The 131,244-nt window shown below is 52.1% G+C and overlaps 2 protein-coding genes across 2 annotated transcripts; one reads left to right on the top strand and one right to left on the bottom strand.

Moving 5' to 3' along the window:
• Positions 1-29,354: 29,354 nt before the first annotated feature.
• On the top strand, positions 29,355-30,530 carry TPBGL (trophoblast glycoprotein like; the record flags this gene model as incomplete). The annotated part of the gene is made up of 1 exon (XM_082659558.1): positions 29,355-30,530. The coding sequence occupies exon 1, from the start codon at positions 29,358-29,360 to the stop codon at positions 30,528-30,530; it is 1,173 nt and encodes a 390-aa protein (XP_082515684.1). The 5' UTR covers positions 29,355-29,357.
• Positions 30,531-46,018: 15,488 nt separating this feature from the next.
• Positions 46,019-118,096, bottom strand: ARRB1 (arrestin beta 1). The gene is made up of 15 exons (XM_082660570.1): positions 117,991-118,096; positions 68,820-68,850; positions 66,979-67,039; positions 63,950-63,994; positions 62,998-63,194; positions 61,577-61,636; positions 60,715-60,782; positions 58,405-58,540; positions 57,453-57,537; positions 56,952-57,024; positions 55,820-55,957; positions 54,558-54,641; positions 50,333-50,403; positions 49,503-49,554; positions 46,019-48,158 (listed from the first exon to the last, which is right to left on the bottom strand). The coding sequence occupies exons 1-15, from the start codon at positions 118,008-118,010 to the stop codon at positions 48,047-48,049; spliced, it is 1,233 nt and encodes a 410-aa protein (XP_082516696.1). The 5' UTR covers positions 118,011-118,096; the 3' UTR covers positions 46,019-48,046.
• Positions 118,097-131,244: the final 13,148 nt, after the last annotated feature.

The raw sequence follows: 131,244 nt of genomic DNA, 5'->3' as shown, positions 1-131,244 counted from the left end.
TACCTAATGATCAATATTTGTAAGTTTCCTTCCCCTTCCCTTGTTCCTGAAAGGAGAACATGGGGGTGGAGGTGGGAGTGGGCAGTAAGGACAGGGAGAGGCACCACTGAGGGGAGGCACCACCCTCGCTCTGCCCTGCCCTGGCTGCAGCTCTGCTTGTCCCCTAATCTTTCTTCCACTGTCAGCCAGGGCTCAGCCTGCCCAGTCTTATCTCTCCCCACAGCCAGCCTGGGACAGCTTTTCTCAGCCAGATTTACATTTTTATTGATTTTCTTTCTCCCTTCCAGAGCAGTCCCTTCCTTCTGTTTCCCCTTTTGCTATAAAATGGGCTAACCCTGGAAGCAGCAGTTCTGGTGCTGGCCAAGAAGTGATGGTTCAAGGATAGATTCATTCACCATACATTCATTTATTTATTCAAACACCCAATCAACCAACAAACCACATGGCTGCTCTATGCCCCTGTGCTGGCACTGCTGGGGGGACACAGCCATGGGTCCAGTACAGGAAACTCCCGGTATAAGCAGACAAGCTGACACATAGTAATAAAAGCATGATTAGTCATATAGGAGGGGGAAGAAGAGGAAGCCACGTATTCTTCCTGGGGTCACCATGGAAGGCTCTCCAGAAAAGGTTAAATCAGAGCTGGCCTTAGAGATTAGGCAGGAAATTCCCAGGTAGAAAAGATGCAAATAGACATGAGAAACAATGGTATGAGCAAAGATAGGAAGGCACAAGAGGGCAGAGTGTGTCTGAGATGTGGTACAAGAGCGATGTGGTTGGGATGTACTGCACGTGCAAGGCCATCAGGAGAGAGAGGAGAGCTGAGGCTGGATGTACCAGTGAGGACCAAGCCTTGAGTTCCAGCTGAAGGCTTTGGATGTCTTCCTGAGGACAGAGAGGCGCCCTTGAAGCACTGACTGATGGATTATTCAATTGACTGGTTATTTTAAGCAGGGAGTGACATGACAAGATTTGTGTTTTAGAAAGGCTGCAGGCCGCACCCTGGGGGCTTTGAATGGAAAAGGGAAGCTGGAGGCCAAGAGCTCAGGCTGGACACTGGTGCTTAATCAAGAGAAGAAGTAGGAGGCCTTGAACCAGGTCATCCTTGAAGTGGGGACATCTAAGATGAGTCTTGAAAGATGAGTAGGACCATACCAGGTGGAGAAGTTGGGAACAGCGTCCAGGGAGAAGAAACTACACAGATAAAAACTCAGCATACAGAGAGCTCCTGGCAAGCTTGGGGAATTTTCCACTAGTTCGGCAGGGCTACAGTGTGGTCTAAGAGAAAGGTCATGGTGAGGGATGTAGCTGAAGAAATGGGTCAGGGCCCTCAGTTTCTCTCAGTATTCTCTGTCTCCTGAACCTAGACTCAGGTGGGAGAGGAGAGGGAACACTGGCCACTTGTGCAGAGGTGACAGTGTGGAGCTGCCTCCCCTGAAGACTGCGAGAGGCTTTCCATGGTCACAGCACTACATTTTACAAAGTCCCTTCACACTTGATCCTCATGGCTTCCTGACGAGGAATGTAGAACAAGGACTATTGGCCCCGTATAGTGGATAAATTATCTGAAGCCTAGAAAACTACAGGAACTTGTCCAACGTTGCTCAAGAGCTCAGGTATCCCCCTTTTAAAGTCCAATGTTTTTTCTAATAAACTTACTTGTCCCTGAATCACATACACACAATAGATGTCGTAGCTACTAACTAATGTGATTGGAATGGGGAAAAGCATAAAAAAAACACATCAGAGTAAGAGATCTCCTCCTGTCCTCAATTCCTCAACCTTCACCCTGGAGCTGGAGACATTCCAGCCGAGAAAACCAGGTTCCCTCTGCTTTGGAATCCAATAGACATGAGGACAAATCGCAGCTGTGTCACTTTCCACCTGTGAGAAGTCAACTGCATTCATCTCAGCCTTAATTTTCTCATCTGAAAAACGGGAGAAACAAACCCTATCTTTCATAGAGTTGTCATGAGGACTTAATGTGATAATGTAAGACTATAGTAGTTAACTATTGCTGAGTAACAAATTACCCCAAAACTTAGCAGCTTAAAACAACAAATATTTATGATCTCGCACAATTTCTGAGGATCAAGAACCCAGAATCGGGCTAACTGAGAGATTGTGGCTCAGGATGTCTCATGAGGTTGCAGTCAAGTCTCAGCCAGGGCTGCAGTCATCAGAACGTTCAATGGGGCTGGAGGATCCACTTCCAAGCTCCCTCTGTGGTTGCTGTCAGGCTTCCATTCTTTGGGGGCAGTTGGTCAAAAGTTTCAGTTCCTTTTTACACAAACTTCTCCACAAGACTGCTCATGACATGGTGGCTAACTTTCCCTAAATGAATGATCCAAGAAAGAGAATCTACCAAGATGGAAGCCACAGTATCTTTTATAACCTAACCTTGGAAGTGACAAACCTTTATTTTTACCATATTCTTTTGGTCACACAGACTAACCTTGGTACAGTGTGGGGCAGGAACATAAAAGGGTGTGGATACCAGGAGGTGTGGCTCTTTGGGAACCATCTGGAAGCAGGCTACCACAAGTGTCCAGAACAATGCCTGGCACCCAATAGGTACTTATTCATTTGCAGCTGCCATTATTCTCCCTGTGCTCACAGACTAGCTGGGAAGACAAGATTTGGACATGAAAAGAGAGAGCTTGGCAAAGTAGACTGCAACTTGAATTGGGCAATGCTCAGTCGCCTGATGGAAGAGGGTCTGCAGGACCAAGGGGTGGAAATAAGGGAAGGCCGCCTGGCAGAGGTGGAGCTGAGAGGCCAATTCAGCGAGGAGACAGAGGGTGAGTGTGGCACACACTATCTGTTGCCTTCCCGCAGCCAATCTCCTTTTCCTCTTTCCAGTAGCAAGGTGCCCAGCCACAAGGACGATCCAAGCCCTTCATGGAAAAGCCTTCCTCTTTGCCAGTGAATAGTCTAAGAGTAGACATGTGACTTTATTTTGGTCAGTGAGATATAAGGGAATGGTCTTCTTGGAAAGCTCCCCTCTTGGATAAGAGAGGCATGAGAGAAGATCCTTTGTCTCCCGTGCCCTTTCTTCCTGCTTGGGAGGACATGGTACTTGGTGTCACATCAGCCATTTTGTGATCACAAGGGGAGTCTCTCTCAGGGCTTAGAATGGGAAAAACCTGGGTCGTCAGAGACATAACCAGACATATTCTGGTTGAATAACCAGACCAACCCTGGCTCCACCTTCCTCTGGCTTCCTCGTTAAGGAAATAAAAGGTTTAAGCCATCAGGTGTTTTCTTACTTGCATTCTAACTGATTCAGTGAGCAAAGCATTCCAGTTCCCTCTGGGGTTTTTTCCTTTTCCGCAGGAAGGTAGAGTGAAACTGTGGAACAGGAAAGGGCCCTTGGCTGGGAGGCAGGAGTCCTTGGTCTAACCCCAGCTCTGCCTCTGAGTTGCTCTGTGATCTTGAGCAACTCCCTGCCCCTCTGGGCCTCCAATAATCACAGGTAATATTTATTGACTGCTTGCTGTGTGCCAAGCACTCTGCTAAGGGCTTCCCTTGCATTATCTTATTCAATCCTCACATCAACTCTGCTATGTCAATATTATTATTCTCTTTATTTTATAGATAAGGAGACTGAGGCCCAGAGATATGAGGGAATTTGCCCAAGCTTACATAGCAAGTTAGTGCTGGATCTCTGGACTCTGAATTCATGCTCATCTTTCTCTAAAGCCAGGGTCCTGACCATAATGCTATACTGCTTGGTGGTAAAAGGATGTCTCTGGACAAAATGACCTCTAAGGGCCTTTCCAGCTCAAATATTCTTTGACTTGCTGCCCCATTTCTAGCTACATGATGAACAAAACAGCTTATCCTAGAGAAGAAAGAAATAAGGACTGTCTTTAGCCATCTGAAAAGCTGTCATATGAGTGGGAGATTAGACATACTCAGTGTAGCTCAGAGGACATGAACTGGACAAGTGCGGGGACACTACCGGGAGAGAGAATGCAGCTTATATAAGGGAGAGCTTTCTAGCTTCCATTCAGCAGGGGTAGGGGTATGCACAAAGGCAATGGCTCTCCTCTCATGACATTTACACAAGCCTGTGTTAGATAAACATTTGTCAGAAGTACTGCATTAAGTAGGAACAGGATTGAACAGCTTAAAACTTGTGGTAGGAATTAAAGAGGATAATGTACTCTAGTACATTCTAATACTCCTAGCACCATAACTGATACAAATAGAGGGAGTCAATAAATTGCTGTTTCTTTTCTTTTTTGACGCTGAGATTCTTGGATTTTAAGATTCTCTAATATGGATTTTTGGCCCTTTGGCTCTAATATGCCACAGTTCTATAATTTCAACACATTGTGATTCTGCCCTGCTAAGATGCTATGATTTTAATACTCTAACTTTCCGTGATTGTGTGGCTCTGGAAGCTGAGCAGTCTATGATTTTGTAATTTAATAGGCTCTAGCTTTAACAATCCAAGATTCAATAAAGTGTCTCTCACCAGCTCTAGAAATATGAGGGAGTGGCTCTATGCTGTGCTTCACTGGCCTGGACACACATTGGACTACTACCTCTGCTCATGTTATCATTCCACTGCCTTCCCCCACCCCAGCCTCAGGCTCTCCATACCAAAAAACCCTCCTCCCTGATTCCTACCCCTTCTTCACTCCACACCTACAACGTAGGTATATTCACTCTCTATCTGCTGGTGACTTTTCATTAACTAAGAACCTTCTCTGTGTCCAGGCTTGTGCTTATTCCAAAAGGGATATAAGAGAATGAGAAGGTATGGTTGTAATTCTCAGGGGGCCTAGGATCTAAGGACTCAAATCCCTTGCTTTTGTTTAAGTTCAACTCAAACTTACCTCTACCAGGAAACCTTCCTTGACTGACACTAAATATCTAGCACCAGTAACCTTAATCACAAACGTGAAGATCTGACTTCTTTGGTTGATTATAGTGCACATTTTAATTTATCTGTTTATCATGTTTTCCAGATTATAACTGAGATTCCCCCATAGATTAAGAGCATGTCTCTTCAACCAAACTGAGAGTTTTGTAGAGGAAGACCATGTCTTCCCCATCAGACTGGAAGCTCCATGGAGACATGGTCCATGCCTCCCTTATATCATACTTGAGCTAGAGTTAAAAGCAGAGTGATGTTTCTCCACCAGATTAATAAATACCCAACGGTAAGTTCATTTTTCTGCCAATGGACTGAGCATTTTATAGAAGCAGAGGCTACATCTCCCCTTAATATGGGGAATCTCCAAAGACCAAGGGCTGATCTTCCACTCATGCTGGGGGCATCTCCCTGAGATCAAAGGGTCTAGGGTTCTCTCTTCTCTTTCTATTTCTTTAATCCTAGCTCAGGATTCTAGCCTGAAGAAGAGATATTTTCTCTAAATCAGATAGACAAATGAAAAAGAGGAGATTAAGGACTCAAGCCTCTCCCCCAACAAGTCCAGGGCCTTTCTTGCTCTATCCTGGGCCATCTCCTAACAGCTGCCATCCCTCTGCCCAAACTGGGCCCTTCCCAGCCACTCGAGCAGCAAGTGAAGATGTCAGCACCTCGGACAGCACCCAACCCATTACAGGACTTGGAGCCAGCTGAAGCCAAGCTCTCCAACTCCCTTAGCCTCTGGGTGATGAATTTCCTTGTTTCTCAATTTGATTAAAGCCCAGTAGATAACCAGAGTCCCTTGTTTCTTTCTCTTTTCTCTTCCGGATGAACATAATCAACTCCATCAGGCTTGGAATACTTGCTCTTAAATACTACCTACCCAGCCCCGGCCTAGGCATGAATCAGGGACACACTGCTAAAACACTTGGAAGACTCACACGTTTATTCCTGGAGAATGGAGGTGGGAGAGGAAGCGCTCCCTGAGATGTATAGGGGCTGTGAATGGACGTGAAATGTGTTTGGGTAAAGAAAATCCTGAACTGAAACTCAGGAAATTTGAAGCTTAGTTCTGGATAAGCTTTGCCACTAATCTAGATATGATCTAGAGCAAGTGGCACACCCTTTATGAGCCTGTTTTTCCATTTGTAAGATGAGGATGTCGGATTAGACAATCTCAAATGTTGTGTTCAGTGCTAACATTCTATAGGAACATTTCAAACAGATAAGGAAAGAGGTTTGCCCAAGGTCATATGGCAAGCTCATGGCAAATGTGTGTCTGAATTCATGGCTCCTGGTTTCTACTTCAGTGTTATTTCACTTGCACAGTACTTCCCCCTTAGTTCACGTCGCAGACTTTTTGCCTGGGGACAGAGCTGAAGAAGTTGAAGACAGGTGGGATAGAGTTCATTGGTGCCAACAAAAGAAAATAAAATTTTAAGATATGTGGAAATGCTGATCTCTATGCAGAGAGCATAGTAGAAATAACTAAGATTAGGGGGAAAGGACCACCTCATAGAGACAGAAATTCAACCCTAAACTCAGAGAAACCCCAGAAAGGTTTTGTGACTTGCCCAAGGCCATCCAGCAAGGCAACTGTAGAATCCTCTTAAAGAAAAAGAGTGAACTCTTATCCTGATCAAGTGTTGGGAGGTGCCCATGTCAGAGAAGAGAAGAAAAAATATAAATCAGGAAGTATGTATTAGGTACCAAAGTGTGCCCAGATCTGCACTAAACACCTTGGCAGGAACATACAGAATAAGACATGAATTCTGCTTTCTCCATCTTTGATGTGCTGCTTCTTCTGCTTGGAATTACTTCCAATGCATCTATGTATGTCCAAGTACTGCTGTTCCATCAAGGCTCAAACCAAAAGTCTCCCCTGGTGGGAAAGCATCCATAACCTTATCCAGACGCCACTTCTCTCTCCTCTGAATCCCCAAAGCATTTTCTTTTTTCCTGTTTTATAGTACTCAGCATCGTCTGCCTTATCTGCTCCCATCCTCTCCCATAATGAGTGAAGAGAGAGAGCGAGCCTGCATTTTATTCAGCTTTGAATCACTCAGAATACTCAACACAAGATTTGAAATATAATAGAATCTCAGAAAGTATTGGACGGCTGAATAGATAGATGGATGGATGATGAATATAGATGTATGGGTGACTCAGAGAGAGAGAAGATGAAGGGATGGGTGTGTGGATGGGTGAGTGGGTACACAGGTGGATGGTGGGTGAATGTATGGATGGACAGATAAGTATATGACCATACAGGTGGGAGGAAAATGGATAAATGGGCACCTGGGTTGGTAGGTAGGTGGGAAGACGGAAAGGTGAATGAGTACAAGAATGATTCTATGGACGGCTGAATGCAAATGTATGTAGGTGGATAATGTGGTTGGTGAATGGATGGATTAATATATAGTTAGATAGTTGTGTGGGTGAATGAGTGGATGTATAATTACATGATTATATGGAAAGATAAATGTCAGGATATGTAGAAAGAAGAATTAGTGGAAACATGGAGGCATTCCTAATATCACAAAGGCCATTTTCATGGAGACTTTCCATTGCTAATGTCAGAAAAATGACTATGGGGGTGAGCTGACTCTGTGCTTAAGCTGAGTCAAAAGTGTGCTAAGGTTGCAAAAGATCTCAGCCTGGTATCAATGAAAGTGTAATATCATGATCAAAAAAGGTGGTGGTCCTGCCTTGGCCTGAGCTGTTCACACTGCCCTGGAGCCTGTGTTCTGCTCTGTGCATCTGGAGGGATGATGACAGCCATGGCTTGTCCACATAGGCGATACAGCAAGGAGTAATCTGTAAAGCCTACCAAATGAGGAAATGGTGAAAGAACCAGGAGTGTTCAGCTTGGAGAAGAGAAAAGTCAGGGGTGATAATCATCATGGCTCAGGATCTTGCTGGCTATCCTGGGGCATGCCCTGTGGCCCCAGAAGCAAATCTAGCTCCCAGAGGAAGTCACAAGGCTGAGGTCTCAGCCTCACGTGAGAAAGGCCATCATACAAGAGAAGGACTTTCTTCGGGGAGTGAGCTTCCCATCTCTGGGGCTGCACAAGTAAGATCTGGACATCTTCTATGAGAGAAGCTACAAAGTGGAGACTTGCTTGATGTGGAAAGTAAATAAGGGCAACTCTGAAATCTCTTCCCACCCCCAAATTAAAACATCTGTTCAGGGCTTCCCTGGCGGCGCAGTGGTTGAGAGTCCGCCTGCCGATGCAGGGGACACGGGTTCGTGCCCCGGTCCAGGAAGATCCCACATGCTGCGGAGCAGCTGGGCCCGTGAGCCATGGCCGCTGAGCCTGCGCGTCCGGAGCCTGTGCTCCGCAACGGGAGAGGCCACAACAGTGAGAGGCCCGCATACCGCAAAAAAAAAAAAAAAAAAAAACCAAAAAAACCATCTGTTCATCTCTTCAATCCTCAACAATTAGGTTCAGCTGTGCCCTGAGTTCATCTTGAAATGTAGGGAATTTCCATCCAGAGCTGAGGGTTTGGAGAGATTTGGGAGACAGAAATGGGGTCTAATGGGACCCTCAACTTTCTGTGGAGGTCTGGGGTTGAGTAATCAAGAGAAACTGAAAATGTCCTTTCAGGGGCCCAAATGACAGAGGAGGGAGAGAGTCAGAGCCACCCAGAGCCAATCCGTGACCTAGATTCTCTGTAATTAACAAGCCTACGTCACTGACTTAGGCTTCTGTTGGCTTCTGATCAACACTGTCTCCCCAACCCCGCCCAGCTCTCTGGTATGAGAAGATTAAATCAATTAGGAGGAGGAGGAGATCTGGCTGGCTCTGGTTGGGAACAGCGGATAATTCACTTACATAACAGAGTACTGAGGTTTGGACTTGGCCTTTGAGTAGTGGCAGTGGATCCCAGATCCCAGCTTTTGGGAAGAGACTTCAGGAGTCGGGAGTAAAGGCAGAGGGAAATAAAGGGGGTCCAGGGGGAGGGGCAGCCATGACCCCAGGCGGAGGCCCATATTCCATCTTCTTGCTGAGAACAAATACCCTGTTCTCTGGGCTGAGAGAGGGACAAATTGAAAAATCACTCTTCCTTCCCCCAAGTGAGGGGGTCCCAGCCACCAAGATTATTCATAAATGAAAATCTGACAAAGCCTCTCTCCTTAGCCTGGCATTTAAGGCCCTGCAAACTTTCCTGGGGCATCTCCTGCCTCCAAGGGGTGCAGGTGGGTAGAGAGGCAACAAACACCTCCTGGTTTTCCCTCTGTGCCAGGTCCTAGCTAGGCACTGGAAGTACAGAGAGAAACAGATGTAGTTCCCTCAGAAGTATGGCCTAGTGGGGGGACACATACCCACAATGCTGTGTGCCAAGTGGTAAATCAGAGGCCTGCATGGGCAGGACCCAGAGGGGTCACAAATAAGGGAGGCCTCCTGGAGCCAGTTCCAGAAGGCTCCCCAGGGAAGGCAGTCTCACTGAGCCTTAAAGGAAGGATGGATTAGTGGGAGTTCATTGGGCTGACCTGGTTGAGGGAGGGCCTTGGGTGGAGGGAACAGCATGTTCAAAGGCATGGCAGTAAAACAGCTTGGCACACATTCAGGGAACTAGTTGATGTGGCTGGAGCTTAGAGCATGAGTTAGGAACGGGGGAAAGGAGCAGGAGAGGTAGCCAGACCAGGTCTCGCTTCTGATGGCGTGCCGAGAAGGCACTGAGGCAATGACCCCAGAGTCTCTGATCAACCTATGCTTCCTGAGCACTGACAATATGCCAGGTCCTGTGCTGGGACTGGGGGCGGATGGAAGTGGGGAATAAAGAGATGAATGAGACTCAGGCCCCGTCCTCCAGGAGTTCTAGAAGGGCACACAAATATCTTCCGTTACCAAGCTGATAGTCCCAGCTTGGCTCTGGGTGGGATTCAGGCCTGGCTGGTGTCTCTGGAGCTCTGCTATTGGCTGGGTCTACCCGCAGCCCCTTGCCTAAGGACTGAGATGCCCAGGCAAGCAGTCTTGTTGGTCAAACGTGACCTGGCCTTGGGACTTCCCTGGTGGTCCAGAGGTTAAGACTCCGTGCTCCCAATGCAGGGTCCCCAGGTTCGATCCCTGATCAGGAACGAAGATCCCACATATGGCAACTAGAGAGCCCGTGTGCCACAACAAAGACCCAGTGCAGCCTAAATAAATAAATAAAAATTAAAAAAAAAAAAAGTGACCTGGCCTCTGGGGGCCTGCTCCTGCCACCTAACTCCTGAAGACCAGTCCTGTGGCAAAGAAGGTCCCCATGAGCAAATCCAGATAGATGGAAGAAAGTGACGCCCTGAGCTGGTATGCTAGCGAGGGAGGCAAGGTATGGGTCGAGAAATGCTTAGGAGTTATACTGGAAGGGTCTTGGGAGACACTCAGGGTTGTTATCTCGGGTCATGCCATCCTATGGGAAACAGGAGGATGTAAGGTCAGGAGGAGAACAAGAGGAGTTGCAATGGTTTCAGGCTCCTCGAGTTATAGGATTCGTCAGGCGGAGGCCCATGGAAGCGTAGGAGTTCAAGTGGACCACACACAAGCTCCCTGTAGGAAGCAGGCATGTGGAAATCCCCCCCTCACCTGTTCTCTCCCTTACTTCATACTTTCCTTCGGCGGCTCTCAGTACCTCTTCTATCCAAGCGGTCTCTGGGCTGAGCAACGAGGCACAGATCTAGGGTCACCCTGTTCTTTGTCCAAAGGACCAGGATTAAGCACAACATTCTAGCATATCCTGGACTTGCCTGCATTAAAATGTTGGCTGGGAATTGAAGCTAGGGCCTGAAATGTATTCTACTGTTGGAAAGATTTAGGAAGTAACCTTTGTGACTGCAAGCAACAGAAACTGACACAGACTAAGCAAAACGGAAAAAAAAAAATTATTAGTAGTTCCACTGGGCAGCTCGGAATGGATGGGAAAACTGGAGAACCAACTGAGTGGGCAGCTGGATTCACAGCCAAGGTCATACCACAGGAATAGCTGGCCCCAATGCCTCCACTAGCGCGAACTTTGAACATCTCCACCATACTGCCCACCCAGACGTGGCACTGCTACATGATGTAAACACAAATGAATGCTAACGAATCTTCTTCCCAGCCTCCTCACTAATTGTCACATCAAGGTCCTGAGCCAGGTACAACTGGCCAAATTGGCAGGGGGTGGTGGTGGTAGAGTATCTGGCCCCTTTTGGCTTTGAAATGGAAGATTGGGTCCTCGTTTCCATAAGGACTCCCATAGTGGGGGATTTACTCAAAATACAAAGCAACGGACTGGTTTTAGGCAGCAAAAACTGTGACAAATGTCCACTACACTTTTACTGAGGAGTCACTAAATGCTGGGTGCATTCCAGGAGTTTTATATAAACAAACCAGCAAAGCAGGCTCTCTTTTATAACTGGATAATGGTTGATCCCATTTTATAGCTGAGGAAATTGAGATTCCAGAGGTGAAGTAATTTTCCCAGAGTCACTCAGCTGGTAAGTGATGGAGCCAGGATTCCAATACAGGTGGGTGGTTTTGTTGTTACAAATACATTATGCTGTCTCCCAAATTGTAAACACAGAGAATTTGTACTTACCATTGCTAACATTTTATGTAAAGTGTGGGGCACAGAAAAATGGCTCGAAGTAAATGTTCCAATATCTTCGCACTATGATTGATGGGATAATAGGATTATGAGTAAATTTTTCCTGCTTTTTTATGTTCTTCTGTACTTCCTTTAAAAAGAAAAAAAGAGTATGCTTTACCTTAATAATTATAAGAAAAAATGAAATAAAAAAACAGTTTTAAAGATTATGACAGTGTTAACACAATCATGGAGAAAATATGCATAGAAAAAAGACTGGAAGGAAATTTGTCCAAAAAGTCTCTGGCTAGTGGAATTATGGGTCTGCTTATTTTTCTTTCAACTTCTACTTTCCAAATTTTCTATAGTGAGCACTCTGAAACAAATGTAAAATAAGTTTTATTTTTAAAACCAAGCATAAAAATGATATTAACAAAGAGACACATGTCTTAGTCCTTTTAAGTTCCCATAGTCACGTCCTATAGTGGTTTGGAAACCAAGGTGGTTCTGGGTTTTCTGGGGCAGCCTGGCGGTCCCTTGCAGTGTTTGCTACCAGAGCTGGCATAGCTGGTGTGCATCACAGTCACCAGTTATCTCAGGCTGAACACGCTGAGCCAGGGTGGGAATAACCCAGCATTCCCACCTCTTGTAACAATGTACATGTTATCAGGCTCTGCTAAACTGTGAGGATTCAGCTCCGGGGGCTGGAATCTTCCTCTCTGCTGGTTTTATCTCTCATTTCCCAGGCTTCAAGTTTCGCCTTCCCTCCTACAAATGGGGCGGGGCTGCTCAGTCCTGTGAAGTTTAGGCCCCTCTGAGGTGCCTTCTGTGTCTTCTTGTCCAAGCTGCAGGTCCCCCATCACCTCTCCTCCCTGCCCTGCCCAATGCCAAGTGCTGTGGATGGACAGAGGCTGGAGGTTTGGTCCTGTCTGGTGGAGGAGTCAGTCTTCCAATCTCAGGGAGACTCTAGATTATTCACTGCCTTAGGAATGTCCCAATCAGATGGAAGATGCAGTTCCTATTTTCCAGGAGTTCCCAGTGTAACGCAGCGACAAGACAGGAGAGAGCAGGGGTTGATTCATATGGGAAGACATCCGTCTCAGCCAACCCTGACTCCTAAAGCTTCTGCCCTAGGACACCGCTACCTCCCTACCCCCTCCTCCAGGTGGGACAGTCACGGTCATAGCCTCCTGGGCCCTCTGGTCCCTCCCCTCCTCCACCTCCCCAAGCACAGGGAGGTTTCTTGTGCCCAGTGCATCCTCTGGCATCCTCCACCCCCCACCGCTCCCCTCCACTCCCACTTTTCCCTTCCTGCTCCTCAGTTTCTCCCCAGGCAAAGCAAGGGAGCTAGATAACCTTACAGGCCCTTCATCTCAGTGGAGACATTCTGTACCTCACTGCCCCTTCCAAGACCCCTCCCATTCCTTCCTCCTTCTCAGCTTCTTCACCAGTCTGCTCCCTCTCCTCCTCCGTTCATGTACACCCCCTTCCTGCCAAGCCCCCAGAATCTCCAGGTGGAGGCCCACTTTGGCTGCTGCAGTAAGGGATGCAGTGGGGTAGAGTGGAGGTGGCCGGGAGAGAGAAGGGCCCAGGCCAAGGCTGAGGTCAAAGAGGATGGGCAGGGCAGGCAGCCAGCCCTAGCAGCCCAGGCCAAAGCTAGCTCAGCAGCTTCAGCTAAACTCTAGCAAGGCATCTACGCTTGGGTGGCAGCCCCAGAGCTGAGAGGCTCGTGGGGGAGGAGAGCATCTGCTGAGGTCGGCACAGCCTCCGGAAACCTCTCCAGAGGATGACTGAGGCCACAGAGAGTCCCAGCCCAAACTCTGGACTCAGCGATGAGAGGAAATGACACTTCCTCCTCCCTAGGGAATGTGACTTAGGTCCTGGAAATCTAGAATCCAGGGCTGAGAGGGTCCCCAGAGGACACCTGCTGGGTATAGGCATCTCCTCTACTCCCTGATGGGCTGTAGAGCCCTACCAACGAGCCTTCTGGGGCGGGAAGCTCATTCCCTTCTATGGCAGCCCATTCCACTGAGAGCTGGTTCACGCTCAGTTATCAAACTGCCACCAGTGACTCCTCTGTGCCAGGACCTGGGCTGGACCGTGAGGATGCAGAGATGAATGTGGTCCCTGCCTTCAAGGAGCTCTCCATATGAGAAGGGAGACAGACACTGACCACACACAGTGATGGGGGAGTTGAGGGAGCCCAGAGGCAGCCCAGAGCCAGCGTCAGGGCAGGGTGGGGGTCAGGAACTGCTTCCCAGGGCAGGCAACGGATCCCAGGGGCCCTTGAATAAGCAGCTTCAATTACCACCTAAATGCCAACAAGTCGCAGCTCTGCAGCTCCAGCCTTGACATGGCTCCTGAATTCCAGACTTAAATATCCAACTGCCCATTCAGCCTCTCCACTTGGATGTCTTGGCATCTCAAACTCACTGGGATCGAGGCAGAGTTCACCCTCTCTGCCCACCCCGGACCCGGTCTTCCCTCTCTCAATGAATGATCCCATCATTCACAAGCCAGACACCCCAGAGCCATCCCTCCCCCTCACCCCATATCCAGTCTGTCACCAGGCCCCGAGTGACAAACCCACCACTTTTCCCCACCTCCACGCCACCACCCAGCCCAAGCGCTGGCCTCTTCTATCTGTACTCCTCCTTCCAGCATCTCCTCAGTTGTCTTCTTGCACTCAGCCCCCTTCAATCCTGCAGTGACAGCGATCTTTCCAAACAGCACATAAAATTGTCACCTCTCTGCTTAAAAGCCTTCAGTGGCTTCTCCTTGCCTTTGGCATAAAGTTTAAGACCTTGAACAAGGCCCGCAAGGCCCACCTGGCCTGGCCTTTGCAGACCTCACCAATTGTGTCTCAGCAACGCCCTCCTCCGTCTCTTGACCTCTTGTCTCTGGCCCACCTAGCTTATCCCTGCACCACAGAGACCTCTGTACATGTTATTCACATTGTCTCCCCCCTGAGCACAAAGACGTGGTCTGCCCTCCTTTCCTCTTCCAAATTGACTCCCAGGATGTCTGTTCTTTGCATGTTCACTGCCCCTGAACACCAGTCTCTGGAATCTTCTCACTTGAAAGAACAGCTTCAGGACACAGCCGATGGTTACAAAGTAACCGGCAGACTTGGAGCCCAAGGTCTCAGAACCTCACAGCATTCCCAGAAGCGCAGCCCTGACTCTGGCTCCCAGATGCCTTCCAGAACCCCTACTCTGCCCCTGCTCTCTTCTTTCATTTCTGGGCTGGGGGCTGGGAGTGGAAGGTTGGCAAACCTCCCCATCCCCTCAGCCCTGACACTTCCTGGGCCTTATAGTGAGCCCAGAGGGGCAGAAATGAAGTGCCTGGCCTGGCGCCCTCTGCCTGGACCTGCACCCCGTGTGCTCCCTGGGCTCCCAGATCAGGCAGCCGTACTCAGGCCTCAGGCCATGTACTGCCTCCTGTGCAGTTGGCCAGGACTTCCCAAGGCAGGGGGCCTGTCTTCACTGGGCTTCCGCAGCACGCAGTATGCCCAGGACTGTCAATTCGCCTGTGGTTGTGTTGGTTTCTCTGCCCAGACCAGGTGCTCAGCTTGCTCAGGGGCTGGGTGTTTTCATCTCTGCACCCTGAGCCTAACTCCAGGGTGGTCTCAAAAGAGAAGCTCAGAAAAGCCTCAGCATTAGAATTTGGGACTAACACCACATAAATGTGTGTTTTTGTCTTCTTCTCACGTAAACTGCTGTTAAGCAGTCCTTCATCCTAAACACTTTGTGAGAAGGTGGACCTAGGCGTCTGACCAGCCTTGGTTTTGATGCCAGCTCCATCTGTTTCTAGCCGTGACCTAGAGCAAGTGCTTAGCTTCTCAGGGCCTCAGTTCCTCCTCCTATAAAATGAGAGCGGGGCTTCCCTGGTGGCGCAGTGGTTGAGAGTCCGCCTGCCGATGCAGGGGACGCGGGTTCGTGCCCCGGTCTTGGAAGATCCCACATGCCGCGGAGCGGCTGGGCCCGTGAGCCACGGCCACTGAGCCTGCGCGTCCGGAGCCTGTGCTCCACAGCGGGAGAAGCCACAACAGTGAGAGGCCCGCATACCGCAAAAAAAAAAAAAAAAAAAAAAAAATGAGAGCAACATCCCCCTCTTAGGGGTTCATAATTAAGTGAGTGAGCTTATGCAGAGGGTATGGCAGATAACGTGTGCTCAATAATTCCTTCCCCTCTCCCTCACCCAAACTTTTCCCCGATAGGGACCTGGCATTTACCTGGATGAACTTGAACCTATGGTTGTCACCTATAGGTCAAGTCAATTCAGATCATTTTGAAACCCAGTCTGGCCATATGACACAGTCACTGTCCCGCCCCAGATTAGATACACATTTTATTTGGCCTCGTCCAAGTCCTTCCAAAAATATATCAGACCCACAAGTCAGCATGGAGGACAGAGCCTGAGCAGGGCTCTAGTCTGCCCTGCAGGCTGCCATTGATCCACTAATCCACTCTCCTCCATCAGCTAGCCAGGCAGCTAGGCATTCCCCTAGAGCATCACTATTTGATCCTGCCCCTCATCTTGCCATAAAAATACCTTGGGGTGTGTGGTGGGTAGGGCTTCCCTGGTGGCGCAGTGGTTGAGGGTCCACCTGCCGATGCAGGGGACACGGGTTCGTGCCCCGGTCCGGGAAGATCCCACATGTCGCGGAGCGGCTGGGCCCGTGAGCCATGGCCGCTGAGCCTGTGCATCCGGAGCCTGTGCTCTGCAACGGGAGAGGCCACAACAGTGAGAGGCCTGCGTACTGCAAAAAAAAAAAAAAAAAAAAAAACCTTGGGAGATGTTCCAAATGCCTTTTGGGGTTTTTTTGCTTTGTTTTGTTTTTTCAATTTTAATATTTTTTTATTGAAGTCTAGCTGATTTACAAAGTTGTGTCAATTTCTGCTGTACAGCAAAGTAATTCAGTTATGCATATATATACATGCTTTTTTATATACTCTTTTCTATATGTTTTATCATAGGGTATTGAATCTAGTTCTCTGTGCTATACAGTAGGACCTTGCTGTTTATCCACTCTCTGTATAAAAGCTCACATCTGCTGACCCCAACCTCCCACTCCATCCCTCCCCCAAACCCCTCCCCTTTGGCAACCACCAGTCTGCTCTCTATGTCCATGATTCTCTTTCTGTTTCATAGGTAGGTTCATTTGTGTCATATTTTAGACTCCACATATAAGTGACATCATATAGTCAAATGCCTTTTTGAAATCAAGATTTTCAAGACTCTGACCGACCCCTGATCTCAGGTTCTCCCAAAGGAGGAGATAGGAGATTAGCCTGACTTGCTTTAAGTAAAACCTGTGCTGGGTCCTGATGACCACTGCATTTTCTTCTTCATTTTTTAATGACATAAAGCATTCTTTTTCTGCTGTCTCTGTTAGTGTTGTTAAATCTGAAGAATTTTCAGTCCTCAGTGAAAAGTCTCCCTTAGAAATGATCAAATTAACCCAGGCTACTTGCCTACAACGGTTGACTGTTGGCTGAAAACAGCTCAACACACTTAAATGAGAACTTCCCTCTGCCACGAGAAATTTGCTTTCTGAATGAATGAAGGTTTTCTACAGGAAGGTAAATTTCCGTCCTGCTCTTCTGACTCATTATAAATGTGGAATGGTAAAATTCAAATAATCACCGTCTTCTTGTAATATTGAGTCAAACATTCACTTGTTAAAACTGTAACAGCATTGTGCCTTAATAAAAGCTTAGCTGTATAGTTTAAGTCCTAGAAAAAAAAGCTGGGCTGACTATGGTTTTCAAAGTTTTGTAAGATTATTGAGAACACAAAAAGCCAGTACAAGAGGGAGCGTAATGAAATCCAGCAGGAATAATTTGTAATTAGAAAACCCCACGCAATTCTTCAGCCAAGGATAATGGCGAGCCATCTAGAAAACACATGTGTCCCATGCTGGGCACTGAGGAGGCTAATCAGACACACTCCACTGACACTTTTCACAATACTGAGGGGCCCCTAATTGCTGGTGGGTGCAGACAACCTTCTTGCTGCTCCTCTCAGGAGATCATGACGATTAAGAGCAGGCCTGGAGCCAAAGAGCTTGGGGTGGAATCCCAGCCCTTCGCCTACTCACTCTGTGACCTTAGGCAAGTTACTTGCCCTCTCTGTGCCTCAACTCCTCATCTTTAAAATCAGGATTGAGAATCACTACCTTTCAGGGTGGTGGTTGTGAAGACTGAACCAGCTGCTATGTGAAGTCAGCCTGACCTAAAATATATCTCTCCTATTCCTCAGTTGCTACTGGGGTGCTCAGAGGCAGTGCCAAAGGAGGATCCCCATCCCCTTCCCCATCCTGCCGCCTCTCTCGGCCCCTGCCAGAAGATGCAGGCTGCACGGACGGGCGCCATGCCCACAGCGAGCCTGCCCCGAGGCCCAATGTTCCCCCTACCCCCCACTCTGGACCACGGCCTGGCCCTGGCCCAGCTGGCCTGCTGGTGATCTGCCCTGGCTAAGCAGGGGTGGCTTGGCTCCAACAAGGGCTGAAGGTTCCTCATTTTGTCTCCTGCTTCAGCTTAACCATCTGGGGTGGGCTGCGGGGTAGGAGGAGTGGCGAAGTGGGGAGAAGAAATGCACTTCTTCCTCCCCGTCTCCCCCTTGGCAGGGTACAAGCTGTGCTCAGTCCAGCACTGTCCTCAGCCCCAGGAAAGCCCCCACCCCGAGGGTCCCCTGCATGGTATCCCAGGGCACGGAAGCCATCTGCCTCTCTATCTCTGCAGCGCCTCCGCCATCCCTCCATCTGTCCCTCCCTTTTTATGTCCTTCCCTGGTTCAGCCTGTCCTGCCTGTTGAGTTCAACCGCTCTTCTCAGCACTTGCCACTTGCCTGCCCCTCCCCAGGCTGGGCGCTGGGGGCACAGAGATGACGCAGACCAGGGCTCTGCCCTCTGAGTGCTCATTTTATAGCACCCAGAGCACAGGCTGCACAGCCCACAGCCTGAGCTGGACTCTCCACTCGGCCCCTTTTAAGTTGTGTGATCTTGGGTCAACTACTTAACCTGAGTGTCCACTTCTTTATTTAACAATTGGGGCCAAAGTACCTTCACTTCAGGGCCACTGTGAGAATTAAATACAACCAAGTATGTAAAGCTCTCAACTTAGTGCACTGGGTACAGCGGGCCCTCAATCAAGTTAGCCTGCCTTCCCTCCCTCCCTCAACCCAGCTGCCTCTTCCAGAGGAGAGGGCCACGATGGAGCCTGTGCGCAGATGTGGAGCCCTTCCCCAGCTGGGGAGCCGAAGACTCCAGGGTCAGATGGGCCCCTGCATGCAGGGCCCAGCCCTGTGCCGGGTGGTGTGGAGCACAGACCAGCCAGAGCTCTGCCTGCCAGGTGCTTTCTTTCAGAAGTAGACTCAGTCCTCTGACCTCTTTTTCTCTCTCCCAGTGGCTAATTAGGGCCGATTGTGGGCTCCTTTTTAGCCTTTCTTTTTCTGAACTTCCAACTGGCTTCTTTTTTCCTTCCCCAGGGCAGGGCTGGAGACACACTGGCAGGGCCAAGCTGCATCCCCGCCACAGCCGGGCCCTGTGCTAAGGAGGGGGGAGAGATGTCTACCGTGGGTGTGCCACGGGGGCTGCCGAGGTACAGAGTGCCGGGTTGCCTCAACAGGGAACAGCTTCTTGACTGCTCGGGCTGCTGTCCATTGTCCCGAGGTTCCTGACCTAAGTCCAGGTACATGTGGGGCAGCCAGTTATCAATGTTCTGGCCAGCCTTCAAGGTCTTCCTGCCCACCTGCAGCCTTCCATAAAGTGATGAGCTCATAGAGATCCCCAGGGAAATCAGGCCTTTATTAGGGTTGGGGAAAACGACCGCAACCACACCTGAGGCTGAATGCTTTCTCTACCATTTTGGGATACAGTTGGGGAAGTCTAAGGACATTGAATGTGACCCACTGGGGGAAACTAGCACTAAGTCATCCTGGTAAATGGCCAACATGAAGCTGGAAAGGTAGCAGAGGCCCTGGGGCAGCAGGAAACAACCAGGCCTAGGCTGGTGTGGCAACTGATGATCTGTCTGCAAACAGCGGCGCTCTCTGGGGGCTCCTTCAGGAGCTGGGAGCTCCAGCACTCCAGTGGTGAGAAATGAGTCAGCCATGAGTCCCAGGGCCAAGGATCGGCAGCAAAGGGGGCTGAGAGCCAAGGTGGGACCCAAACATCTTCAGTCACTAAGAAAGAACTGAAACTGCAGTGAAATAAACCTGCTCCAGCTGGTTAGAGAGGAGGAGGGAGGCAGGGGCTGGAGCCAGGAAGGGCTGTCACTTACCAAGAAGCACAGATCAATGGAAAGGGTAGGCAGGTCAGGACAATGTCATATAGGAGCTCTGAGCAGAAGCAGAGAAAGAGACAGGGGTGGGTTGATGGGTAAGGGGGGCAGTGGAGTCATCAGGAAGGTTACCTAGAAGAAGAATGTCACTATGAAGGTCAGGAAATCTGATGTCAGAAAAGTTTGAGAGGGGCTTCCCTGGTGGCGCAGTGGTTGAGAGTCTGCCTGCTGATGCAGGGGACACGCGTTCATGCCCCAGTCCGGGAGGATCCAACATGCCGCGGAGTGGCTGGGCCCGTGAGCCATGGCCGCTGAGCCTGCGCGTCCGGAGCCTGTGCTCCGCAACGGGAGAGGCCACAGCAGTGAGAGGCCCACGTACCGCAAAAAAAAAAAAAAAAAAAAAAAAAAGTTTGGGAGGTAAACTGGAGGTGGGCTCACCAACAATCTTGAGTGTCAGAGCCTGTGCTGTGGTTACCTCTGCATTCCAGGTGGGTGCTGGGGGAGTGATGCTGGAGCCGCTCAGACCAAGGTGTCCTCCATGCTCCAGCTCCAGCTGGTGGAGGCTGCCACACGTTCTCATCACTCCTTCTCACCTGGAGCCGGAGCCTGCTGCCTGACGGATCCTCTGCTAATGGCCTCCAGGTGTGTCCTTGGGCCCCTGGGGGGAGACATCATGGAGGACACAACCCCTCCTACCCAGTTCCCACTCCTCTGGTCACCTTCAGCCACAGAACCTGGGCTGGCCTGGGGCAGGCCATGGTGCACTGGTGCACTCTCACCCCAGGTGGGAGGGGTATCAAAGGTCAGACTGCCTCCTTCTCTGATTGGCTACTGATTTCTGAGCCCCCCTCTTCATTGTCACTTCTGGCTCCTTGGTGCCTTCAGTGCACGGGACCCAGGGGTAACGTGAAAGTGGTCCTATGGAATAAGATGGCTGCATGGGCTGCATCTCTCTGGGGAAAGGGGTTGGCCTGGTGCCTCCTTGTGAGACTAAGTGTGTCTGTGCCTATGGGTCTCCATGACTATGGGCCTGTTTCTGCACATCTGTAACTCTCTTTGCATGTCTGTCTTTGTAACCATTTGTCTCTATGTCTGAGGCTGTGTCTGTGTGTTTCTCTGTGTATTTCACAGCAAAGATTTCCTTGAGTGAAATGAATTCATCAACGTTTATTGTCTAATAAATGGAAGTCCAATATCGTCCTTCCTGCTTCACCTCCCTAAGGCCTTACATTTTCATTCCAGAGTTATTTCCAGCCTAAATGGGGTGTGGGGGAAAACCTGATCCATGCTCTTCTGGGGGTTATTTGGACTCAGGAAGGTAAGAGGCTCATGACTGATGAACTGCAAAGCAGCAAGGGTGCCATAAATCACTCCCCTGTGGCTTGGAGCAGACCCCAAGCTCCAGACACCTTGTAGTCACTGGGTCTATCTTCTGGTATTCTGCTGGTCCAGGCTGATGCTTGAGCGAGTCTGTGCTCCTGGACCAGAGCTGATATTGACCACCAGCTTTATCATCACCCTCCTCACCATTACCTCCTTCTTCATCACCACCACTACTATCAACACCACCATTACCACTATCACCCCCTCTGCCATCATCACCACCATTACCATTGCTGTCATCATCCACACAAGTAGTATACCACAGTCACTGTCACCATCAACAACACTGTTCCATTACTAATGTCAGAGGTTTCTAGTTACATTTCAATAACTATTTCTCCTTCTTCCTCAGCAGTAAGGACCACAACTTTTTGTTGGAAAAATTGTCCCCCAGTTAAAAGACTATAGTTCCCAGGCACCTTGAAGCTAGTTAGATGTGACCATGCAAGTGAACATGTTGGATGAAATTACGGGAAGTGCCCATAAAGGGAAGGGGCACCCTTATTTATCTTTTGCCTCCATCTGCTACCTGATGTGATGGCTGGTACCCTAGCAGCTATTTTGTACCACAAGAATGAGGACTACACCCTGGGGAAGGCAATGTGGGAGGCTGGAAGGAGTGTTGGTTTTCTATAACTGTGGAGAAACCATTCAGACTCTGGACTGCTATGTCTGGACTTTCTTTTATGAAAGAAAAGAAAATGAACTTCTACTTCTGTATCATTTAAGAGATTATTGTTTTGGGCATTCTGATACATACAGCTAAACCTAATCCTAATTAGTACACATCACCTCATATCAGTTTGCATTAAATAGTTCAGGCCAATGATCTGTATATGGAGGATGGGGTCGGGGGTGAGGGAGCTAGGCCATGAGGGGTGGGGCAAAGAGAGAGAAGGAGAAAGGAAGAAAGAGGGAGAGAGGAGGAAGAGAGGGAAGGAGGGAGGGAGGGAGGGAGACTGAGTGAATTCCCGGACACGGAACTGATTCCTACCCTTGGGAAGTAGCCATTCTAAGGCAGACAGTAGCAAGGATAGGCATTCAGCACCATGGACAGATCACGGAACTCAGTGAGGAGGGGACAGAGCAGGAAAAGATGAGAAGAATTTTGTGGTGGTGGTAATGGTTGTTTTCCCTCAAGGTATGTTCATTAACACCCACTCTGCACCAGGCACTGTGCCACGAACGGTTCCAGGACAAATTTCCACCAAGGCCACATTTAGCTCCCCAGACCAGAGCAAGTATATCAACACGGGGGGGCTTGCTAAAGAAGGAAGAACTGAGAAACCAGTTGAGGGGTGGAACAAGAAGACTGCATGACAGGATGGACAGATACTGAAGGATCGGGGACCCTCGAGCAGGGGGTTCCAGGTTGGAAAAGAGTGAGTAGGTCAATTGTTCTGTGAATTAAAGGAGAATTCAGCATTGGGTTAGAGTTAAATAAGTGAGTTCTCAGGACCCTTCGATTCCTCGGGTACTGCATCAAAGATTCCAGTTTCTGGTCTGAGAAATCTATGATACTGTGATTGAGGGGTATGTGGAATCTATGATCAAGATGCTACAATTCTAATTCTAAGGCTCTGAGTCAGTTATCTACTGCTGTGTAACAAACCACCCCCCAAAACTTAATGGCTTAAAACAGCAACCACTTTATCTGTTCACAATTCTGTGAGTCAGCAATTTGGGCTCGGGCCAGCTAGTTCTCTTGGTCTTATCTAGGGTCACTCAGGCAGCTGGAATCAGCTGGAAGATCATCTGGGAGCTGGTTGGTCTAGAGGGCTTCAGGAGGATGGCTCATTGCTGGTCTCTTCCTCTAAGAGGCTTACTTTGGTTTCTATACATGGACATCTCAGGGGAGCAGGAAGAGGGGAGCCCCCAGGCACAATCCCTTTTTAACCCTCTGCTTGCATTACATTTGCTGATGTCTCTATAGCCAAAGGAATTCACATGGCCAAACCAAAGTCAGTGTGGGAAGGGACAGCATAAAAGTGTGGATACAGATAGGCAGGTTTCATTGGGGAACATTAATATAACAACCTACCGCAGGCTCTAACTGCTTCACCACCATTCATATTACCAACACCATGTCTTATGTTCTGATTCAAACAGACCATGGCTCTATGGCTCTCGGAGTCTGTGGTTCTTAGAATTCAACGTTTTGATTCTAAGATTCTGCAATTTTAGAAGTAGAAGGCTTGGTACAGCTCAAGAGGCTCATGAGGACCCAAGAGGATGCTAGGGAAGTCGAGCAAAGTAAGACTAAGCAGGAACCCACATGCCTCTTCCATTCCCGTCCCTCAGCCCCCAATTTCCTGCTAGAGCAGGCAGTGGGATGAAATGGGAATCAGAAATCCTAGATTATAGACCTTGTTCCATCATTAGTCTGAGGTGACCCCAAGCACAGCTCTTAACCTCCCAGTGTTCTCATATAACCAATGGAGATATCAATCCCTGTCTTCCAAATGACACAGAACAGTGGTGAAGCCAGGAGAACTGGGCCCACTAACTTCCATTATCAGGAGCCTGACCCTGACACAGCTTAGGAAGAGGGTTTTGCTCCCAACTTCTCAAATTATATCTGCAGCTGCTGAGACCCTGAGTTTTAAGGAAGCCAAGCTTTAAATATGTTATTGCCCTTTGTCTGTCCTAACCTCTACCTGCAAAAGAAAGGAAGGGGGTTGGGGAGGAGGGGAAAAAAGAATCCAGCTCTGCTCCTTTCCCTTTCCCCCACCCACTCCTGTCCCTGACTTACACTGGAATCCTGGGGCCAGACCCTGCCCGGCCTTGAGCCTCAGTCTGCTCTGCCCGTTAGCTTCCCCAAGAGGCTGGAGGCAAAAAGTAGCTCCATGAGAGGAGACCTAGACCTAGACCAGGGCAGCAGCTCATGAAATGTAACAGCTAGAGGGACTAGCGGCAACCCAGAGGCTGAACCACCTTGTAGCACAGGTGAGGAAATAGAAGCCCAGAGAGGGATAGGGACCTGATCAAAGTCCCACAGCCAGCCAGCAGCAGATGAAGGCCAGAAGCCAGATGGGGTCGTCCTCTTTTCTAAACTTCAGTTTCCAATTCTAAACTGGGGATAACAAACCCAGCCTGGGGCACCACTTAGAAACTGTAAAGCACAGTGCAAAGGTAGTAAGAAATCGGTATTTTTCCCCATGGCCTGGAAGTCTGGGTGGAGGAGGGTGGGTTGAGGCGCAGGCAGGAGCACTTATGACTTTCAGAGGATTCATCCAACCCATTTATTCTAGCCTTTCCCCAGAGGCCCAGGCCACAGAGTGGAGGAGGAGGGTATTAAATATCGGAGAGTTATTTAAAAGCTGGTTGCCCGCCCCTCAGAAGCAGAGTGTGGCCTCTGCTGACTCAATGGAGAAAATGAATCTTGGGTCTATGGATTTTCCTGTGTCTCATGGCAGTGGGGGGAGGGAGGAATGAGAAACGGGAACAGCAAAGCCTGCAGTGGAGTTTTCCCCTCCCCACCAGCGCAGATGCTACGCAAGAGAACCTGGGGCCTCCCCCGCTACCTAATGACTGAGCTTCATCATGTCAGGCCTGCCGGGCTGCTCCTCCACTTGTCTCAGAGAAAGGGGGGGGCAGAGGGAAAGGGAGGCCAGCGTGAGGGCCGCCAGGATAAAGGGAGCCTGGATTGCAGGCTGCTACAGCATCAGACTTAGGAGGACCCCCAGACTATCCTACCACTGCTCTATAATTGGGGGGGGGCAAGTTCAAGGTCACATGTTAAAAAGGTGGGGGCACCAACTTGGGCAAGTCACAGCATTACCTTCCCCTCCATGACCCTCATCCCTAAAAGGCCAAGGGGCACAGGATTCAAAAGCCCTCCGAGATCAGCCCGTGCACACACACCTTTGAAGAGAGGGAAACAGAGCTGGAAAGGCAGACTTGTCTACAGGCTCCAGTAACATTGAGTTGCCCCTAATGGACAGAATGGAGCTGGAGGCAGATGGGGAAGGGCTACCTGCTGGGTGACCTCAGGGAAGTTGAAAACCTCTCCAGGCTCCCTACCAAGGCTTCGTGGAGCTTATAAAGGGTAAGGCCTTTTCAGGGAGAAAAGGGTATAGGAGGTTTAGGGGAAGGAACAGCTCCTTGAAAGGCTGAGAGGGGCTCTGGGACCTAGTGGGGTAATAAACTCAAGAACTGGGGTCCAGCGTGGCTGACACGGGGGATTCTCAACCTGGCACAGGGCAGACAGGATCATTCTGCCTGGGTGGGGCTGGGTGATTCATTTGCTGAGTCCTAAGGAAATCCTGAGTGCCTGTGCTCTTTGCCCACAGGCTCCCCTGGGATCCGACCCAGTCACACTCCCTAGAGAGATAACCTAGGATGGGGAGGGCTGCGGCAAAGGAGATGAGCAGGAAACCTGAGCTCCTGTCAGGCGGGTCCCAGTTAGCTGTGCAACCTTGAGGAAAGCACTTGACCTTTCTGGGAGGCCGTCTCCTGGTGTAAAATGTAGATGGAGGATCTTCACCTAGCTTGCTTCACAAGGGTGGATCGAGCCAGAGATTTTTAAATCATTATTTCATTTTGTAAATGTTCCCTGGTGCCTTCTCCATGGTGAAACTCTGAGCTGTGGGCTGACAACACAAGAAATCAGACAGTTCTGAGCCCCAATTGCTGACAGTCAGGGGGCTCAGGAGAGCTCTAGCCCTCTGATCACTCAGTGAAGTTCAAAGGAGAGAGAAGGAAGCCATGAAGGCTTCCTGGAGGGGACAGAACTCAAGCTGAGCCCTGAGGGACAGTAGGCTGGACTGGAGAAATAGAATCAAGGGGAGAGAGCACCTCAGGTGGGGCAAACAGCGAGCAATCCACTCGATGCATCAGAGAATAAACACACAGCCTCAGACACAACTGGACATACATTTATTGAACACCTACTGCATACTGAACACTGACAACCCCAAGACGGAGAGGGCTATTCCTCCAGAGAACAGAGAGCCCCAAATGGCTCACAGACTTGGTTCTGGGGGAACCTGGACAGAGAAAAGGAACACCTGCACAAAGAGGAGGGTGGGGAGAAGGCAGGGTAGAGGCATATACGGAGACAGCAAGTGGAGACTCACTCCTTTTACTATCTACCAAGAATTTGAGGTATTGGGAGATGAAGGAACATGGAACAGAGCAAAACGACATGGGAACTAATTAGTCCCAGAAAAGGGCAATGCCTCATCTAGAGTCACAAGGATGCTAGGTGGCCAGACCCTAACGATATGGCTTTTCTTGTTTCAAAAGCTTTTCCCTTCACGTTATCACAATAGCTCTGAAAGGACCAGGAATGACAGGAATTCAAAAGCCCACCTACTTTGCAGAAGTAGAAGCTGACAGCCCAGAGGTGGAGAGAGGTCCAAGGTGACCCCAGACCCACCCTGGCATCTGTTCTTGGCCTCAGGTTCCTGGGGTCAGGATGAAATTTCCCTGTGGTGCTGGCCCCTCTCAGTTGCAACTACTACCTTCGACAAAGCCCTGGGCAAGGACCCTGGGGCCAGGTTTCTAGGCAAAGCCCTGAGGACCACAGGCTTTGTGGCAAGTCCCTGGCCCTCTGGCCTCACCTCCCCATTTATAAAACACAGTCATTGCCTTGTTCTCTGCCACCTGATGGTCCTAGGTTCCCTCTGGTCCTCCTTTCCCCAACTGAGGTGTCTAGCACCTGCACACACACCCCAACCACCTACCACCAAAGCTGCCTGCTACTCAGCAGGCATCAGCCCATCAGAAACCAGCCGCCATGGGACCTGGGGAGGGAGATCTGGCCTTGGCAGTTGGTCTGTGATTTCTTAGTGGCTGGAGGCAGAAGGGGCTCTATGCAGCAGGACAGAAAAGCAAAGACCTTTTCATTCATTCATTCATTTACGAACATTTACTGCACAGTCTCCTGTGCTAGTCCCTGTACCGGAAACACAATAGTGAAGAAGAGCCAGTGTCTCCCACTGGGGGAGATGTCATGGCTGGGGCTTGGAGCTGACGTGGACCTGGACTGGGGCGAGTGCAAGAGCTGAGGGCTCAGCCTCAGTGGCATCTGTTTGAGCTCTTGTGCCCATATGAGAAGAGACACCACACCCTGTTAATTCCACAGACCGAGGGCAGGCGTGGGCTCGGGGTGTGTTGGCCGACCTCTGGGTACATGTGCTTGCACGCATGAGTCTGTAAGCTTGCCCCTCTGAGAACACACCCAGGCACTTGCATGGCCCCAGAGGTAGGAAGGTTCAAATATGTGTGTGCTTATGAATCTACGGACACATGCCAGGGTGCGCTCAAATCTATGTTTCTACGTGCACGCGTACGAATGGGCCTGCGTGTACTTGCAAGAGGCACATCTGAGGCTGCCTGGAACTGTGCACAAGCTTATGCAAGCCTTCCTATGCATGTGTATGCACACCCAAGTGAGCATGAGTGTGTGTGTGTGCTTACGCGTGAACACACCTAGGTCTGTTTATGTGCTAAGCTTGCTTCTATGTGTACACGTGCATGTACAATTGCACACGTACATCTGTACAGACATGGCCAACATGCCTGTGCAAGTTACTATTCTCATCTGCCAATACTTGGGAGTGACAATGGGGACAGGGGAGAGAAAGGGGAAGGGGAAGGGGAAGGGGAAGGGGAAGGGGAGGCCACCCCCCCACCCCCAGCATCCACAGCCCTGGGCCTTAACAATGGCCCTTGTCTGAGACCCAGGCCACTGCAGGGTCTACATCTTTTCCTACCTCTTCTCCTTAAGTGGTGTTGATCTGTTGGTTGATCAGTTAAATATAACCTCAGGGAAGGAGTCAACCCAACAATCCCTAATTCAGGTGAAAGAGAATGACTCTTAGGTTGGGGGAAGCCTCTATCCCAACCAGCTCTGCTGATACCAGAAGGGCTTTCGGATCAAGTGTCAGCCTCTCCAGGCTGAATAATTCATGCCAAGGCAAGGAGTGCTCCCTTCTCAGGAGTCTGTCCCTTTAAATCAGGTCTGGAGCTTCCCAGTTCTGGAAAAAAAAAAAAAAAAAAAATCCAGAACAAAACAAACCTATAAACAGCTCAGCCCTGGCCCCTTCTGAGACCCCCACTCCCTGCTGCAAAATCTGCTCCCGGTCTCAGAAACCCTCCTAACCCAGTCAACATTTACAGGTGAGGTACCCTGGAGGGGAGGAGGGGCAGCTGATGGTATCCAACAACCCTAAGGTCCTGAGACCCAGAACAGCCTAGCGGGGGTACCAAGGTGCTGGGGCAGGGAGGGGACAGCAAAGAGCTGAATCACCACACCCACTGGGTCCCCGGGCCTAGGAGAGTGCTTGGGGGAAGAGTCCAGCCTGGTGAAGGAAATCAGATGGAAGAACTCCCGGCAGAGCAGCCAGTGACTTGGGGGGAGGAGGGGTGGAAGGAGGAGGGGATGTCGCTGACTTCCTCGGGGTGGATGGGGTGGGGTGGAGAAGACGTTGGTCTCCCGGGACTCGCAGGGTTGTTGACCGAGCCAGGCCTGATGTAACTGGGGTGGCAGAGGAGGGGGCTGAGGCTGGGGATTTCCCTCACTCCTAGCACAGCCCTCTCCTTGATCTCAAGGATAAGGTAGAGGCTGAAAAATGAGGAACTTTCCCAGCCCACCCCTCATCCCTGCCTGCGCTGGTAGGAGGAGCCCTAAAGTCCTTCCCCCAAATTCTCGGCCGGCCGGTGATGCTAACCCACCTGCCTGCTCTCCCTAGCCCGGCCCCACCCCACCCCACACATCCCAGAGAGGGAGGGGGAAGGTACCAGCCTAAGCGCGGGGGCTAGGGAGGAGATGAGGGGGAAATAAGTCAGAACCTCGGAAAGCCAAACTTCTCAGCAGTCCGGGAGCCCAGAGGGGGTAAGAGAAAGAGCAGCAGCCGAAAGCCCTAGTTCTCGGGAGCCTCCCACCCCGCCTCTCCGCAAGGAGGGCGCGGAGACACCGCCGGGGGCGGAGGAGGAGGCCGGGAGGCGGGGAGGGGGGAGGCAAACCCTGCCCACTCGGCTCCGAGCCCAGAACGGCCGCAGAAGTCGGAGGCCGGTGCGCAGGGCGAAGAGGGCACCGGGGGCGGGGGGCTCCGCTCCCCGCCTGACCCCTCTCGCCCCAGCCAGGAAAGTGAAGGCTCCTCGGACTATAGAGCCAGCGGAAGAACAGACCACAACCGCCGGGCGCTCCCGATCGAAGACTTGCCCCACCCGCCCCCCTCCCCGCCCCACGGGGCTCCGAACTCACTGGTGAGCGCGGCGACCCGGGCGCTGGATGCGGGGGCAGCCGTGATGGCCCCGCGCGCGGGACAGCCGGAGCACAGGGGCCCGCTGCTGCCGGGGCTGCTGCTCCTGGCGGCGGCGCTGAGCCGACCCGCCGCACCCTGCCCCTTCCAGTGCTACTGCTTCGGCGGCCCTAAGCTGATGTTGCGCTGCGCGTCGGGCGCCGAGCTCCGGCAGCCCCCGCGGGACGTGCCACCCGACGCGCGCAATCTCACCATCGTGGGCGCCAACCTGACTGTGCTGCGCGCGGCCGCCTTCGCCGGCGGGGACGCAGACGGGGAGGAGGCGGAGGCGGCGGGTGGCGTGCGCCTGCCGCTCCTGACCGCTCTGCGCCTCACGCACAACAACATCGAGATGGTGGAGGACGGCGCCTTCGACGGGCTGCCCAGCCTGGCGGCGCTCGACCTGAGCCACAACCCGCTGCGCGCTCTGGGCGGCGACGCCTTCCGCGGGCTGCCCGCGCTGCGCTCCCTGCAGCTCAACCACGCGCTGGTGCGGGGCGGCCCCGCGCTGCTGGCCGCGCTGGACGCCGCGCTCGCCCCGCTCGACGAGCTGCGCCTCCTGGGCCTGTCGGGCAACGCGCTTAGCCACCTGCCGTCCGCCGCGCTGCGCCGGCCGCGCCTGGAGCAGCTGGACGCGCGCCTCAACGCGCTGGCCGGCCTGGGCCCCGACGAGCTGCGCGCGCTAGAGCGCGATGGCGGCCTCCCCGCGCCGCGCCTGCTGCTCGCCGACAACCCCCTGCGTTGCGGCTGCGCTGCGCGCCCCCTGCTGGCCTGGATGCGCAACGCCACGGAGCGCGTACCCGACGCGCGGCGCCTGCGCTGCGCCTCCCCGCGGGCGCTGTACGACCGGCCTTTCCTGGACCTGGACGAGGCGGGGCTGCGCTGCGCCGAAGGCGACGCCGACGGCGGCGGGGGAGAAGTGGAACTTGCCGGCCCGGAGCTGGAAGCCTCCTACGTCTTCTTCGGGCTGGTTCTGGCGCTCATCGGCCTCATCTTCCTAATGGTGCTCTACCTAAACCGCCGTGGCATCCAGCGCTGGATGCGCAACTTGCGCGAGGCGTGCCGGGACCAGATGGAGGGCTACCACTACCGCTACGAGCAGGACGCAGACCCGCGCCGCGCGCCCGCCTCGGCCGCCCCCGCCGGTTCTGGGGCCACTTCCCCCGGTTCGGGCCTCTGAGCTTCGCTTGTTGGGACTTGGGGGCTACCCCTGATGACCTGTCCCGAGGCCGTGGGTATGAGACACCCGCGAACTTGGGGCTTTGAGACCTACGCCTGACCGATCTGAGACCTTTGGATTATGGCATCTCCCCCACCTGGAGGCCCCAAGCTCTACCCCCCTCCCCAGCCTCTGAGAGCTGTCACCATCAAAGATCCAGAGACACTCTCTTCTGATTCCAGAAACCCCATCCACCCATCCCAAGCTCTGACAGCCCTCCTGAACCACCAGAAGCCCCCTCCCCCTTTCAGCACTCACCCAGAGACCCTGTCCTTCAATCCGAAGGCCCTGGGACTGCTTCCACTACCCTGTGCTTTGAACCCAGACCTCTCAGCAGGAAACATCCCCCTAGACTACACTCCAGCTTGCAGCCCTCAGCTCCCTTCGAGGGCTCAGGGACCCTCACATCCCATTCTGGTCTCAGAAGCACAGCAACCCCACCAGAAGATTTCTGTGGACTTTGAGCCTTTCTTCTCGTTTGGGAGCTCTTAACTCTCCATCCTGCATAGAACCTACATCCTGGGAGTCTGAGGGTTGGGCACCCTCCCCCAATCTGAGGATGTATTTCATACCACCCACCACCCCAGCTCTTGCTCAGGCCCCTCCCTTCCTTGGCCCAGGCTTGGGGTTCAGCTCTTCTCTATCTCTCCCATCCGAGGGACAGGCACACCCCTTTATAGCCTTAGCGTGGAGCTGATCCTCAGCCTTTCCCACTTTTGGCTCTGATACCCTAATACTCAGTCCTTGTCCCCAATCTCAAACTCTCAGCTCTTCACCCCGATCTGAGTTTCTTCCCCCTGCCCAAGTCTTAGGCTCTCAATTCCTCCTACATCCGTCGCTTCCACTCAGTACCCACACAGCCACTCACTGGCTCAGGGTCCAGTGAGGAATCCATCCCTGGGATATGCCCAGCCCCCTTTCCTCTTAAGGATGAGCTCTCTAGCCCTGCAAAACAGGCGCAGATGTGAAGCACCCCGCAGCCATACTAGCAGATCCCCATGGGAGATCCTGGAGGAGAGAGTCCTGGGGGTGCAAAGTAGATGGTCTGGCCTCACAACCAGGGTCACCCGACCATTGTGCCACAGAGAGGGGTGGGGGAGGGGCTCTGAAGGGCTGGGAGCTGCTGGCCACATTCTCTTTCCCACCCATGTGACTCTTCTCCCTTGGAGAGTCCTCTCTGCCACCTCCCCACCGCTGTCCCCCCGTATGCCTTCTGGAAGAGGAAGGGAAAAGCCCTCCGGTCCAGGGTCAGAGCCTCAGCGCCCTGCCTTCTTCATGGTCCCAAAGCACAACTGGTGAGTGGGAGGGGCCGCCTCTCCCTGACTCCCAGCCCTGGGTCAGGCAGAATGGCTGGCCTGTGCCGCCTCTGCACGCAGGAAGTCACCCTCCTTCAACATATTGCCTGAGGCCTGCCTTCCCACCCCAGCCTGGAAACCTGGATCTCCCCTGGGCAGTTTTCTATAAAGTCTGCAATAATCTCAGATACTCTGCTCTTGTAAACGGTGCCACGTCATTCCTGCTGACCTTGGGTCATTAAAGGGGGTGGGAGGGGACACTTAGAGCAGTTTAGACCTTCCTGAGGTGAAGCAGGGACTCTTGATGTCTTCTCCCGGACTGTGGGAGAAGAAAAGGGCTCTGACTGTACCTAGTAAGCTTGAGGCTAGACACATGGAGGGACTTCCCACTGGCATGGCATTGCTCCAAACCAGTTCGCTTTTTATGCTGAGACAGTGTTATCCGCAGCCAGGGTAGGGTCCTGCACTTTCTCTACATCCTCTTACCCTTCGGTTCCTCATCACTGCGGTGGGGTGGAGGGTCACGGGGGAGATGTAGTTGGACTGACAGACACTAGCATCAGATGAGGCTATCAGGGAACAAATCCAGCTGCAGACAATCAGAGGTAGTTAATTCAGACAGAAAAGAGGAGGAATCATTATTTGCTGCTTTGACATCGTCCCCTCTGTTGAACTACCTGGTACTCCCTTATGTCCTGTGTCACGCCACGCTCTCCTGGCTAGAGGGTTAAGACCTGCACCTTGGATATGTGAGAGGCTGAGAAGAGAGGTGGCCTAGCAGTGGGGGACGTGGATAAAATAGCCCCTTGAGATATGTGGAACAAGGAGACGGGTGGGTTCTGGGCCAGTAGGGCCAGGATAAGAGGCTGTCTCCTACCTCAAGGTCCCCAGGCTGGATTATTTTACATTCAGGGTCTCAGAGCCCTAGAACCACATGGCAGAAGCCTAGAATTCTGGCATTTTAGAATCTTACGGTTGTGTAATTCTAGAATTTTTTTTTTTTTTTTTTTTTTTTTTGGTACGTGGGCCTCTCACTGTTGTAGCCCCTCCCGTTGTGGAGCACAGGCTCCGGACGTGCAGGCTCAGCAGCCATGGCTCACGGGCCCAGCCGCTCCGCGGCATGTGGGATCTTCCCGGACCAGGGCACGAACCCGTGTCCCCTGCATCGGCAGGCGGACTCTCAACCACTACGCCACTGGGGAAGCCCTAATTCTAGAATTTGTGTCTTCTAAACATTGAAAGGGACCTCAGAGGTAACGTGGGAAGGCTCATAAACTGTATAAGTGAGGAGCACCCTCTCTCGACGAGCTTACTCCCTCCCCTCCTGGGAGCATCCCTTCGGTGCGGTGCCGGAGAAATCTGCCTGGGACTCCCTGACAGTCCCAACTCTGCGCTGAGGCCAGGAGCACACCTCACCCCAGGACAGCTCTTCACAGAGTGGTTGGCAGGGCACGAGCCTCCTCATCTTCTCCCAGCAAATTCCCTACCCCTTCTCCCGGTCATTCCTCGTGAGAAGGGGTTAAATTCTCTTGAAGCATTCCCATCCATCAGTGACCTTCAAAGGGTGCTTTGCCAGTCCTGTAGGGGGAAATGGTGATGTTCTCTCTTACACAGGTTAGAGAACTGTGTCTCTAACAGGTCACCCTGCCCACCCCCCCACCCCACCCCCTGCCCCCGCCACCCAATTCCAAAGACGTAATGTAATGTAGCCTAAGACTACATTAAGTCCTGGCAAATAAAACATGCTGCTAGCTGTGGTACACTGTCAGCAAAAATCTTTGAGGGTTTTAGACGAGAGCTGATGCTAAGCTAAATATCAAACCAATAGTTGTAAAAAATAAACTAATTGAGTACCTAATGTATGCCAATTGACATTTAACCTTAGTGCCATTCACTGACTCCCATTAAATGTTGTCTCTGAGCAGCTTCCCTTCTTGTAGCCTGTCAGTGGCCTTTGGCTTTATGGAACTATCAGCAGGGCCCCAGGGCCCCAGCCTCCTCTGCAAATCCAGCCATTTTCTTAGTCTCTACTAAATACAACTTTGTCAGTCCTAGAAAAGCTAATGACCCAGAGGAGAAATTCTATTCAATCAAGTTCTAGAGAAAAGAAGTCCCAGGAAACCATGAGAACTCAGAGTAAGGGCCCCTGTACCCAGCCTAGGGAAATTTCTTAAAGTCACATTTGAACAGTGTTTTGAGGGATGAGTAGGAGTTGCAGAACAGAGAAAGATCAGAAGTATCAGCTTGTACAAAGGCCTAGGTGCAGGAAGATCTGTTAGTCTGATAATTCAAGAAGACCATTAATGGCTGGGGGCAGCTAGGATGATGTGTGTGGGTAAGATGGTTCTGCGTTCCCTTCATTCTCCACTGGGAGGAACTAGAGGGACTTCCGCCCTCAGAGAAGTCAGGGAAGTGGGGAGGTGTGCTATGTGGGCCAGGAGAACTGCGTGGTGCTCTTACTTGTTCCTTCCTTCTGCCCATCCTTTTTGTGCCAGGCCTTATGCTGGGCACAGGAGACAGAGAGAGGAGTCAGCTAAGCCGTGCCCATGGGAAGCCAGAGGGGCAGGGGGGGTAAGGGAAGGGGCCACAAAGAGGTCTTGCAGGAAAAGGTGAGATGGAGGGGTCTGGCTGGCCCTCCCTTGACACCCTGACGTCACCCACTCACTGCAGACCCTCTTTCAGCAGTGCCAGGGACTCACCGAATGGTTAACCTCCCCCTCTAATCAGATGCTGTGAATGCTGCTGGAAGTTTGAGGTGGGCAGGTGACTGCAGGGGCCAAGTGCCAGGGGGGAAGCTCCATCCAGGATGTGCCCTTAAAGAGCAGGTGGGCTAGAGAGCAGGTAGAGGAGAGAGAAAACGTGTGACTGTCAGAAGTGTGAAACACATCAAGGCAGCTCTGCACCGAGAAACACGTCAGACTTCCTGGGCTTCTGTGACCCTGTAAAAACTGAAATTTCCTCTCAAACACAAAGGGGAGCCACGATCACCATCTCCTTGAGAAGCCTTTTACTTCTGCGACCCCTTTCCTACCCAGGCCCCTCAGGTCTGGGGTGGGAATAAATGAGGGCCCAGCTGGAGTCCAGAGGACTGGGTTTCAGTCTGAGCTCAGCATGACTAGCCACGTCGCCTGGACCCCAGTCAGTCAGAAGCATTGGTTAGGCCCTACTGTGTGCTGTGTGCTGGGGATTCAGCAGTGAACACAGCAGGGCCGGCTCGTGCCTTTCTGGTTCAGTCCGACCCCGACTGTGGACACCCCCTGCCCCTCCCTGGCTCCAGGTTCCTTCCGTCAGGCCAGGGCTGGACTTGTGACCTCCAGAGGCACTCCCTGCTCTCACTGAAGTCCATCTCCTTCTTCATTAAGTCTCTGCCTGGCAGACTCATGGCCCTAATTTACCGGCATGGCCTTTCCCGGACTGGGAGAAGTTACAGGGGCAGTTAATATTCCTGTGGTAATGAACTTGGCTGCCTTCAGAGTCCCCGTCTTTGCCCCCTACCCCTCCCTCTCCACCTCCACCCTCTCTCCTCAGCCCTGCCTCACAGCGATTTGCCCGGGGATGGCCAGTCCCATGGAGACCCCCTCAACTAACCCTTCAGTGTACTAGTGGGGAAGTTGCGGCCCAGCGAGTGCAGGAGCCCATCCAGGTCACACAGGGTGTCAGGAGCAGAGCAGATCCAGAGCTCAGGGTGCCCCCTGGGGCCATCCCTGCCCTGCTCTGGGTCTGAGTATCTGGCAGTGCTGCCCCATCTCCAAACTCTGTATCTCCACCCCTGTGGTCATTGCCTCCTGCGGCCAGGCCTGTGGTGCCCTGGAGATGAGCAAAAAGCCAGCAAGGAAAGGGTGGAGAGCTCTCTTCAGCCTCCATCAGCAGCTTCCAGGAGGCCTCAGAAACCTGCCCCAGCCTCTTGCAGGCAGACACTCTGATGGGGGCTCCTTCTCAAGGGAAGGGGCATCTCTACCCTCTCCGAGAGGAGAAAGGGGCTTGTTCTGGACCCGCAGGCTCTGAGGTCCCCCTGCATGAAACTCATCCTTCCTGAGCCTCTCCTCTCTGCCGAGCACCTGCTGAGATGGACCATACCCGGCTCCTGTGCTCAGTAAATATGGGGTCACTGTGATAATGGAGGCATGGGGGCCCCAAACTAAGGTGACCATCCAAACTAGGAAACTTTGGAGAGTGAAAGGGACCTCTATTAATAATTACACTGGGGGGGCTTCCCTGGTGGCGCAGTGGTTGAGAGTCCGCCTGCCGATGCAGGGGACATGGGTTCGTGCCCCGGTCTGGGAAGATCCCACATGCCGCGGAGCGGCTGGGCCCGTGAGCCATGGCCGCTGAGCCTGCGCGTCCGGAGCCTGTGCTCCGCAACGGGAGAGGCCACAACAGTGAGAGGCCCGAATACCGCAAAAAAAAAAAAAAAATTAAAATAATAATAATTACACTGGGACAAGAATAAACTAGGACTGTACCAGGCTGTTGGGCCCTGGGCTACAATGACTTTTGACAAGACTTGGAGGGGAAAAGAAAAAGTGCCAGACTGCTAGACTAGCTAGTCTGCCAGCTCTGGATAACTGATACACCCCCTGTCCTTGCCCCTGTCCTCCAGCCATGCTAAACAACTTCCTGAATGCTACTCTCTAGCCGCACCAGACTACTCAGAGTTTAGTAACAGAGCCCAGCTAGCTATTCCAGGCCCCATACCTTGCTCACACAGTACCCTCGGCCTGGGATGCCTTACCCCCAACAGAGAGCAGCAGGACAGCTCAATGGTCCCCTCTGCTTTCCTGACCTCACCCTCTTCCTCCTGTCTCTGGACCCCCCCAGACCTTCATTTGGACTGATTTGTTTTCTGGCCCATTGTCTGCACCAGACCAGACACTCCCTGCAGGGGCTGGGCCCAGTTCCCTTTTGGGCGCCTGACCCTGGCGCACAGAGATTTCTGAGCACTGCACCCCACAGAAGACCAAAGCGCAGAGGAAGAGGCATCACGCAGGGCTCGCTCTGGCCTCCCTCTGCTGTATGTCTAATGCCCACTCCCTTTAAGTCCCACAACCTCTCACCTTGTTGAACTGAGGCTGCAGTTATAGAAGATGCCTGCATGGTCAGCTCCTTATTACTATTCAATAAAGTGAGAGAACAGAAAGAAAATGCAGCTTTAGAACATGTAATCATGTAAAACATAATTTAGCTTTAGCTTTTAGACTTTGACTTTTTAATACAATTATAGCTTTCTGGCCCTCCATTTGGGATTCTTGTCCAGCGTCCTATCTGGGCAACATCTGCCACTGACAGCCTGTCTCAGCCTTGGTTCCTTGACCCAGGGAGCTATAGTGACATCTATTGGCCAATTTGTGAGAGTGGCCGCAGTTTTAACTTTTTTTCCGTACATGCGCCATCTGCTGGTGAACATGGGAATGTTCCTTCTTTCATTTAGTCAAATCCATTCAGCAAATATTTTATGAAGTGCCTACTATGCGCCAAGCACTATGCTAGGAAGAAGCTGGCAGTTGTTCTAGGCACTTTACATATATTAACCGATTTTAGCCTGATGACAATTCTATGAAGTAGGTGTTACTATTCCTACTTTACAAATGAACAAACTAAGACAAAGATGAATAATTTGCTCACTGCTAATAAAGGGGTCAAGTTGGGGTTAGAACTCAGAGCCCATGTGCTTGCACCAAGAACAAGTAAATAAACAAGTAAGATACCTCTTATGAGGGAAATAAGCAGAGTGTTGTAAGAGTGATGGGAAAGGTTGTCCTTTGAATGGGGTAGTCAGGCAGGCTCCTCTGAGAAGGTGGCTTACCCTGAACAATGGGAAGGAAGGAGCTCTGCAAACTGCCTAGGAAAGATCAATCCAGGCAGAAGAAACAGCGAGTGCAAAGGTTCTGAGACTGAATATTCAAATATTGAGTGGGAGGCCAGTTATGACCATTCTACCCCTAAATACCTCTCCAATCGGTCCTTCTTCTGCTTCCCCACCTGGCCCCAACCTCTATATCTCTCAGCTGGATCCCTGTCCCAGCTTCCTTCTTGATCCCTTTGCCGCCAGCCTTCCCCTCCGGTCCATCCTCTGCAATGCAGCCAGAGTGATCCTAAAAGTGCATGAAGCTGATGCATCTCACTGCCCTGCTTAAAACCTGTCCCACCCTCTTCTGGATAAAAAGCTCTTTGGACAGATTATCTTTAACCTTCCTCCCCATGGCTATTGTCTGCTCCCATCTCCTGTTAGCTCTTCTGGTTCCCTTCATTCTAGCCAAACCGAAGTCCTTACAATTCCTTGAAGGTCCCAGGTTGTCTCACCACCTGGGGCTTCCCGTGGGCCACCCCTTCTATCTGGAATGCCCATAGCCTCCCCTCACCTGCTTAACTGCTTCTCATCCTTCAAAACTCAGTTGAAGCAATTCCCTTTCTAGGAAGCTTGCCTTATTTCCTATCCCACCCGCCCCTCTTTAGTGCTCCCATGGCACGCCATGAGTATGTGTCAGCCCCCATCTCCAGTATCCCTCAACATCAAGTCCAAATCTTTTTCGTCATGCCTTACATTCCTGTGAATTCGTGAACCCCTTGAAGGAAGGGATTGTCTTATTAATCTTTGTGTCTTCAAGGTCCAGCATAAGCCCCAGCAAATGGTACATGCCCAGTAAATAGTTTGCGGTTTGTGAGCTATAGATTGTTTAGTTTCTTTTTTTTTTTTTTTGCTTTTTATTGAGATACATATTTGCAAAGAGTAAAAACCCACTCTTTTTTGGCATACAGTTTATTTTGACAATCAAGATATGGAACAGTTCCATCACCCCCCAAAATACCTCCTGCTGCCCCTCTGTAGCCAACCCTTCCTCAACTCCAGCCACTGGCAACTAGTGGACTGTTTTCCATCCCCATAGTTTTGCCTTTTCCAGAATGTCCTATAAATAGATGCATACATATTTATCCTTTTAAGTCTAGCTTCTTTCACTTAGCATGATGCGTTTGAGATTCATCCTTGTTGTTGTACCACTAGTTTGTTCATTTTTATTGCTGAGTAGTATCCCATTGTATGGCTGTACAAGAGTTTATCCATTCACTCTAGTTGAAGAGCATTTGGGTTGTTTCCAGTTTTTGAGTTACGAATGCATCCATTATTAACGTTCATATACAGGTTTTTGTGGGGACATAACTTTTCATTTATTTTGGGAGTGGAACTTCTAAGTCTTATAGTAAGTATCTTTAAACTTATAAGAAACTCTGCCAAACTGTTTTCCAAAGTGTCTGTACCATTTGGTATGCCCACCAGCCATGTATGCGTTCCAGTTCCTCCACACCCTCGCCAGCACTATTTATTGGGAAGAATAATTGGATAGCCTTTGCACCTTTTTGGAAAATCAGTTGATATATACAGGTCTATTTTTGGATTCTGGAGTTCATTCCATTGATATAGGTGTCTATTCTTTCACCACTACCACACTGTCTTCATTACTGTAACTTCATAGTAAGTCTTGAGATCAGTTAGTAGGCAACTCCAATGTTGTTCTTCCTTTTAAAAATTGCTTGGCTATTCTAGTTCCTTTACCTTTCCATATAATGTTTAGGATCAGCTTGTCTACACATACAAAAGAAAAGAAAAAATCCCGCAGAGATCTTGATTTGGACTGCACTGAATCTATAGTTTGTAGAGAATTGACATCTTCTAATCCATATTGAATCCATATTCAACATTGAATCTTCCAATCCATGAACATAGTACATGTCTCAATTTGTTTAGGTCTTCTTTGATTTCTTTCATCAGTATTTTGTGCTTTAGAGATGTACATAGAGATTATGCACATATTTTCCTATTTATACCTAAGTATATTTCCATTTTGGTGCTATTGTAGGTGGTATTATCTTTTTATTTGGCATTGTCTTTTAAATTTCAAGATCCAGTTGTTTGATGTTACTCTACAGAAGTATAATTGATTTTTGTATACTGATCATGCATCCTCATTGATCATCCTCTTCTTCTGGTTTTTGTATGTTGAGTTATTTTAGATTGTATCCTGGACACTGTGAATGTTATGTTGTGTAGACTCTAGGTCCTGTTATAATCCTTATTATTATTATTTTTTTTGGTACGCGGGCCTCTCACTGTTGTGGCCTCTCCCGTTGCGGAGCACAGGCTCCAGACGCGCAGGCTCAGCGGCCATGGCTCACGGGCCCAGCCGCTCCGCGGCATGTGGGATCCTCCCGGACCGGGGCACGAACCCGTGTCCCCTGCATCGGCAGGCAGACTCTCAACCACTGCGCCACCATGGAAGCCCCGTTATAATCCTTGATAGAACGTTGATTTTGTAGTTGTTGTTGTCTTTGTTTCAAGAGGTTATCAGCTGATTTAGTTTCAGACCCAATTTGTCTGTTGGCCTGTGGGTGGTTCTAATCGCAGCACAAATCCACAAGAGAAAGGAGAAATAAAAGGGAAATCTACCCCATGCAGGTTACTTCTCCAAATTTTTACTCCCAGGACCATTTGCCTGCTTTTGTTTAATTTTCAGAGTCATTAGGTAGTTGTGTTTTGTATTTTTGTCCAGGGTTTTTATGTAATCAGTAGGAGAGATAGGCTGTAGTGGACTTACTCTGTTTTGGCCAGAATTTGAAACTCCTACACAATTTATTTTGATTTGCTGAAAATTTTAAAAGCTAAGATAAATGAAGTCTCAGAACACCACGAAGACAGTGACAGGAGAAAAGCTCAAAGCTAAGAGGTAACTGCAAAGACCTCTTCCATGTTTAGAGCCTTGTTTAGGTGTCAGGGTACTCCTTCTAAATTGTGGTATCCAGGCCAATAGGATTATTTCTGGTTTTTGGTTGAGAAGATTAAGGAAGAGCTGTTGACTTGCCTACTTGGTCTCAGATCTAATCCCCTGACCTTCTCCTGCTCTGTATTGCAGGGCATTGACCATTGCAAACTACATTCCCCAAGATTCCTTGAAAATTAACTTTTAATTCGAGTCTGCCATTAGGAGGGCAGAAGGAAAGGAGAAATCAGAGTATTTCCCCCACCCTCTTGCTTTGGGCAGCATCCCAGGAACAGAGGCTTTTCTTCTATGGTCTGGATTCTTCAGCTACTCTCTCCCTCAACAGCCCTATTGGGCTTCCCTGGTCCTTAGCTCCGTAACACCACCTCTTCTCCCTTGTCCTTCCACCCTACAGATGGTGGTGACTTCCCATTGTAGCTGGGTTGCCTTACATCTCATTTGCCCTTTCAACTCTTGCAATATTTCATAACCAGTTTCTTTGATTAAATTCCTGCCACTGATATACTGGCATAGGCTCCGTTTATCTGGACTTGGACTGATACAGTCCACGTGGGAGGGCAGAATCAAAGCTCTAGCTCATGTCTCCTGACTCAAATGTCAGTGTCTGCCCATTACCCTTCTCTGGCTGGGAGCATCAGAGGAAAGAGATCACCCTCTGGCCGACCAGGAGGGCAATGCACTGATCTAAGTTGCACATTATTCTACAGGAATGTAAAAAACAAAATGGTTTCACACATATGACCAATTTTCTAGGAAAGCCATCTTACATTCAGCAGCATCTTCCTTTCATGTTAATACGATACACTGTCATTTAGGACTCTGAATCTTCCTCACCTATATCCCCACTCCTCCCATGTGTTCTTTTGGAACAGGCAGTGGGTAAGTCATGGAAACCTGAAGTGACTTCGGGGAGACCCAGCAGAGCAGGAGATGAGAACTGAGTAAGAACCAGGGCTGGGACTGGGACAGGACTCCAGCTGAAGTGGTCAGTGGGGAGAAGATGGGATGGCTTCACCCCAGGAGCAAACCAGGGGTCATGGGACCCAGTGGTGTCTGAGAAGGATCAGAGGTTTGGCAACTTCCCCAGGCCCAAAGGCTGGTAAATGGCAGCGAGGGGAGGAGAAGGGGGTGAGCAGCCAGGTTGGAGTTGGGGCCACCACCTGACCCAGCTAGTCCAGGGCAGCAGGGACAGCTTCTGCTGGTCTATGTCCTGCCATGGGCTTATGAGACAGAAATAAAAGCACAGCCAGCATCTGTCATAAAAGACCTTTAATGGTCTCCTATTTATGGTTCTTTTTTTCATTAGAACGGTTAGAACTGTCCTGTTAGAGTTGAATAAACTGTAATAACTTATCTGACATAATAAGGAATGCCACGGGTACAACAGATAAACCTGGCAGGTGACCCAGGAATAAGGGTGTCACAAAAGAATCACTTAACAGAAGGGCCACAGACCTGGAGACCAGTCTCCACCACCTGTCACTCCTCACACCCAGGATCCACACACAGTACCAGGTTAAGTGCCGGCTCCCATTGGAAAGGAATGCGCAGCCCCCTCCCCCGACATCTGTGGCTAGACCCCAACACTGAGCAGAGACGTCCCAGGAAGACGGCCCATCCAACCATCATCCCCCGAGTGCTCCTGGATCTCCAGGGCAGGCCATGACCACACCCCGAATTTGTGAGCCCCCCTCCATACCCACCTCTCCCATGACCCTTGCAGTAATCCCTTTGAGCTGGGCAGAGCCGGGCACTATCTCCATCTTACACAAGGGGAAACGGAGGTCAGGTTCCCAAGGGCACACTCGGACTGAACACAGAATAGCATTGGGCGCTCTTTCTCCCATGCCACATGGCTTGTTGTGCCCCGACTCTCACATTTCCACCTGGATGCCCTGGGTGGGGGCCGGGCAGGATGCTGTGCCCAGGGCTGGTCCAGGTCTCCCCGAAGTGCCCACCTCTTAGTCAGCCCCAGTGAGGGACCTGGGCAGAGGGGCAGACCAGCAGAAAGAGAATTTAGGGGACTGGAGGTAGGGAACCGGCCTCTCTTCAGACACCCGCCTGTTGCCCACACATTCAGTTGACTGCAGAGGTGGGCATGGAATCCTATGAGAATTGCTCGAGGGAAATTTGCTGCTTAAAGGGTCTCTGGAGGAATCCTGCCTTCATAGGAGGGACTTTTGCCATAAAGTCCTCCCTTGGCATTTCTTTTACTAAAGCTGGCTGTACATAAAGAGGAACCTAACTCTAGTTTCTCTTCCCACCACGCTGTCCCTCTGCCGTCTCATGGGCCTGGGCCGGGGGAGTGGGGTGTCACACTGGGGCACAGACACAAGTCCTGGGGTGGGGCTGGGCCTCTTTGCTTCCTCCATGGTCCCCCACAATGCCTGGGCCAATTTCAGGGCCAAGACCCATCCTCACAGCACCAGGCCCCCGCCCAAATGAAACCCAGGCTGGAGCTTCAGTGGGGGTGGGCTACAAAACCAAGTGTGTGTGTGTGTGCGCGTGAATAAGCAAATGCTTGGGCCTGGGTCTGGGACCCAAGTTCCAATAGGACGATACTTTGTATTGGAAGGCTAGAGTCATTCCAACAGGAAATGCAAGAATAGAAGCTGGGCTTGCTGGTCTAAGATCAAACCTCAGAATGGTGGTTTGAAGAAGTTTTTCTTCAAAAGAAAGTTTAAAGGTGAAACCTCAATAGGCAAGACAGATAAAAGCAGAGTTGTTCTGGTGGAAGTGGGAATGGCGGGGAGGGCTGGAGACCTATCCTTGGCCTCCACCCCCATTCTCCCACCTTAGCAGCCCCTGACAAAGCTCTGTGACACACCAGGGGTTCCACAGCACCTGGTTTGAAAACCAGTGTGTCAGAGTCTATGGGTCCTGGGTCCTGGGGATCTGTGCTTTGACTTCCCTTTCGGGGTGAAGAGTTGGGAGAGAGTGATGGGGGAGGATACTCCCCCTTCAACGGGCCTCTCTTTGAAGCCACTGTGCAGTGAGCCTGCAGGGGAGTGGTAGAGGTGGGGATCCTGCCCCATGGGTAGGCCATTCCAGTCCAGGGAGCTGCCTGGGCCAGGAAAGCAAAATGCCAGGCCCAAGGCAGGCTTATGCACGAGTCGGGGGAGTCTGTTTTGGTCCTTGTTGACTTTAAAAACCAGAACAGGTATAGGCCTATGTCCATGAGACCCTATAAGGGTCCAAGATCGGGGCCTAATGCCTTCCTCTGGGATGGGTGGAGGATGTCCAGCCCCCAGTCGCTGGCAGGAGGGAAGCTGCCTTTGTGGGCTGCTGAAACCACCGGGGATGTGTCAGCTGGGGCTCAGGTCTCAGCGTAAGAGGCCTGGGTTTTCCCCGGACCCCAATCCCTCCCAAGTTTCACCAAGAAGCGACAACTGGCAGCTCTGGTTGGTCCTGGAGGGGGTCTTACACTTTGAAGGGAAGGGGCAGGCAACTTCTATTCCACTTCACCCTTGGGGTTCTCTAGTGGGGTAGTGGGGGGGTTAGCACCCCTGGGCCTGGGGGACGAGGCTGTCCCTAACCTGGGATCAGATCCAATGCTTCCTGGCCTCTGACACCAAGGTGTGCCCCCGCCCCCGCCCCCCCCCCCCCCAATCACTGACACAATCCACGTCCAGTCTCTCTGTCTGGGTTGCTGGGACCACTGCCCGGAGACACGGCATTCCTGAATAGTATCTGAATTTCCCTCTCGGCTGGGTCACCAAAGCCAAACTGGCCTCGTCTCATCCTGGCTGACCTCTGCCTAAGTGACACGGGGGCAAGAGATGAAGATGGCTGGGAGGGCTCTGCCAGCGGCAAACGTCCTGTGTGACCCTGGGCTACCCCCCCACAGTAGCAGGGCCACAGCCTGGGCAGCCGTATGCAACTTACAGAGCTGACTTGCATCTCCTCTGGGCCTCACAAGTTCCTCGAGTTGGGCGGGAAAGGGACGGCTGTCTCATTTTACAGTTAGGGAAACCAATCCCAAGAGGTTGAATGAGTTGCTCAAGCTCCTCAGCTGGGTGGTAACAGCCAACACGGAGCGGCATCGTGGACTCGCAGGCCAGGGTGCTCTTCACGGCACCACGTGGGACCAGCTTGTCAGCAACTCCCCCAGCTGAACCAAGACCCCAAGTGAGCCCACTCTCAGTTTGTCTGGGCTCTGAGACTGAGAAGGCCCGTGGAGTCCAGCCAAAGAACTCTGTCCTTATCTTCACGGGGACTGAACTCTTCTCTAGGTTGGAAGGCTGAGGAAGTCCAGCTGGCCGTCTGCCTGCAGACTTTCACCCCGAGCCGTGCTCTCCCTTCCTGCCCAGACTGCTATCTACATGCCACCCGCATGGCCCACTGCAAAGTCTCAGTGTGGAGAGGCAGGGTCAGCACAGGCTCCAAATGTGTGGACAGAGAGAGCCAGTACTGTGGGCTGGTGCCTGGAGCCCAGTGGGGCTCCCCCACCCCCAGTTTCACTCCAAGGGTTCCCCTGGACAGGCTGACTCCAGATGGAGAGGGGCCCTGCAGAGAAGAACTCAGTCATGCTTAGGGACTGCAGGAGAAGCGGGGTCTGGAACCAACCAGAAACTTGGCAAGATGATCTGTATGTTCTTTCTCTCAGGAAGAAGCCTGAGCATCCCACTGGGCTGCAGTGCATGTCTGTGCAGGAGGGCGCCCAGCCCAGGGGCAAGTGGGGCTAAACTCCAGCCTGTGACCACTCAAGAAGCTGTGCATTCCAATGTGGGTGGAATCCACCTGGAAGGGACACCATTTCTAATTCATATCAAGGCACTATACAGACTAGCAGCGATCATGGAACCCTGAATGCAATGGCCCCCTCGCTACTTCCCGTAAAACTTTCCCTTGACCATGCGCTTCCTGAGGACAGGGGCTGGGACTGACCCAACTCTGTGTCTCCAGTGCTCAGCGCCAAGCGGAGAAGTTGTCAACCAAGGATGGTTAAGCCAATTTCAGATGAACTTGACCACTGCCCTTCTGCAACCCTGGGCCCAAAGAGTAAATAAAAGGCTAAATGGGCCCATGATGCTTCTTGCAGCTGGAGAAATTTCAGTTCAACACTGGGATAAACCCAATATGGTGAGTGTGATTTTGAGGTGGAAGGAGGTCAAGAAACCAGCCTGAAAAAGCTTTTGTGTGACCGGGTTAGGGATGGGGGAAGAGGTCTATTTGTAGGCAAGTGATCACCCCCAAATCCTAAAGGGTCTTATATCAGCCCCAAAGGTTCCAGAAGACAACCCTGAAGAGCATATGCTTGCCATGCATTGTTCCAACAGCTCATTAACTCTCCAGCTGCCCAAATGAGGTACAGACTGCCCAGCAGGTTCTGGGAGGGGCTGGGTGCACCTGGGATCCCAGAACTGGCCATGGGTGTGTGACTGCCCCAAGCTGACTTGGTTCTGACCTGGAGTAGGGGTCCCTAGGGTTGAGTCTTCATGAGATTCAGAAGGGAAGGGCGGGGGTACAGCGCCAGGCACGTGAACTGGGTAATTTCACCATGGAAAGTGGTTGCTCGGTCCACCCCAGGAGGGGCTGGACTGAAAAGGGTTGAGATGCAACTTGTACAATAAAATTTCGCCATCTCCCTTTTCACAAGTATGGGACAGGGATAGAAAGGAGCAAGAGATCCCCTTGCCCTGCGAATCAATATATTTGCTTGGGTATAAGGTAAACTTCAGGACATCCAAAGGGGGTGTGAAGTACTGGAGGGCTTATCACAAGCTCTTCCCCCACCCACCTCAGCAAATACAAGCTCTGTCCTTCTGTAACACTCGGGCCCTAGGGCCAAGCAGCTCATGCTAGCTATGGCCACAGCTTGACATCACACAACCCCTCAGGAGCCCAAGAAGGGCCTTTCTCAGGCCTGGAGTGGGTGTGGGGTGGTGGTGCTAGGTGCTCTCCATGGCCCTGCCACCTCTGGGGTCCAATGAATCCTCGCTGGTAGCAGACAGATCAGAGTCAGTGGCTCTGGCTCCACCCACCAGACCAGAAGCTCTAATGTTCACGAATTCTTGGAGGCAGAGCTGGGAGGGCCCTTTGTGATCATCTGGTCAAACCCCTTGGTTTTCTAGGTGAAGAACTGAGGCCCAGAGATGGAAAGGAACTTGCCCAAGGTCACAGAGTAAATGAGCAGTAAAGGTCAGACAAAAACAGATACCTTTTAACACTTTCTGCCTCATTGTCTGCCTGCCCTGTTGCCCTGGAAATGCCCCATGTCCCAATCACACCAACACTAGCCAATGGGTACTGGGTACCCATGACACTGGGAACTACTGGGGCGGTCATCAACTCCCCAAGGAAACAAAGGAGTCCCCCCCTTCCTTTTAGGTGAGGGCATCCTGATGGACCCTGTCACCTTCTGGGGAAGGATCCTCTTTGACTGTGGGCACAGTGACCTCAGGTGCTCTCTCCTAGCCTGCAGGGGCAGCCCAGCCCGGCCCTGGAGAACTGCAAGGGCAGGAGGACACCGGTAGCCCTCACTTCCCACACCAGTAATCACTTCAGGGGTCACTGATCACTCTTAGGTCTACAAAGGAAGGGAGCTGGGCAGACTCTCATCTTCCCACCCCGCCCCCATCTCTCAGAGTCACCCTTCAGGAAACCTCCTCGGGACCTTGGTGCTTTCTGAAGACCCCTCCCTTCTCTCTCTCTTCCTCTGTGCATATTTGTAGATAGGACACACACACAAGATACAAGGCAGTTAGGATATTACATCCTGACGATACTGAAATAGACTTGGGCTACTTCACACAACTTGCCTTAGACTAGGTAACTGCTGGTAAGAAAGTCAGTCCAGCTACTTTGCTCCATTCCTGGGGTCCACAAACCTTCACCAATGTCACTGTCAGTCACAGAGGGACATGGGGGGGGATGGGGGAGGAAGGGGAGAGGTGTTTGGTGGGTCCAAACTGCGAAAAGAACTGCATGGAAAATCTATCCACCGGTCTGCCCCTCCCAGCCAGAGGTTGGCCTTCGAGTCGGTCATGTTTTAGCTGCCAGAACTGTGTTAATCACCTGGGAAGGTGGACATCCTCTCACGTGTCTTGAGCCCCCATCCCCGCCCCTCCAAGCCCTCATGCCCCATCTTCCCCTTTCTGCTCCCCATCCCAAGTCAAATTCCAAGACCAGAGCCATGTTGGCCTTTCTGGGGGTCAACAGGAAAAGAGCAGGGGATGGAGAGGTGACTGCAGTGAGAGTGGTGAGGGTGGTGCACGTGGCCCTGTTGGCATGGTGACGGGGCCAATCCTGAGGCCAGAGGTTCACCACCGTGACCTGAAAGACCACTGGGGCCCCCGGTAGAAGCTGGAAGAACAAAGGGGAGGGGGAACCAGGGCAGGAAGAAGACAAACAAGCATCCTAGTGCGTGAGAGCGGACCTGGAGCTGCCCGGAGGGAGGGCCGGCCCCAGTCTATCTGTCGTTGGGCTGTGGAGAGCCGGTACCATCCTCCTCTTCCTCTTTGTCATCCTTCATGCCTTTCAGTCTCTGGCGAGCAAAGTCCTCAAACACAATGTCGTCGTCGCTGGTGGGAAAGACAAGGAAAACGGGTGTGTTTGCAGGGCAGGGAGAGTAGGCTTATCCAGGGGCTGGAGAGCCTGCACAGCCAGGTGGGACCCAGAGGCTGGCCTCTGGGACTGGCCTCGGATAGAAAGGCCTGCCAGGCTGGCACATCTGGATGCCCATCAATGACAGTGGGACCAGCCAGTTGTGGAAATACCAGAGGGAGGCATGAGTTTGCCTAAGGGCTGGAAATTGACCTGGTTCTTGAGGAGTTGGGGTCAAGGGACACATAAAATTGGGAGGGGGGGTCAGTGTGGCTGGGTTAGGGCCAGAGGAGGAAGTTATTCCCACAGAGAGGCCAGGCCACCAGCAGTTTCACAGCATATTCTATTCTGAATCCCCCAAGAACAGGCCCAAGAAACCCCATTCAACCACCCGAAGAAAGCACTCCTGTTTTCTGCACAGGAAGCAGTGGGCCTGGCTTGGAAGAGAAAATCCCTTTTTTCCAGGGAAGTGTCAGCTCACATTCTACCCTGAGGGATCTTGGATAAGACAGGGTCTGTCGGGGGCAGGGAAGGGGGGTAGGCCAATCTAAATAGGGGGGCAGAGAAAATGTGGGTGGGAAAAGAGGGTGCCTGAGGGGGTTTCAGGGCTAAGGGCTGCTTCTAAGAACAGTAAGTTCCCTTCTACTATAAGACATGTCCACATAGGCCCACCCAAGGCCCCAGCCCCACAGAATTCAGCCAGCCGCATGGGGTGTCCTCATGGGGTGACTTAAGACCCCATATCCCAAATATCTCCTGGGGGACAAAGGAAGTGTAGATTTGGAGCTGGAGCGAGAAAGCTGCTTGGCCCTGGAGGTATTTCCTGATGTTCGCCCAGGTCCTCCCCCTCTGGCCACTGTCCGGTGACACGACAGCCTTCGACCGCAGGGGAATCCACATTGGTCCTCGGGAGTCAGAAGCAACAAGATCCCCAGAAACTTCCCCTCCCTACGGCCTGATTCCACTGGTTGGGTGAAGGCCAGGCAAGAGAGCCCCAGCCCAGGGCCACAAACCAGCCCTGTGACAGCCGAGCAGGTGCTGTGGATGGACGAACGGACTGACGGACTGACGGACGTGCAAGGACGAGGGAGGAAGACAGACCCCACCAAGGCAGGAGGAAGAGGAACAGGCACCGAGGGTCCTTCAAGTCACATGCAGGCAAGCGGGTTGCTGAAGAGGCGAGCAGAGGCAGCTCTCAGCAGACGGGTTAGACCAGCTGCTCCTCAGGGTGTTAATTAGCATAAATGCAAATAACCAGGTAGCCCCGCCCACCTCCCAAGGCCCGCCCCCCCCAATATGTCTGCAGGCAGGGTTTGGCTTACGTGGTGTCAAGTTCTATGAGATTGGTATCTACTGGAGCCTCGTTCTCTGGAACTAAACACAGGGCAGACGAGCGCCCATGGGTTATTGGTGAGTGGGCAAGTGGGCAGGTGGGCACAGGTCCCCACCCTGGGACAACTAAGCTAAGATGGGGAGGGAAAGGAGGAAGGGGAGTGGAGAAGGGAGGGCTGGTCCCTGGTCTTGGTAACACCTCGAATAACCTTAAATGCAGGGAGGAGGGTCCAGGGAGGGCCAGGGAGGCCCACAGCAGGCCCAGGAGAACAGAAAAATCTCTGGACCCTGCTCCTTTTGGCACTTCTCCAGCACGACTTAGATTCATTTGTCGCATGCAGGACTGTCACTAACTCTAATACAACCATTTATTCACATTTTCACATCTCTGAACTTGGGGTATGTTTACAATCAATGGCATTTCAAAGTTTAATTGTGGGAACACTTTTCTTTCTTTGTGGTACGTACTACAATGTTTCTTTCAACCGAAACAGTCTTAGGTTTAATCCGGTATCACTTGGAAAAATTATGGGGATGGTGTGTCCAGGGATCATCTTATCCATGCAGCCCCTTCCGCTATGCCTGGATGCCAGACAAGGGCTCCAAGCATGGCCTGTGCAGCTCCCACCACCACCCCCAGCCCAGAGAGAACAGAGCCAGACCTCTCTATCTCCTGAGGAGTCAGATGCAAATAGGAGTGTGGGCCTCACAAAAGATCCCATGAGCTGGGGAAAAGGCGTGACCCTGGGCTGAAGGCTGACCCAGAGGTAGGTGGGGTGATAGGGATACCCCATCCCAGTGACCCACAGATTCTGCTCACCTTCCCGATGCGGGGGTTCCTCTTTGGGCTTGGGGTGCATTAGGGTGAAGGGCAGCTCCACAGCCACGTCACTGAAAGAGACCCAGACCAGTTGAGCCTTGAATCCAGTCCCAGGCTGTGAGTCTCAATGCCCTGTCACTTTGAGGACTGGGGAGGGTTTTACGGTAGCTGTGGGCCAAGAGGCAGGAAATCTGGCCCCAAGACCCAGTTCCACCACTCTCTGAGCATCAGTCTATCTGGGAGTTGAACTGGGAGATTTCTTCTCCTGGCTCCAAAAAACATGGAAACTTCCCCTTTCCTGAGAAGGATCCCTGGATTCCCACGAGCTGGGAGGAGGCACAGGGGTGGGAAAAGGGTTGCCCAGGGCAGTGAGTGTGCATCTTGCTCGCTGAGTGGCTCCAGAGGTGCCCTGAGTCCCTGCTGGCCTCAAATGGCCACAGCCAGCCCAGCCTCCCCTGACACTGCCCTTCCCAACTTCCTGGTTGGAACTCCTCCCACCCTCACTCTGTCTTATCTCCCAACATCTCCAGGGGGCTCCTGTGAAAGTGCTCAGGTGGCCCTAGCCCCCTGCAATCTAGATGATGCACTGCTGAGGTCGGCTTAATCAAATTCAAGCTAGATGGGACCCAGGCCCCAGCACCGTCTACATTGTGCACAGAGCCTTGAAGCCGTGTGGGGATAGAAGGATGGGAGCGGTGCTGCTACTGGCTAACGTTTCTGACTGGGCCTTCTCTCCCCTTAGCCCTGGTGGACAGAATAATAACAAGAGCAGACACTCATATGGTACTGACTCTGTGCCAAGGAGGAGTTTACTTTTTTTTTTTTCCGCCTTGCTGCTCAGCTTGCAGGATCTTAGTTCCTTGACCAGGGATCAAACCTGTGCTCCCTGCAGTGGAAGCGCAGAGTCCTAACCACTGGACTGCCAGGGCATTCCGCCAAGGAGTAGTCTAGAGTCACTCATTTAACCTTCACAACAACAATGTACAGGCTGGGAAATTGAGACCAAGGAGAAAACGCAGCATATCCAAGGCCGTACAGCTCTTAAAAGAAAGTGACAGGGCTTCCTTGGTGGCACAGTGGTTAAGAATCCACCTGCCAATGCAGGGGACACGGTTCAAGCCCTGGTCTGGGAAGATCCCACATGCCGTGGAACAACTAAGCCCGTGCGCCACAACTACTGAGCCTGTGCTCTAGAGCCCGTGAGCCACAACTACTGAGCCCGAGTGCCACAACTACTGAAGCCTGCGCGCCTAGAGCCCGTGCTCTGCAACAAGAGAAGCCAGCCAATGAGAAGCCCGCGCACCGCAACGAAGAGTGGCCCCCGCTCGCCGCAACTAGAGAAAAGCCCGCGAGCAGCAACAAAGACCCAACGCAGCCCAAAATTAAATTAATTAATTAAATTAAAGAAAGAAAGAAATTTAAAAAAAAAAAAAGAAAGTTACAGACTGAGGATTCTGACTCCCTAATTTACACCCTTAACCCTGTGTGATAACATCTCAGAATTGAGAAGGTGATTCCACCCACCCTCTTTCTCCACTCCAGACAAAAGCAGCCCTGAAAGCTCCTCCACTCCACTTAGGTGGTATCACCCTACAAGGCCCTGTCAACTGTGAGCGCCTACAGGCACATCATCTTACTGACTTTGCTGCCAGGGGCCGGTTGAGAGGAGGATGGGGCAGGGGACGGAGGGGTCAGGGGTATAAACTACGCAACCTGAAAGGGCTGTTCCACCAGCCCCACCACTCACTGAGGAACACTTCACATCTTTTTTTTTTTTGGTACGCGGGCCTCTCACTGCTGTGGCCTCTCCCGTTGCAGAGCACAGGCTCTGGACGCGCAGGCTCAGCGGCCATGGCTCACGGGCCCAGCCGCTCCGCGACATGTGGGATCTTCCCGGACCGGGGCACAAACCCGTGTCCCCTGCCTCGGCAGGCGGACTCTCAACCACTGCGCCACCAGGGAAGCCCCAACACTTCACATCTTTAAGTCTCACTGAGCTTATCTGGAAAACGGGGCTAACTATACCTACCTTCTAGAGCCACTTCCAGGAGGTGACGTAGGTAAAAGGCTTGGTTAAACTGTGACGCTTGTGCCTGCCAGAATTATTACTTCCCCTCAATAGGAACATGGGGGGTTCATAAGGCTATTGAAACAATTTGGCTTTTTTGTTTTTGTTTTTTTTGCTTTTTGCTTCCAAAGGGGATTGCTTCTCCAGGTTCACTTGGAAAAGTGAGCTATCAGAATGGAAGCTGGTGGAAGACTGACTGTCAACCTTCACTAAAGCCATCCAGAATACAGATGGAAGAATCTGGACCTTAACCTTCCACCAGGCTATGAGCAGTCAAGGGCAGGGTGTGTATCTGATTCCTCTCTGGGAGCTCAGTCCCCCTCACAAGGCTGGGCTCAAGTATGGGTTCAGGAAATTCTTACTGAATTACATTGAATTGAATTTCACCTCTCCAAATGGACTCAGTTTTCTTGGATGAGCAATAGTGGCATCTTGTGACAGGAGGAAGCAAAGCACTGAGTTTGGGGCACAGGTATTTTTGGAATGCACGTGGATCCAGTTGGCTCCAGGAAGCCTTGTCTACAAAGGCAGATCTCAGGGCCTCTCCCTGACGACACTCAGCCAGCAGTTAGTTCTCATTAGTGTAGAAGTTTGAAAGCCACAAAGCCTGCATTTCTCCAAAACATCCTGTAAAACAGACTGATTGGGGGCCACTCCCCAGATAAATGGAGCCAACTTTGCTGTCTGCAAAGGTCCTTGTCACTTGGGTACGGTGGAAGAGCAGGGCGAGGTTTGAAAGGAGAAACTGCACCTCCCCAGTCCCTCTGGAGAGGGTCCTAGTCCCGGCACAGGCCTGAGCCTGGCAATCAAAAGTGACCGCTAAGATTCCTTCCAACCCAGTGCCCGTGATTCTGGACAATCAGGACAATGGTCTCTGGGCCCTTCAGGCAGGTGAGTTGATCAGGTTGAAGGAAGGGACTTTACCTGGATGCAAGATCTCCCAACAGGCTGTGGGTGGGTCAGAGGAGGCGGGAGAAGTGGTCAGGAGAGAGTTCAGAGAGGAAGAAAACAGAAAGCACGTTCATTTACCACCTCTGTTCCCCTTTGGGGTAGATTAGATCCTGGGACACACTCTACCCACCCCCGTTGTAACTGCTCATTCAGGGACGTACGGAGGTGTGAGCCCTGCGTGGGGAACTGGAACCCAGGCCCGGCTAAGCCAAACTCCCTGCGAGGGGAGCCCCAGGGTCATTATCTGTAAAGGAGACATAAAAGTTAACCCCTGTGCTGCCTGCCCTGGGGAGGCTGGGGCTATCCAATGGCAGAAGGAAGCACTTTAGGATTCCCCAAGGGTTCCTCAAGAAGGAGCCTGAGGCAGACTGTGGGTCCTGCAAGGACACGGGATTTGAGATTTGTGATTCTGAGATGTCCTATAATATATGGTCCGTATTACACACTGTCACCTGCACGAGGCATTATTCTAAGAATAAAGGAGACTTGATGTCTAATGCTATTAGCTTTCCAATCTTTTCATAGAAATTTATGAATTAAAAAAAATCCCTCTGACAAATTAGAAATCCTAATTCTAGGTTTATAACAACATGTGGGCCCAACATATGGAGAAAAGTGGGAGTTCTCTCTGAGCTTCCACCAGACAATGCTCCAGGTAAGGGAGTACGTTTGGTCTACCGCCATGACCCCAGCAGCCAGCCCGTGACCTGAGATTAAGGGAGGAGATTTCAGGAAATGTGTGAGGAATTGTCTGGGCCTCTGTTTCCCCATCTGTAAAATGGGAGAGTCGGAGCATCCCCAATCCAACTCTGGAATTCTGAGCTCCTTGAGCCATTTCCCCAGCAGATCAGCCTGGGTATGAGTTAGGGTGGGTGCTGTGCCCTGAGACATGATGACGGACATGGCACCCTTGTAGACCCCACAGCACAGACTCTGAGGAAGCTGCCCCCCACTTCCCACGTGCCCAGACTAGCGATGGGGAAGAGGAAGAGGAAAAAGAGGAAGAAGAGGAGAAGGGGGGAGGAGAGAAAGAGGGGAGGGGCAAGAGAGGGGCCAAAGGCCTCTGAAGTAGAAGAGGGAAAGGGGAAGGAACAGGATTCAGCTAAAAGGTCCAGCAAACAGGCAGAATGGGGCAGCGGGTGTGGCCATCAGGGACCTCCCTGCTGTACTTCGGGGTCTGGGTCTGGGCTGGGCTGTAGCACTTACCCTCCCCGAGACACCACCAGCTTCACCTTCACTTTGTAGGAAACAATGATGCCCAGAATCTCCCGGTTGGCTCCTTCCCTCAACCTGCAAGGCGACACGGGGAAGTCGGTTCACAGGGCTTGCTGGTGGGCAAGACCCGGCAGGATGGGGTGCGGTGTGGGCAGCAGCCATCGGCCCCTTTCCTGGCCACTCAGCCACCAGCTACAGGCAGAGCCCAGTGCGTGAGAAAGGCGAGGTCTGCTCTCAGGGAGCGGGAACTCAGAGCCCTGGCTTCCGAGTCTGGCTTTGAACCCCTGCTTCCCTCCAGGGGCCTGAGTCCCAGGAGTGCTGTGCGGAGCAGCTCTTCCTGCTCTCACGTGGGTTCCCTTTGTCTCACTCCTGAGCCAGAGAGGAGAGGGCAGGTGGCGGGGGAGAGGAGGGGAGTGGGTATCAGGGAAGACCCTGCAGGAAGTGATGCTTTAATTAGGTCTCGAAAGCAGGTAGGATTCGAGCCAGGGAAGAAGACAGCAAACACTCCAAGGGGAGATGGTAGCATATGAAGGGGCGGGTGAGACAGTGTTTGGGCTGGAGTGGCGGGCAGCAGTGCTGCAGAGGTGGGTCAAACCCCCAGGAAGGGCCAGACCTCAGCGGGCAGGGCAAGACGGGTCCCCACACCCCCAGGTCTCCACTAGTGGAGGGTGGCCTCAGGGAGTCAGTGGTGACCGTGGGACAGGAGTGACCCTATGTTATGGCCCTGGGATCTCTGCCCTCTGGGGACACCCCCACGTGTGGTTTAGCCCAGCTCACCACCCTCAAATCTCCAGACTCCCCAGGCCTGTCCTGAGTCACCCTCTCCTGCTAGGACCCTCCCAGAAGCCACTCCCTTCCTTCCTTCCTTCCTTCCAGCCTTGCTCTGCCTCAGGGTCACACTCTATCCAACAGAAGACATGACGTCAGAAGCTCCTGCCTCTTGCACGAAGCCTTTCCAGGTTGCCCTCCCCTAGGCAAGCCAGCAGAGTGCAGCACTGACTACGAGAGGCTGGTCGAGTGGTCCATCTTGCTCTCTGGGGCACCCCTGGATAAGGGTGGGATTCGGGGACAGCTTCTCTGGCAGTTCAAGCTCATGAGGACAGGCCCTGGACAACGCTTGGGGAGAGGGTAGCCTGAGCCCACGCTGGCACTGGTGGGACCAAGGTGGGTGTGGACCCGTTTTGGGGAAGGGTAGGGGAGCCAGGGGAGGGGGGACATCCAAGAGCCTGGGACTAGGGACGGTAGGTCCTCACAGGGTGCTGGAGGCCAGGTTCGTGTCCTCATGTTTGAGCTTCCCGTCCAGGGCGAGGCCCCGCTTCTCTCGGTTGTTGGCCAGGAAGGGGGTCAGCGTGTAGACCTTGCAGAATGTCGAGCTGGGCGCCACTGTGTCACTGGGAAGAAGGGGGACCGATGTGGAGATGCCCCCCAGAGCCAACCCCAGCCCAGCCAGGTCACAGAGCCCAGCCCTGCTCCAAGTCCCCCTCCGCCACGAAGGGGCCACATGGGCCAGGCCCAGCTCTGGCAGGGAGACCACTGCCACCCAAAAGGGGCGCATCTCTGCTCCACGTGCAAACAGCAATGACTCTGGGGTGATCCAACAACTTCATTCTTGGTTCGTAAGCAGGTGCAAGGTTTTAAAGATTCAAGGTACTGCTCGGCCCTGTGCTGTTTGGCTAGGATAATTTTTTAGTGGAGACAGAATGGACTTTTTCTTTCCCTAACACATTATTATGAAAGAATTTCAAACATACAGGAAAACTGAAAGAATTGTGCAGTGAACACCCATATACCCACCCCCTGGGTTCTACAATGAAGACCTTATTTGCCTTATCTCATCTCCAGCCATCACGTGTAAGGTGTTTGGATTGTTTAGTTTTGACCTGCTTTTGCTCCATCCGCCATCCCCCTTCTCAACAATGAGCGAGCTGGGGTGTAGCAAGCCTCAGAGTCAGAAGAGCCCCAGCTCTGCCGCCGGCCAGCCCTGTGAGGCTGAGCAGGTCACCTCTCTGGCCGCATTTCCTTCCCTACGTACTGGGGTCAGCAGCAACCCCAACTCAGAGGGCTTTGTGCGATCTAGGTTTCCAGTACAGTGCAATTATTCTCTTCCCTCCATAACCCCAGTCCTCTTAGATTCACTAGCTCTTATTTTGTCATTCTAGTTTTAGTGGGTCTTTTCCCTGACTGTAGCATGCATTTCCTTATAGCTAAACCAAGCGGATGGTTTCTAAAAGGCTGTTCAGGGTCATTTACACTGAGCGGCAAGGAAATCTGAGGCCAGGCCCTCTGCCAGGTGGAGAAGAGCCACCTGGACCTGTGACCAGACCTAGGGCTTCTCTTTTCCCCACCGGATCCCACACGTCCAAAGCTGGCCTTGTGCTCACTTACTCGGCCTCTTCCAAGGCCACGGGGCACTTGTACTGCGCTGTGTTGAAAAGGCAGATGTCTGCATACTGGCGCACTGGGGAGGAAGAGGGAGACAATGTGGGGTAAGCCAGGGGTCCCAGGCTCCCTGAGTTGGGGATGTTCAGCCCCAGACAACAGCCAGTCCACCAGAAGCTTCTGCAGGAGATGGACCCATCCTCTACATGGCAGCTCAAACATGCCCACTCCTTCCATAAACAAAAATCTCCCCCTGAAAGACAGCCCTGGCCAGAACCCAGGGAAACTAAGAGAAGAGGGGGCTTCCACAGTAAACTCATTACCCCGCCAATAAGCAGCCTGTGTTGCCAGCCTCAAAAGCCTTGCCCTTTGGCTTAGCAGGCCTTGGGCTTCTCTGTGGGCCGGTAGTTATGTACAAGGCTGTTAGTGAGGGGAGAGCCTTCAGCTGCCCCAACCCCTGGGAGGAGTCCCCTTGCCACCCCCTGGGCCGGCCCTCTGCCCGAGTACCCGAGATCTTAATCTTCTTCACTGTCTTGTTGGTGTTGTTGGTGACGTGGACGTTGACACTGATGGGTTCTCCGTGGTAGTAGATCTGGGAGGTGTAAGAAGGGAGAGGGAGGGATGGGAAGCCTCCAAAGCTTTAGATGACGGGGAGGGAGAAGAGGCCCCACACACATCTCCTGGGGTTCCCCAGGCCTTGGCCACTCTGACATTGGCCCCAAGTTCATCAGCCACTTCCCACTGATGCCTCTGGGCATGTTAAACTTAAGTTCCTTTGTGGGACCTTGAAAGATAGTTAAGTTAGAAGGTGATACTCCTGTGTTCCACTCCGGGGTTGGCCACCAGAAGTAACGATGACAGTAATAATAACGGTAATGAGGGTGAGAGTGGTGTGACCTTGAACAGGTTATCTAAGCCTCAGTTTCCCCCTCTGTACAATGGAGGGACTGGAGTAGGTGATATATCAAGTCTCTGCCGGCTCTGGCTGCCTGGAATTTAGACCCAGGAGGGTCTGGAAGAAGCAGGAGAAAGGTGGGGAAGGGCTGATGCACTCACTGAGGGAACCTGCTCTGAATCCTCATTGAAGAGCCTCAACTTGCATCTTGGCCCAAGCACTTGCCTTCAGCTGCCCCCCCAAAGGGAGAGGAGGTGCTCACACTTCAAAGGGGGACAGGGGTGCAGGGAGATGGCCAGGACCCAGGACCCTTCAGGAGGTACGCTGACTTCTGAAGTCAATCGCACACTTCGAGCTCATGCCCCACCTCTGCCACGCCTTTAGTCCCCAAGAGGCTTCTCCAAATCCTCCAGCGGAGGTCTCAGATTCCCTGAGCCCTGTGATCCTTGGGCTGGAGGCAGAAGCTCCCAGCCGAGGAGGCCTGGAGGGCATGGGAGAGCTGGGATCTGAGGCTCCAGCCCTGGGGGAGCGGCCCCCACCCCCTGCCAAGCCCGAGCCTCCTACCTCCTTATCCAGGGAGGCCTCCAGATGCAAGGGCTTATCCGACATGAGGAACTGCCTGGTGGTCTCGGCTGTGGGCTGCGGGCCGGGCCTCTCCGGGGCGTATTGCACCTTCCGGATGATCAGGCGCACAGAATTCCTAGTGGAGATGGGTAGAGCAAAGGATGACCAGAGTCACCTGCCTCCATCCTCTTTCCTTGCGACCCTCACATCCTTCTCTTGCTGAAGAGACTGCCGTGGTTCCCATGACCTCGGACTCCAGTCCAAACTGCAGAGTTTGGCATAGGGCCTTGTCACCATCTGGTCCCACTCCAACCTCCTCCATCTTGTCCCCAGCCTCCTCCACTTCTTCACTATCATTCTCGATGGTCTATCTAGTCCTATTTCTGAAGCTCTGCTTATACTGGGTCCCAGCCTATAACACTCTCTTCCAGCTTCTGCCCTCATTTGCTTCCTTCCTCAAGGCCCAGCCAAACACCTGCTCGACCAGGAAACTCCCGAGATCCGCCCACTCTGATCTTCTCCTGGTCTGAACTCCCTCCCACCACATCAGAGGCCGAACCGTCCCACGGCAGCACTTCATGTGGATCTGTGTGCTGGTAGCCAGCGGGACGCTAAGAAAGGGACCTTGTTTCACTTCCTGCATCTCTTATGTCACCTAATAGTGTGAGTTCTTTAAGGACAGAAGTTTTTGTCTACATTGTCCACTACTGTATTCTCAGTATTTATGACAGTGCCTGCTGCCATATAATAAATACCTGCTAAGTATCTATTAAATAAAAATATACACAGGGAACAAGGGGCCCATGAAGAAACGGGGCTCAGAGTGGTGAAGGAGTTCAGTGAGGAGGTGTGGATTCAGGCAGGGGGAGTAAAGAGGATAAAGACTCAGTGAGAGGATGGAGGCCCAGAGATGGGATGGGGCTCAATGAAGGTGATGGGCTCAGGGAGGAAACAAGGACACGAAGATTTGGTGAGGGGATGGGATTCAGCCAGGCAGTCTCCTGTCAGGTGTGCTAAGTATCCCGGCATCCCTCTTTCTCAGCTAAGCCACCTCCATTCCCTGAGCTGGATAGCCGGGGCTAAAGTCCTAGCTCTCCCCATACTAACTATATGACCTTGAGTAAATTAACCTCCGTGCCTCAGTCTCCTCATCTGTAAAATGGTGACAACAGCAGGACCCACTTCTTAGGGTTGCTGTGAGGACTGAATTAGTTCATACATGTCCGTCACTTTGAACTGTGTCTGGTGTCTAATAAGCTCTTGATAAGTGATAGTTGCTATATCATTATTAGTAACTCCAGCGTGGACTTAAAATGTCCCATTGGTGGTAGGTGCTGGCTCTCAATGCTGCCTCCTCTTCCCTGCTCTGGTTAGGCCACCTACCACAACCTACAACCCCCTTCCTTTCTTCTGATCTCAGGGCTTAAGAAGAAAAGGGGGACAGAGAAGCAAGGGAGAAGGATCCCATCTCCACACACACATAAGCTGCCAGGCTGGAGTTAGAGATGTGCAATGCATCCTGCGACCACTAGGTGGCAGACTCAGCCCGCTCCCTAAGAGGCTGCAGCGCCCTCAGGAAGCAGGGTGCATCAGAGCTGGGGGCTGAGGCCAGCCTCGCCGGGAGCCAGAGCAGAGCCCGACCCCAGGAGGGGCAGGTGTGAGCGCGGGGCTGGGCAGCGCACCCCAGAAGTCAGGGCCAGCAATTTCTGTCTGCTAGCTTGGGCTCTCTGTCTGCCCAGGGCTGTGTCTCTCCAGGAAAAGGTTTCCCCTCTCCGACATACGGCTGACCTCCTCCCTCTGCCCTGGGTGGGTTCACGTTCTCCCCCTCCCTGCCTTGTTTGGAAGCCTCCATTGACACCCCCCTAACCCGCCGCCACAACCTCCTGCTGATGGCCTCCCAGGAGAACTGGGAGATGGGGGTCCAAGCTGGCGGGAAACATCTTGTTCACTGTTTAAAACAATCTGATTTTCGTTTTTCGTTTTTTTTCCAAAACAAAATTAAAGGACACGCCGTCTGGAGAGGAAGAGATTAGAGGCAGGGAGATAAGGGAAGCGGGTACAGTGGTGCAAAGGAAAAAGCGCTGAGGCCTGAGCCAAGGCAACTGAGCCACCTCCCCCAGGAAGCCCTCACAACCTGCAAGCCTTCCCGAGTGCCCTTTGCGGAGTTCCCAAGGCTGGAACGTGAGGCCCCTCCTCGCACACTTCCAGGCATTGTGACTTCTGTCTTCTTCGGACTTTGCCCATCCTGTCTCCCTACCCCTGCCAGCAGGCAGCCCACGCCCAGGCAGGCGAAAGCTGCGCCCTTCTCACCGCTTGTGGATCTTCTCCTCCAGGTTCTCGGCGCAGAAGGCTTTCACTTCATAGTCCACACCGCAGGCCTGTGGGGAGGGGTCACTGACCGCAGAGCCTTGGAGAGGACCGGCTCCCGTGAGCACAGCCTGCCCACCCTCTCATGTAACAAGGCCGCTGGATGGGAGCACCACGTTCCCACGGCCTGACCCCCCTCGTCTGACTCGGAGCCCTGCGCTCAGCCAGCCGCGGGGCTGCCTCCCCCATCCGACCTTCCCGCAGAGCTGCTCCCTGACCGGGCTCCTCTCCAGACTCCTGCCTGTCTGGGGGGCTGTCCTCATCACTCAGCGAGGCAGCCGCCCAGAAACAACAACAGGCACCTCTGCAGCCCTGTTTAGAGAGCTCCCCCTGACCTCCGGTGCACAGACCCTGCACTGGGCGTGTCCCTGCAGCGTCTCACTCCACCCTCTAGACCGCACGACGAGGCACATCCTACCACCTCCATTTCGCAGATGAGGAAACGGGCTCAGAGATCTGAGGCCTGGGCCACTCATGGTGTCACTCCTCTCTGAGCCTCAGTTTCCCCACCTGTGAAACAGTGATGACGGCACCTCCGCACAAGGTTGTGAGGCCAGCTGGTTTTCCAGAGAACATTCTGCAGACGACACCGAGGCCAGCGAGACTGACCCTGGGCACATCACTGAGTGATACCGTATCTGCTGCCCTGTCTGAAAAGACCGCTTATCTGAGGTGGGATCAGCCTGGCCTAGAGGCAAGGAGGCTTCTACACGGAGGGTTCCAGCACCCTCCCCAGAGAGAAAGCCAGGGAACTGCAGACACAGTGTCCTGGACCCAGAGAGATGCTCCCTTGGGGGTGACCCACCTTCCCTGTGTCTTCAGGCCCCGGCTGCAACGTCACAGAACATGGGAGGTTCGGAGCGATCTGTTAAGAGGACGGACAGGCCTGTCACATTCACCACTGACCTCTCTGTGTCTCCCACCCCAGGCACCCATATACACATTCATCAGACCAGGGGACCCTAAGGACAGGCCATGTCCCTCCCATCAGACTAGGGAATTCAGGGGACAGACCGTGTTTCCCCCATCAGACCATGCCAAGCCACGCCCCATGTTAGACCAGAGGCCCCTTCAGGTACGCCAAGGATTTCAGTGTTTTTCTTTATCTGAGGGTTTAACCCAGCACAGTCCCCACAGAACAAGAGTTGAAAAGGTCTTTCCACGATGTCCACTGTGGTAGGCAGAATAATGGCCCCCCAAAGATGTCCACATCCCCATCTCCAAAACCTGTGATAATGTTACCTTAAATGGCAAAAGGAACTCTACAGTGTGATTCACTTAAGGATCCTGAGATGAGGAGATTACCCTGGATTAACCAGATGGGCCTTATCACAGGGTCCTTAACAGTGAAAGCAGGAAGCAGAAAAGACAGCGTCAGAGTGATGGGATCCGAGAAAGACTGGACCAGCCATTGCTGGCTTTGAAGATGGAGGAGGGGCAGGCTAGGGACCAAAGAGTGTGAGTGGTTTCCAGAAGCGGGAGAAGACAAGGAAACAGTTTCCCTCCTGGAGCCTCCAGAAAGAAGGCAGCCCTGCTGACACCTGATTTTAGCCCCGTGAGACCTGATTTTGATTTCGGACCTCTAGAACGTAAGATAACACATTCGTGTTTTAATTAGCAGGTTTAATTACTACCAGGTTTGCGATGATTCCTTAGAGCAGGCACAAGAAACTAACACATCTATGACAGAGAGGATGGCTCTGCATCCTTTCCCCTTCTCTGACCCTCACAGAAAGCCGGGGGATTTCACTGAATCACAGAATCAGAGTCTGAGAAACAGTTAATTTGAAAATCCAGAATCTTGGGGTCTTGGAGTGGAAAGATGGCCGAGCAGGGAAATCCACTACTTGCCATCCTCGTTTGTGAGCTGGGTTGAAGCAGGGCTAGTGGGCAGCCGGTCTGAGGGAGGAGACAGCCTTGCGGTGACCCAGGGGCCAGAAAGGGCTCCTTCTTTCTCTCAAGCAGCCCCCCTCGACCCCCCTTTCTCCCACCAATGACCCGGACTCAGGAGGGTCTGGGGAGTAGCGCAGAGGTAAGGGTGATGCCCCTGGCAGTGGCCAGAGACACTTACCAGGCAACGTTAAGTGCCAATGCCCTGGTCCCAGCGTACACTGGGAAACTGGGTGGCACGGCGCTGCTGCCCCAGCTGCCCCCATATGCCTGCCCAGAGGGCTTGCTAGACATGATGTTTCTGGAATGGGGCCCCAGGGGCTGGCAGTCCCTGACCTCAAAGGTGAAAGGGTAGGCGTGCTCGCCCAGCTTCTTGATGAGGCGCTCCTGCAGCCGAGTCAGGGGTTTCTTGTCCTCAGGGGCTGGCGGGAAGGACTGCACGTTGGCCACAAACAGGTCCTTGCGAAAGGTCAGGCCCAGGACATCCAGGTCCTCCCGGCCGTAGCGGAAGGCGCAGGTCAGTGTCACATAGACTGTGGGAGCAGGGGGCACTAAGGAGGGGCCTGGGAGGGCAGCAAACACCCCCCCCCCCAGAGCGTGAGCCGCAGCCCTGGGACTGGCCCCACTGGAGGCACAGGTCTGTCCCAGAGCTCCTGCGGGGAGGGCTGCGCTGCCCTTGGGATGGGGTGTCAGGTGCCTGGCCCCTGGGAGGAAGTGGGGCTGACTGCTGGATCGGTTCTGTTCTTCTCCACCCCCACTGCAGCCCAGGGCATCTGTGGAGAGGGTCTGACAGGGTTGATAGGGGCTGGGAAGGAGCACAGTGGGAAAGAGTAGTGGGAGGGGAAACAAGTGCTGGGTGGTGTCCGGAAGGCTCAGAGTCTTGTCCCACTCACCCCCCGCCCCGCCTCCTGTCCTCCTGACCTTAGACAGTTCCTTGACCTCCCCAGGAATCAATCTTCTCTTCTGTACAATGAGACCCTAACTCCTGCTCTGTTTGCATCCCCAGCCTTGCAACAGTCATGATGGATTGATGTAAAAGGGCTCAGGGCATTAGAAGGTTCTCCCAAAATGGGCGCGGGCAGGACCGCCCCAGGCCGGGGGAGGCCAAGGCACCTGCTCTGACGTTGACTGGAGCTGTCGAGGGAAGTACCAGCAGGGAGGGGCAGGGACAGGCTTATTGCCTCTCTTACTGCTGACATTCTGCCTGCGAGTCAGGAAGGCCCTCGGCTGGAGGTCATGGAGGAAAAGGAGGCCCCTTGACAGGCTGGGGGTAAGGGCCACAGCTCACCTCTCCTCTCCTTGAGATACTCAGGATCCACCAGGACCACACCATCTGGAGGAAGGACAGAGGGTGAGTAGACTTGACCATTTCAACTTCTGAGCCCCAAACACCAAGTTCAATTTAAACTCAACCATTTTTCTGTCCAAAAGCATCATGAGCGAAATGGGGAGGCCAGCGCCCGGTCGATGGTACCACCATGTCCCCCCTTACGCACCCACCCAGGCTGGCCTGACAGACCCAGCTCACAACTTTGGGCAGATTATTTAACTTCTGTTTCTTCATCTGTTAGTCAGAATAAGAAGATGGGTCCAAAACCCCAGTATCAGGTATACTCTGGAATTCAGAAGGTTTGAATTGTAGGAACACCATATGGTCCATCTTCCACAGGTTGTCTAATGTCTTCTGCCAGCTCTGGGGCGGCACCCCTTGTCAGTCATTGATACCTCTGCAGGGAGACGCAAATATTTTCACCAAGAGGGTCCCTAAGGTATCGGTGGCCTCCCATCAGTTCAGGTCAGGTTTGCCACTGATTGAATTTTGTGTCAAACTCATGAACAGTTTGGGGCTTGCACAGCTTTGGGATTTGGGATTAACAGATGCTGTAGTACCTACGTCATAGGGCTCCTGTGAGGACGAGATGAGTCAGTATGTGTAAAGTGTTAGACAGTGCCTGACACGTGTGACACCATGGAGAATGTCCCGAGGCCTGGTCTTGGGAGTACAGAGTCCAGCTGAAGACGAAGGATGTTTTCTCTGCCCAGACCCCAGGAGGCCAAAAAGACTGGCTCAGGGGTCACCCCGTCACCTGCCCTCCCCAGTCTAACCCACAGCCCCCCTCACCCCACACTGACCCCCAGAGCTGACCCCTCAGAGGCCACATTAGGAAGTGAGTGCCTGGAGGGTTCCTGGTCTTCTCCCAGTGCTGGGCAGGTCCAAGGGACGACTGGTCAGGGGGTGTCCACCCCGTGCCCAGAGCCTGACGTGCATCTTCCCTCCTTTTACTGTGGGCTTTCCTCTGGGCCTGGGCACCAGGGGCTGAGTGGAAACTCAATGCAGAGGACATCCCAGCAAGGGCACTCCCCGAACCAGGGGTGTCAGGGAAGGCTCCCTGGGGGAGGGGGAGGGGAACCAGGTCTTAAGGGCAAGTAAAGGTCATCATTTAGGTGACCAAGGGACAGCCCAAGGTGGGCAGTGGGAAGAGCACGGCTCTGAGGCTTGGGAGAGCAGACCCCGGAGGCGTCGGAGGAAGGAGGGCCGGGCCTGACCTTAAACGTCCTGTCTGTGAGGTCAGGGGGCTCGGACTTGCCCCTGAGTTTGCAGGGTAACCAGGGGTAGAGTTAAACATCAGGAAGACACAATCAGCTCAACGTTGTGAGGGAAAAAGATTTTCTCACTGTGGGTCATTTGAGCAACTCTGGACGATGCCCCAGCACTCTCTGGGATCTGCAGGGCCTGGCATGAAGCAGGTGCTCTATGAACACTTGTCAAACAGTTCTCAGGGTGCCTGTGTGTGTTAGGGGAGCCAGATCCCTCGTGTCCCTCTCCCCAGTCCCCGTGACCCCGCTGCTATCCTTAAAGGCCAAGGGGTGTGAACAGCCCTGGCCTCAGACAGCCTGTAGGAAACTTTGCCTTGGAGCAGGCCACAGGCGAACACAGGGATGCTTGCTCCCCGCCTCCAAGTTCAGGGAGGAGATGGAAATGGCAGAGGGGGCAGTGAGCCTCAGAGGACACAAGACAGGGCTGGGGAGAAGAAGTGGGGTGGGGTCATAGTGCTCCAGGCCAGGAAGGGAGGGGCCTGGAATAGAGCTGGACTCTGCAGCCCACAGCCTGCTCAGGGACCCCAGGGACTCCCCAGGTCTCCTTCCGTAACGTCACAAAGGCCTTCCTCTCAGCGAGCTGAAACCTGCCACTCTGCTCCCTCTGCTCCCACCTGGGCTCTGGAACCACAAGTCACTCCTGTCCCCTTGGCCCCAGCAAAGCCCGCAGGGATGTGATGACAGGCCACGTTCTCTGTGAATTTTTCCCCAAGCAACACATCCTACTTTCTTCACCTGGACTTGGCCTCATGCAGTTTCCAGGGCCCATCCTCCCAAACCGTCACCTTCTTTGGCCTCACTCGGGTTTGTTCACGTCCCTCTTTAATCATTTAACCTCTCTGGGCCTCGTCCACATTTGTAAAATAGGGGTCATCCTGGGCCTCCCTCCCTCAAACAGTTGTGGGAAGAGGCAATGAGACTGAGGTTCTTTAAGGAGAGCTTTGGTTCTTAGAATCCTAACTGGGGGCGATTCTGCCCCACAAGGGGATATTCGCAAGGTCTAACAACATTTTTGATTGTCGTACTGGGATGGGGGACTGCTGGTGTCTAAAGGGTAGAGACCAGGAATGCTGCTAAGCACCCTTCAGCAGAGAGGGTGGCCCCCGCCAGCAAAGAATGATCCAATCCGAAACGGCAAGAGTGCTGAGGTTGAGAAGCCCTGAGCAAGAAAAAGTCCTTGCAAGTGCCCAACCTCCGGTAAGAACCCCATGTCAGCGAGGACAGCCTCCGTTTCACAAGCCCCTAGGTTTTCCTGTCACCTGTCACCTGGTTCTGTGAAGCCAGACTGCCTGGGTTTGTTTGAATCCAGGCTCCTCGATCTACTCGCTCTGTGACCTGGAGGAAGTCACTTAACCTCCCTGTGCCTCGTTCTCCTCGGTAAAGCAGGGATGATAATAGGAGCAGTTACCCTCGGTGTTGGGTAATAATAAGGCTCACGATAAGTGGTGGCTGTTGTCATCCTCCTGGTGACATCAGGACACCGGCCCTGCTTCTTACCTCAATCCTTCCCACAATTTCCTCTCACAGGTCCCTCAGTTGAAGAGGAGAGTAGCTGCTTGGTAAGCTTTTGCTGACTGAACGCACGTCCTGTTCTTGGTACCAGGCCACTCTGGAGACCTGAAGGCTATTCCTGGGCAGCTTCAACACGCTCTTCTCTGGAAGGAGCCAGGCCAGCCCTGCCTCCCCCCTCCCCTCCCTCTCTGGCCTCCAGGGACTCACCCACGGGGTCCACGAGGTCGATGTGGTCCACAAAGTCCCGCTTTCCCAGGTAGACGGTGAGCTGGGGAGGAGAGGCACAGAGGGTGTTAGCAGCTGTGGGCCCCCGCCCTGGAGGAAACCCTGGGAGCTGCCCCTGAAACCCCTGGACCCAACCCTAGCCCTCATCAAAATCCTAACTGGACTTGGACCTGAGCCCCAGTCCTAATACGAACAAGCCCTTGTATAATTTTTAAAGCACCCGTTCATCCCAAAGCCCTGTGAAGAAGTTGTCATTGTTCCCATTTTGCAGATGAGGACACTGAGGCCTGCAGGGATCTTCCTGCCAAGCACCACTGAGGGTGGAGAGGCAGCAGCAAAGGAGTCTGCTGGGAGGGGGTGCTGGGTGCAGCTCTGAAAGGACGGGGGGACCCAGAGCAGGGCCAGCAGCGCCGAGAGGGTGCTCTGAACACTGAGCTCTGTGCCCTTCACTGCTCCCGGCCTCTGTGCAGCCTGCAGTGATCCACTCGAAGGACTTGTTTTCCGAGGCAGTGAGCGCCCCACTCATTAACCAGTCTTCAGGGAAGAACCCCAGAGCTAGAATCCAGAGTGTCATCCTGGATGCTTCCTACTCCTCCCCAATCCCTAAACACTGACGAGTCTCCCTCCACCAGATTTCTCCATCCTCACAGCCAGCATTGGCTGAACTACACGCCAGCCCCTTGACGGTCTGCTGCCTGGAGCCTCCCCTACTTTGGACCTTTCTCCGCTCCTCAGCCACACTGGTCATCCTAAAATGCAAATCTAACCATGGTAGTCTGGTCTGAAAACCCTCTGATGGTTCCTCAGTGCCCAGAGGTAAAATGACAAATGAGTTTCATTCCAAATGCCAACTCTGATTGATTGGTAAGGGCTGCCTGGGGCCCTGGGTTGAGAAGAATCCAAGATGGAATATGGGCTCAGCAGGAAAGGGTGAACAGTGATTGGTGATGTCTGCCTCGGGCTCAGAAGGGAGACGTGGGTGATTGGTGATGTCTGCTGTGGGCTCAGAAGGGAGACATGGGTGCACGTGGTGCTATCTGCCAGCCCAGGCCAGGAGTCCGAGCTCCTAAGCCTGGCCACCTCCCCCTCTCAGCTCCCGCTCCCTCTGCCTCCCTCTTGGCACCCAGACTCCCTACAACTTATGTTCACGCCTTGCATGCCCTTTTCCACCCTGCCTTGCCTGGGAATGCATCTTTCCCCACAGAAGCCATCCCTGACCACCCAGGCTGGGTCTGCAGCTATACTTACCACTTTATATTGAAATTACCAGTTTCTGTGCCTACCTCCCACATCTGGCCCTGAGGGGCACGGGCTGTGCCTTATTTATCTCAGTACACCCTACCCTGATTCCCACTGGCTCAGCCTATACCTGACATGGAATGATGTCAGTAATATGTGCTGAACTGAGAGGAAAGCGGGATGGAGCCTGGGGCCATATTAAGAAAGAGAACAGGGCAGGCACTGGGAGCTGCCCTGGATAACAGGATTCAGTAGAGAGGCTCCAGGGGCCGCTCATGCCGGAGGACTCACCACCCCTGAGGCCCTTGGCACTTGCTCTAATTATTGCACTCACAGTGCAGCCTCTCCGTGATGGGCCACACCAGGGCAGGGGTTCCCTAAAGTCCAGGAGAGTCGTCCTGCCCCCCTGAGACGGCAAGTTTGCTGACAGGGCCCCTCTCCTTGTAGTCGAGGGCTCCTAAGGACAGGGCTGTGTCTCTCCCTCAGACAGGGTGTGCAGGTCCTTTGCGGCAGTAAAGATGCCGGAAGAGGGAATGAGAGTTTGAGGACAGAGAGGAGACAGGGTGCGGCTGCTACAGACTCACCTTTCCATTGGGGCTCGCCTTCTTGAACACCCTGGGGAGAGAAAGAGCGGGAAGGCCAGGTTAGCATATCCCGCCCAGGGGAAGGTTCCTGCAGGCCGTCCCTCGGCAGGACCAGAACAAGGGGTCTGGAGTGACTTGCAGGCACCAACCAAGCGCTGGGAGCCGGAACAGTGCCTGGCATGATCAGATCTCACTCTCTCCCACTGCCATCCCCACCTGAGACGCCATGCTTGCCTTTATAGGTCCCCTGGGCTCCCTCGACAGCCCCCTCGGTCTGTTCCTCACCCAGCAGGCGGAGGGAGGCTTCTAAGATAGGTCAGACCTGTCCGCTCATTTGCTCAAAGTCCTCCCAGCTCACGCAGAGGCACGGCCTTGTGTGTGTGGTTTGCCCTCCCCCTTTACCTCCCAGCTTCACCTCCCCCTACTCTCCCCCATCCTCCAGCCGCTAGCCTGCTGGCCTTTCCTCCAACACACCAGGGTGGTCCCTGCCTCAACAGTCCCTTCCCTGGGACGTTCTCCCCACACAGATACACTTGCCCAGCCCCGCGCTTTCTACGATGAAGCTTCATCCTGTGCCTACCCAGTGTTCCAAATCCTCTCACTGTACTTTCCCGTTTTCCACAGCACTCTCCACTTCCTAACCCACTACATAACTGACTCTCGGATTACATTTATGCCTGTCTACTCTGCTAACGTCATCTCCACGAGGGCAGGGATCTTTGTCTCTCGTCTACTGATGCGTCCCAAGCACCTAGAATGGCACATCTAGTAGGTGTTTAATAAACCTGTGTTAATGAATGGTAGGCAGCCAGCACTTAATAAATATTAGTTGAGAGGGTGAATGAATGAATTAGTGAAGGAATCAACTGAGGAACTGAGGCCAGGAAGGGAGGGGATGTGCCCACGGCCACACAGCAGAGCACGGATGTGGGGTCGGGCAGAGGCATGGTCCCTGACTCCCGTAAAGTGCTCCGTCTTCCTCCCAGAGCACACCCTGGGCCCCAGCAGCTCTTCCTGCTGTCTCCCTGCAGCTGGTCTGGGAGCCTGAGGCCCCTCACCTATCTCCCATCATCCAGTCCCAGAACTGCTCAGAGCAATGTTGGGAGGGAGAGAAGAAAGGTAGAGATGGAGACCCAGAGGCAGAGAAGGTATTGGAGGAGGGAGGGGAGGGAGGGAGGGAAGGGAGGGGGATGCTGGCTCTGGAGATGTGACAATAAAGGATGGAATGAGAGATGATAAAACAAACAAACAAGAGAGGGAGAGAGACAGTCACACAGAGAGATGGAGCAGACACAGAGCAACAGAGCAGACCTGCATGCGCTGAGAGCGATGCAGGCAGCCCAAATCCTGGAGGGGCAGGAGGTCCAGCAGGCATCCAGGGCAAGGCAGGGTGAGGCCCACAGTGTCCCAGCGACAGCAGGTCCTCCCAGAGGGGAGTGGGGTGGTGGCTCTGTGCTGCCTCTGTAGCCCCCCCGCATCACTCCCCCCCTTACTTTTGGGGCCCAAGGGACCACTGATGGGTCTGAGCTTGGTTGGCAAATAAGAGCCTAGCACATCCCTCCCCCACCTCCCCTAGGAGTTCTGGGTTTTTCTCCTCCTCATAAATATTTATCAGTGTTTGGAGTGTGAAGATGCCACAGTCAGCTGGGGTATAATAATTGCTAAAGTGAGAAAAAAATACAGATCACACAGTTTGAACTAGCAGTTCCCAAGCTAAGGCCAGACCTGCAGAGGAGACCAGAGAAGTGACAGGCCACAGAGATCCCAGCTGCTTCCAGAAGCCTCAGTCCACCCCTCAGGAGCCCTGGGTCTGATGGAAAGGAGAGGCCACAAATGCCTGAGGCCATCCCAGGGACCCCTGAGAGGGACCAGCAGCACCCTGGCCACAGGAAGCTGGTGCAGGGGGCCAGCTGGGAGTAGTGATAGTCAGAGAGAGAAGGGAGGGAGGGAAGGAAGGAAGAAGCAATTAACATTTTTATAAAGTAGGAACTAGCATTTGTTGAGTGCCCAATTAATTATTTCTCATAAAAGCACTGTGAAATGAGCATTATAACCCTCATTTTACAGACAACGAACTCGAGATTCAAAGAGACGTAGTAATTTTCCCAGAAACATACAGCAAGCAAGGGGCTAATAAGTCAGGATTCAGACCCAGTTCTGTCTGTCTGCATCCAGAGGTTGGTTATTTTCTGTCCAACCCTGCTGCCTTCCTAAAGCAGGTGTTTTTATCAACGTCAGGAATAACAGAAAAAGGGGAAATGAGGACAGGAGTTGGGGGGAGAAATGAAAGGGTGAGGAAGGAGCGACCAGGAGAGTAAGCGTGACGAGGGGCAGGAAGCACGGCCAGCCCAGCAGTGGGAGATGGCCCGCTGCTAACTCAACCAGCCACCGGGCCACCTCCTCAGGAAGCTGGACGCTGATGGCTTCCTCAGACAACAACAACAGCTGCGGGCGCCCTCCAGGCTTGTACGCCCTCAGCATGTCTCAGTATTTTTCCCAGAACACTGTTGTTGATCCTTCCACAATCCCATTTCAGAGATGAGAAAACTGAGGCTCAAAGAGGTGAATTATGGCTGCCTGTCTCCAGAGCCCATGTCCTTTCCACTCTGTCCCACAGCCAAACGGTCCCTGAAACAACTCCACTGGCTTCCTGACCACAATGCTGTCAGAGAAAAGGCCCCTGCAGGGGTGCTTCCAGTTCACTGGGACCCCCACCTGGTGCAGGACCTCAGAGATGGCTTCTGCCTGTCCACTTTGAAGAGCAAGCACAAACACACAAAACTGAGGTAAAAGCCAAACTTCCAGACTGTGGGATGGCTGGGTTTAGTTCATCCCCAAGTCCCGTTTGTACCCCATAAGCCCGACCCTCAGAGCCAAAGCTGGGTCCCACGCAAGAAATACTGGTGGTGTTCTAGCTGATTAAGACTCTCTGGAGATAAGGAACAGAAACCCACCTAGCAGAGCTCAAGAAAAGGAGAGGGTATGATAAGGAGGCAAAAATCTCACGGGAAGGATATGCAGGCAGGACGCACGGGGGCTGGAGCCGGGAACGGGGAAGCCATCAGCCTCTCAGGCGGCTGCTCTCTTTCTCCACCTCTCTCCCTGGGGCTGCATGTTCTCCCGGCTGCACTGCTCTGTGTGCCGCTGCTACATTGCCTCTGTGGACCAACTCTCTGCTTACTCAGGGCTTTTCTGCCCCTCCATCATTTTGGCTTGCATGTGGCTCTCACTCCGACCCTATTTCTACTCTGCCTCTGCTCAGCTTCCCACGGTTAACTGGTTAAATGGCCCAATTCCAAATCCCCAGGAGAGGAATTTCATTGGTCAGTTTTGGTCAGGTGTCCGTTGCCTGGGCCAATCAACTAGGCTTAGGGTGTGTCATGTGGTCCATCAGGCATGGGCAGAGGAGGGTCTGTAGAGCAGTGTTTTTCAACCCAGGGGTCACAACCCATTAGTTGACAATGAAATCAACTTACAGAGTTGCCACCAGCACTTTGTTGTTGTTGTTTTTTAATGCAATAGAATAAAAGATACAAGCATCAGGTGCAGATGGCAAAGGTATAGTAGATACTACTATTATACTACTATAGATACTACTATACTACTATTTTACCAATATTCTATTGCCCTCTAAGGCTGGGCATATGGGTGGATCAAATTTCTCCAGTCCTATGAAGTTAGTCGTGCCCATGCAGCTTGCTCTGGCCAAGGGAACATGCGTAGAAGGGCCATATGTCACTTCCGGGCAGAAGCATTTAAGGGCTGGTGCATGATTCCCCATGCTGTTTATGTTAGTCTTCTATGGAGGCTATAACAAAGGGTCACAAACTTAGTGGCTTAAAACAACATAAATGTATTATCTGGCAGTTCTGTAGTTCAGAAGTTCAAAATGTACCTCACTAGGTTAAAATCAAGATGTTAGCAGGGCTGCGTTCCTTTCCAGAGGCTCTAGGGGTAAATCTGTTTCCTTGCCCTTTCCACCCACATTCCATGTCTCAAGGCCTCTTCCTCCATCTTCAAAGCCAGCAACAGCAGGTTGGGTTCTTATCACATTGCATCGCTCTGACCTCCTCTTCTGCCTCCCTCTTCCACTTTTAAAGACCCTTATGAATACATGTAGCTCCCTATTTTAAGATCAACTGATTGCCATGTGATATAACATATTCAAAGGTTCCAAGGATTAGGACATAGACATTGTTGGGGGGCCATTCTTCTGCCTACCACAGCCTCTTTCCTCTATCACTGAAACCAGCAATGATCTGGATGGGAAAGCCTTCAGAGACCGAAATCCCAGGGCTCTCCTGCTAGATGACAGACATGTAGCATGAGAGAGAAAAAAAGCTCTTGAGCCACTGAGATTTGGGGGTTGTTTGTAACTGCAGCAGACCAGCTTCTCCTGGCTAATGGGAAAAGTAAATATTATTTAGTAAAACGTTTGTTTCAGATGAACTGAGTTGCAATGTAAAATGAATACCACGCTGCACATTTTTAACTGTTTAAAATCCACTGTTCTAGAGAACATGCCTAAAACAAACATGCTGTATCAGTGTCTGTGCAGCCTGCTGGATCCTATCTTCCGATTCTGCCGCTTTTCTGCGTGCCACCAGTCCTCCCAATGTCCCTTTGTGCCTATAGGGAGAGGCCTATATCGTGAGGGACCCAGAACAAAGTACCTTCCTAGATAGATTATCCAACAACCAAGAGTTTATAAGTTTGTATAGTACAGCCAAACAATGGAATAATACTACATAGCATTGAAATTATGCTTGCATCTTTCATAACACAGGGAAATGCCTATGATAGAATATTAAGCAGAATAAATCAGGAATCAAAACAGTATTTTTGGCATGAGCTCAACTTTATACTCAATAAACACCCAAAAGAAAGAAGGAGAAGACAAGGTTGTTAATATGGCAATACTCCTCAAACTGATCTATGAATTCAATGCAATCCCTATCAAAAATCGCAGCTGGATTTTTTGCATTGACAGGCTGATCATAAAATTCATATGGAAATGTAATAGCCAAAACAATCTTGAAAAAAAAAAAAGGAACAAAGTTGGAGGACTCAGACTTCCCAAATTCAAAACTTACGACAGGGACTTCCCTGGTGGCACAGTGGTTAAAAATCCGCCTGCCAATGCAGAGGACACGGGTTTGAGCCATGGTCCACAAGATTCCACATGCCCTGGAGCAACTAAGCCCATGCGCCACAACTACTGCGCCTGCACACTAGAGCCCGCGAGCCACAACTAGAGCCCGTGTGCCACAACTACTGAGCCTGTGCTCTAGAGCCTGTGAGCCACAACTACTGAAGCCTGCATGCCTAGAGCCCATGCTCCGCAACAAGAGAAGCCACCGCAATGAGAAGCCTGCGCGCCGCAACGAACAGTAGCCCCCATTTGCCACAACTAGAGAAAGCCCACGCGCAGCCACAAAGATCCCACGCAGCCAAAAATAAACAAATTAGTAAATAAAATTTAAAAAAAAAGAAAAAGAAGAACAATAGCAAGTGTTATCAAGGGTGTGGAGAAACAAGAACCCTCGTACATTGCTGGTGGTGATGTAGAGCAGTGCAGTGCAGACTTTGCCAGACTTTGGCAAAGTCTGGCTGTCCCTCTAAACATCAAACATAGAGTTAACATATGACCCAGCAATTCCATTCCTAGGTAGATACCCAAGAGAACTGAAAACGATGTCCACACAAATACTTGTACATAAATGTTCATAGTGGCATTATTCATAACAGTCACAAAAAGTGAAAAAGAAGTCCATCAATTGATGAATCTATTTTTTTAACTGTGGCATATACATTCAATGGAATATTATTCAACCATAAAAAGGGATGAAGCACTGATTCATGCTGCAACATGGATGAACCTCGAAAGTATTGTATTAAGTGAAAGAAGCCAGACACAAAAAGCCATATATTGTGTGATTCCACTTATACGAAATTAGGTGATTTTCATCACCTAATGGGGTGATGAAAATATTCTGGAATTAGATAGTGGTGATGGTTATACAACCTTGTGAAAATAACTGCTAACATTATGGTATGTAAATATCTCAGTTTTAAAAACTAAAACTAAAAACAACCCCAAAAAATGAATGAAAGGAAAGGAAATGTGCCTAAATGTTAACCAGGAGTTGAAGGAAACTCCGTCCACCCATCCACTCATTCCTTTATATCCCTTATTTTTTCATGTTGTACAATGAGCACAAATTACTTCATAAAGATGCCAGGGCTTCCCTAACAAGGTATGTCTCAAGTTTTAGTGAAAAAAATATTGTAAGCACAGTAGAGAAAATATGGCTCCTGGCATTTGGATCCTTTGATGCTAGAATCTCTGATTCTGCGATTTTACAAGCCAGAGTCCACATCTCTGTGATTCCTCAGAACCTTCCCCAAGCCTGCTGTGTCAACTGCCAGAACTGCATGCTGTGTCTTCTGCTCAGCACTCTCCTTCTCCAGGAAGCTTTCCCTGACTCCCCCCAGGTCTGGATTAGACGCCCCCCAACTCCCACACCCAGTGTGTCTCCGTCACAACATTTACCACACTCTGTAAAAGTCTGTTTACTCACCCTCTGCTTCTCTTTCATAACTTATATGAGAGTAGAGATCTTATTTGTATTTTTGACACTGGATCCCTGGGGCACAGCATGGTGCCTGGGCCGCAGTAGGTGCTCAGTAAATAAAAACAGGTGGAATGCTGTTGAATGAATGCCCTAAGAGAGAATTAGTCAATAGTGAGGATGGATGACGTTTAAAAAGATGGTGGGGATGGTCCTTTGCTCTGGGTGAGTGGACTCCAGGGATTTCTTCTTCTATCTATGCTTCTCTTCGGCTGTCAGGATCAATAGGCACCGGGCTTAGAAAATACTTCATAGGGGCAGGGTCCCAGCCACCATCAGGCTGAGCCAGGTATAGAACTGATACACCCCCACGGGCCTCTGCTCAGCTTTGACCAATGACTCTCCCATTTATCATTCACTTACCCAGTAAACATTCACACACTCCTACCACTGCCAGGCTCTGCAGGCACTAAGATGTCCCTGCTGACAAAAAACCACGGTATAGTCAAGTGAGATAAACCCACCAATCACGTCGGCCACCGTGCATTAAGATTTCCCTGTAATCCAGGTGCTGTGCTAAGAACTTCACACACATTAAGATAGTATATTATGCCATCTAAACATTCCCATTTTTCAAAGGGGAAACCTGAGCTTCAGAGACCGTGAATAACTTAATCAATGTCTCAAAGCCAGCATCAGAAAACTCATACAGGAGAGGAAGCCCATGAACGGGCTGCCTATGGGAAATCATTTAGCCAAACATGTCTTACTCAGCATCAGAAAACTCATCTTGTAGAGATTATCCACGAACGTAGATTCACTACCAGTGAACTGAGAGAGCACTGGCAACAATTCAATCCTTTGCGAGCATCAGAAAATTCATGTTAGATAAAAATGCTACGAATACAGTGAATGTGGGGAGACCTTCAGATGTTAAGCTCAATCAACAACAGAAAACTCACCCAGGAGAGAAATCAGGTGCCAGTTACTACTCTAAGTGTGTCATAAATATTAACTCATTTGTTCCTCCAACAACATATGAGGAGGTACGACTATCCAACTTTCGCAGATGAGGAAAGTGAGGCACAGAGAGTCTAAGTCATTTGCCCAAGGTCACACAGCTAGTAAGGCGCTCAGCTTGATATTGGAACCCAGGCAGTCTAGCTGCAGGGATGACACTTTTCACCACTCACAATACTACCTTATAGGTAGGATTGTGTGGTTGTGTCTGAGGGGGTCAGGAAAGGCTTCAAGGGAGGAAGTAGCAACGAGGGGGATCTTGAAGAACACACAGAGGTGCAGAAGAGGTGACAGCACTGCAGGTGGGGGCCTCACAACTGGGTCCACTGTGCATTTGAGAGACAGTAGGCAATCTGCAGTATGTCCCAAGTGCCTGGGAGGAGCACCAGGGAGGAGGACGGACCAGAGAAGGGTCCACACGCTTCCCTGATAGTCACGGAGCACCTCCATGCCCCAGGCCCTGGGCTAGGTATAAAGGGTCTCGAATGCCAGACTAAGGACCTCAGACCATATCCAGAAGGCAATGGGGAGCCATAGGCACTTAGGGGGAAGGAGAATGGCCAGGACTGTACCTTGGACACAGAGATGCTGTCACCCCATACCTTTCCCCCATCCCTGCGCCTGATAGCAGTCATATCTCAGCTAGGTAGGGTAGGGACCTGCAAGGGGGCATTCACCCTCAGGTACACCCGCCCTACATTCTGACCCACTTTCCTGGGTGTGAGAACAGCCATGAGGGAGCCGGGAGGTGTGAGGAGCAGGTAGCTGTGGCAGCAAGGAGGTTTCTAGAGCCCTTATCACACCCTCCCTGGTAGCAGAGTTATTTGTGTGCAGGCTTGTCTGCTCTACCAGAACTGAACAGCCCTCCCTGTGTCAGAACATTGCCTGCCTGTTTATCCACCATGAGTGCACCTGCTTCTCAGGACAGCCCAGGACAGGGGGAGGAGGCAAGAAGACAGGAGGTGTCACCCCTGTTTCACAGATTTGGGGAGCATGAGGGATCACAGTGTAGCCTGCTTTATTTCCCAGACGGAGAAATCAATGGAAGAGAAGAATCTTGCACCCGGCCAAGAAACTAAGGCCCAGAGAGACTCTGGGGTGTGTCCAGTCACAGACTGGGAGGAGAGCCCCAGGCTTCTGGTGCTCCTGTCACACCCCTGCTCAGAATCGTGCATGGCTTCCTTGGGCACAGGCCTGAGGGGTGAGGGGTGGTGGATGGGGGTCTGGCCAAGTCAAGCTCCCGGGCTCCAGACTTCTCACAGGTGTCTAGGCAGACAGCAATTGCTCCAGCCTCTTGTCCACATTCATGTGTTCACTTTTCTAGCCATGATCCATATATGTGAAGATTTCCAGGGGGTGCAGAGTGAGGGAGGAGGGGAGCCACCAGGTGGCCACGGACAGAGGGGAGAATTTCTTAAAGGAGCCTGGCCCATTTTCTAGTAACCCACGAAACTGGAGATCTGAAATGGAAAGCTAATAATTTCACCAAGCAGGCTGGCAGCTGGATCCCAAAGACCCACAAACTGCACCTGAATGCTCTCCAGCCTTCTGGAGGGTTGAGAGGCAGGAAGGGAAGGGTGCTGGCAGAGGAAACAGTGCAGACGCTGAAGCACGCAGACCCCGCCTGAGTCCTGTGTGACCTTGAGTTTTGCTTCCTCTCTGAGGCATACTTTCCATCATCTGGAAAGTGGGGTTGATATCTACCCCATAGGTGAAGGCATATATAAAGCCTTGGTACCTAGTAGGGAATGATAAAGGGAAGCGGACATCATTGGGACTGTAATTATTATTGCTATTATCCTCATTCCCTGAGTCAACACTCTGCCTTCCCTCCAGCGCCCAGGGGAGAGTTCTTGCCCAGCTGTCCCTCAGGTGGGAGGGGATGGTTATATTAACTCCAATGGAGACAAACAAGCTTTTTTAGCTGTCTCTCTCTCAGTCTTGGGTAGAAAACAGCAGTTTATGATATTCTCTTCCTAGTTTAGACCCTCACATTCCAGAAATCTCCAGGGACATGCCCTGTTATTCCCTCTTTCTGCAATAGCCTTTCTATCAGTTCTCCCACTGCAATCCCTCCCATCCTTCCTTCCCAATGTCACCTCATCCAAGAAGCCTTCCCTGACTGCTTCAGCTTAAAGTGTCCTTGCCCTGACCCCTTCCTCCTTCCCTCTCACGGTTCAAGCCCTGGTCCAGGAAGATCCCACATGCCACGGAGCAACTAAGCCCATGCGCCGCAACTACTGAGGCTGTGCTCCAGAGCCTGCGAGCCACAACTACTGAGCCCTCGTGCCACAACTACTGAAGCCCACACGCCTAGAGCTTGTGCTCCACAACAAGAGAAGCCACCGCAATAAAGAGTAGCCACCACTCTCCGCAACTAGAGGAAGCCCTCATGCAGCAAAAAAGACCCAACGTAGCCAAAAATAAATAAATAAATAAATAAATTTTTTAAAAAAGTAAAAAAAAAAACAATAAAGGGAGGGCTTCCCTGGTGGCGCAGTGGTTAAAAATCCGCCTGACAATGCAGGGGACACGGGTTCGAGCCCTGGTCCAGGAAGATCCCACATGCTGCGGAGCAACTAAGCCCATGCACCACAACTACTGAGCCCGCACTCTAGAGCCCACGAGCCACAACTACTGAGCCCTGCGCCACAACTACTGAAGCCCGTGTGCCTACAGCCCGTACTCTGCAACAAGAGAAGCCACCGCAATGAGAAGCCCGCGCACCGCAATGAAGAGTAGCCCCCGCTCGCCACAACTAGAGAAAGCCCGTGCACAGCAACGAAGACCCAATGCAGCCAAAAATAAAATGAATAAATAAATTTATTTTAAAAAAACTATCAACACTCATTAAAAAAAAAATAAAGGGAATAAATACTCAAAACTTATCACTTACCATTTTTTTACTAAATTTCTCTATAAAGATGGTGCCCTACTGTGCATCTCTTCCCAACTCCATGTTCAATGACATGACATTAGTAGGGTGAAATCCTTGGTGGAAGAATTTACACCACAGAAATCGGCAAATACTAAAACCCCACCCCCACTTTTTTTTCTGGATAGCCAGCTGTTACCAGTGGACCATTGGATGTGACCCTAAATAGAGAAGGGAAATTCGGAAGCCTGGTGGATGCTTCTAAGTTTCCAGCCCAGGCAAATGGCTCAGCACCAGCCTGCTGTACGCAGTCACAAACTCTACACACCTCACACACACACACACACACACACACACACACACACACACACACACACCATGCATACACACAGAGACACATACCCACAAACACCACACACACACAACACACACCACACATACCCTACATGCCCTACACATGTACCTACAGGCACACCACACATGTACAAAACACACCACATACCACACCACACACATCGTGCACCCTTGCACCACACACATACCACGTATGCTTCACATCTCACACCACATATATACCACTTACACTTATACACACCACATACACAGACCACACACACAAATACCAAGCACACTCCATGCGCACACCTGCATCACACACCCCACACACATCTCACCTACAACTCCCCCGACGTACACCATACACACACGACGTAAACACACGTGCTCCCACAGCAGCCCTCTAGCCAGCAGAAGACTAACTGAAATCATGAGAATGAGAGAATGCCAATCCGGGACTTCCCTGGCAGTCCAGTGGTTAAGACTCCGCGCTTCCACTGCAGGGGGCACGGGTTCAATCCCTGGTTGGGGAACTAAGATCCTGCATGCCACACGGTGCGGCCGAAACAAAAAGAGAATGCCAATCTGCCTGACCACCTTCTTTTGATGTCTCAGCACCTCTGCCATAACTTACTGTCTCCTCAACCCAAAGACCATCCGTCCCACACACCCCCACACCCCGCTTGCCAAAGCAAAGTCTCGACACCCCCCAGGAGCACCATCCTGTGACCCCATCCCAGGCCCGTTCCTCTTAGCCACCGGAGCCCTGACTCAGTGGTCCCCCATCCCTGCCCTGTGCCCAGCTGTCTGTAGGCTCCAGAGCAGAGCCCGGTTGCCTGTGGCCTCCAGGGCCTGGCCTCCACCCCTTCCCAGGACCCATGACAAGCAGTTCCCTTGGTGACCCCACCCACCTGGCCCCTTTAACTGCCACCAGATGCTGGTAAGCCAAACCCCCATCTCCAGCCAGACCCTCTCTGACCCCATACCCACTAGCCTTGGGACATGTGTACTCGGATGTCCCCAGACTCCTCACACAAGTCCCAAACCGACTTCCTGTCTGCCCGCACCTGTTCCTCGCCTACACTCTCTGCCCCTGCCCACCCCAGAGGTCAGCACACAGGAAATGCTCCAGGCACATCTCATGGATAAAGGAATAAATTATGTAAGTCCTATAAAGAAAGGAAAAAACAAACTTCCTTATGAGGCAGATAGGAAGTCTTACCCCATTTTACAGATGAGAGCCCTGAGTCTCGGTGAAATTAAGGGACCAGCCCAGGAGCAGTAGCTGAGGCAAGGCGGGGCACTGTGTGGGAAGGAGGGAGGCCGTGGAAGACCCAGTGCTGGGGGCTGCAGGCAGCAGCAGTTAGGCCAGGGCAGGCCGTGCAGAATCAGCTCTCCCCAGCCCCAAGTCAGGGGGTTAGTTACAAACAAAAGGAAAAGGCGTTCCTGATACATGTCCTGTTTCCTCTCCTCCTCTGGGCTTCTCAGGCCTTGGAGGGCGGAGGTCTCTGGGCTGGCAGTAGTCGGCCTGTGCACGGACAGGCAGAAGGTGAGCGTCTCCAGGGGCTCTTTCCACTCCAGCAGTTTGGCCTGCGTGGAGACAGGCTCCCGAGTGACCCTCAAGTTACCCTTCCCAGCCTGGAGGAGCAACCTCTGATCCCCAGTGGGTACTCATCACAGCCAGGCACCTCCTTCCATCAGACTGTTCCATTAAGGCATCTCGACTGGGAAGCCTTTCCTGTCACCCTTACTCGCTACAGGAGCCCCTCTAAAGCACCCCCTTCTTCCCTTCTGCCCTGCCCCACAGCAGCCTAGCCCTTACTCTGCCCAGCTCTCTGTGGCTATTGCCTGTAGACCAGAGCGCCCCATGAATCAGGCCAGGGAGGCAGGGAGCAAAGGCAGAGGCCACCAAATGAGGCTTCTTAAGTGAGAGAAGGAGATGAGCCTCCCCCATCAAACAGGGAGACAGGGGGCCTTCCTGAGGGCAGAGGTCATATCTCCTCTATCAGATAAGAATTCCCTGAGGGAAGTGGCCATGACTCCTCCATCAGATAGGAGGCTGCTGCAGACAAAGTTCGTGCTTCCTTCCTCAGACAAGGAGCTACTAGAGGACAAGAGGGCTGTGTCCCCTCCATTGGATCGGAAGTCCCAGGAAACAGGAGCCACATCCCCCCTCCCTGCCCCCAACCAGCAGACCGGAGTCTCTCTCCTGGAGAACAGGACCATGGCCCCTCCATCAGACCACGAGCTCCCAGAGGGCAAATTCCTGTCTGCTTCCTCCTCAGCAGTTCCCAAAACAGACTTCAGTTCCGTCTGAGACTCGAAGGACTTCCCCCTGGGGCGGAACTAGGGGAAGTGTTGCCCACAACCTCCTTTGCACAAGGTCCCATGCCAACTTCCCATTCATGCCCACAACTGAACAGAAGCTGCTTTGCCATCCTTAAGACAGGCATGTGTCTGGGCAAAGGCCAGCAGCTGTCTATTTCAGCCAGGAATGTTGACCTCTTGAGAGAGAGCAATGGGGATGACTGGGAGATCCCTGACAAGAGGATGCCCAGGACAGGCCGTGCACCCAGCTCTGGCCTGGAAGTGACCAGGTGTGTGGGCTAGATGGGTCTCTGCTCCTGACTCTGTCATTAAATGGGCAAACCTCTTCCCCGTGTGGCCACTAACACCCCCCGCCCATCTCCAGACTTTGTCAGCACCCACTGCTGGTTAAAATGGCCGGAGGCAACAGGGAGGAGGGACGGCAAGGCCCTTCCCAGGTCCCACCTTGAGGACATCACTGGCCTTCCCCAGGGGCCGCCCCTGAGCCTGGTTCAAGCTGCCTCCACGATGGTCTTCCCTATATGAGCCAGCTCCAGGGAGCTGCTATTAGTTAGCATTGATCCACAAAGTGCTTTGCCGACACTTTTTATGAGCTCAGCCTCCCCCGGGGCCCTGGGGGCTAGTCGCACGAGGCAGAAACCGTGCAGGAAGCCCAGGCCCCTGGACAGAGCCAGGGGGCAGCTGAGTCCCGAGATCAAGACCCAGACAAACCCAAGACCAGCACTCAGTAAATGTTACCTGAATGCATAGTCACTGAAAGGCAACCTGACCGGATTTGGTAACTAAATCTGGGTGTATTTCCTTATTAAGAAATAATAATAATTATTATTATTATAACTGATGTTTATTAAGTGTCAGGCACTATTCTAAACACTGTATTTAACTCATTTGATCCTCACAAGAACCCTGTAAGGTAGATACTCTTATATCGCCACTCTATATATGAGGAAACACAGAGAAATTAAGTAACTTGCTCAAAGTCACAGAGTAGAAATAAGAAACGTAAGCAGTTCAAACCAAATGCTTGATAAATTAGAAAGTAAAAATATAGGAACAACGCTTCTGGGTTTTAAAAGAATGAGATAGTGTTGAAAGATGCAATTTATCCTAAGTGTGTTCCAAACCAAATACTTTCATTATTGGACATCCTGTGGTATAGTTCCAATGTAAAAGGTTCTCTGAAAGAGGAATATTACAAACGTACAATACGTGCTTGTCAGTCATCTCAAAATCATAGTTTTCTTCGGAAACTTTGAGTGGTTTTATTAAACTTTAGAAAATAAAACCCCAAAAACCACAATAACAATTATTTTAAGATTTATCATTTATTTGTCATATGCTAAGTATTTGCCCTACTCCTCCTGTTTAATCTTGAGAACAACTGAAGGGAAAAAAAGAGGTATTATTCCCTCGGGGGCTTTACTGAGCCCCCAGGCTGAGGGTACCTATCTCATACACCTCCTTGTCGGGCGTAATCCAGCGGGGGTTTGCCCCCCAGGATGGGAGCTGCTCCAGGGCAGGAACCGTGCTCCGGCTCAGACAAGGTACAACATAAAGGAGTTAAGGGCTGGGGTGAGGCAGGCCTGCTGTTTCATCAGCCTGCACTTCAGCCCTCTAGAGTGTTAAGTGAGGCCCCGGCACACAGTCAGAACTCTGTAAGTGAAAATACTAATGGGCACCACCATCCCCACAAGAAACAGACTCGCTGGGTGGCCCTGGGCAGGTCCCCAATGAACAGGGTTCAGCTGGTTCACCAGCTCTCCGTGAGGGTCACGTCACCTCGTATGGGCCTGGGCCGCTGAGAGGAGGTGATGGGTATGAGGAGTTCCTGGGAGGCCAGAGTGCTGGGCAGAGACCAAGGCCTGTTATCAGGACAAGGCTGAATTATCGAGCATTTTTAAGAAATGCATTTCCATTACTTCCAAAAACATACAGGCTTGCAGATGAGGTGAGCACAGTGAAGCCAGCCAAGTGCAGCTGCTTCAGTGAGACAGCCAGCAGGGAAGGGCATTCCAGGGCATCTCTGAACCGCTCCCCAGAGCACAGCCTGGGGCTTGGCAGTCTACCTTCCACCTGCTCCTCACACGGATTTGGGGGCGGGGGTGGGGTGTGAGAAACCTGCCGGGAGGCACAGCGCTGGGCCTTAGCTACCAAACTGTCTGAAGTGACAACTCAGTACCAGCTCCACCTGCCGCAACCTAGACGCTCAGGCCATCTTTCCTCGAACCTCAGGGAGACCATGCAAACGGTGAAGGAAATGGAAAAGAGCAACTGGGAACGGGGTCCAGATCTCTACCCTGGCACTGAACGGCTGCTCACCTCGCCTGTCCTCACCTGGAGAGTGGGATCACATGACCACCTCCAGGCTGTGGAGGGGAATGTATGGGCTGATGTCTGCCTAGGCCTGGAAAATAATCCAAGTTCAATATACGGTAGGATTAGGGCACTGAGAGGCACCGGCAGTGCCAGGATGAACAGGGCTATACAGGACTCTGGAGAGATGCGGGAGACCAATAATCACAGGTGAGAGCACACAGCGAGAAGCGGGAGGCCAAGTCCCCCAACGTTTACGTGGCCGTCTCTGCGTATCTAGTGGGCCGGAGGCACTGGGATGTGGGCCTCCTGGGGGTCCCTGGAGGGTGGTGGATGAGCTTATGGGATGCACTCTGTAGGGCCTAGACAGCGTCTCCCGAAACACTCTCCCTGTCCCCTGGCTCAGGTTTCACCCTCATCAGGAAACCTCATTACCAACGTGTCCCCCTTGGTGTCCTGATTACGCGCAGGAGGTCCCGGGCAGCGGGCATGAGCATTTGCATCACGGAAAGTGAAGGGTTCCTGTACCCTTCACAGGGATGACTGCCCACCTGCTTTGAGTGGGGTCTCTGAATCTGACTGAGTCCATCATGGGGGTCTGCTCGATTCTAAGGGCTGGACTGCCAAGTGGGGACCTTGCTCAGGCCAGGAGGCCAGCTCCCCCGGGGCCTTTATCATCCTGCCTCTGTTCTACCACAACCACTGGGACCTTGAGAAGCAGAGGGGTCTGAGATGAATGCACTGCCCACATATGGCTGGGGAGGCAGATGCACAAACCAACCGCTATCCTGCCAAAGGCACCGAGAGAGGGTTATAAAGAGGATAACTCGGGGGCGGGAGCAGCTCCATTCTTCCCAGATGGACAACGGGCTGCTGAGGAAGTGACACAGAGCAGGTGACATCTGAGCTGGGACTTGAAGGGCGATTAAGTTTGCCAGGTAGTCAAGGTGCAGAAGAGAGAACATCAAAGTGACGTGCATAAGCATGGACTTACACATCCTTATATAGCAGAGTATACGCTGCAAAGTCACTCTCTCACTTGATTCTCTCAAATCTGGTAATGGTGTTATTACCTCCCCCCTCCCTCCCCCCCACACGCAAATAAGAAAAGTGGGGTACAGTGAAGGCAGATGATGGGCCAAAGGGCATATGGTGACTGATTTCTGGGCGGGCCATGTAGGCTGGCTGAGACGACTCTCTTCTCACGGACGGGACGGTATTCCTCTCTGGCAGCAAAACCTCTCACTTCCAGCCCCTGCTGACCTGTGACACCCTCCTCCCATCCCCAGCACACATACACACTCCTCCAGACCCCAGGGCCTCTCAGGAGGGACAGAGGGACACAGCCGCATGGCCGGGGCTGGGCTGAGGAGGCCAAGGAAGAGCTGACCATTCTCCAAGGCCCAGCTTAAAGGCCCGGCCTCACCCTCTCCCACTCATCCTGAGCGCTGATAACCTCCACCTCTCCCACTGTAAATCTCTCCTGGCCTCTCCTCTCCCCGCCTCTCGCCTCTTGAAGCAGCTGCCGCCAGCCTCTCCCTCTCCTCCCTCCACCCCTCGCCCTCCCCAGGGAGCAGTGAGCTCAGCCTTTCCCATCAGCCGTCCCTGGGAATGATGGGAAATGCTCAGCTGGCCAGGAACTAACAGGAGGCCTACCCCCAAGAGGGAAGAGGAGAAGGGGGCCGCTGGGGGCATCCTGGGCTCAATTCTGCTGCTTCCTATGAATTCCGTGCTAAGGGCATGGTCTGCCTGACCATATGACATGCTCTAGATAAGGTGGGATCCAACTGCTAGAGCTAGAATAGGCCTCTTTTTATGGATGGGGAGACAAAAGCCCAGAGAGAGGACAAAAAGAAAATGTGCCGAGGGACTGACTGCCACGTCCCAGGTACTGTTTGAGCCTTTCACGTTTCTTGTCTCATTTAATCCTCACAACCACCCTGCAAGGAGTGTGTGACAGGCTGAATCACGACCCCCTGAGATGCTCACACCCTAATCCCTGGAACGGTGAATCTGTTATCTTACGTGGTAAAAGGAACTTTGCAGATGCGATGTTAGTTAAGGATCTGGAGATGGGGAGATAACCCTGCATTATCTGGGTGGACCCAGTGCAATCACGAAGGTCCTTATAAGCAGGAGGCAGGAGGGTCAGAGAGAGAAAAGGCAATGTGGGGATGACGGAAGCACTGAGAGAGAAATTGGAAGATGCTGTGCTGACGGCCTTAAGATGGAGGATGGGGCCAGGAGCCAAGAAATGCAGGCAACTTCCAGAAGCTAGAAAAGGCAAAGGAATGGATTCTCCCTTAGAGCCTCCAGAAGGAATGCAGCCCTGCCAACCTGTGTTAGGACTCTGACATCCAGAACTATAAGAGAATTTATTGTGTGTTGTATTTGGCCACTAAATTTGTGGTAATTTGTTACAGGAGCAATAGGAGACTAATAAAGTAGGTATTCCCATTCCCATTTTGCAGATGAGGAAAGTGAGGCTCCGAGAAGGCACGTGATGTTCTCAGGTTCTGCACACTCCCCTCCACACCACACTGGCTTATTGGGAATCTCCACGAGCTCTTAAGGCTGGGAGCCCCTTGGCCAGAGCTTCAAGGCTGGGGGAGAGTCTGAGGGGGAGGAAGAGTTCTGCTGCTTGTAGGACTGAGGTCAAGGACAGAGAAGGGATCTGGGGAAGGTAAAGTCCTGCTTGAAAGGGACTGTATTGTGGCTGGGGGCTTCTGGAGCCAGTGTCTGAGTCATACTCTGCCCCAAACTAGGAAGCAGGGATGCATGTGACACAGATAAAGGGCACTGGCTGTATAGCTGGGCTCAGGGGGCTGAGTGTTTTCAGGATTAACGGAGATGAGATGAAATCCCCCCATTCTCTCTCTCTGATCCTGATAAAATCCCTGGGAGGAAGGCTCCTCATCCTTCTTCCTGCATTACTGGTGCGAAAAATGAGGTCCCAGGGGTTAGTGACTGGCCCAAGTTCTCACAGCTGGTAAGAGTGGAATCTGGGTATTCCTAATGATCGATATAATGAAAAGCATCAAACCATAATGAACGGCTTTGAATGCTACGTGCCTGACACTGTGTTAACTGTCGCTGGCATTTTCTCAGTCATTCTAGAGAGACCTGATCAAGTCCTTTCTCTGCCTCAAGCTCTTTAACCGCTGCCCACAAGCCCTTCGCAATCTGGCTCCTACTCACCCCTCCAACCTCCCCTCCCCCACAGTCTCCTGCACCTCCATATCTTCCAGCCACACTGACCTTGGTCAGTTCCCTGGAGCCATCAAACTCTTTCCCACTTTGGAATCTCCCACAGGGTTCTGCCCCCACTGGCCCCCACACCAGCCCCAGGCCACTTGTCGTGCAGAAACCACGGGTCCTGGCCATTCCTGCTCCTACTTGGGGGTTACGAGAGAGGGAACAGGGTCAGGGGTCAGCCCTAGATGGCAGGCCTGGGAGGCTGGAGCTGAGAGGGCCTGGGTAAGCTGGTCATTTTCTACACAGTAAAGACAACAGCAGCCTGGAGGTGTGGTGGCAGAACTCCCCAGGGGACGGGCCCTCCCAGATGCACAGACCCTAGGACACTGGAGCTGAAGGGGCCTTGAAGAATATCGGGTCCCACCCCTCAGGGCATACATGGTGATACTGAGGCCCAGAAAGGTCTGGACTTGCCCCCCGCTCCACAGTGTGTCACTATGGGCGCCAATTTGGGGTAGTAGGTAAGGCTTTGGGGTCTGCCACTCACTAGCTGGGTGACCTTGCGTAAGGGGAGAGTTGTTCCGATCCTTACCTTCTAAAATGGGAATAATAGTGCCTTTCTCCAGGAATGCGTGAGAAGCACCCGGTACAGTGAGGCCGGCGATAAATGAAAGTTGTTCTCACCATTCAGAGAGCAGCGGCTGGACTCAGGACGCCCGTGGGGGAGCTCACCCCCTCTCTGTGACATAGCTGGTGGGTTTAATTTAACCTGGGGAAGCACCCGGAGAGGTGAGCACTCAGCTGTCGCCAAAGCCACTGCTTCTGGGCCCCCAATGCTGATCAGTCCTTGATCATCTCTAGGAAAGGGCTTGTCGGCCTCATCTGCCTTACAATTAAAGAAAGGATTTCCCCAAGGGAGCTAGCCTGGGCTAGAGGGACTCCTGATCAAAACCTGGGCTCCCACTTCCACATCAACAGAGGGAAATAGGAATCCACCCTTAGCACGGAGCACTTCCTGCAGGTGGCACTGTGCTGGGGCTTCCGTGCACTCATCTCACTTGAACGTCACCACCGCTCACCCAGAGGGGATTAGGAGGCTCATTTATTGAAGGTTTCCAGAGGGTGAAGAACTTGCCTGTGGCACCAGCTGACAAAGCCATGTTCCTATCTGCTCCAGAAGGCCTCTGGGCAAGGGTCCGTTCCTATTCCAAATTATTGCGGTCTAAAGACTTTTTGAAGGGAAGGAACCCAGACTGGACACTGAGGCCCCAACGCAGCCTCCTGACCCGCCTGTGGCCACCGTGACCCATTTCCTCCCTCCAGGCCCTCTCACCTCACCTCACCTCAGCCTTCCCAGAGGTCTGTTATTAATAACTATGAAGGGACTTCCCTGGTGGTGCAGTGGTTAAGAAGCTGCCAATGCAGGGGTCACAGGTTCGAGCCCTGGTCTGGGAAGATCCCACATGCTGCGGAGCAACTAAGCCCGTGCGCCACAACTACTGAGCCTGTGCTCTAGAGCCCGCGTGCCACAACTACTGAGCCCACATGCCTAGAGCCCGTGCTCTGCCACAAGAGAAGCCACCACAATGAGAAGCCCGCGCACAGCAACGAAGAGTAGCCCCTGCTCACTGCAACTACAGAAAACCCGCACACAACAACAAAGACCCAACACAGCCAAAAATAAAATAAATAAATAAAATAAATAAATTTATAAAAAAATAAATAACTATGAAAATACCACCCGTAATGCTGTTGCCTCCATCTGGACAATGCTGTCCAGCCCCACACCAAGTTCACATCGTCAGAAAGCCTTTGGTGACCCCCAACTAGGGCAGATCCCTCCATTAGGCACCGGCAGAGCGCTTCTCACAGTGTGCCTCTCTTGCCATCTGTGTCCCTGTTCCAGACCAGAAGCCCCATTAAGCCAAGGGCAGTGCCTGTTTGCTGCCATGGCATCCCCAGAGGTGTGCCCAGTGCTGGCACACGGCCTCTGGAAGCCTGGGCCAGGCCCCGCTCCAGCTACTGAACCCACTCATCACATTTAATCTTCAGGATCCCTCTAGGAGGTGGGGATTACCACCCCCCTACACAGATGAGGACAGTGAGACTCAAGGAGAAGGCAACTTCCCCAGGGATACCCAGCTAACCAGGAACACGCTGGGATCAGCACCCAGGACCAGCTATAATAATCTGTGCACCCAAGTGCAAAGTGAAAACGTGGGGCCCCTTGTTCAGATTTCAAGACAGAGACAGACGCACATTAAACCAGATCCTTCTGAACTTGGGGCCCTGAGTGACTGCACAGGTTACGAACCCCTGAAGCCAGCCCCCTGGGCACCCATGTGCTCTGACTCCAGGCCCAAAGCCAGGCTTCTCCCACTGAGAGGCCCTTGAGCATCGGTCCCCTCAGGCAGTGGTTTTCACACTTAAGCCTATGTCAGAATCACCTGGGAGCCACACCCAGAATTCCCACTCAGTAGGCGAGAGGTGGGCCTGGGAATCTGCATTTCTAACTGCTGCATTTCTATGCTGACACTGGTGCTGTGGGCTGAGACACACAACCACTGCCCTGAGGAATGCATATTTAACAGGGGCATTCTGAATCCAGGGCCTCCAGGAAGGAGAGATTTCAGGTGGGCTATCAGGGCTGAGGGTGCCCAGCATTCTTCAGGCCTCAGTCCAAAAGGCCAGCTCTGCTAAGAAGGAAAGGAGGGTAGGGGAGGCCAGGGAGAAAAAGCAAGGAGGAAAAAGGACAACTTTACAAGTTACCTTGTTAATTTTTGTAACAATCTTGAGAGGTAGCTTCTATTATCTTTACTGTAAAGGAAAACATAGCATAAAGAAATCAATGATTTGCCCAGGATCACAGCCAGGAAATTACGGAGACCACAACTGAACCTGGTTCTATCTTACGTGTTGTCACAAAGCCTGCTTCAACTAGCTGGCCCTGATAGGTTCTAATCCCACGACCTGCTCGGCCCAGGGGAGCAGAGCCATAGCCTTGGGTTGGTTTCACATAGTCCCAAACCCTGACAAGCTCTGACAAGCCTTGGCAAACCTCCAGGGCCCTCCACACACCGCCTGCTTGCCCTCCAAGGCCAGGCCTGCAGCACAAAGACCTGGGACCCAACTGAAGGGGCTAACTGCTGGCATCATTCCAGCTGGCCAGGGTGCCCACCCCCAGACTGGAGGTTCCTCCCATATCCTGGCCCTTCTCTACAGCCTCCCCTCCAGCCACTTACTCACACATACCCTAAGCCCCAGATCACACCCCATCTGTTTCAGGCTTTGCACAGGCTGTTCCTCCTTCCTGGAATGCCCTTCCTACGCTGCCTATTTGTCCAACTCTTTTCCATCCTTCAAAACCCCAGGTCAGCTCTAGCTCCTCTGCGAAGTCCTCCCTCAGCACCTTGTCTGTCCTCACTGCTCCATCATGCCAACCTCTGCTTCCCTAGCTGCTCTCCAACCATTCATTCTACAAATATTTACTGAGCATCTGCCCTGCTGCAGGCACAGAGCAGGTGATGGGGAGGCAAAGCCCAGACCGAGCTCCATCAGGCCAGGGTATGGGTCTGCTTCACCCTACAAGCCTCTGCCAGGAGGGCAGACAGAGAGGGGGGCCAGGGAGAGTCCCCAGGAAGTGATGAGACCTCAGCTGGATATCTGAGAAGGTGGGGATGTGAGGAGTAGTAGTACAAATTCTACATTCCAGGGCCCTGCCAAGTTGTGGGGAGCAACCCCCCAATGCCTTTGGCAAAGCAACACAAAATTACTACCAAATGAACACAAGACACGCTATGTGTCTCTGTGCCAAGGGGCCGTGTTGGCTGTAGGCTCCCCAGGAAACCGAGGCCCAGAGGGGGAAAGGGATGAACCCCAAGCAGGAGGCAGCCCTGGAGTGGGCCCTTGGCCTCCTCTCCGAGGAGATTTAAACAGTGGAGGAAGGAGGAGACAGTGTGCCCCTACCCTGAAGTACATGCCCTGTGGACCCCTCCTGTGGGTGGAAGGCATTAAGAGAGCACTCTGGAAAGCCACAGCCCACAGAAGCCCCAGGCGGGAGAGGATGGCTGCTGTCTGCCCTGGGAGGGGAGAGGCTGGAGTGGAGCCAGGCTGGCAGAGGAAACATCTTGAGAGGCAGGAGGGAGGCAGGGAGGAGGAATGAGAAAGGAGGAAACAGCCAGACACGCAAACACCTCCGCCTCCTCTTTCCAACGAAAACAGAATCCCCAGCAGACTGAGACCTGTGGGGAAGGAGACAGGGAATGAAGCCGGGGCCTCAGAGGGGCGGGTGGCTGGGAAGGAGCCCAGGGCTGGAGCCTCTGGAAGCTGGGTAGCCCTGCCAGGCATGGGGGTGGTGGGGAGGCCCCATCCATCACCGGGGCCTGCCCAGCTCTGTCCCACGGGGCCCGAGGCTCAGGGAGGAAGGGGATGTGGACTCCATATGGTCACTCCTACAGCTCCTCCAAGACCCACTCAGGTACCAACTCTTCCCTAAGCTGCTGGGCCCAACCTCTGGGCTGGGCTGGGCTCCATCACCAGAGTTAGCACAAACTCAGAAAACACTGCAGCAAAACTGATCGGATGGGGGAGTCCAGGCCTAGCCCTTAGAAAGCCCACAGGCCGGTGGGAAACCCAAGGAATTCAAAGGAGGCAGCACGGGCACTGAGGTGGCTCTGGACTCCCCAACAACCAGGGACTGGCAGGCACTTGGGGCCGGTCCACAAAGCCTTACGGGAGGCCTTTTCCTCTGATAGTGAAACAGGAGGGAAGGGGGCAGGTCACAACCTCTGAAAGAATGACATGGCCCAAGGACACTGATTAGAACCAAATGGGTCCAAGATGGCGGACAAGTCAACTTCCACTAGACCTTGAGCCTCAGGACACGCTCACTGTAACACATCAGCAAGCTAAATGACACACCCACAGGTGCCGTGACAGTTCCAAGACCAACCACAAGGATCAAAAAGTGGGCAGTGGCCCAATTCCTGGAAATCCCCACCCCTCCCCCAAATAGCTGGAATACCCCTCCCACTCATTAGCCTATGCAATTACCCACCCCTATAAAAACTGACAACCCCATACCCTAGGGCTGCTGTCACCTTCTGAGATGGCCCAGCTCTGTCTGTGGAGTGTGTTTCTCTCTAAATAAATCCACTTCTTACCTATCACTTTGTCTCTCACTGAATTCTTTCTGAGATGAGACATCAAGAACCTGAGCTTCATTAAGTCCTGAGACCAGGTGTGTGATCTCAGTTGGAAGACTGTGGATTTTGGCCGGGTTCGAGTCCCGGCACGTGGTTTCGAGTCCCAATCAGAGGTGCACAGTTTCAACAGGACACGCTGCTGGGATAGGAGTCAGGATTGAGGAAGAGGGAGGCTTCTTCTCCTGGGGGCATCCCCACCCCCATTACACACACACACACACACACACACACACACACACACACACACACACACTCAGCTCCGGGGGCTGAGAGGCTTCCAGGGATCTGGGCTCTGGGACTTGGACAAATCCCTTGATGTCTCCTGGTTTCTCCACTCCCTCACCTGTACAGTGGGGTTCTCCTGTGCCCACCTTCCTCCCAGGGGAGGCATGACAGGAAGGACAGACCTCCAAGTAGGTGAGAACAGAGTCCTCTGGTATGACTTACGCACACAGGAGAGAATCTCACCGCCACTCCCATGCCCACCCTATCCCTGCCCCGCGGGCACCCCCTTTCCTCAGGCCTCCATCACGGTACAGAACCTGGGAGACAAGCTGCACTCAGGAGAGAAGGCAGCCAGCCCTGGCACCCAAAGGGGAGAGTGGCCCCAGAGCAGATCCACTTCCTGTCTGGGGGCCTTTTCTCTCCTTGCTCTCTCCCGACTGGAGGAAAAACCCCCTCCCCACACACATCCTTGCCAGCACTGCGATGACCTGTGTCTGAGCTTACCCTCATATGATTGGCTCTAAGCTGCCGCAATACAGGGGTCCTTCTTGCATTCATTTTTTTTATCACAGCGAACCAGTCTGCCTCAGATGAAACCTCCACTCACTAGAGGACACCAGTCAAGGGACTCTCCCTCCCTCAGCCTGTTTCCTCTTCTAAAAAGAGGGGACCACAATATAGTCTACCCCAAAGGATTGTTCTGAGGGGTAAATGTGCGTGGTGCTGGCCACCCAGGAATACATATTAGCTCTATAATAGTCAACAAATAGTTATCAAGTGCCTATCGTGTGTCAGATGCTGTTGGCCACCAGGGACACATGGCGACCAGAGCAGATCCATGCGATGGCCCCTGCCTGTCTGAAGTTTCCCTTCCAGCGGGGAAGACAGCAGGGCCTTGCATTGCCCAACTCTGGCGGGTGCATGGCACAGACCACAGTGCCCACTGGCACCACCATGTCCCCTGCACGCGTGCAACACAACAGCCCTGCGACAGTGAGCAAACAGTACACAGTGACTCTCAGGCTACAGGCTGTCAAGGGCAGTGCTCCCCGAGCACAGGATGGGTGACTGACCAGCCTGAGAAAGTCAAGGCTTCCCCAGGAAGTGACACCTGAGCTAGGAGCTGAAGAAGAGGTAGTAATGTGACTCTGAAGGGGGCTGGGATGGGGATGCTGCATTGAAGCAAAATGAAACAAAACCTGCAGTGGGAAGGCTCTGGGGGAGGAAGGTGCTGAGGGAGATGGTAGGCGAGGCCGGCAGGGGCCGGTCACCAGGCAGCCTTGGTCAGGAGTCGGATTTCACTGTCACTGTGATGAGATTTTACTGTCGCCGTGATGAGATGGTGGCAGGGTTACAGTGGGGAATGGACGAGATGTAGCTGTACTTTATATATATATATATTTTAATTCATTTATTTAATTTTTGGCTGTGTTGGGTCTTCGTTGCTGCGCGCGGGTTTTTCTCTAGTTGTGGTGAGCAGGGGCTGCTCTTTGCTGCGGTGCGCGGGCTTCTCATTGCGGTGGCTTCTCTTGTTGCGGAGCACGGGCTCTAGGTGCGCGGGCTTCAGTAGTCGTGGCCCACAGGCTTAGTTGCTCCGTGGCATGTGGGATCTTCCCGGACGAGGGCTCGAACCCGTGTCCCCTGCCTGCATTGGCAGGTGGACCCTTCGCCACTGCGCCACCAGGGAAGCCCTGTAACTGTACTTTAATACGATCCCTTTGGCCGCTGGCTGGAGAATGGGTGGGCAGAGAGGCTACAGCGGACACAGGGAGACCAGTTAGGGGCAGGATTAACAACAAGGCTGCCTGGGGTCCAGATCCAGGATGTGCCATTTATTTGCTAGAAGAGAAATCATGACGGCACCCGCCTTCCTGGGTTGTTGTGAGGATTAAATGAGCAACGTCTTGTGTGTAAAGAGCCTGGGACGATACCGGGCCATGGAGAGCGCGGTGTGCTCTGCTGATACTATTCACCCAGGTGAGAAATGAAGGTGGTCCAGGTTAGAGAGGCAGCCGTGAGAGAGAAAGACAGGGACGAGTCCAGATGCCAGGGATAATACCACCAGGGCCAGCTGCTGCAGCCCCATGCCAGCTGCAACCACAGGAGAGGCCCTGAGCCAGAACTGCCCAGCTGACCTCTTCCCACATTCCTGACCCATGGAACCGGGAGATAAGGAGATGAATGTTTGTTGCTTTGAGCTACTAAGTTATGGGTGATTGGTTAGGCACCAAAAGGTAACTGGAACAGCTCATATTGAGGGTTACCTGGAGGGAAGCTCCTCTCCTCCACAGGGGAAGAAGGTGCCCCTGAGGGGCAAGAAAGGGGTGGGGGGAGGGGGCGGGGGGGTGTGCGAGCCTGGGACCTCTGCGACCTCTGCGACCTCTGGGATTCTGCCCTCCAGAAGTGATCAGATGGCTTCAAAGCTAATCATTCCAGCATTATTTACAATAGCAGAAAGCTGGAAATAATGTAAATGCCACATAAGGGGATGGTTCAATAAACTGCAGAGCAGTCACACGAGGAACCCTTACGTGTCATTAACAAACACGGATACTAGGATAAGTTAATGACATGGGAAAAAAGCAGTTAACCAAACGTCACGAACAGTTTAAGCACAATTGTGTTTGAATACACAGGCACCTGCGTGCACACACATCCACACACACACAAAATAGCAAGGAGCGCAAAGACCAAAAAAAAATTTTTTTTCATTTTCTTTCTAAGTGATAAGATTATGGTTGATTGCTATCTTCTCCTATCCAAATGTGAAGGGTTTTGTGTTTTTAAAATAATTATTGAACGATAAATGTCAGTTCTTTCAAATGTCCCCTCAGAACTTTGGTCACGCCCGTCTCCAGGATGACAGCACTAGAATTCAGCCTGGCGAGGGTAAGGTTTGACACCTGCTTTGGCCACAGCTGGTGCCCCGATGCTAGAATGGTGTCTGGGGCAAGGCAGGTGCTCATCCAGCATGTGCTGAATGAGGGAATGAATGAAGGGCGCATATCAGATGCACTGCGTCCCTGTGAATACACGGCAACCTCCCTCATCGGTCCTCGTGCAGGGACCAGGTCCCGCCCCACTCTGTGTCCCCAGGGTTCAGCACAAGGCCTGGCACAGAGCCAAGACCGATGAATGAATGAAGGGCTGAATAAATGAATATCTGGCAAAGAAACCTCTGTGTCTGTGAGAGCGAGATGCCTGTGTATGCGAGAAAGAAGGGGGATGTGAATATATCGGGGTTTTCTGAGAACCCAGAGGGCCTGGCCTGGCCTGACTCTGCCCCTCCCTGCCTCCTCAGGCCCTCCCTGTTCAGCTGCCCCTTTGGTCCCTCCTCCACCACCACTGGGGAGGAGTTCTGGAAGGTCTGACTCAAGCTACTCAAGACGTAGGTTTGTTTTTAAAAGGAGATGAGAGAGAGCAAGCTCCTTCCTGGAAGGACTTTTCTGCCCTTTCGCTCTGTGACAAGCATCTGGGAGGGAAGCCAGCAGGTGGAGACCGAGCTGGGATGGGGGTGGGGGTCGGGGGGTCGGGGGAGCAGGGCAGGGAGATGGGCAGGTGGCTGGAGTGTGACATGGGGAATGCAGGTGTTGGAGGGTGGGAGGAGCGTACAAGAGCTCAGCAAGACTTCGCTAGGGTGTGAATGGGCGTGAAAGTGGCCAGGTGATAGTTGTCACAGTGATAGTTGTCACAGTGTGTGTGTGCTGGTTGTGTGCCGGTTGTCACAGTGAGAGGGTGGGGCATATGACTGTGCAGAGGTGACAGATTGAGGATGGCATTGGAAGAGGTGCTCACGTGGAGGGGGTTACAGAGTGGGCAGGGGCAGCAGCTAGAATCCGATTGTTTCAGTCTAGGAGAACTGCAGTCAGACTCAGCCTGAATGATTATTGGTCGGTGGGGAGACTGATGGGGGCCGGCCATGCTCGAAAGAGGGAAGAAGCCCAGTCCTTGAAGCCTGGAGCTCAGGCAGGATCCCCCCAACCCCTACTGTCCCAAATGCCAGCCCCCAAAAGACTGCCTACTTTCTTTTTTTTCCCCCCCGCTGTGTTGGGTCTTCGTTGCTGCGCACGGGCTTTCTCTAGTTGTGGCGAGCGGGGGCTACTCTTCTTTGCTGTGCGCAGGCTTCTCATTGTGGTGGCTTCTCTTGCTGCAGAGCACGGGCTCTAGGCACGCGGGCTTCAGTAGTTGTGGCTCGTGGGCTCTAGAGCGCAGGCTCAGTAGCTGTGGCTCGTGGGATCTAGAGCGTAGGCTCAGTAGTTGTGGCGCACGGACTTAGGTGCTCTGCGGCATGTGGGATCCTCCTGGGCCAGGGATCGAACCCGTGTGCCCTGCATTGGCAGGCGGATTCTTAACCACTGCGCCACCAGGGAAGCCCAACTGCCTACTCTTTATAAATTAAATCTCAGCAGATGTGACTCCTCAGGCCCATCCCAAACATAGGCTAGTGAGCTATGTGGCTCAGAGGTCTGGAGGCCAGAAAAGCCTGAGAAGGACCCCAGGGCACAGCCAGCCCGCCCTCTCCCTTGACAGGTTGGGGAACTGAGACCCAGGCACGCCCTCCCTCCAAGCCCAAGGCACCAGCCCACAAACCCAGGGAATTTTCAAAAGGAGGCCTGTCTGATCCCAGGGGAGACGGTGCCTGCTCAGGCAGCTCTGGAGAAGCAGGAGGTGATGAACAATTTTCATTAACAGCTGAAGCTGCAGGGACAGCAAGGGGAGGGGGTACCAGGATGTGAGGGAGCTCCTGAGAGCTGGCCCTGACTCATGCTCACAGCTGTGTCCCCAGAATGCAGCCCGCGGCCTGGCTCAGCGGAGGTGCTCAGTAAATGAACAAATAAATAAAAATGTGAATGAGCGATAATAACAGTAGCTAACACTTACGCAGTACTTACTTTGTGCCAAGCACTATTCTAAGCCCTTTACAAATATTAATTCGCTTAATCCTCAAGAAAACTTTTAAGATTTCCATCACAAAAGATTTAGGTTCCCATAATAAAAACCTTTACTGTTCCCATTTTACAGATGGGGAAACTGAAACAAAGAGGGGTTGAATAATCTACCCAAGGCCACACAGCTTTGCCCCCTAGGCATTATTGTTCTAGAACCCCTGGTCTTAACCAGGCTCCCAAAGTGCCACCCACTGGACACCTTTACCCTGTCAGAGTTGCTCGCTCCGTTCGTTCTTTCTCCAGTAGCCTCACCCCAACACCTGTATCTCATTTCCAGTACCTCCTCCTCATGATGCTGCCTTCTTTTATTAGCAATTAAAAAAATAATTTATTGAGGTGAAATTCACATAACATAAAATTTACCAGTTTAAAGTGAACAATTAGCATTTATTACATTCACAGTGTTGCGCAAAACCACCACGTCTTTCTAGATCCAAAACAGTTCCATCACGCCACAGTAAAATCCGTCCCTCGGGACTTCTCTGGTGGCGCAGTGGTTAAAGATCCGCCTGCCAATGCAGAGGACACAGGTTCGAGTCCTGGTCTGGGAAGATCCCACATGCCGCGGAGCAACTAAGCCTGTGCACCACAACTACTGAGCCTGCACTCTAGAGCCCATGAGCCACAACTACTAAGCCCACGTGCCACAACTGCTGAAGCCTGCGTGCCTAAAGCCTGAGCTCCGCAACAAGAGAAACAACTGCAATGAGAAGCCTGCGCACCACAACGAAGAGTAGCCCCCGCTGGATGCAACTAGAGAAAGCCCACGTGTAGCAATGAAGACCCAACGCAACCAAATAAATAAAATTTAAATTTAAAAAAATAATAAAATCCATCCCTCCTAAGCAGTTTCTTCTCCCACCCTCCCCTCCCTTCCAGCCCCCAGCAACCACCAGTGTCAGCTTTCTGGGTCTATGGACATATCTATTCCGGACATTTCATATAAATGGAATCATACAATACACGACCTGTGTGTCTGGCTTCTTTCACGTAACACAATGTTCCTAAGGTTCATTCATGTCACAGCATGAGTCAGTACTTCATTCCTTTTTAGGACTGAATAATACTCCATGGTATAGACAGACCACAATTTGTTTACCCATGCATCCACTGATGGGCATTTGGGCCATTTGTTTCCACTTTTTGTCCATTGTGAAGAGTCACTTGCTGCCTTTTGATCCTCACCATGACCCTGTGGGTGAGGACTATTGTTCTGTCTCGGTTCCCAGAAGGCATCACCATTCATGGTAGAGACAGTGACTTGGACTGAAGCCCCCTGCCTCCCAGACGAGAGTGTCCTTCCTATGTGTCCCATCAGCTAGTCACTCCTCCCCCCAGGTCACACTTTTCCCGGGCATCAGTTATCACACTCCAGGCTCTGGGCTGGGAGCTGGCAACACGGAGTGGACAGCTCAGGCTGAGCCCCAGTCTCCTGGGGCCTGAAACCAGAAGGCCTGAAGCCTCCAGCCTGAGCTCCTGCCTCACCCAGGTGTTCCAGGATCCAGGCACACCATGTCCAAAACACGTACCCTTTCCTCCCTGGTCTCAGCTTTTCTCTCTGCAAAGACGGAAGATGGCCCCCAGCAGAAGGCTCCAGAGATCTGCACAGTGGGACTGTGGAGGGGAGCAGGGACTGCCGGGCTGGAAGGGCCTTCAGAAAACTCACAGCCCCGCAGTGCGGCAGGGGCGGGGCATCAGGACAGCAGTGAGGGTTCCCCCTGCCAGTCATCTCCCTCGCAGACATAAATGCATTAGAAGAAGCACTTTGCCAGGGGCCCCCCTATGCCCTCCTGCTGCATAGCCTGGAGCCAAATCTTCTCTGAGCCTTTCTCAGCGCAAAGGCAGGGGCCCAAGGACCTAGAATTCCAGATTCTAGGTTGGGATGAGTAGGCTGACTGTAGAGGCCCCTTCCTGTGGAAGACTACTTTTCCATTGGAGCCATCTCTTTTTGTAAGATGAGATGGTTATGACCACTAGAGACCCAGAGAAAGCTGCCCCCTTCCTAGCCCTCCAGGAAACCTCTTTCAGCCAACGTTAGCCTGTAAATGGGACCATCCTGAGGGAGTTTCCAGCATTCAGTGTGGAGACAGACAGTCTCAGCCCAGCCACGAACAGTCATCACTGTCTCCTCACTATCCCTTCACACAACAGGGGCCTGACACATACGTGATGAATGAATGAACGATCAAACAAACACTCCCTCAGTGATTTCCTAATGTCTGTCCTCTCTTTTCTAGTCTATTGTTCTACACAGCTGCCATGTGAACCCTAAGATCCTGCCACTCCTGCAAGCTGTGTGTCCTTGGGCAAATTCCTTAATTTAGATGAGCCTCAATTTCCTCATATGCAAACAGGGACTCTACTGGCAGGGTACCAAGGAGGAGTAAAAGAGAAAGGATACGCCCAGCATCTCAGGGGCAAAGGAGGGGTCCAGGAAAAGATGCTGAAGCAAAGTTCTCTCTTTGGGCCCCCATCCCTCCCAGCCCTAATCCTCTAATCCTTCTCTGTTCCAAAGTCTGGAGGAAAGAGCCTAGCCCCTGGGCCAGCCCCTGGCTGGATGTAAATGTTTATGCCTGAGCCCAGCCTCCCAGGGACAAGTTATTTGCTCTGCTTGTAATTAATTGCAGAAGGCCCAGTTGGGTAATAAACTCTGCCGGGAAACATAAACACTTTGCACAGAGCTCCAAATCCATTGTGAGACCAGCAGAGAGGGTCTGCGAGGAATGGAATGTTCTCCCCAGTCTCCTCCCAGCCAGAGGCAGTGAGGTAACTGAAGGTCAGAACCAGAGGGACCCCTGAAGATCATTTAAAAAAACAGGAGCTGACATGATGGGCTGCTTACCTTGCTCCAGGCACAGCTGAGCACTTGATTATTTGGGACCAACATTATGCCCACTTTAAAGATGAGGAAACTGAACCTGACAGAGGCAGGGTGATTTGTCCCAGCTAGAAAGGGGCTAAGCTGGGAGGGACACCAGGCCTGACCTCAGAGAAGGGGAAAAAAAGGGACAGCCAACAAAAATGTATGCGTGTCCCCTGTGCCAGGCACTGGGACCTGGGGACACAGCTCCTGTGGCCCTCGCGTTCCAGTGGGGAGAGATGGATCTTAAAGGCTGAGCAAAGAGTGATTTGATTACATGAGTGCTAAGTGCTCAGAAGAAAAGAAAACAAAGCCGCTGGTGCAGAGGGTCCCAGCCAGTTATAAGTGGCTACTCAAGCTCTGCAGGGCAGAGACCACACAGTAGGCCTTGGGCAGGAGCACATAGTAGGTTCACAGTGAGTTTCTGGCTAAAACGTAGTGCTCTTTTCTTTGGACCAGTGCAACTTCTCGCCAACCAATTCAAGGCGTATTGAAAGTACTGTGCCAGGGCTGGAGTATAATGATGGACAAACAATACACAACCCCTGCTGCCAGGGAGCTTGCAGTCCCACTGAGGGCACTCACAAATGGGTAAAGGATGGAGTGGAAGACAGGTTGATGAGGGTCATGGGGCAGGAGAGAGGGACAATCAGCATTTACTGAGCACCTACTGTGTGCCAGGAACTATGCTAAGCCCTACATTACTTCATTTAAGCCTTACCACAACACTGGGGTGTTGGGGAAGATATTATCACCTCCATTTTCTTTTTTTGGCCGCACCACGCCACTTGCGGGATCTTAGTTCGCCAATCAGGGATCGAACCCGGCCCCCAGTAGTGAAAGTACAGAGTCCCAACCACTGGACCTCCAGGGAATTCCCTGGATAAAACCTCATTTTGAAGATGAGAAAACTGAGGTTCAGAGAGACTATATATACACACATATATATAATGTATATGTATGTATATATATATATATATATAAAAGGAATTCCCTGGAGGTCCAGTGGTTAGGACTCCACGCTTTCACTGCCGAGGCCAAAAAATACAAACAAAAAAACCCAAAAGATAGATTAGGTATAACTGCCTCAAGGTCATAGACATTAATAAGCAATAGAGGTGGGATCTGAAACCTGGCATGACACCAAAGCCATGTTCTTTCCTCATAGCCCCCGCCCTCGTCTCCTCCTCCCTCCCCTCCCTGAAGAGGGCACTGTGGTTTGAAGTTGGGAGGCACAGGAGGCAACCACCACTAAGCCACCCTTGCCCGAAGGTGCAGGAGGAAGCAGCGCACCCTGCCGGCCTGACTTCCTTTCTGAGCAGGAAAGTTCAGCCCAGCCCGCACAGGCAGCTCTTCTCAGACACAAAGCCGGCCAGGCTCCGCACCACCACCACCACCTCCCCTCCACGAGCAGGAAAGGACAGTCCAGACTTCCACCCTGCCCCTCCCCACCAAAGGGCGACTCCGTTGACAATGGCCCCTTCCCGGGGAGCTGTACTTGACAGCTGATAAACATTTGCACCCTCTTAGCTCACCGGACCGCCACCACCCCACCCCAGCAGCCCGCAACCCTAGCGCCTAGCACCAGGCACAGCACAGTGCAGGTGGAGCAGAGTCAGCAGAACTGGCTCCATCCCGACAGAAGGGGTGCGCCCTGGACTTCCCTGGTGGCGCAGTGGTTAAGGATCTGCCTGCCAATGCAGGGGACACGGAATCGAGCCCTGGTCTGGTAAGATCCCACATGCCGCGGAGCAGTTAAGGCTGTGCGCCACAACTACTGAGCCTGCGAGCCACAACTACGGAAGCCCACGCGCCTAGAGCCCGTGCTCCGCAACAAGAGAAGCCACTGCAATAAAAAGCCTGCGCACTGCAACGAAGAGTAGCCCCCGCTCGCTGCAACTAGAGAAAGCCCACGCGCAGCAACAAGACCCAACATAGCCAAAAATTAATTAATTAATTAAAAAAAAAAAGAAGGGGCGGGCTCCCTGCGCCACGTCCATCCAGCTCCCACCACCGTTTACTGAGCTCCCATGACAAGCCTTGGGCTCTCCCAGGCAGTTTCATCAGGTACTGGGTACCTGCAGCACCAGGCAGTGGTACATCTTTTAAACTTTTTCACAGCCTTTAAGGTAGGCTTTATGTCCCTTTCACGGATGAGTAAGATTGAGGGCAGAGACGCCTTTGCAGTCTCTTACTGACACAGCAAGCAGGAACTGTGGGCTTGGCCTGGCCCAGAACTCGCTCCCCTAGATGCCTTTCAGGTTCTGCCTCAGCAGGGAGGGTTCTAACTGATGACTAGGTCCACGATGGGATGAGAACTCCCTGAGGACATGCAGCGCCGTGGCACCAACCTCCTGGCACAAAGGACTCCTGGTTAGAGCAGGGACAGGTCCAGGCTTGGATGGGCCTGAAACTCATGTAGTTTGGAAGCCCTCTTTAAAAAAAAAAAAAGAAAAAAAGAGTACAAAAATATCTTCTTCCTTTTGCGCGTTTCACAAACCCCCTGAGCCTGTGAGCCTGTGGACACACTGCTAGGCCTCGGAAACGGCCCTGGAGTGCGAAGGCCTGAAGCTGAAGCGGCACCAGCCTCCAGGTGAATCCGCCTCTGGGCTGGAGGAAGGGCCCAGAGGCGATCTGAGCACAACCCGCCTTCACAAAGGCCCTGCCTCCGGCCCAACAGACAGACGAGGCTCTGGAACATTCCTTCTTCTTGTCACGTGTCCTGCTGCTACTAAACCCTCCCACGTCTCTCTCTTGCCATGGTTTCAGAAGCAGCAGAGCTCACCTGAGCACAGGGCCTGCTCACAGGGTCTGAGTGCCCTCACGGACAGTAGTGCTGGAGCCCACCCCACAGGATCCTTCACGCCTGGCGGGCAGGGTCCACCCCTACCTGCGCCTGGAACCCTGGGCCGGCCTGAGCAGCTCTTCTGAGGCCCCCCTCCCCAAATATTTGAAGGCTATGACGTGGCTGAGCATGTGTTCCCACATCCCACATCCCATTGGGCCCATACAACAGCCCCTGGAGGTATGCAGGGCAAGTTTTATTGTCCCCATTTACAGAAGCAGACAACAAATGACACTAGTTACGCACATACTAGTGCTAGACATGCCAAGGAGACTTCCACAAGTGGCATCTCACAGACGCCCTGGCAGGAGGGGCCGTATCCCCACGGAACAGGTGGGGAAACAAAGGCTCCAACTCAGTCTCTGGGCCTGGGCTGAAGAATGGGGCTGCAGCCCTGCTCTCCCACCTCGTGGCCCAGGCCTCCACCACGTCTGGAGTGGACAGCTCAGAAGGCAGTGGGCAGGCTTGCCGGAACATAGCAGGTGGAGGGGCCAGAGGCCTCCAACTTCCGAGGCAGAGGAGCAACTGGGGGCTCATTACAGGCCCTCCCAGCGAAAGTGGACCTCAATGACTGCCTTCTCTCTGGATGAGTCCGAGGAAGAGCACATGGGCCTTGGAAGCCTGAAATCTGCTTGAAAGCAACAGTCTTAAAGACTCAGGGCCTCGTGTCTTCCCTGCCGAGGAGCAGAGGGCCCCATGCCTGCCTCCCGCCTTCCACCTGCTGGGCCTTCCAGACCCTTCACAAGATCACTTCTCACCCCACAAGCCAGCCGCCCAGCGCTGCTCTTGATCATCCAGGTCCCACGGCTGTCTGTCCCTCACGATTCATTCATCCGTATATCCACTCTATAAACCCTTATGGAAAACACGGTATAGGGTGACCAACTAACTGTCCCCATTCACCCAGGATGGAGGGTTCTCCCAAAATGTGGGACTGAGACAGACCAGGAAAACTGGGATGCTTGACCACCCTAGTGTACTGTGTGCCTGGCCCTGCACTGGGCACTGAGGACACATTGGACATGGTCCCCGCCGCCCCCCTCAGGAAGCTTGCAGTCTGAGAGGAGCTCTCACTCCATGAGGGACCCACTGTCAAAGGCACCTGCGCAGCACCTCACACACATTACCGAGCACAACCTTATGAGGGGCACACTATCACCTCCATGGTATATATGACCTGTCCCGAGTCACAGAGCTGTAAGTGACATGCCAAGACTTAGACTCCAATGAGACAAACAAAGGAAAGGGCAGGTTCCAGCATGAATATTAAGACAGAAAAATATGCTAAGACCTGTTTTATTTAATCAGTTTTTGTAGCCCCAGTGTTTGGCATGTCCTAGAGGTCCAGAAAATGTGTGTGGAAGGAAGGGAGGGAGGAGGTATACCCTTATTTAATCATCTCCAGGCTAGAAGTTCTCAACCCCCAGTTCAAAATGTCTACATTTCCCTTTTCACAGTCAGTTTCAGCTGTTTTCTTTCAGCCAGGGCCAGGAAGCAAGTGAGAAGAAGGAAAAAGTGCTTCTCCTTTGGGTCAGCAGCTCAGGCCTCACTTCCTCCAGAGAACCTTCCCTGACTTACTCCCCAACACAACACCCAATTCTGGCCCCCGCTTATTTGAGCACAACAGCTGTGTGTGTGTGTGCGCGCTGCTTGTACTCCTGCTTCAGTGCACTTCTGCAAACATGGACCTCGCCCAGCTCGGCCAGCCCCTATCAGGAACTGGGGAGCCAAGAGGTACCAGACACACGCCTGCCCTCTAGCACAGGAAACTGACATGACAGCAGCCAATTCCGATACAACTTGCCATCCTGGAAGCCTGCGAGGCGCCAAGGGAGTATGGAGGAGGGCATCGACTCTGCTGGGGCAGGGAACACAGAGTCAAGGGAAGGCGTCACGCCCAAGCACATAGTACGTGCCTAATGCAGTTCAACCGCATGGCGTTCAGTTGAACCGCACTGAGCTTAGGTTCAACCTTAAAATACAAGGGAGATTTCACCAGGCAGAGGAGGAAGGCATTCCAGACAAAGAGACCGGCTTGAACAGACACAGAGTTCAATCAGTTGAACTGATTGTTTTTAAGCTGCAGAAGGACAGGGTCAGATGAGAATTTCAGAGTAAGAGGAGGATTTGGGGAGTTTAGACTGAGCAGCCAGAAGACTACTGCAGTAAGTCCAGGCCAGAAGTGGGGCCTGGACTGAGCTGGTGGCTGTGGAATAGGGAGAAGAAAAGCACTTTGGTGATGGGGACATGTAACCATCACCATCAGGTTAAATGCGCCCCCCGCCCCCCCCCCCCGCCGAGGGTTAGGTGAGGGTTTCTTTTCTCCCTGGAGTTTGGGACCTCTCCCACCCCCATCCCAGCTCTACAATCCGACGGAAGCTGATCAGGGTCAGGGCTCAGCCTAAGACTGGGTCATGGTTTTTTGTTTGAAAGTTCTACTAAAAAATGTTTCTTTCTTTCTTTCTTTTTAGTTTTTTCGCAAAGTTGACTCTGCAAAGTTGCGAACATCAGAGATGGCTGGATTGTTTCAAGTATGCATAGGGAGTCGCTGCTGCTGAAGTGATCGCTCTAAATAATATGAGAAAAGAATATGTGCATATTAACCACTCCATTATGCCGTGTGATCATCTTTGTCCTTTTTAGGATATTAAAATCTGTTGCGAGCGCTTCCCTGGTGGCGCAGTGGTTGAGAGTCCGCCTGCCGATGCAGGGAACACAGGTTCGTGCCCCAGTCCGGGAAGATCCCACATGCCGCGGAGCGGCTGGGCCTGTGGGCCATGGCCGCTGAGCCTGCGCGTCCGGAGGCTGTGTTCCGCAACGGGAGAGGCCACAACAGTGAGAGGCCCGCGTACCACAAAAAAAAAAAAAAAATATGTTGCGAAAAAAGAAAGTTCTCCTTACTGAGTTTAAAAATGCTTCCAGGTTTCTTCCACTGCCCTGGAGCTATAGAGTCCTATAATAAAATCAACCTGCTAATGTGCTGAGTGCTTTCATTAGCACAGATACAACACAGAAAGGATGGAAACTTTATGCCCAGAGGCTGAAAAACTCAGCCCACAGACACAAAACTACTGATAGAGGGGAGGTGAGAACCCCAGATGAGCTCCCTCTTTCTACCACGCCACTGCCTGGCCTCTGTGTTCCCAGCCCTTGGAGCTGCAGACGTGTGCCCTCATCCCACCCCCACCCCACGGCCCCAAGCCTAGAGCTGTTTCTCGTAAGATATGGTTTCCCAGCTCTTTCATGTCCATCACTTTTCTGGGAACAGTCATCAGACCTCTGCAAGGTCTTCCCAGCTGGAGGGAAGCCTTTGCTCCTGCTGCCCTCCACCAGGGGAGACCCAGGCAGCTCCTGGTTTCCATGGAGTGGCTGCTGAGCCCGGTGTCTCCTCTTACACCTGCTGCCCCATTTCTCCTGTTCAGGCCCAAACACTCACCGTGATGCCACGTGGCAGAACCTTCACTTTTCACCCTAGATTTTACGTCCTCCAACAGTCCCAGGACACACCTTACTCACAGCAGATGAAGTGAGCGTCTGACTCTGTGCCTGGCACATAGTGGGTTCTCAAGTATCTGATGAAGGAGGTCAGTCCCCGCTGAGAACATCGGTCACAGGCACCGCCAAGACAAGCGTCACCTCTGGTTCATGTCAAACTCACCTTCCAAAGCTTGCTGCAATGACGCCCCTGCCCCCCGCTTCTGGGGGTGTGCCTGTGACACATCTACTGGGCTTGCTCTGTGCCCCGTATAAATGAATTCCCACTACCCGCCTTCTTATAGCATGTTGGGATGATCTGTTTCCTCTCCCCCAGAAGATACAAGCAGCACGAGGGCTGAGACTTGCCTGTTTCCTCTTCATACCGCAAGTGCCCGGCCCAGGGCCTGCGATGGGGCAGACACTCACAGGTTTGTTCACGGGAACCTCCTTGGGAGGGCAGGGTGGCTGAATAGAAAGGGTATAAGCCAACCCTGAAAAAGCCTAGCCCAGAGGAACCCCCATGCTTCCTTGTCGTGATGTCCCTGCCACCCCAGAACACAGGACAGCCAGGCCCCGGCCTGTGAGAAAGGCTATTGCCTTAGGTGGGAGACGGGGGGGCAGAGCTGCTCCTTAAGTCAGCTTCCCACCAGGAGAGAGACGCCATGGGGGTCAGCCAGCCAGCTTCGGCGACGTGCCTTGAGGTCTGGGCCTGGCACTCAGCAGGTGCTCGAGAAACGTTTGTGGAACTGAGTTGAACAAACTGGAAGATGCTGGTTATCCGTCCCTCTGGCTGCAGAGAGGCCAGCTTCCCTCTGGGGCACTGTGCAGGCAAATGATCTCAGGACATAGCCTGTTTCCTCTAATGAGGCTTCTCCCCTTTGGAGCCCTGCTCCCAGGAGCGTGGGAAGGGAGGCAGTGCGCAGAGGCAACCCCAGTGCCTGCACGAGGGCAGCGCAGGGCATGCAGCTCTCCTCCTGAGATGGTGTGGGCAGCACATACCAGCGCCCTAGGCGGGGGGATGGTCACAATGACCTCTTGGGCCCGGGAACCAAAGCACAGCGGCACCTCCTTCAAGGCCGCTCTGGGGAGGAATGGAAGAAGCCAGCAGGGAGTCCAGCTGCATTATGTAATCAGCTTCCTTGGAGTCAGAGGCCCTGGCGCCGCAGCCCAGCACTGCGGGGAGAGGCTGGGGGAGGGGGAGGCGGCTTTTGTCCCCTCCTTTGCGGCCTCTCCTCCAGACCTCGGCCAACCTCCGCGGCAGGCAGGCGCTGCCTTCCAAGTGCCCCAGCTTCGAGCAGGCACCTCCCAGCAGGGGTTGAGAACCAGGAAGGGCTGTTTGTTGTCTGAGTGTGTGAAACAGCGGCCTGCTGGCTTCCCTGGCAGAAAACCAGGCTCTGGGCTCCGCACCCGGCACCTGGGGGCGGGGGCTGAAGGAGAGAGGCCTGGGACGCTCCATAAAGCCCACCCTTGTCCCCAGCTTCCTACCCCCCACGCTCTCCCCACTTCCTCCTAGAGAACCCACCATAAGTGCAGGCCCCAAAGGGAAGGGGCCATGGCTGCTCCAGCCCCAACTGCCCCACCCCTCCCCGGGCAATCTCACTTCCCTTTCCAGCCACCATCTGACCTTCTCCTCCAGCCCAGCACAGCTCCCACACCAACACACCCACAGGGGCACACGGTCCTGCACAGGACGGGAGGAGGGAGGGGATGCAGGAGAGAGAGGGCGGAGAGAAAAGCTGAGGTCCACTGCCAGTCCCGAAGAGTAACAATGACTGTTATCAAATCCCTACCCTCTCTGCCCACAGCAGCCACACGCAATAGGGGATATTATTACCCTTAGTTCATAAATGCAAACACTGATGCCCAGAAAGTTTAAAACCCTCGGCCAAGGGCACGGAGCTAGTGCACAATATTGCTGGACAGCAAAGCCGAGTCTGTGTGATTCTGAAATCCAAACTCCAAACCTTGTGGCTTTACCTTCGGGGAACCCCATCCCCACACACCTGGGGATGCTACTTGGGAAATTTCTAGACTGGTGGAAAAGACACTGCAGAGCCTTAAGCGGTCACTCGCTGAGGACACTTGGTTTGGGAACCACAGGACAGTCACGAGGACAGGGCAGGGCTAAGGGCACACCAGAGGCCGAGGGCGTGCCTGCTGCCACCTACAGTCTTCCCTTCTGATTAACCTACGGCAACTCAATCTCAGGCTGGATCAGACCCGAGCACCGTCTGCCGCTTCCAGAAGACAGGGCTGCTAGACGCCAAGCTATCGGGCAGAAACACAGACTGCTGTTCACGCCCTCCTCCCCTGCTAGCTGCTGAACCAAAGCTAAGGGTCCCAGAGACCTCCCAGGCCAATCCCTTTCCCCCACGCTGCTTGACACGTGGAGAAACTGAGGTCCACAGAGGAAAAACAGTTCATCCGTGATGTCACAGGGGCAGTGAACCAATGGGGTCCCTGCCTCCCAGACCAGATCCCCGCCCTGATTCATCTCACTTGAGTGCTGTCCCCAGATAACACCCTCTCTCATCCAGCTGTCTCTCTCCCTGCCCTGCCCCCCCCCCATTTCCTGCTTCCCTTTCCCAGCTCCGCTCAGCAGGCCCGGTGTCTGAACTCTCCCTGCACAGAGCAGCCCTCTCCTTCCCACGACTTTTCTGAGCCTCACCACCCCCTTCCCTCCACTCCTCTGGGCCAAGGAGCAATTCTTGGGTGGTTTAATTAGCTGATTATTACTGGACCGCAGCCTGCTGGATCCAGTGCCCAGAACTCTGTCCCCAGTAATTAGGTGGGTTCTGAGTACTTGCCCAGTGGGAAGCCACGGGGGAGTTCTATGCTCTGCCAGCAGGCCAAGGGAGGGCTCTCCAGCTGCATAAAGAGCTCCCTAATCACCGGTGGATCACTGGAAGCCACGGTCCCCTCCTCAGGTCAGGTCAAGCCACACTGGATATACTATAGCCAGATCCAGATGTCCACCCCAAAGGGGAACTCCCTACTTTCCCATGTCCCCGCCCAGACCCAGGAAAGGCTCAGTAAATGTCTGAGGATGGGCATGATGAATGGAGCCCAGCCTCTGGGGGCCAGGAAGTGACGGCACCACGGCTGGGCACGTATTTAGGACGTAGAATTTGGACAAGCAGAGAGAAGACAGGATGGCATTCTGGATGGTGGGAGCAGGAAAAACAAGGGCACAGAGGCTGGAATGAGCCACCAAGTCCCTCGCCAGGTAGCTCTGGTTGTCTGAAAACACATTCTCCTACCAAAGGTAAAGCGAGTCATCCTGTGACCTCCGCCCTTTGGATCACAGAGAATAATCTAATGCCTGTGGTTCAGGTCACTTTTAGACGTTTCAGAATCAGCAGTGGTGTCCCATTGTCCTCACCCACCACACTGCCCATCTCCAAGTATATTTTTTCCCAGTGAAACACCTACATTAGCCTCCTTCACTGAACAAATATTTATGGAGCTCAGTGCCATGCCAGGTCTGCACAGGTGCAAAGGGACAACAGATCCAGGACAGGTGCCCTTGGCCTCACACAGAGGACATCACAAGTGTGCAAATAACCAGGACCCACGAAGAGACGGAGGGATGAGTGCCAGCAGAAAGAGAAGAGCGAGAGAATGAATATATGGCAAAAAAAAAAAAAAAAAAAAAAGTCACAAGGCACTTGGAAACCAGTGAGAGCTTCCCAGAGAAGGAGGCCACGTGTGATCCAGGCCTTGAAGGACCCGAAGAGTGTTGTGAACTAACCGCATATAACACGGCACTTGTTCCAGGGACTTGTCCCCGAGCTGTACCTATTTTAACTCATTTAACCCTCAAAACAACGTATCATGCAGGCACTATTGCTATCCCATTTTACAGATGAGGGAACTGCAGCAGAGAATGGGTTAAATGATCAGCAGAAGTTGCCAGGCTGGTAAGTGGCAGAGCCGGCATTTGAAACCAGGAAACCTGGTTCTTCCTAGAGCCTAACCACTATACTAATCAGCCTCTAATACACGCTAATCAGATCACAGAGGTGACTGTGAGTACCTAAAGGAAGGCACAGCCTGGGCAGAGAAAATGAAACGGTCCAGGACCTGCCTGCCTGCCTGCCGGTTCCTGCAGGTGCTTTGAGAGGCAGACGGCTGCTCAGGCGAGGACCTGGTCTCACAGGAAAGAACACAGCCCTCAGCCATCCAGCGGTCTCAGTCCCACTGGTGGGTGGCAGAGGCCTGAGCTGCCCAAGCCCCCGCTTCTTCCCTCCAGCCCTGAGCAAGCATTAGAGCGTATCTCTGGGACCCTCCTGGGATGGCACATCCCAGCAGTCCACTCCCCACCCCCTCCCTGGTCCTCTGCCAAAATGCACCCATGCCCACTGACTGCACAGGCTCGGGGAAGGGGGTAAGGCTGCAAAAGGACCAGGAGGACCAGTTGTGGGGCCAGAGGCCCAGGGCCAGCATGCGAGGGAGCCCCTGTCTTGTGCAGGTCCATACTCATTCGGCTTCTGGGCCTCTGAGTACACCCTGGAGAGAGGCTGCACCCTGCACGGCCACTGAACCCCTCCGACCTTGAGTGAGGAGTCCTGCCTCCCGCTGGCCTGACATGGACCACCACACCCTACCTGCCCCAGATCCCTCTCCAGTTACAGAAGGACCCACTGGCTATGGTCTCAGCCAGGCCAGGCCCAGCCCCAGGCAGAGGGAAAGCAGCTCAGTGGCTGCGGTGGCTTCAATCACACAGAACTCCAGGGACCTGTCTGGTCCGGTCCCTGGGGTCTGGCCTCCTGGGAGCCTCATCTAGCAACGGGTCTCTTGGGAAGGAACAAGCAGTTCCTCTCAAATGGGACTAAAGATGGGGCCAGGACCAGGAAGGAGGAGGTGTGTCTCCAGAGAGATGACCCTGCCAGGGCCCCTTGGGAGGGAGGGAGGGAGGGAGGGGGCTGGGACAACAGTGTCCTTTGTTCCCCTCTCAAAAGCAGCCACCCTGCCCTGTCGCACCCCCTCTGATCTATATCCCCCTACTAGGACTCAAGCCACCCCTGGGGCAGGACCCATCCTGCACACAGGAGGGAAGAAGGGTGCCCAGGAACCATAAGGGTGCCCTGTTCTAATTCCAGGGCTTGCCCCACCCCCAGGAGCCCCCCGCCTGATGTAGGAGACATGGCTCCCACCTGCAGAAGCCTATCTGATGGGGGAGAAACAGGCTTCAGTTGCAGGAAGCTCGTTCTGACAGGGGTGGTAATCTTCTCCCTCGCGACTTCCCAGTCTGATGGAAGAGACCCCCCAACAGCCGGTCTAATATGGGAGGCATGGCTTCCATCCTTAGGATTCCCTAATGGGAAAGAGCTAATTTCAGCACTCAGGGAGCCCCTGGGCTGACAGCAGAGGCAAGAAGGGAGGAAGGAGTTCAGTCTCATCAACAAATCCCTGCCAGGCATCTCCTGTGAACCAGACCCAGAGCTGGATAATGGACCAGCAACCAGGAAACAGAAAGAGCCCCAAATCACAAGGAGCTCACCACCTGGGGAACAAAGACACCTGAGGTGTGAATACCTGGGTAGAAAGTACCTCGAAACCCACCCACCCCAGCACCCAAAGCCTGCTCGCCAGGGCTGCCACCTCCCTCGGCAGCCTCATCCCTCACACTCCCGCACCTGCACATTGGCCTAGGCTCTTCCTTCTGTCTAGAACACCTAAGCCTTCCTTGTGCCCCAGGACCCAGCTCAGGGGGTCACTTTCTCCAGGAAGCCTTTCTCAAGACCCCCTGCCTGAGTCAGCAGCCTCTCTTTCAGGAGCCAGCACAGACATGCACCCCTGTGACCAGCTGACGCCTCTGCAATGTTCCCCCCAGTCCCCAGCTGAGCCTCACCCCCCAGGTCCCCACACCCGGAAACCCCACCACCCCCAGCCCAGGGCCTCATACGCTTCTTCCGAGAGGCTCCCCCCCAGCTCCAGGCGCAGAGAAAAGCAAGGTCCTTCTCTTCTCTCCTCTGCCTGCTGTAACCCAGCTTTGCCCTCATGGCTCCATCAAAACCCCTCTCACCAAGTCACCAGCCACTGCCTTCTGCCTAAATCCCAGGGGTCTTTCCCAAGCTCATCCTCTGTTGGTCCTTCCCTCCTCTCTCCACCCCCAGGCATGTGCTCTCCAAAGCCTCAAATGCCCCCAGCCATCCTCTCTTCATACGCTCTATCTTCTCCCTCTCCCTGTACCATGTCACCCATAATCCCCAAGTCAAACACCACCTCTAACCCGAAGACTTTCAAATCCCTGCCTCCCACGTCCACCCCTGCCCCAAGATCCGGACCCATCTATGCAGAAGCCTCCCTACATCTTCCTCAACTTCCAGCCTGACTCCCTGTCAAGCTGCCACCCCCTGCAGGCCTCAACAGTGGTCAGCATGGTCGCTGTGGAGGATGGCCTGGCAGAGGCCAGGAGGCCACTCGGGGCCGTGCTGACTCCCAGGCTATTGTTCTTCCATTGCCACAGCCCTGAGGTATGGCACACCCATGACTCAGGACCCCTGAACCCATACCAGTGGGAGGTTTCCACCCTGGGCAAGGAGGCCCAAACTCATAAGGAAGAGAGCTGGGGAGACGTGTGAAGCCCAGAGGCCAGCCCGGAGTCAAGGATCAGAGAAGATGGGTCAAGCTCAATGCTTCCACTCCCAGCAGCCCCATAAGCACCCCTGGCCAAAGCCACAGGACTTCCCCCGTGTTCCAGCCAAGATGGATCACACAGAGCTTAACCACCAAGAGAGACAACAGCCAAGGTTCGCAGAGAGCTGGTGATTACGTGTCCCCATCACACCCACCCTCCTTCTCTGCCAAAAAAGAAGAGTTCATAAACATCTGTAGGAAACGAAATGCCACTCCATCCCATCACCTCTCAGGAAGTCCCTCCTGTTGTTCAACTTTGATCCAGTATATTGCCAGTTGAATTAGTGGGAACAGCAAGAACCAGAAGGGACGCACAACTTGAGAATGAGGCCACCAGGGAGACGGGGGAGGCCACCTATGAGCCAGACAACCCCGTCCCTCTGGGTGAAAGCACGGAGCAGCAGGACAGACAGGCCTGGGTTCAGAAGCTCGTTGGCTGAATGGCAGTGGACAAATTACTTAATCTCTCCTAGTCTGTCTCCTGGTCTGTAAAACGGGAACAACAGTCCTCACACTAATAGGATCACAGGGAGAACCAAATGGGATCATGCATGTAAAGCTGACACACGCCAGGCATCCAGGCAGTAAGGCTAATGGACTCCAGCTCCTTGTTCATCTTTCTCAGTTCCATCCTTGCCAAAGCCTTAGATCGGATCTTGCCTTCTCTCAGGTTCCTCTTCAGTCTCCTCACCGGTCTCCCTGCATCCAGGCCTGCCCCTCCTTGCCACTGCCAAAGGCATCCCTCCAAAACAAAGATCTGCTCCCATCCCTCCCCTCCCCACAGTCCTCTCTGAGTCACCAGGGACTTCGGGAGAAAATCTCCTCTCCTTAGCTTGACATCCCAGCCTGTTGATAACTGGCCCGTGTTCACTCTCACCCATCACCCCAGCCCAACCCGCAGGCTGCTTCATGCCTCCAAGCCTTGTCACATTCTGTACCCCCGGCCAGGAATGACGTCCCCGGTCCTACCCCCTTGCTCCAATGCCACCTCTTTCCTATGAAAGCTTCCCTCACCATGCCCCCTGCCAAGACTGGGGCGGGGGGGCTCCTCCTTCAGTCTCCCACAGCACACGTCACCCTGCATTATAATCATCTGCTCTGCTCTCAGTCTTTTGGAAACAGAGTAGAGCCATTCACCTCTGAACCGCCAGCCCCAGCACTTGGTCAACATTTGTTGAATGGCTGTATGATTGCTCCTAGAGCACTTGTTAGAGCAGTCATCACACGACCTGTAATTAGTCCTATCCAGGTATTCGTCTCATGCCCTCTTTCCCCCTTGACCCTGGGACTCCCTAGAGGGCAGTGACAGTTTCTGAAAAATTCTCATTGTCACTTTCACGTGTGGGTTGAAAATCCAGGTGCAGGATGGATGCAACGACTGCTGATCCTTGGAGTACTGGATACTTGCAAGCCTCTTCTTCTAAGACAGAGATAAAGTAGAATCCCATGGTTTACAGAACAAGGCAAGGTACAGCCCATTATTGATTTTGTCTTTCTCTTCCAAATTACTCAGGAAACCTGTCTGGAAGGGAGAGGGAGCCCTCCTGGGACTACAGGGGAGACCGGAAGAGAGAGCAGGGCCATCGTCACATGGACCATAGCTAGGCCTGGGCACCAGGCTTCTGGCAGCACCTCCTCCCCTGCCCAGTATATTCAGAAAACGCAGGGAGAGCCCTGAAAATGTTAGGTATTGATAGCTACAGTTTACAGACAGGAACACTATAGGGTCCAGAGAGGTGAGGACCATTGTCCAAGGTCCTCAAGCTCCCCCAGTGAGTTAGAGGCAGAGAAGGGGGAGTCGTGGAAAATGCTTGGCCCCAAAGATTGGGTCTCCAACAGGTGCCTGGCTGTTCATGGTGTCCCCATCCTGCTGACAACCTATGCCAGCAGGAGAACAATGACACTTTCCCCCAAGTCACAGTGAGGCTAACCAAGGCCCAGGAGGGGCTGAGTCACCCTGATGGTGAAGTAGCACGTGAGGAATGAGAGAGGAAGAAGGGCTCCTGACTCCCTGCGGGGAGAAAAGTCTGACCTCAGAGGTCAGGAGGATCTTGGCAATGGAGGACATGGATGTGGCGGAGGAGAGGGTCACACATGCTCCTGCTGAGGACAGAGGCGTGAGTCACCAGTTCAGCAATGGGGACTAGCCATCAAGGTGAAGGCAGACGCCTCACGACCTTCTGCAGCCTCCACCACCAGCTGGGCCTCCACACACAGAGCACGCCATCCCTCTTGGGCCTCAAACCAGGGCCCACGAGGGGCTTGACAGTGCCCAAGGGTGAGCCACAGAGCAATGGCCCAAGTAGACTCCAGCCTCCATCCTGTCTCTGACCCCTCTTGACCTTAAGCAAGTCAGGTAGCCTCTCTAAGCTCTGGTTCCTCCTCTGGAAAACAGGAAAAGGAAAGCTAACCTCCTTGCAGAGCCGTCAGGAGGATGGCTGGGAAGCAGTTTCTAAAACTTAGGAGCACAAGTTATCTCTGAGTCTCAGTTTCTTCTTCTGGAAAATGGAAATAATCTCTGAAAGACTGTTCTCAGGTTGGGGTTTCCCTGGTGGCACAGTGGCTAAGAATCCACTGCCAATGCAGGGGACACAGGTTCGAGCCCTGGTCCGGGAAGATTCCACATGCTGCGGAGCAACTAAGCCCACACACCACAACTACTGAGCCTGCGCTCTAGAGCCCACAAGCCACAACTACTGAGCCCATGTACCACAACTACTGAAGCCTGAGCGCCTAGAGCCCGGGCTCTGCAACAAAAGAAGCCACCGCCATGAGAAGCCCACGCACCGCAACAAAGAGTAGCCCCCACTAGCCGCAACTAAAGAAAGCCCACGCACAGCAACACAGCCCAACACAGCCAAAAATAAATAAATACATTTTTTTAATGTGTTTAAAAGAAATTACTTTTCTCAGGTTGTTGAGAGACAGTGTCAGATGGCAGTGAGTGGTACATTGCTTTGTCAGAGGTCCCGAAACATGATGACCATGGGGGCCGTTTCTCTCTAGTCTATTAGCTCCTTTGGGGAAGGAACAGGTTTTGGACGTCTTTGATCCCCACATTACACCTTGTACACCCCAGGCACTCAAGAAATAATTACTGGAAGCAAGGAGAGAGTAAGGGAGGGTGCAGAGAGGGAAGAGAGGAGGGAGAAGTGGGGCACAAGGACAGAAGGGGGTAAAGAAAGAAAATGAATGAGGGGGTTGCAGAGGAGTGACAGCAGCTAAGGGAGAAGCTTGTATCGGAACTTAAGGGGAGTTGGCTGAGGGAAGGAGTAGAACTAGGGTGACAAAGCTGAGTGCCTGACCGGGGCTTGCCTTGGGCCCCAGCCCCCTCCCCTTTCTGTCCCAGTTTCCCATTTCAGAGGCATCCCTCTCCCTTTCTGAGCAAGGCAGGCTCCTAAGAGACAGGAGGGCCCTCCCCACCCCCAGCTCAAGCAGATCCCAGCCACCACCGAAGGCCTTGGGGAGGTCAGAGGGAAAGGAAATGTGGATGGAGACATTTTCCCAGGCTCCAGGGGGCCTCCCGCCCTGTGTGGTGCGTGTGTTTCCACTTCTCCACCTGCAGGGACCTGGAGTGTATCAGTGGCCAGGGGCTGTTGGCATGTGACCTGGGGTGTCTGTGTGGGCGTTAGTCTGATGTGTGTCTGTGGAGGTCAGCGTTGGCGTAGCCTGTTGAACACTGTGTTGGTGAGAGACATGCCAACATAAGTGTTCCTGTTGGTAAGGGTAAGAACGTGTGTGTCTCAGTGAGAGTGTTTGTTAAGGTCAGTGCAAGTGATAGTGTATGCATCAGGGTCGGCCAACATGTGTGCGCCAGCATGAAGGTGTGTTAGCATTGGTATGTGTTGAAGTGTGACCTGTGTATGCCAACATGACTGTCAGCAAGAACGTGTTGATGAGTGTGCACCAGTGAGTGTGTGACAGTGTGTCACTGGATGTGCTGACATGTGGCAGTGAATGTCAGTGTGTATGCCAGCATGAGCGCGCCCATGCATGAGTGTGCCCGTGTGTCCACATAAGCGTGTGCCTTTGTGTGTCAACCTGCCCCCTGCATCCCTGCGCCGACTGGCCAGTGCTGGATGTCAGCGAGTGAGTGCATGTGAGTGTGTCTCCGCGGCCAGGTCCTCGTCGCTCCGTCCGCGCGCCCCTGGCCCTGCTGGCGACCACACGGGAGACCTCCGGTGGAGGAGAGCCGAGAGCCGCCGCGGAGCAGGCGCCGGCGGTGCCGGGGTGGCTGCGCACGCACAGCCGGGACACGGACTAGAAACCCTGCCCGCGCCCTCGCCCGGGTCGCCCCACGCGCCCCGGACCGGCCGCCGCCCGCACTCACCGGGTCCCTTTGTCGCCCATGGTCCGCGGCGGCCTCAGGGAGGTCCGCGGCGTCAGCGCCCAGGCTGGAAAATCCCCGGCCGGCAGGAGGGGTGCGGGCCAGCCGGTTCCCGGCTCCTGCTCCGCCTCCTCCGCGCTCCCGGTCGCCGCCCCCGCCCGGTCCCGCCGCGCCGCACAGCTCCCGCCTCACAGCGACCGCCTCACAGCGACCGCCGCGGCCGGGGCGGGGAGCCGGGGAGCTGGGGAGCCGAGCAGCCGAGCTGGGAGGGCGCGCGGGGGCCCGTGTGCGCGTGTGTGCGCGCCGCCGAGCCAGCCGCTGGGCAGGGCCCGGACGCGTCAGGGCCCTGAGGTCGGCATTAGGGGTCCACAAGGATGCTGTCCGGCTTGTGTGTGTGTGTGTGTGTGTGTGTGTGTGTGTGCGTGTGTGTGTACGTGAGGGCGCACGCTGGGGTGGGTATACGTGCGCGTGTGTGCACGCGAGGGTGCGGGTGCGTGTGCACCGCTGCGTGCTCTACCGATTGGGGGTGCGTTTGCCTGGATGGAGCGGGGTGCACGTCTTTGTGCGGTGTGCGTGTGTGCAGGCGCGCTCCCCTGCGCACGCCGGGGGGCGGCCTTTGCGTGTGAGGGATCGTGGACGCCGAAGGTGTGCCCGCGACCCCAGGGCCGAGCTCCGGGCGGAGCCCCTGGTGGGGGTCGGTGGGAAACTTCTGGTGCCTGCGGTGGCTTTCGCCCTATGCCCCACCCTATCCCCACCCCACCTCCCCGCCCTTCTGGAGAGATAACACCCTACAACCCCACAGGGACAGGAAGAAGGGGCGGAGGGGGCCAGAGAAAGCAGTGTCAACGCTGGGGAACTGATGAGGGTGGGAGGGGGACCGGAGGCGAGCAAGGGTAGCTTTGGTGACTGCCACGGAAGAGGAAGCATTGAAAAGAGGAGATAAGGAAGGGGGCATAGAGCTGGCGGCGCTGTGGCCTGGGAGTCTGGCCGGTTGAGTTGTATAATGGAAAAGCCCCCTCCTAGCTTCATGGTCTGTTGTGGGTGACCCTGGACACCAGCCCTCTCAGAACCAGTCTACAAACATGTAAAGTGGGATATTAACACCAGCGTGCAGAATTGTTCCTAGGTGTTTGCTGGCCTACCCTGAGTGCCTGACACACAGTGGGTGTCCAGTGAATGTTAGCCCATACTTCTGCAGGCTTCTGGGTGTCCTGTAAAATCCTGGCTGGGACCCTGAGATCCCCTCCTGCTTTGCAGGTGGTGGGAGAGTGTGAGGTCTTTCCCACCCCCTCACTGCTGGGATTTGACTAATTGGCCCTGATAGGGCCCTAATATTGGTGTATTAATGGGAGGAAAGGAAACTATCATTTACTCTGATGTGATTGTGAGTCTGTAAACATCTCCTGTAATTATGCTCAGAAGCAGTTACCTATGCTGGTTTTACATAATTGGGAAAGGATATCCCAGTATAATTACTATAATTATGTCCAGATCAGTGGATGGTTGAGAAGAGGAAGTGTTGATGGGCAGGCAGGGTGGTCCAGGGTCTGGGCAATGTTAGGAATTAGGAGAGTTGGATTAGGGCCCAGAACCTTCCTCCTGGCCTTGGCCTCTGGGCTTCACCCTCACTCCCACAGGGGAAGGAGAGGAAGCTACCTGCTGTTTCTGCTGAGGTCAGGGACTTGAGAGGAGCACACCAGAGTCCTGCATGATGACAGGAGGCTTACCAAGTGAGCCAGAGAAGACCCTAACCAGGATGGAGAGGCCAGGTCTGGCCACTCTCTGCATCCATTTCCCCACCTAGAAAACACGGGGCTCAACCCTCCCACATGATCTCCAGTGCCTCTCCTCATGATGATGCCCAAAGCACCTGGATTTTAAAATTCAGGCAAGTTCTGCATTTGACTCAATAAGTCTTTGTGTTTAGTTTACTATAAAACATAATGCTAAAAATTACTTCCAAGTAAAACAAACAGTCCAGGAAGATGCATCGGACGGTTTCAGGGTAACCCCTGTTCCCACATAGCTCTTTCCAGCCCCGTTTGGAAAGCGTGGCTCTAACATTCTAGGGCCACTGAACAGATTGGTGAACTATGGAATCAACACGCAGCGTTTCAAGTACGTCCCCACTGCCCCCCCCCAACTAGACTATAAACTTCATGAGGGGGTGTATGGTGTGCCTGGCACTACTTGATGCTCACAATTCTATGAGATAAATGCTCTTTTCCCTTTTTTTTTTTTTTAATAAATGAGCAAACTGATAGTTGGAGAAAATAAGTAGTTTGCCCAAATCCGTTGCCTCCTCTGGACTTTGGCCTCTGATTCCTCCTCCTCCAGCCCTCCCCAAAGGGAAGCTAATATGTGGTGGAGCCAGAGTGTGGCCCTTGATTCGCTCTTCACTCATTAACTGTTTGTGGAATGTGCCATGCATGCATGGTTCTAGGAACTTACAAATCATGGTCAATAGGACAAACGGAGCTGTCCTTTCAGTGAGGGACCTCACTGGGAGAAGAGGGGTTTACCTGTCAGGCTCTTTGGACAACACAGTTATGTATTCCTAGTAGAATTAAAATTAATAAAAATGTAAAAGTAGTAATGTTGAGGAGACCTCTATAAATATAAAAAGTCTAATTTCAGGCAGTGGTAAGTGTTATGAAGGAAATAAAAGTGATGGAACAAAGAGTGATGGGGGCAAGTGCACCTAGAAAGAGGCTCTTCATGGAGACACCTCTGGACAGAGACCTTGCAGGCGAGGACTCAGCGATGTGCGGTGTGCGGGGAGAGCCAGGGGAAGAGCCACCCAGGCAGAGGGGGCAGCAAGGACAGAAGCTGGGCCTTCCTGAAGCACAGGAGCAAGGAAGGACAGGGTACCTGGGTTTGGGTGAACAGGGAAAGAGTGGTGCAGACCGTGCAGGCTTGTGGCTAGGGCTGAGGAGTTTGGGGAGCCCGCGGACGACTTAGGAAATGAGTAACAGTACCCGCTTTACATTTTTAGAGGTCACTGGCTTTTGGATGAAGATGTTTTGGAGCGAGACAGGAGCAGAGGCGGGGCATCCTGTTATTGGAGTAGGTCAGAGAGAATGGATGGTGGTTGGACTAAGGTGATGGCAGCAGAAATGAGGAGAAGTAAAGGGGTGGGACTTCCCTGGTGGTCCAGTGGTTAGGATTCCACACTTCCACTGCGGGAGGCCCAGGTTCGATCCCTGGTCGGGGAACTAAGATCCCACAAGCCATGTAGCATGGCCAAAAAAAAAAAAGAGAAGTAAAGGGGTTCATCTATATTTGGAGGTAGAGCCGACAGCATGTGCTGAGGGACGGACTGTAGACAGTGGAGGATCCAGGATTACCCTGAGTTTTGGGGCAGGTCTGTTTGTTCCACCCTCCATGTAGCCCACCTCCCCACACATTTCTCCAAGGGTTGAGAAGACTGAGACCTCTTCTTTCCTGTCTTAACTTATTTGCAATACATCCTCACCTGAAAACCAGAGTGACTTTTCTAAAAGGCAAATAGATTCTATTACTGAGGCTCATAGGAGATGGTCATCTCCAGCTATGTCTCAACTTGGGCCAGTCACATGCCTGCAATTTACCATTACAATAGTTTTTTATCAAGGAGAGAGGGAGGGAGGGAGAGAGAAGGAAAGGGAAGGGAAGGCAAGAGAGAAAGTGTTGATATTATTCCTGCTTTATAGATGAGAAAACAAAGACACTGGGAGGGAAAGTGCCTAAGCCAAAGACAGAAAAATAAAAGAGCTGCAGCTCGCTCCTAAAGCCTCTGCTTGGCTGGTCAGGTAGTTGACTGTCAGACCTAAGTGTGAGTGAGTGGGTGGGTGGGTTTTCAGCTACCTGTTTAGCAAAAGATGTGAGGCTGACTAGTACGCACTTTTGAGATCTTAAAGGTGAATAAACTAAGGAGCTTCCCTACCTCTGCCCCAACCAGAAATCTGGGTGTCATCCTTGACTCCTCCTTTGCCCCCCTCATTCCACATCAATCCAGTTCCCTGCTTCTACCTCTAAGTGTCTTCCAGTAAGCTGGAGAGGTAGGTAGGAGCCAGACCATGCTGAGCCTGGAGGGTCGTGTTAAGGAATTTAGTCTTTATCCAAAGATCAATAAAGAAGCTTTGGAAGATTTTAAACAGAGTGGTGACATGCTCAGACATACGTTTTGAGAAGTGGCTCTGGCCGTTGTATGAAATATGGACTGGACATGGGCCTGAGGGGATGTGGAGGGGGAGACCAATTAGGAGGCCGTGTCAGCAGTTTAGGGAGGGATGATGACTACATTCCAGGGAGAAGATACTCAACAGCTGCAAAGCCAGGGAGGAAGGAAAGGCCATGACACTTTGGAAGGATTCAGATGGATCTGTGGCCAAAGCACAGAGAGGGGAGGGGAGGAGCTGGAAAGGAGGATGAGGGCCATATCCTGAGGAAGAACGCTCACAGATGGGCCAGCTCCCCAGTATGGCAGGGGCTGTTTTACATTTGTCTAACAAGTGTAAACATATCTAACAAATCTCCAGTTCGTCTAACAAGATTTCTTTATGGTGGGCTTACTGGTATTTAACTACTTGGACAATTTAAGGTTCTTATTTGTAATCAACAGAAACCAATTCTGGCTGACTTAATCATACAAAGAACGTATTGGCAAGATAGTCATGTAGCTGCTATTGCTGAACGATGGATACCACAACTCATACCCCCACTACTGCCAGAACCAAACCTAGCCCTATTGCTGCCCCGGAAACAAGATATGGCCACTGTCACCTCTGTCACCAGAATGGATTCTTTGCTGGCCCTACATCTTTCAGTCAAAGTCCCCTATGCATCTGATTGACTGAGCCTAGTCATGTGCCCTTGCACTAGGTCATGTGATCCTACCTGTACTGCAAGGACACTGAGAATCTGTGTGGTTGGCATTTGTGATTCCATATTGCAAGGAAGGCTTTAACTTACTCCAAGACTTAAAGGGTGGAGGAGTCCCCAAACATGAGTAAGGAGTTTAAAGCCTGAGTAGCAAGAAAAAAAAAAGACAAATATACCCTTTACTGTGAAATGCAGTAGAAGGGAACTTCCTCAACTTAATAAAGAGAAACTATAAAAAGACTACAGATAACATGACACTTAAAGTTAAAGTACTGAATGATTTCCCTATAAGATCAGGAATAAGGCCAGGCTTTCAGTCCTCACCACTTATTTTATTTATTTATTTTAATAAATTTATTTATTTGTTTGTTTTGTTTTTTGGCTGTGTTGGGTCATTGTTGCTGTGCGCGGGCTTTCTCTAGTTGCGGTGAGCGGGGGCTACTCTTCACTGAGGTGCGTGGGCTTCTCATTGTGGTGGCTTCTCTTGTTGTGGAGCACGGGCTCTAGGCACACAGGCTTCAGTAGTTGTGGCACGTGGGCTCAGTAGTTGTGGCTTGCGGGCTCTTGAGTGCAGGTTCAGTAGCTGTGGCACACGGGCTTAGGTGCTGCAAGGCATGTGGGATCTTCCCGGGCCAGGGATCAAAACTGTGTCCCCTGCAATGGCAGGTGGATTCTTAACCACTGTGCCACCAGGGAAGCCCTACCACTTATATTTAATTTGATACAAATTGCAATAAGAAATAAAAAGAAATAAAAGGCACAAAGATTGGAAAGAAATAAGTGGAGCTGTCTATATTTGCAGATGACATGATTGTTAACACAGAAAATACTAAGGAATGTACAAACAACTACTAGAATTAATAAATGAAGTCAATATATAAAAATCAGTTGTGCTTCCATATATAATACTAGCAGGAAAGAACAGAAAATGAAATTAAAAATTCTGTTTACAAGAGCATCGAAAAACATAAAATCCTTAGGAATAAATTTAACGAAAGACATGCATGACCTTTGCTTTACACACTGAAAATTACAAAACATTGAGAGAAATCAAAGAAGATCTAGATAAATGAAGACATATACCAAATTCATGGTTTAGAAGTCTCAGTATTAGGCTGTTATTTTCCAAAAAAATCAATCTATAGGGCTTCCCTGGTGGCTCAGTGGTTAAGAATCCGCCTGCCAATGCAGCGGACATGGGTTCGAGCCCTGGTCCGGGAAGATCCCACATGCCTTGGATCCCACATGCCTCTTAGTTGCCATGGAGCAACTAAGCCCGTGCGCCACAACTACAGAGCCGGCTCTCTAGAGCCCACGAGCCACAACTGCTGAGCCCACAAGCCACAACTACTGAAGCTCGCATGCCTAGAGCCTGGGCTCCGCAACAAGAGAAGCCACCACAATGAGAAGCCTGCGCACAGCAATGAAGACCTAACGCAGCCAAATATAAATTAATTTTAAAAAATCAGTCTGTAAATTCAATACAATTCCAATCAAAATCCCAATAAGCTTTTTCTTTAGTAGACCTTTATATGAGAAATTTATGTGGAAAAAGCTAAGTCAATCTTGGGGTAAAAAAGAGACAGGCTTCCCTGGTGGCGCAGTGGTTGAGAGTCCGCCTGCTGATGCAGGGGATGCGGGTTCGTGCCCCGGTCCGGGAAGATCCCACATGTCGCGGAGCGGCTAGGCCCGTGAGCCATGGCCGCTGAGCCTGCGTGTCCGGAGCTTGTGCTCCGCAACGGGAGAGGCCACAACAGTGAGAGGCCCACGTACCGCAAAAAAAAAAAAAAAAAAAAAAAAAAAAAAAAAAATACAATGAGGTATCACCTCACACCAGTTAGAATGGGCATCATCAGAAAACCTACAAACAACAAATGCTGGAGAGGGTGTGGAGAAAACAGAACCCTCCTGCATTGTTGGTGGGAATGTAAATTGATACTGCCCCTATGGAGAACCATATGGAGGTTCCTTAAAAAACTAAAAATAGAATTACCATATGATCCAGCAATCCCACTACTGGACATATACCCAGAGAAAACCATAATTCAAAAAGACACATGCACCCCAATGTTCATTGCAGCACTATTTACAATAGCCAGGTCATGGAAGCAACCTAAATGCCCATCAACAGGTGAATGGATTAAGAAGATGTGGTACATATATACAATGGAATATTACTCAGCCATAAAAAGGAACGAAACTGGGTCATATTTTGAGATGTGGATGAATCTAGAGACTGTCATACAGAGTGAAGTAAGTCAGAAAGAGAAAAACTAATATCATATATTAACACATATATGTGGAACGTAGAAAAATGGTACAGATGAACCGGTTTGCAGGGCAAAAATTGAGACACAGATGTAGAGAACAATCGTATGGACAGCAAGGGGGGATAGTGGGGGTGGGGGTGGGGGTGTGATGAATTGGGCGATTGGGCTTGACATATATACACTGATGTGTATAAAATGGTTGACTAATAAGAACCTGCTGTATAAAAAATAAAATAAAATTCAAATAACAAAAAGAAAGAAAGAAAGAAAGAAAACAGGAAAGAGTTCTGGGACATGAAAAATATGATTGCCGAAATAAAATATATGATTTGAAAGTCTAGAAACTAGTGCCAGAAAGTAAGGAAGTGCTTAAATATATAGGATGGGGGTGTGTCAAAGGGACATAGATGCCAACCTGAAAGAGCGTTCAATAGCCAAAGCTGGGACAATTTTAGTAACAAAATAATGGAGTATTAGAGTATAACCCAAAGTGAGTCCATGCTGATCTAAATAAGTGATTGAATAAATAAATACATGGGGAGAAGGGACAAATCTTACTTGCAGAAGAATTCCAAATATCATATGTAGATACTCTCCCCTCCAGATGGAGCTTAATTGGCTCTCCGCCCGTAAATGTGTGCTGGACTTAGTGACTCACTGCCGAAGAAGAAAGTATGGAAAGGGAAAAAATAGTAATTTCACACTGGACAAATCTGACAAACTGCTTTAATCAAGTGATCAAGGGTACCATCACCAGCTGATGTCATGTAACGAGAGGGGCACCTCACCTTTGTGATATTCTCCCCCAAGCACCCCATCCCTGTCTAATCATGAGAAAAAAATCCAAACTGAGGGACATTCTACAAAATATCTGACAAATACTCTTCACCACTTTCAAAAGAAAAAAGACAAAAACAAGGAAAGACTGAGAAACTGCCCCAGAGGAGACTCAGGAGACAGGATAACTAAATACAATGTAGTATGCTGGATTGGGTCCTGGAACAGAAAAAGGATATTAGTGCAAAAACTGTTGACATTCTAATAAGAGCTAATAAAAATTTTGGGAAACAAGGGCAAAAATAAACAAATGGAACTACATCAAACTAAAAAGTTTTTGCACAGTGAAGGAAACTATCAACAAAGCCAAAAGTCAGTCTACAAATGAGAGAAGACATCTGCAAATGACATACTCAGTAAGGGGTTAATAACCAAAATACACAAAGAATGCATAGAACTCAACATCAAAAAAAAAAAAATCCCCAATTGAGAAATGAGTAGAGGATCTGAATAGATATTTTTCCAAAGAAGACACACAGATGGCCAACAGGCAGACACATTAAAGGATGCTCAACATCACTGATCGTCAGGGAAATGCAAACCAAAACCACGAGATATCACCTCACACCTGTCAGAATGGCTATTACCAAAAGACACAAATAACAAGTTTTGGTGAGGATGTGGAGAAAAGGGAATCTTCTGTGCACTGTTGGTGGGAATGTAAATTGGTGCAGCCACTGTGGAAAACAGTATGGAGACTACCCCCAAAATTAAAAATAGAATTACCGTATAATCCAGCAATTCCACTCCTGGGTATTTATCCAAAGAAAAGGACACTACTACTTTGAAAAGATAGACACACCCTTATGTTCATTGCAGCTTTATTGACAACAACCAAGATATGGCAGCAATCCAAGTGTCCATCAGTAGATGAATGGATAAAGAAGATGTCATACACACACACACACACACACACACAATGGAATATCACTCAGCCATAAAAATGAATGAAATCTTGCAATCTGGGACAGCATGGATGGACCTAGAGGGTATTATGCTAAGTGAAATAAGTCAGACAGACAAAGAGAATTACTGTATGATTTCACTTGTATGCAGAATCTGAAAAGCAAAACAAATGAACAAACAAAACTAAACAGAAACAGAGTCATAGATACAGAGAACAAACACGTTGTTGCCAGAGGGGATGGGCGAAGAGAAACAAGTGAGGGAGACTAAGGGGTACAAACTTCCAGTTACAAAATAAATGAGTCAAGGGTATGAAATGTATGGCGTTGTGAATATAGTCAAGAGTTTTGTAATGGTGCCAGACAGTAACTAGACTTATCGTGCTGATCATTTCAAAATGTACAGAAATACTGAATCACTATGTTGTATAACAGGAACTAACATAGTGTTGTAGGCCAATTATACTTCAAAAACAAACAAACAAAATCATAGAAAAAGAGATCAGATTTGTGGTTACCACACGCAGAGGGTTGAGGGAGGGAGAATTAGATGAAGGTAGTCAAAAGGTACAAACCTTAGGTTATAAGATAAATAAGTACTAGGGACGTGATGTACAACACGATAAATATAGTTAACACTGCTGTATGTTTTATATGAAAGTTAAGAGAGTAAATCCTGAGAATTCTTATCACAAGGAAAAAAATTTTTTTCCACTTCTTTAATTTTGTATCTGTATGAGATGATGGGTGTTCACTAAACTCATTGCAGTAATCATTTCATGATGTATATAAGTCAAATCATTATGCTGAACACCTTAAACTTATGCAGTGCTGCATGTCAATTATATTTCAATAAAACTGGAAGGAAAACAATTTTTTAAAGCAAAGGATAATACCACGGTCATAAGTTTTGTATTTCTATTTTACTAAGGATAATTTTGTCTTTTGTCAGGTTTCTTCCAACTATTAAGTACATTGTATCCTAGATTATTCAAGGGCAAAAGATGCTGCTTTTCCCTCCACCTGGAAATCTTGGAATGTTCTTGTTTTTAATCATTAGCCCACAAGCCACAACTACTGAAGCCCACGTGCCTAGAGCCTGTGCACCTAGAGCCCGTGCTCCACAACAGAAGCCACCGCAATGAGAAGGCTGCGCACCACAACAAAGAGTAGCCCCCTGGGCTTCCCTGGTGGCGCAGTGGTTGCGAGTCCGCCTGCTGATGCAGGGGACGCGGGTTCGTGCCCCGGTCCGGGAAGATCCCACATGCTGCGGAGCGGCTGGGCCCGTGGGCCATGGCTGCTGAGCCTGTGCGTCCGGAGCCTGTGCTCTGCAACGGGAGAGGCCACAGCAGTGAGAGGCCCACGTACCGCAAAAAAAAAAAAAAAAAAAAAAAGAGTAGCCCCCACTCGCCGCAACTAGAGAAAACCCGCATGCAGAAACGAAGACTCAACGCAGCCAAAAATAAAAATAAATTAACAAAAAAAAGAATATAGAGACAAAAAAGATTTTTTTTAAATAAGTGGGGAAAATTGAATCATAAAAGATCATTTCAAGAGGCCTGATATTTTTCTAATGAGAATAACAGAAAACAGAAAAAAGAAGCAAGAAAATAATCAGAGAAATAATAGAAGGGAAATTCTCACAGCAACGAAAACAGCAAACAAAAAAGAAATCAAAAAACCTCCAAACCACCCTTAGATTAAAAATGCCTACTGATGGGAATTCCCTGACGGTCCAGTGGTTAAGACTCTGGTTAGGTGCTTTCACTGCCAGGGCCCGGGTTCTCAATCCCTGATCAGGGAACTAAGATCCCTCAAGCCAAAAAATAAATAAATAAAAGTGTCCATTGAATGCTGAGCAGAGCCAAAAGGAGGGGAAATGCATAACTAGGGCTCACGAGGTTTCAGAAAGCCTAACAGCTTCTGGAACTTAAAAACAAACAGGTTGTCTGTAAGGGGAGAGAATAAAGACAAACCTGGCACTGGGCTTCTCTGAAGCTAGAAACTATGAAATGGCCTGCAAAGTTCTGAGGGAAATGTTTTTGAACTGGGCTAAGGAAAAGACAAGTGTAGGGGCAAAATAGACTTGTACCTCCCATGCGTTCATGCTGAAAAAAATTATACTTGAGCTTGTAGTCCAGGAAAACAAAAAAGTAAGATGTCACGTGCTGCTTTGGATTCTCAAAGTATAGTTCCAGAAGCAGCATCTGGCCACTTGTTAAATATGCAAATTCTCAGGACCTACCCCTGACCTACTGAATCAGAAATTCTGGAGGTGGGGCCTAGTGATCTGTGTTTTAACAAGTCCTCTGGGTGATTCTGGTACACACTCAAGTTTGAGAACCACTAGAGTGGTGGATGGTGCTCTCAAATCCCCCCCAATGGCCTAGTGTACCCATTGCCCCTGCTGTGAGTTGCTGCACAAAATTCCTCCTTATCTCAAGGGGGAATGAACTCCAGCATCTCCAGCCAAGAATACTTCCCTGCTTAGCTTTCTTCCCCTGCTTTATCCTGGTGACAGTGGTTAACTGAGAGAGAGGTGTCACTTTCACCAGAATCCTTGTCTCAGGCTCTGCTTCTGGGGAGCCTGAGCTAACACACTTAGTATCAATAAAAATAGAACTAATGCAGACACACGTTGAAAGGAAATCCCAGAGTGATAACTGTTTGCCTAGAAGTATTTGCTTTAAATTAGAACGGGAAAACAGAAGGTTCTGATAACAACGTCTTAAAAAGGTCTTCAAGAATTGAGTTCCAGGGCTTCCCTGGTGGCGCAGTGGTTGGGAGTCTGCCTGCCGATGCAGGGGACACGGGTTCGGGCCCCGGTCTGGGAGGATCCCACATGCCGCGGAGCGGCTGGGCCCGTGAGCCATGGCCGCTGATCCTGCGCGTCCGGAGCCTGTGCTCCGTGACGGGAGAGGCCACAACAGTGAGAGGCCCGCGTACCGCAAAAAAAAAAAAAAAAAGAATTGAGTTCCAGTCAATAGATAATACAGTTAAGGAGCTAGAGCTCTTGGGACTTCCCTGCTGGCACAGTGGTTAAGAATCCACCTGCCAATGCAGGGGACACGGATTCGATCCCTGGTCTGGGAAGATCCCGCATGCCGCGGAGCAACTAAGCCCGTGAGCCATAACTACTGAGCCTGCGCTTTAGAGACCACAAGCCACAGCTACTGAAGCCTACGCACCTAGAGCCCGTGCTCCGCAACAAGAGAAGCCACCGCAATGAGAAGCCCATGCACTGCAATGAAGAGTAGCCCCTGCTCAACACAGCTAGAAAATGCCCACGCGCAGCAACGAAAACCCAACGCAGCCAAAAAAAAAGGTATAAAAATATCATAAAAAAAAAAGAAGCTAGAAGCTCTTAGTCATATGGTAAAGAAGGCACAAGTTTCTTCTCTCCCAAACGAACAGGAAAAGTGCCAAGAAACTCCAGGAAAAACACATAACTGTACCAGAAAATTGTGATTCACATGTGAAGGAAATTAAAATGTGGCATGATTTTAAGCAATTGATGATATGTAAGGAAAGGGAAGTATTTGAGCTTAACATGTGAAACAATCTATTTGGAGGCCTTATTTTACTTTTATTATGGAAAAATTCAAACATAGGCAAAAGTCGAAAAAAATAACGAAAGGAACCATGTACCCATCACTCACCTTCAACAACTATCAAGTTTGGCTTCATCTCAAATATCCAGTCAGTTTTCAAATTTCCCTAAATGTCTCATAGTTTTTCCTTTTTGACGGTTGGCTTGTTTGAATCAGGATCCTGACAAGGTCTCTTTATTACATTTAGTTTCCATGTCTCCTAAATCTTTCCCAGGCTGCGGGGGAATGCTCCACTTTGGACAGAAACAATCTAGGGATTTGACACTTTCTTCTCTACTGATCCAGTCACCAGCTCAAACCTGCAGGGATTGTTTTGTTTCTGCTTTAAAGGCTAAATCCCTTGTTTTAATCACTATTGTTTCCTGGGCAGTTTTCAAGTTCAGGCTACTTCAAGCTCTCTCAAATCTTCAGTTTCTTTAGAGTCAAAAGAATCTCCCATTTCTTTCAGCCTTAAAGGACCTTTTCTTGGTGGTCCCATCCCTATAGAAATTTGAGATCCCCCATTCCAGCATAAACACTGAGGCAGGTGTCTAGCCTAGAAATCTGGACTTCTGTGTTTACCAAAGTTTATTAGGAGCGCCCCTGGTTATACACACTGTGAATACTTGAGTGCCAGATGTGATTAAAGATATCCAAACAATGCTCTAATTTATAAGTGAACTTCTCAGAAAATCCAGAAAGTTCAGGTTTGGAGCCAAAAGGTGTTTGGAGCTGCTGCCGTGGATCCCGGGTTTTGTTACAAACAGCCCACTTGACCATGAAGATGAAGGA

The sequence above is a fragment of the Grampus griseus genome (genome assembly GCF_964374135.1).
Source record: "Grampus griseus genome assembly, chromosome: 8".
Lineage (NCBI taxonomy): Eukaryota > Metazoa > Chordata > Mammalia > Artiodactyla > Delphinidae > Grampus > Grampus griseus.
This window is presented reverse-complemented; position numbering and strand designations above follow the sequence as displayed.

Coding starts and splice junctions, on each gene's coding strand:
- ARRB1 (XM_082660570.1), bottom strand. CDS start 118,010: ATGGGCGACAAAGGGACCCG. Junction 67,040..68,819: donor AGGCGAGCCCCAATGGAAAG/GTGAGTCTGTAG, acceptor TCTCCTCCCCAG/CTCACCGTCTACCTGGGAAA. Junction 50,404..54,557: donor CTGGTGGTGTCTCGGGGAGG/GTAAGTGCTACA, acceptor GGTCTCTTTCAG/TGACGTGGCTGTGGAGCTGC.